The sequence below is a fragment of the Xiphophorus hellerii genome, chromosome 5, assembly GCF_003331165.1.
Source record: "Xiphophorus hellerii strain 12219 chromosome 5, Xiphophorus_hellerii-4.1, whole genome shotgun sequence".
Lineage (NCBI taxonomy): Eukaryota > Metazoa > Chordata > Actinopteri > Cyprinodontiformes > Poeciliidae > Xiphophorus > Xiphophorus hellerii.
The window spans coordinates 19,850,906-19,995,084 of NC_045676.1; the positions used below are offsets into that span (position 1 = coordinate 19,850,906).

Consider the following 144,179-nt stretch of genomic DNA (forward strand, 5'->3'; position numbering starts at 1 on the left):
CATTTAAAGAAATAAAAATTGTTCAAATGTACATCGAGCTATTCAAGTTTTAAACTTATTGCTGGCAAACTTACAGATATTTCAGACCTTCATCTTCGGAGACCAGCTCCTAGTCGATGAGTTGGAAGCCCTTCTTCTCATCATTCTAATCTTTAGCTACCTTTAAGGGTTTTTTTCCTCCAATTTGATTCAAGTCAGTTAATATAATATCCAGCCAGTAGAAGCTTGCAAGTAAAATTAAAACATTAACCTTACATCACACATTATTAATAACAAGACTCTTGTTTCTTGTCTACTGTCTTGAGATGCCAAACGTGTGTAATGCAGCCAGTCATGTTTTATCTTTATTTTTCAGGCCATTAGTTCACAATACCGTTTCCATATCTATGGATTTGCACTTTAAAAAAAGATATGTTCATGCAGAATTCTATAATGATAAATCATAGACACTTTAAAAGGGAAGTCAAGTCAGCGCTGTTGTAGCTGCTGGTGGGTTTAACTGGAGATGGACCCCAAATAGATTCCTGCTTAGAGCCTCATTCACCCTTGTGCTGGCCCTGCTTGGCAGCTGTTTTTTTTTTTTTTTTGGGGGGGGGGGGGGGTACCTGCCAGAGAAATCCTAAAGAGTGATGTCACTTTCACTAAAGTAAAGCACCTGAATGTCTCTTCCTCCATGGTATCGTCTATGTTTTCATGCAACCAGCCAGAAGCATATTTACCAGTCTTCCTCACTGACTTCACCGATCCTGTTCCACTCTGTTTTTTTTTCTTTTTCAGAAGTTCATGACAGTTCTCTCCCAGCTGAGCTGTTTCTGACTACTGTTACCTCACCCTCCCTCTCCAGGTCTGCCTCCATCACCTGTCTCGAGGGGGATAACCGCCGCCCCCGTCCGCCCCCATCTGTCCCTGCAACCAACCCGGCCTCTCCGTGCCTCACCCTCTTTTTGTGACATCATTGAGGAGAAGTGCAGCCTTTGTGTGTGGTTTGTGTCTGTGTGAGTCATTACACAGCCGGTGTGCTTGTGTGTGTTTGAGTATGTGACATACAGAGAGAGAGAGAAAGAGAAAACGAGAGAGAGAGAGGGAATGGACCGACAGGAAAAGAAAGGGAGAAGTATTAGGTTTCCCATTTTGATTCAGAAGCTCAATTCGTTGTTTGGAATCTAGAAAAAAGGGAGAAAGGAGCAGGAAAGAGGAGAAGATAGGTGGGAATCTGAGCTGCTGACAGCTGGTTTTTGTTCCTCCTTTCTTCACCCCTCTTTCATTCCCTCTTTACAACATCATAGCTGTGTATTGTAAGAAGCCATTGAGTAAAATATCAGCTTTTTAGACCCTTTGATGTCTTTCAGAATGAGTGCAGGATGTGATCAGAGACACCACCTGACTCTTTTTTTTTTTTTTTTCCACATGCACCAGTTTCTCAAATCTGAAATCTCAAACTTTACTCTCTTCCTGTGACGTCTGGCCCACCGCATCCGGATCTGACTTCACAAGATGCTGACATACTTGCAGTTAAACCGTTTTCCTGTCAAATTTTCAGTTCACACTTGCACGCACACGCATGATCTTTGTACCTGCACGATAAATAATTACAGACCATGGTAGGCTACTGTCCAATTTGTGGAAAGCCTGTCTACTTTGGTGAGTCTGACCTCTTTAAAATTTTACACTCTGTCTCCCTATGCCTTGGCCAGCATAGATGTCTATTTCTTTCAGGGTTTTTTTGTTTTCGGGTTGCGTAGTGGTTTTGTCCCTACTAATACTTGAGCCTAATACTTTGGAAAATTGTGTTAAACGTAGAAGTATGTGGACATTTTAAGCTCATGCCACCATTTCCAGGTTATAATCATGTGCCTGTCGAGGTGAAATTGATATCATGCACACAAGCAAATTTAAATGGGCCATGACCATTGTCATGTGTATTCTTTTTTCTTGTGTTTATTTAGGGCTACAATTAATGCTTTCTTATTTTGTGTTCTGATGGAAAACCTAAATATTTCTCATTTTATTTCTATCAGATTTTTCTGCTTCTCTTTGAACCGCTCACACACACACATAGATTCAAACCCCCGTATCCATAATAACAACAGGATGTGGGTCTGCCCAAACGAGCTTGCACGCTGCTCTCAGGGTTTCCTCCTCACCTTCAGTCTCTTTTAGTTTGCCGCACGCAGAGCCCTCGCTACATGTAGCTGCACAGCAACGGCTGCAAGTCTGCTTTGTTCTTTTTCAAAACAGTTTTTGCTTGCCCATCCATTTGCTTAGGAAAGTTCAAATTTTCTAATGTGACCTGGCCTACTTATCTCTTTTCCCCTCAATGCTGAAAAGTCTGGCCTATTTGTGTTGGGGGACGGGAAAGGCGGAGCAGTCCCTTCATTTCGTCTGAATCAATTCTCTTTTTAAAAGATTTATAACTAATCATTTGATTCATTCAGTGAATGTATTTATTTATTTTTTCAAATATCACTTGGATTTGCGGAAGTTTGTTTTATGACTGAGGCATTACACTTTTTGTGTACAGTGTGGTTTAAAAGTATTTGCCTATTGATTTATCTGTTTTTGCTTTTTTGTCACACTTAAATGCTTTAGATAATCACAAAGCTACATTTCTGACAAAGATGACCCGAATGAAAACAAAATGCCAGGAAAAGCTGTCCAAACCAGCCTGTCCATAGCAGCTATCCCCTAAAACTAATCAAAATGCTTGGGCCAGCGGCGGTCTGATAATTAGCCTTTTACATCACTTTAGAGGAATTCTGACCCAATCTGCTTTGTTGGACTTTAGTGATACTGGAGGCATTTTGAGAATGAAAATCCCTCCAGTCATGCAACAGCATCTAAGTTAAGTCTTCGTTTTTTTTCTCAATCTTTCATATGTGGACTTGCTGGTGTGTTTCATATGAGGTTCTTTTCCTGAAACGTTTTAGAACAGCTGTAAAAGGACACACTCCTTTCAGAAAGTTCCACTTTTGTCTTGTCACTCCACAAAATGTTTTCTTGAAAGTCTTGGGGATGATTAAAATGTTGCCGGAAGAATGGGGGATGGGCTTTTGTCTTTTTTTTTTGCCAGCTGTAGTTTTGGTCCATGGATGCCATCTCTTGGTTTTTAGCTCTATATGAAGCAGTGACTTTAGCTGTAAATGTCGTTCTGCGTTCTTTGGAGAAACTTTGGTAGGCCGGCAACTCCTGCAATAGTTCACCTCTGATTCATATTTACTTTGTTCTCATCTGTTCTTGAATTTCTTTAAAAATCCTAATGATTTTTTCTTTTTGATATCGTTTAGTGTTCTTCATGTTGTCAGACAACTTCTGTTTCAGTGATTTCTTTATTGTACAGTGCAGGGAGACATTAAATGCCGTGGATGTGGCTCGGGAAACCAAACCAGAAAATTGTTGTTGATCGCACTTATTTCATGACCGAACAAAAAATGCAACTGTATTTTCGCATAAGGTTACATATGACTGAAAAGCAAAAGCAGATTAAATTTGTAAAGGATGGAAATAGTTTCTAAGACCTTGTATTTAACACATTTTTTCCCAAACCAAGGATATAAACTGTATGTAAAAAACAAAACAAAACAAACTTATAATGTAAGTTCACTGAACACACTGACTAAGATATCACACTTAAAACACATTTTCACCAAAATGTTTAGTTTTAATACTTAGTAATATTGTTAATTGTTTTTTGTGACTGTCAATGACTAACTTTTTCTTATTTATAATCAGTTTTTCAAAATATTTTATGCCCTGTAAACATTTTAAAACAAGATGAGACACTCCAAATCTCTGCTTTGTAGAAGTTGCATGTAGCAATCTCGGATATACATATTTTACCAACATGTTAGAAGACAATGAGTCAAGTTTTTGGTTTAAGAGGTAGATCTCTAACAAACATGCATATCAAGAATTGCAAATTGTTTTGTCATTAAAGCGCCGCTAAAACTGTTCTGTATTTAAAGCAAGTAGAGACATATTACATGTGTACAGTAACAAAATATGTTCCACTTTAATAGTAAAAACACGTAAACTGCTCCTCATTTTGCTGCTGTTTGTCTTTGGTGCAGGGGAGAAGAAGAGGTCCTTAGGGAGGGACTACCATCCTCTATGCCTGAAGTGCCAGAGGTGCAACAGACAGCTGACAGCTGGCCAGCATGCTGAGGTACATAAGGGAGATAAATGAGACAATATAAGACTAAAAAATGAAGAACACAATCTGACTAAGTGAAAATGATAACACAGTAATCATGTGCCAATGATTGCATTGCAGTACGATGATAAGCCGTACTGCACACACTGCTACATGAAGATGTTTGGCCCGAGATGTACACTTTCAGGTCACACTAAGAACACACATGGACCCAGTCGCGCACACATGATTTCTGACTCTTTCTCCCATGTTTGGATCGTTCCTCACAGGCAACAGGTGAAGGATGTCTCCACAGGACAGGCGATTGGTCTTCATCGCCCAAACCAGGAGGAAGCACAACTAGTAAATACTGACATCTAAGACGAGGCAGCTGAAAAGCCACAAAATGTAGAGGCTTTAATGATAAACAATGACGAGCGTACATCTAACTGTTGTTCTCGTTAGGAATTGAATATCTATGAATAAGGGGTGTTTACTTGAGTTTTATCATACTGATTGTAAATTTGAACAGGTTATTTTGCCTTACATTTTCAGAACTTTGTGACTGTATTTTTTTAGTTTTTTTGCTGTATCTACAATGATATTTTTGGTTTTTTCAATCACAAAGCAATAATGCTATTCAAAGTATTCATATATCCACAAACCTTAATGTATTTTATTTAGGTTTAATGAGAGACACCAACACAAAGTAGTGCATAATGGTAAAAGGTCAATATAAATTACACATTGTTTTTGAACTCTCTAAAATAAAAATGTGGAAATAAAGTCCTATATGCAACACATTGCCTTCACAATTGTTTGTCTCCTTAACAATTAACAATACAGAGCCCACTTGTGTGTAATTTGATTCAGGTGTTCTGGGTAGACTTTGGAGGAAAACATCAGACAGGTCAGTGAGAAAGTTGAAGAGAATTTTAAAGTGGGGTAAAAGAAAATGCACAAGTTTACAAAAAGAGGATTATCCAATCCATTATCTGCAAAGTGAAAAAAAAACAAGTACAAAACTAAGACTATACATGTTGGGCAATGTTTAATTGATTACTAAACATTGATTGGAGAAGCAACCAAGAGGCCCCACGCTAAGAAAACAAAATGAAGTTCAGTTTTCTGTTTGCCAAATGATGCTCTGTTTGAAGGGGAACAAATTTGAACTTTTGGGACCAAATGAAAAAAAAAAACATGTACAAGAAAGAACTGAAACCATGCCATCGCTACAATGAAACGCATGATTATTCATGTAAGGGTGCTTTTCTTCAGCAGAGAAACCAGAAACGATGAGAAGCTAGATGCATAGATGTAGGCTCATAAGTGAGTGGGGCGGAGGTTCACATTCAACTCTAAACATACATCCTGAGCAACAATAAAAAGTGTTTCATATCACTTGAAATCCACATGATATGGATTTCAAGTGATTTCAGGCGTAAGACTAAATTGGAGCAATTTAGTCTCACGCCTTACTAAAGTCAACCGAGAATCTGTGGCAAGATTGATATTCACTCTCCCTCCAATCCAAAACTGGAAGAGGCACACACACAATTCTAAACATTGATGTTTGTAGTTGTAGCAATACAAAATTAAATTAAAAAAATAAAAAATCTTCAAGGGGTGTCAATACTTTTGCAAGCCAACGTACATGCTGGCACCTATTTGGACATGCGGTACAGCGAGATTCACTCAGACACACTCTAATCACAGATAAAACCCATGCAGATGAAAAATGAGTGGAGCTGTAGGGCTCTTCCTCTCTCCCTCATCAGGCAGCCAAGGGGGAAAGAGAGAGGAGGATAGAAGCATGGGATGGATACGGGTGGTTGCTGTTGGCAGGGTAAACCACATCTTTTGCCAGCAGAATCTGCTGGAATGAGCGCTACAGGGGAGGGAAAGACAGGTCTCTCACGCTCTCACGCACACATGCATCGGGGCAGTCGTGTTCTCACTGCTGCGGGGGCTTGTCACCCAGTGGTGGCTGAGGTGCATATAGCTTTGAAACACTATCCCTTCTCGAGAAAGGGAAAGGTGTGCTGGTGTCCTCTCCTGTCAGGGGACATATTTCCATTACTCACCCATGCAGGAGAAAGGGATATTTTACTGAAGAAGGCATAAACGATTGAATGTGAATAAAGTAATAAGATTAGACCTTCAGAAACAATAAAAAAAAAAGCTACCAGTCATGTTTTATTACTGTCCATCTCCCTCTTCAATCCCCGTCTTTTCTCCCCTTGTCTCCTTCACCTCCAAGCCCCCTACCTTGATCATTTGGCTGCTGTGTTACCAGCTGGCTGGTTGCTTATTTGCATGAGTTTCAGCTAGCCTGCCTCATTAAAAAAAGACAAGCACTTGGTGAAAAGGCTGAGTTTCAGTCCTGACCCACACATTAGTTTGGTTTAAAGAAGCCAGGACATCTTCTAGTCTTTTAGAATACTCCAGAACAGTAGTTCTCCAGACTTTTGTCTATACTTTCAAAAGTTTACGTGGTCTATGAAACCTTTTGGTTTCAAATGGCCCATAAGGGATGAGCAAGTTCTGTAAGTATGCACAAAAGAGATATCAGTACCAAAAAATACCTATTTAGTTTTAATTTTCACCTAAAGTCAACTCGTTATAAGAGTTTGTCCCACACCAACACAAGTGGCCACCCGTTTTAGTTCTTGAAATGTCAAAATATGACAGCTTAAAACAATATGGCTAATCATAAAAATCAGATCAGATAAGCCAATATTTTGCTTTACAATACAATATATCCATGGAAGCATTTAGGAAATTAGACAAATGGAACTTTGAGAGGAGCATCAGACCTGAAGGGGTGTGAAAATACAAATGACAAAAAGTTCAAGTGGTATAAATACTTTTGCAAAGTGCTGCACATATTCAAGTTTTGTTGGTGTTTATGCTTATATGATTCATGGATTACAGCTAGGTGGCGTATCCATCAATAAGGTATCTAAAAATAGTCAGAGAATGGATTTAAATTAAAGACCCTGTTATAATATGGAGCTAGTGAGAAAGACCCAATGGTAGAATCAGTCGCAGTGTCCATATGTTCTTGAAGCTCATGCTAGCCAAACATTGAAAAACATTGAAAAACATGATTGCCTAGATAATGAAAACAAAAAACCTACAAACAAACCGTAGGGTTTTATGTATGGTTTGACTTGTGTATCAACGTCGACATCTACTGGTCAACAATGTAACTCGCTTTCAGTGAGCTTGCTTTGCCAATGACACAAATATGGTAAGCCATTTGTGCCCATATTTCGTATCCTGACAATCGCCGCCGTTTTGATCAAATTGTTTCGTTCACATGTAGGGATTTTTAACACAAGCATGTGATAATCAAGGATGACTGTGCCAGTGTTATGGGCATTTAGCTTAGTAGCGGAGTTTCTACTAGAAAAGAAGAACTACTTTGTCAAAAAGATTAACTAGTACTTGTCTTTCCCATGTTGCACAGTATTGAATTAGACCGAACAAACGTAAACTTTGTAAAAACTAGTTGAATAATTTTACAAACAACTTGCTATAATCTCGAGAAACTTCAGAATTGAGTTAAGCTATTTTTACACTTGGGATTCTTATAAAGTGAAAAGATAATAAACAGATTCATCGTGTCAATAGATACCTCGAGTTCTGATGTTCTAAATAGCACCTGAAGGCATCGCCAACCTACGGCCATACTGCACATGCGCAAAGAGGTAACAAGGAAGGAAAGGAAAAGGCTTGACGACGGATTATGTTGGCACACTGGTGAGCGAAAGCAGCTGTTATCAAGTGAAAACGTTTAGGGTAACGTCCTCATCCAAACATGTAATTCGTTTTAAAATGAACGATTAATAATTCGAAGAGAAGAAACGGTGACCAATCCTTCAATTAACTGTAAAATTCTACAAAGAAGGAGCGAAAAATGATGTCAGAGTGCGATCTTACAGAGACAGAAAGCGGCTTGCCTGTGCTGGATACCGGGGCGGTAGCAGCAGTGCCCGAACTGGACTCTAACTTTCACTCCACGGGACCCTTGAAGGTATCATTTGACAACAGCCGGATAGGACTGGGATTTGCGGCCAATCCCGGAGTCGCGGTCCGTATCTCGGACTCTCGTGAGAGCGTCTTGACCGAGCTCGAGACGGACGGCTCCGGCGAAGAGGCTCTGTTGTTACCCTGCTTAGCAGGAAGCTCGACGTCTCCGAAGGGCGGCCGAGACAAGAGGAGCAGGCGGAACAGACACAGCTCATCGTCGGATAAAGACACGTTGGCTTCCCCAGGTAATTATTTAGATTAACGGACTTAAACGTGTAGTTCCCACACGCTATGGAGAGCTAGAAATGTCGTCCTCACTCCGTGTCATGTGGTTGTTCTTTACCCATAGGAAAGTGCCACTTTTTAAAAAAAAGAGTTAACAGTGAATGCAACGTGGGCAAATCGATGTAATGTTATGCAGTCGCTCAGGAATATTGATCTAATATCCTGCCGAGCCCTTCCACGGGATTTTAAAGGCCCGAGAGAGGAAATGTAAACTTTACGCCACATGTAATGCTGTTTTAGGCATTTCCATTGTTGTTACGTGTAGTCAAGACATTGTTTTAATAAAGTTTCTAAACTTTATTAAAACTGTCCTCTTGACTTCACGGACTATTTGGCTCATTGTAAATCCTTTGGGAGCTGATTATAATTACGTTGCACCTTTGAACTGATCTTTTCCGTCATACATTCCATTAACTGTGTTATTAACCTGTAAATGATGTCACCCTAAAGATTATCTTTGCTTACTTATGTAACGTTTTGTGGGAGCTTTATATTTATACCAGAACACATTGTGTGAGCAGATTGGTTGTAAAAAATAAAATAAAATAAAAATCTGCAATTCTACAAAATTAAAATACTACATGGCAAAAAAAAAACATTTCATGTTGTTCTCATGGTTTAAAAAAAACATTTTGATGAGTTGTCAAAAAAATTGCTGGAGTGACCATAGATTTATCTGGCTGATTGGTGCATAGAGTTAACAAACTGTGCCCCTCTCCCACCTGTTGCTGAAGGAAACGTGTGTTCCCTTCTCTACACATAAAGCTGTTTCTATGTCAAAAACATAAACAGTCAGGATGTGGAAAGTGAAGGAACATCCCCCCTGTCTAGGAAACACTATGCTTGTGAAATGGAATGGTAAAACATAATATTTTGCAAAATAAACACATACAAATACTAAATTTATTCAGCGTTCTGGCCCCCACCTCTCTGTTAGCTTTAGCATATTAGCTAGTATGCATAGATATTCATCAGGTGTGGACAATTTAGATGAGTCCCTCAAACTGTCCAAATATCATTTTGCCGTGCAGAATATGAATGAAATACTTCAAGAATAATCGTCTACCAAACAGTTCATCCAGGCAGTTCTTTGCAAATACAATGTTTCAAAGACGACTGCAACCTGAAGCCTGGTGCGGCTCTACTTGGGGTCTATTCTGTATTTTTGCTTAGGTCTATATGTGGAAAGCAAAATTACAAAGTTAGAACTACAGACGCACTAATTAGAGATTTTATAAACAGCTACTTCTATTTTAGAGAAACATATCTTTATTTCTACTTAATTGAATTAGTTTAACAGTGCAATGTTTCAAATAGATTATAGCTTGTTTTGGCCAATCCAATGTCCAGCTTTCTTCACCTGTCGAATCCAATTTTGTTTCAAGGTCTGTTGCTCATTAAATAGTAAAAATGTGATGCAGTGTTTTGAGAAAGGTAACATTTTTGAGGACTCCTCGAAATGAAAGGATTTGTTTATCCATCCTAGCATATGTCCTTAACTTTTGTCAGATTTTGTTTTTACTCAAAAATTGCATTGAAAGCATGTTCCTTCAGCTCAGTCATTTCTTTAAAGTTTTTTTTGGCTCTCGGGGCCTGTAGTGGCAGTGTTTAGACAGGAAACGGGCATGCAGCAAAAATCCCAGGATCGGGAATCAAACCCTTGACAACTGCGTTGAGGACCAATATAGTGTGCATTCACGGTACCTGCTTTTTATACCCAGCATTTATAGATCAAACCAGTTCAAAATGATTTGAACAGAGTCTGGCACAGGAGGAAACAAATAATAAAACATGATGTAGTCACCATGGAAGCGGCACATTCATTCAATTTTTAACTCGCATGATGCTGCCCACCTTGTTTCTTTGTGTCATTTTTTATTTTTTTAGTGCTTGTTATCTCCGATTGTTGGAATCTATTCTTGGACCCTTTTTAATCAGGGTCTGAAATCTAGGCCACAGGTAGAGAGAGATTGAGCCTCAAATGGCAGGTTTTCTGCGTCCCAATTTCTGAGTCCTTTTAACACAAATACGGTGTGAAATTACAACATCGCTCTATAAAGTTACTACCTGTAACATTTACTTGCTCGCTCTCATTGGTGACTTCTGCATGCGGTTCAGCTCTAGTTACAGCAAAGCACTAAAAGCAGAAAACGGTATTTTGATTGTACTTTTATTTATTTTTTATTCTGATGTCCTGTACTGACTCAATTTCACTAAAAATCTTATTTTTAAATTCTTTTTTTTTTCTTTGTTTTGTTTTGATGTGTCACTCTTCACTCCGGGTCTCCTGCACTCTCTACAAACCTGCCGCAAACAAAGGAGCTTTCCATTCCCTAAAAACTGAGCTGGACGTCTGAGAGGCTGTTATCAAATATGCATCAGGCCACTTTGCAGGTCGACTCACAAATAGTCTGTATTGCAGTGTTGGTGCTCTGTGCTGAAAACGTAAGGATAGGTGAGAGAGGAAGTACTTCAGCTGTTTCACGTTCACTCAGGCTTTCTGTCAATTGAAGTCAGTAGAAAGAGATTAAACGAGAGAAAAGCTTTACTTCTTTCTGCTGTCAGACTCCGGGATGATATAATTTTAGACTTTCAACGCAAATGCAGAGCAGGACGCTTTCATCCTTGAAAGATGGCAGCTAAATATATGGACTAAACATCTTTCTACAGTAGTTTTAAAACAAGAATGAGATTTAAATTCCTTTTATAGTTGTCACATGACCAAGCAAGTGCCACGTGGCTGTGCACCAGCTACAAACACTTTCTACTTTGACCTGTGGATAAATCAGTCTTTGATTTCCTGCATGGTATGCAGATCAATTTTAATGGTGAAATTGTATTACACAAATATTAACAGATCTTTTCTCTTAGTTATCCTTTTTTAATTGCCACCGGTTTTGTTTCTTCAAGTAAACTAGCTTCAAAGTTACTGTTTTCTTTCTATATTTCTCTAACAAATGACTGGTTAAGTGTTCGCCTAGACCCTGCATCTGCTCCTCTCTGTCCGGCATCTGTTCCTTTCTTTTCTCCCTGCATCATGTTGTAACATAGTGTGACTGACGCAGAGCACACACAGCCTCCCTGTCAGCTGACTGTTCTGCTTCTCGCAAGCTGAGGAGGTAGGAATGTGTCATGTCATGTGAAAGGGGCCTTTAATTAGCAGGGCATATTAACCAGAGAGACTTCGCAAACAGATCTGCAAAGCAGCTGAACTATTTTGCCAAGTGATGAAATGATTCATCTAGTTTTGTTGCTTAGATGGAGAAATGTCTGTAGTTCACATCCACTAAAATCAACATACATATTACTTTCTGTGACTTGTGCCGCAAAGTGTGCTGTAAGTTGACAGTAATTGTGACTTTCAAATACCGATGAAACTAGTCACAATCAAGTGTCTCTGTCAAGTTGGAGCTAAATGAAAACTTAAATGATTTATTTTACTTATTGGGAAGATAGCAGAGGAAATATTCTCTGGGATTAGCTTGTAGATCTAACAAATTGACAACTTCATCAGGGATTTAAGAGTACTCTGAGGTAATCCCAATCAGACTGTAGTTAACTATAGTGGCAACTAAACTGGTGAGAAAAACTGCATAAAAATATATTAACAACAAACACATAATTTCTACCAGTTACTGACTTAACACTCCCTTATACTTTAAATTGACCAATGCAGTAGTTGTGCAAGTCTCACTTTTCTCCACATTGTTTACTCTTGGGTTTAAAACGTCACCACAGTAATTAATGTAGGTGCCCAGGACAGTGTCTGTAACAGCTAGTCATACTCTTATCGGTTGCAATGAGTTTCCTCACAAAAATGTGTTCTTTGGTCATAATAAGTGAATTCAAGGTTTTTCAACACATGACTGGGTTGGAAAGAAGCTAAAATACTTAACAGTTACAATTAATAATAAAAGTTAAACATACTGGTGGAATGCTTTAAGAGAGGTGTTATAAATTTGTTTGACAAGACGACCCGTGGATAACACGGTACATTTTGTACAGAGGATGCATTAAAAAAAAATTAAGTCAATGGTACAAGGATTTTGTGTTATCTGATCAACTTTATGCTCAAAAACAACACCTGTTGTTGCCTAGTGGGTCTTGTCGGCTTGCCATCCTGCTTGACCTTTTTGTTGTTGCCAAAGCATGAATCTTGTTGTGTCATTTTTGTTTTTCCTGCTCCTAAACTCTAGGTTTCAGTTATTTTCCTCAGATAATAAGTGGATTTTTTTATTTGTTTGATTTATACATTCTATATTTTAAAGTTGTGCAGCTCTGAAACATAATATTTGGCCCTTTTAGGACATGGATAACAAGTTCTACGAAAACCCCTTCATTTGTTTGAAGTTATTGAAGGAAAATGTAACATGTTCTGTGTTTGCTGCTCATACAACAACTTTTTTGTTGTTATTTCCCAACCAGGTGCAAACAGTGGGGACTTCAACCATTTTCCAGACGATCCAGAGTTTGCAGATTTCATCCTGAGGGCAGAACAGGCAATTGAAGGTGGTGTTTTTCCTGAAAGGATTTCCCAAGGGTCCAGCGGGAGCTATTTTGTCAAAGACCCAAAAGGGGTAAGGTTACAATCATTTTTCTCAGAACACCAAAAACACAGGAACATTTACTGCACAAAATTCTAGGGTATTGATCTATGAGTTAATTAGTTTTAATTGACTCAACTGTCACTTTTGTCATAGTCACTTCACACTTTTTTTCCCCCTTTTTCCTTTTGAAAAATCATGAAACTGAACTATAGATTTTGTCTTTGAAGTTGTAATCTTTCTTAGTTGACAGGTAACAAATGAGTCTCAGTTGATCCTTTTGAGCATAAACTTGGTTAATGTTTACCGTACTTTTATCTCTGCAGAAAATCATTGGAGTGTTTAAACCAAAGTCAGAAGAACCTTACGGTCACCTGAACCCAAAATGGACCAAATACTTTCACAAGGTAAACTGTGTACCTAATGGTATAGGCTGTTATTGATTTTGAAGAGGAAACTGATGCACTTGTGGATTTAATTTGCAAATTTTTATATAAAGTAGTATTGCTTTAATTTATCTGGTTTAGTTTTGTTCTTTTGATAGATCATGATGTATCAATGACTACAGTCACATATGAGGCATTTTTAACCCCCTGCAAACTTCTTTCTGTGTCCTGTTTTTGTCATTAGCTCTGCTGTCCGTGCTGTTTTGGCCGAGGCTGCTTGTTGCCTAATCAGGGTTATCTGTCAGAGGCCGCAGCCTCCCTGGTTGATACGAAGCTCGGCCTTGGAGTGGTGCCCAAAACAAAGGTACCCCTCTCAGTACACTCAATATCTCGGCATCATGTGCCTGAAAATATGGGTGCATCTCAGAATGATAGAGTAGCATTGAAAAGTTTAATATTTCAGTAATTCAATACAAAAAAAGTTATATAAAGCCTTTACACATGGAGACTTATTTCGGTAATTTACCTCTGATCTGATTGTGATCATTATGGCTTGGTGAAAACTCTAATTTTAGTTTCTCAGAAAGTTGTATTATTACATAACAAAAAAAAACTTTGACATTCCCCTTCCTTCTGACAATACCCTGCAACACAACCTGTGTAGTTTTGGTCAGATGAGCTTGCAGAGCGAGCTGCGTTCAAGTCTGAACTCTGACTGAGTCGCTGCTAATCAGAGGGAACATACAGTATTTATCAAATTAAAAAAAAAACTAGAAGGAGGCTCTAAATAGAAATCCGCCAAGGGGTATAAATAATTTGATATAACAAATAAATGTAACTTTCAGATGATTAAATAAATGAATGTTTCAATTAAATATAAAGTAATTAAGAAATGTTAATTTTTTTGACTTTTTTTTTGTCAAAGCCTTGTGTTTTAACTTTTTCAATCTGTTTTTCAAAGTAAATGGATTTGTGTTTTATTTTTGTTTTAAGACATGCTTTCTGCTGGTGGTCCAGGCTAAATATATTTCTTGCATTCAGGTGGTTTATTTGGCTAGTGAGACATTCCACTACAGCGCTATAGACAGAGCGAAGTCCAGAGGGAAGAAGTACGCCTTAGAGAAAGTCCCGAAGGTGGGACGACGCTTTCACAGAGTGGGCCTTCCTCCTAAGGTAACGAACAACTACAACTCTTCAAAACATTTTACTTTCCTGATGTTTACGTGTTTGTTTAGCGCCAGTTCTTGTTTTCACCACCACAGGCGCTGACGTTGCCGCTAAAAAGTGGTGCCGTCTCAGCGTCAACTCTTTGCTGGGCAATTTTCTCAGGAGCCGGAGGCACGACTTATGGACGCCAATAACAAATCAAAATGTTAAAATCAATGTGTTTAAACACAAGTTTAGTTTAGTTTTTTTTATCTGCATAAATTCACACACAAAAACTAAAAAAAATAGAGCTTTAGCATGAAATATTAGATTATGGAGCTCAAAATAACATGACCTCCATGTGTCTCTTCTTTCCATTGTTTATTTTGGCCTTCCCCTCATGGAGATAAAGTAAATAAATGCACTGCTTACAGTTGCCGTGTTGTATGAAACCCATAAATGTGTTTTCCAATTCAGCTTGTTAACAGAATCCTGTAATATTGTTGATGTTAATGTTACAGGAAAACTATCAGTTTCTTGTGTTCACGGCAGGCTCTGCTTTGGGGCGCAGCAGAGAGCCACCTGTAAGGTGGGCTCGTTCATATCAACAGGCCAAGTTCACGGTTTTCTCAAAAGAAAAACACCCAACTTCTTTCAAGTCTTTGTTGCTGCTTTTCCACAGTTTATCACATCATCAGTCAACTTCCTGTTTTTATAAGCTGAACTGCTGCCGCACACTCAAACATTCAGTTTATTTGTTTTGCGTGAGGACGTCATGTTCTGCCTGTTTGTTTGCAGGTGGGCTCGTTTCAGCTGTTTGTGGAGGGTTACCGCGAAGCCGACTCCTGGCTGCGGCGCTTCGAGGCCGAACCTCTGCCGGAGAACATCAGGAAGCAGCTCCAGTCCCAGTTTGAGAGACTGGTGGTGTTGGATTATGTTATCAGAAACACAGGTGAGGGTGTTTGCCTTGATGCAGTGGAGAGCGTTTTGTTATATTTCCTATTTTTACTTCTCTTAATTTAATTGTTTTGAAAAATCTACTGACCCTGGAGGATAACTGTTGCTTCAATTGTCAGAGTTCTTTAAACTTGGATCTTTAAATTGTTGTCTCCTTATGTGCCTTAAGCGCTTGCGTCATCCAGGCACGTGTAATATTCTGTTTTCTCCCTCTTCAGATCGAGGAAACGACAACTGGCTGATCAAGTATGAGAAGCCAGGAGAGGGAGACGAAAGTGACAAGGTATGCTGCGTTAGTAGTAATGCTTCATCCTGGACGCAGTTACGTTACAGCCGAAATAAAAGCGATCATCGGTCATCATCAGACATATGTTGACCAATAAGTGTAATTAATTAACTTAGTTAAACTCAATAAATCAGTCGTGTGATGAGGCTGATCTCGATGGTCGTTTCAGGACGCTGAGTGGTCGGATAACAGCACAGATTCCTGCATCAAGATAGCAGCCATCGACAACGGCCTGGCCTTCCCCTTTAAACACCCAGATGAGTGGAGAGCATGTATGTCTGGAAACTTCTGTGACTTGTGCTTACTAAGTCTATCTCTAAATTAACTGTTTGAAAGTCTGATAATTATCATAATTACAATGCCAAAAAAAAACTAATTAAACAGAACGTATCTTGCGGGGATTTCTCATTGCGTTTTATGTTAAAGAAATTTAAAGACAATTTAGCCAATCTATCAGAGAAGCTGCTTGACATTTTGTCAAATGTCTCACTTACCCTTGCTGTCTGTTTCTTCTTGTAATCAGAAACAGACAGCAGATAATTAGCTTAGCTTCAGCTCTAGACAAAGGAGGAAATTATCCATCTTCCTTCCTCTAAAGCTGATATTTAACTTGTTCAAATTCGCCCTTTTTTTAGTGTTTTATTTTTATTGCCCGGCTTAACAAAGCAAAGTTTAATCAATGATTGTGAAATCAAGTAGAGCATTACACTTTTTGTCTTGATGAATGGTTGCATTAACATTCTTCTTCTGAATTTCATGCCTTCATATACATCTTACAATTTTACTTGTTTTATGTTTTTGTGTGTGTGTTTTGGCGACAAACATGTCTATGCACTACCTGTAAAATTCACAATACGAAACACTGTTGTGCTACAGTATGTCTCACTGCAAAGTGTGCAAAACATATTGATACTTAGGACAGCTGTGAAGGAGAATGGCTCCTGGTTTGGTTGCTGTCTAATGTTGGCCACCGTCCAAAGTTTTATGCTAATGAGGTATTCAAGAAACAAATTTATGTCTGTTCTGAACCTTGTAGTTTCAGTTATATTGCTGAAGGAAAAAAAAAAAAATATATATATATATATATCCAAAGTGTGTATAGCACATACACTGGATAAGACTCTCCATTTATATTACGTATATACAGTCAGTGCTGCCTGTGATGCGCTCAGCAAGAGTCCTTAGGTTTTTCTTCTTTGACTTAAGTTTTGAATGAAAAATATCTATTGTGCTCTTTTTTTCCAAGCTTCACTTAAATCACTTTATTATACTACGATACTTCAAACGATACTTTCTACTTCCTGTAGTTCTAAATCTTCTAAAGTTTATAATCTTCACTGCTAGCTATTCACTTCATTTATCAAATAATAAAATTGTTTTAATGGTAATTTCTTCTCTAAAACACAAATTATTTGTGACGAATGAAGTTAAAGTTGATTGTGGTTGTGTCCATCTTTTAGACCCCTTCCACTGGGCGTGGCTCCCTCAGGCCAAGGTGCCTTTCTCCCAGGAGACCAGAGAGCTGGTGCTGTCCCGCATCTCCGATATGAACTTTGTCCAGGACCTCTGTGAGGACCTCTATGAGATGTTCAAGGTGCAAATTAACATGTTTCCAAACACAGCTGTTGTAGTGTTTTATTTGGCAGTGTTTGTGCTAAGATTGGTGATTTTTTTTCTGGTTTCAGGCAGATAAAGGCTTTGATAAAACCATGTTTGAGAGACAGATGTCTGTCATGAGAGGACAGGTGAGTTGACAGCTGCTTGAAACAGGCTCCTTTACTTTAACACACACAGATATATATCAATTTAAGGCTAATGAGCTGGAGAGAATCAAGACACACAGCGAGGTTAGTAATTTCTTTAGGTATCAATCAAATAATCAGTCTTTTAATGAGGCGATAACAAAAGATAGGAGAATGTGGGGGGGGGGAGTATTGAACTGAGATCGCAGAAACAAAAGAATAATTACAAAGCTTTGCGATTAAAATCTACATGGAATGCAAACGACAGGTGGAATATTGCTGTGATAAATTTTAGTATTGCCTGGAAATGCTAAAAATGCAGCTAACATTCATTTCTGTTTGTTAAAGAATAGCATTAGGAAATAGAAAATAAGTACATATTTCGGCTCCAGTTTAAAACGGATAATGAAATCTGTAATGGCTGCTTAATGTTTGACTCAGGCTGATTCTACAGGCCAGCAGCAAAAAGCGCTAAAGTGCTGCAAATTAATGGGTTTGCACGGGAGCAGGCCAGACGCCCCCTGATATATGATACACATTACTGTTTTTCATTTTATGTACAGTTTGAACTTTTTTTTTGTTGTTGTTAATTATGCCTCCCTTTGAAACATTTCATTTTTTTAAAATAACGTGCATGCAAATAGGAAGCTCTGTGTAACGGCAGATTTGATTAACCTTTTCTGCTGTAGGCCTCCAGTGAGCTGCTTCTGCCGTTCATGCTTTAACTCTGTGTCCCCGCAGGTGTTGAATCTGACTCAGGCGCTTAAGGATGGAAAGAGTCCCATCCAGCTGGTGCAGATGCCCCGTGTTGTGGTGGAGCGCAGCCGCTCAGGTGGCCAAGGACGGGTGGTCACTCTGGGCAATGCCTTCACACAAACCTTCCACTGCAAACGGCCATTTTTTTCCTCTTGGTAAAGCGAGAAACCTAAGGACAGACTTGTTGGACAGCCTGTTGTTCTGTACCAACATCAGTCTGTAATAAGGGAGGATTAAATGAGGGCAGAGATTATGAGACTGGGAACAGTGCAAATCTGTCTTTGGAGTGACGAGAGAGAGAGAAGGCAAGCATAGATAACAGAACATGTGTTGAATTGTATGAAGGGAAGCTAAGTTGAGGCGATTTAGTTTTCATTTTTAAGAGAGTGCAGCAAAACGTGGAAGCTGGAGAGATTAACATACCTCGATTTCCTGTCAGTGAGACCCTTTATGCCATTTTGGCGCGGTTGAATAATCAGCTTTTCCACAGAGGGGGCTTTGTTCATTGTTTGGAAAGCAACCTTCTTTTTGTTGTTGTTGTTGTTTTACAAAAATCCACTGAACTGCATCTGCTGAAGTTTCACATTAGGTCTGTTGATGGGGTAATTGCCAAAAAGTAGCACTTATGCACCACAACGCACCACTTTAGAAGTTAAGCAGTGTTGGGTTAATCTAAGGGACTGGTCTGTAGGGCTCCCCATTACGGGATTTATTCTGCAGTTTGGAATTTGTCCTCACCTGGAATAAAACCCCCAAATTCTTGCTTTGCCTTATAGGAATACTTTGTGTAATATACATGTGGATCTGCACTCACATGGGTCACACCACTCTGTACCCATTGTTATTCATATTTCAAAACTGTTGACAGTGTCTTTAAGTCTACATACTGCCAAATGTTCTTTTTCTTTCTTTTGAAGAATTACGAAGCCTCAAGCTAAGAACCGTGATGAAACTTGAATCTAGAGGACCGGCCTGTGTAGGGAGGGCGCTCGAATGTATTCTGTTTACGGTTTGCACACGGATTTTATCTCCGAAACATTTCAGTACAAGAGAATGCTGTCACAAATGGGACTTCTCATAACAATGAATGTATTTGTTGTTTGGCATGTGTTTTAATTGCTGGCAGCTTTCTCTTGAACCGCGTGCATTAGGGGATGACAATTCCTCTTTGTAAAATGTTCTTTGAAAAACATTTAGGACAATATTTCTCTTTTTTGCTCGATGCCGTTGAGTTTTCTTATGTATGAATCTTGAAGTTTTTATTCCAACTTGATGATTGTATGAGAGTTGTATATTTAACAAACAAAAAGTAATAAAATTTGGGAAATTTGAATCGTTTAGTGTCAGGTGTCTGTCATACCTTCTAGTGAAAGGCCTGAGGATCCTCAAACTGCAAGAAGGTAGCCTTTATGTGTTTTACTGGACTCTATAATATAAGTGTTTGATGTTTAACTCTACATACATAACATTGAAACGGCGACAAATACCAAGAAATGTTCAACTGCAAAATAACAGATCATCATCATCATCAATTCACGTCCCAAGCTGCTGCATACTTAATTCAAGCTGATCAGTCATTAATTTATATTCAGATCCAATTACTACACATATAGTCCCATCTGAGGTGAATCTCCATAAATTAGAATATCATCAAGGTTAATTTATTACCTCAATTTAAAAAGCAGAACTCCTGCATTCATAACACTGTATTTCAAAGATAAAAAACCTACATATTTAAAAAAAATAAAATTAACATTTTACATAAGATCACTAAAACACTATTTTTAGTACAGAAGCTGTGCTGTTGAATTTTATGTCTCATCTTAAAACACTCCACATATTCTCTATGGAATATGAAAGGTTTGCTGTCATTCAGGCGCGCTGAAGCCATTTTCATTTGTGTTTTTGGGGAGTTTAGCCAAGATCCATCCAAAAGTTAGTGTTCATTTATCCTTGTTTTGAGACTGCGACATTAGGTTTAAAGGTTTCTAATTGAACGCACCACAGCTTCCTGGGCCGATAGAGGGATTTCTAGGATATGTGAAACTATTGCTGTGTGTTTTTGTGTCCACTAGATGGCGCTTGGGGTCCGGCCAGGTTCCTAATGTGCTCCCTGTCGGAGGAAAGCCGCCGCACAGGACTGTTTTTTTTCTTTTCTTTTTTCTGAAAAACTAAACCGCAGCAGTGAAAATATAGACTATGCTGACACGCATGACTGACCATGAGTTTTTAGGAGCTTCATATAGACGTAGACATGACTCTTAGCAGTCAAACCTCAACTTCTTGGGCTACCTTAGCAACTTAAAGGGAACTCGATGCAGATTTTTTTTTTTTCATAAAATAAATTACTCTTGACTTTATGAGGACGAAAATTTTTCCGTCCGAACTTCATGTGCCTGTTAAAATGCGTTTCTTCCCAGCTTTCGCCGTGCTTTTCTTCTTTACATACGGCCTGTCCGAAGCTGCGCGCCCGGAAAAATGCGGCTCCCGGTGCGACGTGAGCTCCTGTCCGAGCCCCAGCTGTCCCGGCGGGTACGTCCCGGACAAGTGCGGCTGCTGCCTGGTGTGTTCGCCGCGGGAGGGGGACCCTTGCGGCCGCAAGAACGACCTCCCGTGCGGGGACGGCCTAGAGTGCAAGACGCTCTCCGCTTCCGATGCGGGGAAGCGGCGGGGCTCGTCCAGAGGGGTTTGCCGGTGTAAGCAGGACCACGAAGTGTGCGGCAGCGACGGGAAGACGTACGGAAACGTTTGCAAGCTGAAAGCTGCCAGTCGGAGAGCCGTGCAGAAAGGGAGAGCAGCAGTGAGCCAAGCGCACAAAGGACCGTGTTCGACTCCGGACCCAGGTAGGACCGCAGAGATAAATATGCAACGTTTAAAAACTTTTAAGTGATTTTTTTTTTTAATATACGGTCTCATAACACTACTGCAACATTGTTATTGATTTATCCTGAAAATACCGAAAAATAACCAATTTTAAGACGGTTTCAACAAAAAAATGTTGTATCAGATGCAAAAAACAGCGACTTAGAACAAACATTAATAAAAATTAATTTAAACGCTATTGTAGCTATGCAAACAAAAAGTACCAGAGAAGAAGGAAAAGAAAGTTTATATGTTTTTTTGTTGTTGTTGTTTTTTCATGGTCACGTTCTGATTCCAGGAGAACATGGAAATCACTGTACTTGTGCAGAAAGGATTTTACTGTTTCTGCCTGTTTTACTCCTCTTCTGGTGTAATTCAGATGTTTCCAGTGGGGGAGAGCTGGAGGGTCAGTTTAACACCTGACCTTTTCACTGAGGAATCATTCTGTTGTCATAGGTGCTGAATGTGGCTAAGTAATGTCTGCCTCTAGTATCCTTAGTAACAACAAGTTGAGGACTCCTCTTCCTTAGCCTCATAGATCTAGTTTTTAGAAGAATTTCACAGTTTCACTCTTTAGGCCACAAAGTGTGCAGTATTGCTGCTCTACATGAGGATGGAAAGCAGCTGGATATTTGGATTTGTTTTCTTTACATTAAATGTCATAGTAGAATTTTAATTGACATTCATGAATACTGTAAAAGTGTTAACTGGTTTAAATTGTTTTCAGAAATGTCACCAGATTTGCCATAAAACTCGTGTCTAATGAAATGCAACTCTCACCACTAATCTCATGTTTTTTATCTCATGTTTTTGAGATGTCTGCTTATGTTTCTTCACAGTTTAAGATAAGAAAATACATTCAAAACCACAAAAGTTTCTCTTTGTAGAGGTTTGATATATTTAAATTAAACATACCATATGGCAACTTTCTTTTTTTTTGCCAGTTTTGCTAATGTGCAAATATGTTTTCTTATCATCCTGTAGCCTGAATGGTTACAGGATGGTATTCATATCTGGCGGCATTCATACTCCCTGAATTCGTCCATAACGTGTCGTACTACAACCAGAAACTCCAATGCCTCCCCTTTTGGATTTTATTCAGTTGTTCAATAATAACTTGTTAATATTGGAAATAGGCTTCAAAGAGGCAGAGCAGGACCACAGAGCAAAGAGAAATTCAAACCATTTCTTCCATCAGTCATAGTGAGGAAGGATCATATTCTCAACTCCAGCTCCTCTCTGCCCGGCTTTCTAACCGTACAGCTAGACAGAGATTTACAGAAGAACAGAAAAAGCAAATGAGGTGGCTGTGACACGTCAAAATATAAAAAGGGTTGTGAGTATTTTTACAAGGAGGTGTATGGATGGGGATGGTGTGACTTGTGTTTGCTGTCCTTTCTCTGTATTAATGCAGCTGGTTTGCTCATGTCGGCGCAGGTCGTTCTCTCACCCGTCCCAGCAGCCCTCGATACAAGTTCAACTTCATCGCCGATGTCGTGGAGAAAATAGCTCCTGCTGTTGTCCACATCGAACTGTTTGTCAGGTGTGAAATGTGTGAGTGTGTGTGAAGTACAGAGCTGGATGTTGAACCAAATGCTCCCTACAGATCCATCCAACTTGCCCCATTCTTTTGCTGTGGTGTAGTTTGAACTTACTTTAGCTCTTCAAGTGTAGCCCACTTCACAAGCTGCATCAACGTGCACTCAGAGGACGACTTGAGAAAACCAGTTCAATTCTGTTCTTCCGTTTCTCTCCAGACATCCTCTGTTTGGTCGCCACGTGCGTCTGTCCAGCGGGTCCGGTTTCATTGTGACTCACTCAGGTGTGATTGTGACCAACGCTCATGTGGTAACCACCACCGGCACGGTGACCGGGAGGCCGCAGCTGCGGGTCCAGCTCCACGATGGAGACGCATACGAGGCTGCGGTCAGGGATGTAGACAGGAAGGCAGACATAGCGACCATCAAGATCAATCCACAGGTCAGAGCGACTCTATGGATTCTTCTGGTCTTTTCTTTCTGGTTATTAAATGAGCCAACGTGAAACATCCTGACACACCTGTGTGACAATTTGTAGAGTCTTCCTGCTAGACATTCAGAAAGCTAGCGGAAATACTTTGATAAACACTAACTCTGTGACTCACAGATACAACGCTGATGTGCGTATTCTCACACCCGCATCCCAAATTCTTGGGCTGCTTTGTTAGCTTGAAAGTTTTCCTCTTTCTTTACTCCCCTATAGTATGATTTATTCATTTTTCTTACTTTGTTTTTCAGCTCCACATGTGTTTTCCTGACATCTATTTTCCACTCTGTTGTGTTTGCATTTATATGTGGACGTTCCTGTGGGAGCAGAAGAAGCTTCCTGTCCTGTCTTTGGGCAGTTCGGCTGATCTGAGACCAGGGGAGTTTGTGGTTGCCATCGGTAGCCCCTTCGCCCTGCAGAACACGGTGACAACAGGCATCGTCAGCACGGCTCAGAGAGACGGCAAAGAGCTGGGCATCAAGGACTCAGACATGGACTACATCCAGACTGACGCCATTATCAATGTGAGAACATTAACAGACTCATATACCTCTAATTGGAAGAAGCATGTTATTCAAATTTTCAGATTTCCTTAAACCTAACTCTGCCAGGGACAGCAGCCATTTTGGGCTTGGATGTATGACAAAGAAATAATGATTAAGACCAGGCTTTTTATGTTTGCATTTTTTTGTTCTACTTTGCATCTACATTCAACAAGTATGGCAACTCTGGAGGACCTCTTGTGAACTTGGTAAGTTATATTTTTGTGACCTATATTTTATGGGGTTTTAGTAAAAATCTTATGACAGTGGTGATTTTTTTTTTTGCCATAGCAAAATATCACAGTGTGTTTTCTTTTAAATATATTTTAAATATGACCTGACTGCTATCGGGACCCTTTGCTATTGAGAAATGATTGCTTGTCGAAGGCGTGGACTTTGTTAAAGTTTGAAAGGTTACACAATCGCTAACGTTTATCCATGACATATGTAATACGCCAGCCCGACGCCAAGAAACGTACCAGAAATTGTCTGCGACATGAACAGCCATCCTCCACTTCAAAGAGAGAAGTGCCGATCCAAACAAGATGGCTGTCAATGTTAATTCAATATTTGGAGGCGTGGCCAACATGGACTGAACAGTTCGATCACTTCCTCCGCTGCCATTCCTAAAACGACTGGCAGACTACAATTCTAAAACATTGCAGAAAATCAATGTCATCATTCACAACTTCTCCTTCTGTTCGCTGATTCATCCGGGCGAAATTCTTCTCAGGAAATCCAAGTGAATAGGAGAAAGCCCAGATGAAGCACTGTAGGGAGTTAAGAATCGAGCAGAATTGGTGGGACAGCAAAGGCCGGGCTAGGTTGGTTTTTTAACGCAAAACTCCCTCCTTTCCTGAGTTTTGAACATTTCTGATGCCTGACTAATTTATGGGCCAAAGTTAAGTGGATTAGCAAACTCAATCTAGTAGATTGGACTTACTGTCCAATACCATAAATACTTTCGGAAGTAAGTCTAATACTGTATTGGACTTACTGTAGGATTTTGTGATCCTGGTCAAAAGAGATTTTGACCAGGATCACATCACTGGATTCCAAGACAATGTATATTTTAAAGAGCTGGGGGTTGATTCAGCAACATGTGCACAGTAATTTAGATGCATTGTCTTGCAGGATGGCGAGGTCATAGGCATTAATACTCTGAAAGTGACTGCAGGAATCTCCTTCGCCATCCCCTCAGATAGGATCAGTCACTTCCTCACAGAGTCACAGACCAAATATAGCAAAGGTGAGAGTCTTAAGTTGATAACGATGGATTTCTTTATAAGACAAAAGTTGTTCAATCGACAAGTATCCACTACTTGTCGATTGAAGTAGTTAATCTCACACCAACTGTTGCTTATGTGACAGAGAAGACCCGACTGCAGAGAAGACGCATGGAGGAGCCTCAATCTGACACAGGTGAAAACTGCTAATGATGAAAACATGATGATATAAAATCGTTTTCTTTTTAAATAATAAATGTAGCACTTTTCTGTTTGTTTCAGAAACAAAGAAGTACTTTTTAGGCATCAGGATGATAACAATCACCAAAGTGTGAGTTAAGAACAAAAACACACTGAAGGTTGGGTAAGAACAGACTTGTTTTGTTTCGTGTTGATGGGCTTTTTTTGTGCCTCAGTTTAATGGCAGAGCTGAAACTTCAAGATCCGGACTTCCCTGAAGTCAGCAGTGGCATTTTAGTGCAGCAGGTCATCCCTAAAAGTCCTGCTGAGAGGTATGAACACACACCCTCTAATGAATACACAGTTCCTTATAGCTCTTTATATTACTTGCTATAAAATATTCAGACCTCTGAGATTAAACTATCTCGGGATATTTTGAAACGAAGAACTGTAAATCTATCAGGTTAAGGATTACTATGTTTCACATAGTAAATCTAGGGTAATTTCACCCTTTGAGCTTTTTCGCCTATTGTCACATTACATCTATAAACTTCAATATACTTTATTGGGATAATATCATCACCTTCATAGCATAATGGCCAAAGTTATTTTTCTCCAAAACAGATTTTGGCAAAAGAATCACCACCCCTTTATGTCCAAAAATGTTTTAGGCAAGAGAAAAACAATTTTAGCAAAAAAAAAGACTTTGGCCATTATTTTAGGATGGTGAGGACATGTATAACATAATATATATATATCACTTGAAGTAGACTGATACACAGTTGTACTTGTTTTTTCTACAAACAAAATTAGGAAAAGTGTAACGACATGTGTGTTCAGCCACTTTTTCTCTAATACCCATAAATACTTTCAGAAATTAATTACTTAAATGGTTGTTTTGTAATATTTGTAAAAATCCAGCTGGTCTGTGAAGTTTAAGTTTAAGGGTTTTTACTTTTGTAAGGCAACATAAGTGGCACATATCTTGGTAGAAAGATTAATGACAAGAGTTATGTCCTTTTGTTTTGAACAGTGGAGGCATTCGGGCAGGTGACGTTATAGTGAAGCTAGACGGACACCCAGTGCGCACCACTGAAGACATCCACCAAGCTCTGCAGAGCGATCTGCCGCTCCTGCTTGAGATTCGCAGAGGAAACAACGACTTACTGTTCAACGTGCGCCCTCAGCTGCTGGGGCATTGAAAAATGGGACGGGACTTTATTTTTCAGTTAGAGCAGTCCGGTGAGAAGAGTGAAGATCTCAATCGATGTGCAGCATTTTCGGGAAATACTGCAAGCGAGCAACTTTTCCAGATGCATTGATGTCTATTGTTTTTGATTTTTACTTTCAAAATGTTTGTTTTGATTTATATGCAGTGTCATGTAAAAGTATTCATACTCCTTGGACTTTCTCATATTTTGTCATGTTACAGCAACTGATTTTAATTTATTGTTGTTCAGTCTCACATCTTTTGCAACCATAACCCAATTTTATACCAACATTGCCTTTATTTAAGATATTTTCTCACCAGGTTTCCTGTCCCTGCTCAAGAATAGTCGTCCCAAAGCATAATCTTGCCACCATCTTGCTTCAGCATGATAATGTCGCACTCAGTGTGACTTTACTTTTCTTCTGCGCACAGTATTTTTTTTTTGTTAATTAAAAAGTTTCAGTCTCATCTGACCAGGCTTGTAACAAACTGCAATAAGGACTTTTATGGCTTTCTTACAACAATGTTTTTTTTTCTTACTATAAAGGCCAAATTTAAGCCCCTCCCACCCCCGTTGATGATAACACCATTTTGATTTTAACATATTAGCAACTTTATCCCTAAAATGATACAAAGCTGTATTCTGTTTACTTGTCAGTGATCTATGGAGGCAACTGGTTGCCCTAATACTTAGAGGTATTAGCATTAGCAGAAAAATGAAAAACTGAAGGCTATGTTTAATTTTCTTTCCACTTCGCAATTTAAAACCCAGCATGTTGATCTATCACTAAAATAAAATGCACTGAAGTTATTTAATATGTGAAAATTCAGGAGGTGTGAATACTTTCGCAAGGCCGTTTTCATTTTGACAAGTACTGTATGGTTCAATACTCATGGTGCTGCTGCTGAGTGAAATGTGCTACACTTTATAATGAGGATGCTTTAGGGAAAAAAAGAAGCTTTTTAATCTGTGTCAGGGCAGCGGTGTGTGTTTTTCTGTCTGGTGTGCCGGACACCAGCTGCAAACTCGGTTCCACTGTTTATGTCTTCTCAGTCCTCCTCCTTCCTCCCTGGTTTGGAAAGGCACTCTGTTAATTTAAACAAATCTTAGCTACCATATTATAAAAACAGTACTTATACACATACAAGGAAAAGTCCTGGCAAAGTCATTTTTATTATGTCATGTGGAGGAAATGATCTGGCAGAACATCTTAAGTCCTTAAACCCACAGAAGCTGAAATTGTATCAGGGTTGTTTGGTTTAGAATATTAAAGAAATCAAACTTATTCATCTTGATATACCCAGTTAAATCTGGTTTAAAATACAACCCAAGAAGACATGTTCATAGATGGTAACAGTTTTTCTCCACATTAAGCTGAATGAGATGGTGATCTTACTTAAAGTGTACTGGCACCTGTGCAGTTCACTGCCGGAAAGATAATCTTTCTGACCCATTTGAACAAAACTGGTTCACATAACAGTGGTGGCTGTAGCTATGCCAGCAAAAGGGGAAAGAAAAAGAAAAGGTCATTTGTTACTGCTCCGTAGATGCAGTCCTTGGACATCATATTTGTGGGTGAGTTTGTGTTGAGGGGGAAAAAAGAGCAATCCTACATCCTTGGGTTAGGGAGTGGACGCAGCTCTTTATCCATATAAAGACAAAACTGCCCATTCAAGCCGTGTCCCTGAGCTCACATTATATATATAACACACTCACTTAACTGCGGCGAAGTACCAGTGTCCATGATATAAAAAAATTACAGGTATGTGTTCTGTTTATACCGCGGATGAGGCCAGACTTTGCCAAAAGATAAACATTTAACGTAGTGCCATCTACAGGCCACTTGCGAAACAAATATGTTTTTTAGCTGCTTGTTTTCAAATTTGGCCACTAGATGGCGCGTTGGGAATAAAGATGAGCTCCTGACGTGGCAATTTGTCCATTTAGACGCTGGGCACAAAATGCTCAGATTCAATAGAAGCAGCAATTGATCAGATGTTGGACTGGACAGTATCAGCAGTTAAAGTAAAATATAGTTCATGAGAGGGTCTAAATGCTTTAATTAATAGAAAAGAAACTTCAACGGTGAGGGAAAAATATTGATACCCCTCACAGATTTAGGTTTAAAGACATCTTTTAATTTTGACAAGTTTATTCTAACAAGAAGCAGTATTGATGTTGCTAGTTCACTCTAATAAACCTCTGAAGCCTTCGCATAACAGCTGCATTAGTACTCAGAATAAATTGCACCCGGGTGGAAGCCATGTCATGAATACGTGACTTTTGGCTGCACTTTTAATGGTTGTTTTGTTTATTTTTATGAAGATTTTAAAAACTATTCATTCATTTCTTTCTGCTTATTATTTTACAGGACAACTTGTAGTCATGGACTCCATAAATCTGTGTTTATGGAGGAGAGGCGACGAGAGAGTAAGCGTTTCTAAAGTTTACTAGTTCAGTATTAGTCTAATGAACAGGGACGATGTGCAAAAAGCATTAATAAAAGATGCTTTACACCAGATTTAGCTGAAGCTAATTTCCATCTGTAGCAAACCGCACCGTAAACGAGAGGAAGAATGCTTCACAGAGCCTCACAGTTATGGAGCACAGATCAGAGAGGAAAGAATCATTTAGACACATAATCACAACTGATGTCATTGCACAGTTTACCAATAACTTCGCCACTGCAAGTTTTCTTAATACAATGAGGCCCTAAAAGTGACCATAAAAAATGACCAATAATATTTTGTCAAAGGAATTTTTGTTATTACGATTTTCTAAATGAAGCGGTGCACACAATCCCACTGGTGTTTAGTCAGATTATACCTTAAAATGACCTTAACCTTTCTTTTTTTTCCCCATTCTCCTCTAAATTGCAATGCATGAAAGAGAAAACACAAAAATAACTCCAGAGGTTATGCCGGACAGCGTCCAGATTTCAAGATGTGGTCAGCCGACATCTGAAGATAGTTCCTCCTGTGCATATTTCTTACTTACATGGTGCCAAATAGTTTTTTAAGCTAAATCGTGTCAGTGAAACTAACATCATGGAGAATGTTTATGATTCCAATCATTTTATTATTTCTCCTTGCTATAGTAACAACAGAGCGGAACAAAGTTTATGCAACACCATCATCCGTCACGACCCTTGACCTAGCAAGATGACGCTAGCTGTACAAACTGACTAGTGATCCAGGAAACTGAATTGATGTTCAAGGATCAGACAACTTTTGCAATCCACCAAAGGGCATCTTCACCGATAATCCAAGATCTGTTTGGTTGCTCAGTTATTTAACTGGTGAAATGCCATAGTTGTTTAATGAAAAAAAAAAAAAAACTAACTTGAACTATAAATGAGGTGTAGGACACAGAGAGCGGCATGCAAAGGGGAGTCTTGCTGCAGTGTCTCATTTCTCTGAAAGACGGAGAAGTTCCAGACCGAATCTCAGTAAAAAAACAAATTCGTGCTTTCAGTGGAATTCATGGAATTTCAGACCTCGTTAAATCTCAAAGAAGAACAAAGAAAAAGACTACGTAGCCTGGGGAAAGCATATATTACTGCAAGATTCCCTGAAGTAGCTGTCACTGACAGTCTTGTGTTGCAAGTCCAGCTTTGCCCCTTAATGTGAGATAGAATCAAATTTGAAAATGAAGACAGAAGGTAGAGATTTGAGCAAAAACAGTGATTGTGAGGACAAATGGCTGTGCCAAGCTTTGTCCAATAGTCAAGGCGGTGAGAGGTGTGATGATGATATTATGCAGCAGGATAGTGTGGGCTGAGGCTTTGTGCAGATAGAGATCTAGAAACTTTGGCCGGTTTGAATTTCATCTCCTCCTTTCACCATGTGCTGCACACAGTAGCTCTGATCAGCAAAGCGGTGAGTCATTTGGGGAGAGTATTATTCCAGACAGATGGAAGTAGTTAGGGCCTGTGTAACTGTAACGCCTTCACTAAATCGAATTCTTGTTTTTTTTTTTTATCCAAGCTGTCTGAGGCGCTGCAGCAGTAGCATATGTCCGATGAGTAGTCTGTGACTTTAATGGTGCAGCAGCCTGAGTGACTTACTGCCACTTCACTGGCTGATTAACTCTTGAAATATTTTTCTCAGTCAGCAAACTCCTTTTATTCTCTTTAATTTTATTCAGTTCAACTCATTTTTATTTATATAGCACGTTTAAGACACAGCTATGACTTTTACGAGCTCGTAAAAGTAACATTTGTAACATTCGTAGCACTTTTATTTAGCATGGCTGCATCTGAACCAGCTTTACTCTTAACTACTTTCCCCAGAATCTACCCTCCACATGGAGGCCTGTTCTTCAGACATGGTTACAAAGATGAAATATTATAACAATATTATGAATCTAAAGTAATATCAATGTCAATGTACCCATAGGCCAGGCACTTCACCCCAAAAACCTACCAATCGGCTCGCATCAACATGTAAATGTGTTGGTTTGTGAGTGCCAGTGGGTGAATGTGCCTCTAGTGTGAAGCTCCTTGACTGATCAGTATGACTACAAAAAGTGGCATTCTGTCCTTTTACCATCAACAAAACTGGGAAAAAAGATACGTAGTACATTAAAAGACAGGTACAGGCAGTCAGTAAGATAGATGGCTGTGTAAAAAGACTGAAGGTAATTAACTATAAGCCCTCTTAACAGTTTGGTTTTTGTCTCGGATTTGAAGGCGCGGGGGGAATTAAGGTTCGTTACCCAGCCAGAGAACGGGAGCCAGGAGACGTAAAGCGCTGCCCCCTATTCTGGATCTGAAAAATGTTGGAATGAAAAGCAGAGCGGCAGTGTTACTGTGGGACTACGCAGAATAATGAGCTGTTTTCAGATGGAGCTACCGAGAACTCTGTGTTAATCAGAACAATGGACTCTTAGACTAACACGTGGCTGGTTTACCTGTCAGCATCCCGGCTTCTGGTTGAACTGTAACTGTTTTTAATGACTTGTGCAGGCATCCAACTAAAATAGAATTGCACCAATCCTGTCTGCTATTGTTTTGTATTGAAACGTCAGAGCATGGTTCCTATTTTAAACATAACTTTTATATCAAATTATTTTTATGACTTGGTTTTCGTGCAAGGTGAAACATAAATCTTTGTCAAGCATGACTCTGGGGTTCTTTATAGATGCCTTCTGTTTAACCTGAACTTATGAAAAGGAAATTACAAGTTATTGTTTTTACATCCTTGAGACAACACTCTAACTTCAGTGTGTATAAGAGCAGAGCTAGCCCAGCGTTGTATGGGCCACAGACTGGTTCTGATTGGGGGCCGTTCAGCTGCCATTGCTATCCACAGCCCAGCAGATACCTCCATGTTTGAATATTTCTGGAATATGTTTTTATCACACCTAATAACATTGTTTATAGCTGGAACGTTATAAACTTATCACACAATTTCTTAAATTGATTGAATTTACACCCAAATGTGTGTTTCTACTCTCCAGTAAGTCATGGTTTTATATGTTAAGCTGAAAATTATTTGTATTCCTGACAGATTTAGGTTAGAGTACTGTAGTCTTTTACTGACTCCAAGTTCTTTGTTCTGACTGGAAGTAATATTAATGTTTTGGGGTTTTGACTTGAATCTGATTGGCAGTCAGTGGATGGAGCTAAAGATTAGGGTGATGGGAAGGAGTTCATCCAACATAAAAGACTTGAAGTTCATCAATAAAGTTAATTGTTTAAACATCAAAAAGAGATGTGGCAATAAATATTGCAAATTGTATATATGGTTGTAGCATTTAAATAAAAACATAATTCTTTTTAACATTTTTGTATTGTCTTTTGGGAGACCCATATCCAGTTTTCTACCAGTAACAGAGTTTTATAGAGCAAAGAATTTTATATTGAAATCGGCCAGAGGTTTGAATAATTTGGGGCTAAACTGTATTTATAGAACATGTAAAAAATTGATTTTAGAAAGTTTGATCTTCTGGAGCTCAGACAGACTGAGACTTAAAATCATCAGGCACAATGGTCCATTTATGAAAGTGTTACTGAAACAGACGACTATCACTGTGTGGACAAATCTGCTTCTAAGACAGAGACAGGGTTGGTGTGAAAAAAGAGAATAATTTTAAATGACTAAAAAAACGAGCAGCTTTGTGAGATTGAAAGAGCACATGACATGTTTATATGTCCAGCATTTGACTGTAGTGAAAGAGGGATAGAAACAAATAGTTCAAAGATGAAGAGTATTAACTCATTTTGTTTCTGTGTTTCCTCAGCTTCCAGTTTTATCAGTGCTCACATCAGCCTCATTGCAAATGCAAAAGGTACATTTATCTGTCAGGATTTGGTCAACAACTCTGGCTTCAAAAGTTTGAGTATTTGATTTACACTCATCAAGTCTTGTAGAACAGAATACCATATGAAAAAATAAAAAAAAACACATCTGTTAGCTATTACTGCTATTGTAAAATTTAATTGTTGTTTTTATTGTTCCCGATTAGTCAAGGTTCACATAAATAATTTGCCATTTGGGGTTTGTAGGCAGCCTCTTTGTCTGGACTTCATGGACGTTGCTGCATGTTTCTGCCCTAGAGGTTCAATATTCTGAAAGGTTTACTCTGACTTGGGGTTTCACTCAAACTAACCAAGTGGTTTAACATTCAAAACTTATGCTTTATTTCCTAAGTCAAACTTTAGCAAAAGAAAAAAAAACGTGGGACAGGAAAGAAAGTCAGATGGGACTCATAATGGACGTGAATCACATTTTCCAAGGAAAACATAAGTAGTATGAAAATGTTCTCACAGATGAGTAAAATCCAGTTGTACAACATAAAGAACATAAAAGCTGAAGAACACCAACGACTGAAGACCAAGTTTGAGACCATTGATGTAGAACAGGGGTCTCAAACTCCAGTCCTCGAGGGCCGCTGTCCTGCAACTTTTAGATGTGCCTCTGCTACACCACCTGAATAGAATAATTAGGTCATTAAGGCTCTGGAGAACTGATCTACACAAGGAGGAGGCAATTAAGCCATTTCATTCCACTGTTTTGTTACCTGTGGCACATCTGAAAACTGCAGGACAGCGGCCCTCGAGGACTGGAGTTTGAGACCATTGATGTAGAACAAGGCGCTCTGGTGAGACGAGACCCAAGTTGAGCTTTTTTTTTTGACCTCGATGTTGATCCCTGAAAAGCTCTCATTGAACATCACCCAACGCAGACTGTGGTCACAATGGAACATGGAACTATAGAGATTCTGATAGATCTCTATACGATCCCATAGAGCTCTATAGAGATACCAGCATGAAAACAGAAGTTTTGAAAAGTGAAAGTTTTAAGATCTGATGAAAACATAGACCCAGAGTTACAATGGAGGGATTTAAATCAAAGTATATTCATGTGTCAAGGCCTTAACCCTAACAAGAATCTGTGGAAAGACTTGATTGATGTTCACAGAGGCTAGCTGAAGTTATTTTACCAACAATGCACCGTGATTTCAGTGTCTCCATGTTCAAAGCTGGTGGAGTCTGGAGAAACGCACATCACTTGTTGCAGAGAGAGTCAAAATGATATTTTAACCCGTACAATTACATAATCACAACCTATATGTTTAACAGAGAAAATTGTAAAAGAGAAAATCCTGCTACATTTGGCTAGAATTGCAGGGCTAGAGTGGCGGTGGCCACGCTGAGATACTCATTTTCATGTTGGCGGATCAGGAGGCTGGAGACAAAGGAGATGCTGAGCAGGTTTATTAAAAAAAAAAGACAGTGAGTCAGACAACAACACAAAGCTGAGGTCATTTGGAGTGTCTCACATTCCATCAATAATGAACCCCGTCAAGACTCCTGCTTGCCAAATCTTCACATGATCCAACAAAACTCTTAATTTAGGAAAATTACTTTTGGATTTGAATTGGGAGTTTTCTACATGCTGGGAGATAGTAAACAATCTTTTGTCAATCTAATGAATGTCCAAATACAGCCACAGTATGTGTGACAGAGACTAAAACCAGAAAACGTTTGTTTCTTCTGGCAGGCAGCCAGCTCACTCCCTCCCTTTTGTCTTTTTCTGTCCCAGCCTGCCACATTTCCCCTCATGTCCTCCTCTTTCTTACACAACCGTTGCGTCTGTGGGTCTTGAATAATACAGCTACATTTTTCACATCTTGTGACCTCTGTGTGGGTGGAGTGTGTGCTCACATTGGCAATATGACAGCCAGTACATGTGCTGATGAATTTCATGTGGGTGTGTTGTTATGTGTGTTTCTCAGCCTTAGTGCTTGAAGGAACAGGCTAATTGGCTTGTGTTGCAGCTATAAAGTTGACTCAATCTTTTAATGAGGATAACGGCCGCTGTGACCAAACTAGAGGTCCAGATTTTTGCAGACTGAGGACACATACACACCTTCAAGGAGTGATACAATATTAGGTTTTGAACGGTAGCATATGCTGCATAAAAATACACACAACCATATCTTTCTATCTGTTTTGACATCAAATCAGGCCAAACTGATCAAATACGCTAAAACTCTAATCATTTCTTTTTGCTAGCTGCTTCAATGAGGAGGGGCAAACGTCTTGAAAGATATTTAGTCGTTTTCTGCTAATGTAGAGGTTTACGTTGTGTTTCTTAAAATTGCCTTTAAACCGAATGACTTGGGTAAATCATTTTCCATAACCTTCTTAGTTTATCTGTAAAATTTGCTGAAATTCCTACAGGTGTAACTGAGTCATGGTTTGTTAGCTAGTTTTACATTTCAGATCTGCACACAAATTTTCCAAGCGACTGAAATCGGGACTTTGTGATGGTCACTCCAAAACATTGACTTTGTTGTCCTTCAGCCTCTCTTTAGCTAATCCTAAGTTCATTTTTTAAATACATTTGTGCTCTTTAGCATTTCCACATAATGCGCTTTCCTCATGATGCCATTAATTTTGTGAAGTGTACCAGTGAATCATCTGCAGTGTTGAATGAATAAATTCCAACTCTGATTTTATTAATTAGTTCCTCATTTTATGCATTATAAGAGCAACACTTGATCACCCTGACAGATTTTTTCCCACTGTGAGTCTCTGAAGTCGGTGGTGATGACACAGTAGGGCATTTATCTTTATTAGGAGCTGACAGGACATAAACCCGCCTAATTAATTGTTTTTAAGTACCGGTAATATAACAGGATAATGTCAGTTTAGCATTTTCCAGCCAAATGATTAAAGAGCTAGACAGAGTACTAGTGTCTTTGACAGGATTAATAGGAACATCTGGAAGACACATTTGAAATTAAAAAAGAAGCTTAGCCAAAAAAACACTGGAACTGTAATCTTCAATAATTGAGAAGAAGGGAACCACATGTTCTCTACCGCTCTGGGAGTCCAAGCAAAACCTAGAGCAAGTAAACAACGTCAACACCAAGCTCTTCTTTGGGCTTCTAGGACAGCAGCAACCCCAAAAAGAGTATGATTTGAATGCTGGATTCCTCAGGTATGGCTGAACGAATAAAAAAAAATTATATATATATGTACAGTATATATATATACTGTATATATACTGTATATATATACAGTATATATATATGTATATTATATATATATATATATATATATATATATATATAAAACTACTAGTAGTTTGTTTTTTTATTTGTTTGTTTTTTATCAGGGTGCTTTATTTTAAATGTTTAGACTTGGAGCACCACATAGTACAGTCCAAAAGAAATTAAACATTTTTCATTTGAAACAATGTACTGAGGAGTATGTTTTCCATATTTTCTAAATTTAAATAATAATTGGTTTCAACAAACAGGAAGCCAAATGGCTTACTAGTGATTCAGAGTAGACTAAAGCATAGAAAACCAGGGCAGGACAGCTTCAGTGCATAGATGAAAGTGTGAAAACATGAACAAGTTAGCTTTTATTTCAGTCCAGAGGAATTCTCTTCAAGGATAAAGAACTCCAACACCGTAAAAAAAACAAAAAACACATGACGTTTCATTCCACTTTGAAAAATATTTACACATCTCCTCTGGTGACTATCAGTGGAGTATGTTTTTTTTTTTATGCAAAGGCATGATATCAACACCACATCTCCTCCTCTCAGCTATTTGAGAAAAAAAAAAAAACCTCTGATCCTAATAATGCAGACAGAACAGGGTCAGCTTTCCTCCTCGTGTCACAAGCAGCCGCAGACGGGACGAAGTCTGAATTTATCACCAGGAAACTTTCATCAGATGAGAAAACTGCTGATTTATCCCCCACGGACTGAAACTGTGGTACAGTTCAAAGAGAAAGTTAAAAAAAAAAACATGATTTAGCTGCTGCCAGCTGTGGAGACTGAGTTATGTAATAGCACTCACACTCATAGCGTTCAGTATTCATACAGCCCGAGGTATGGTGGCTCAGAGGGGAGCACCATGGACTTTCTGTCTAGAAGCAGGAGTTCTCCATCATCCGTGCCATCAGTCACTTACTTTGCAGCCTGGAGAACCCAGAGCAGCAACACGCGATCACTCAGCGGGGTTCACCATGAAAAAGGGGGAGTCATCCCTCTCTCTTCCCCTCCCATTTCTGTCTCTGAAACAACAGGTTGGGTTTCCTTTGTAAACATGCTCAGTGGCAGCAGACCTACTGGGCAGAGCAGGAGGACAAAAAGGGAAAAAGAGGTATTAAATTAAAGAGAAACAGGCTGAACGCAATCTTCTGGAAACTGGTGAAGATTAAATGACTGGAGACAGAAAGAACTAAAAACATGAGGGGAGCTGGAAAGATTAAATGCAGCGCAGCACGCTATCACTGCACTCCCCCTCCTTCCTTTCATACACACATGTACACACATATATTGTAGGTCTGTCTGTCTTCACAAGGAGTTTGCATTGACTCCCATTCATTGTTAATCCATTTCTACTGTCTAATGCTAATCCTTGCTCTAAATTGAACCTAAACTCAATCTACATAACAGCCCTATAACCTCAAAACAACATTTCTACTGATGGGGCCCAGATTTGGACCCCATAAGCAGCAGAGGGTGTTGATGGTGTGGGCCTGTTTCTTTTCCAGTTGCTCTGGGGACTCCGTTGGAGTCCAAGACATCATGAACCAGAAACACCAGAAATTTTGAGCAACAACATCTATGTCAATAATTCCAGCCGCGAGGGAAGTACTCACAATGATACTTTACTAGAGGTAATAAGAAAATAACGACGTTATTTTCAAGCTATATACAAAAAAATCCTTACACGTGAAGTAGATCTAAAAAAAACTACAAACAGATAAACTGTTCAAATCACTTATTAAAAACAAACCAGTGCTATTAAAAAAACAGTAGTAAAGGAGTTCCTCAGTGCTCATTTTCATACTGTTTTGAGTCAAAGTGTGTGATAGTGAGTGTAGCTTTGTGTTCATGCTGAATAAGCCATTTTCACCAATAAGGCAGAACAATATAACCACTGATGGGCTAATAGGCAAAGTATTATGTAGCAGGGTACTGTTTGTAATAGGAATGTTTGTAACATCCATCCATCCATACACACATTTATTTTGTGAATATGTAAACGTTTTGCCACCTTTGCTGCCACACATCAGTCCATCTTCTTGGGCAGAACTTCCTCGTGACATCCGCGTCTATCTTCTTAACTTTAGCTCCTGTGTGAATATTGTTCAAATTCACATGAGCCAACCACCGGCTACACGTGTCTCGCGCACGGTATTTCTGGAGAGGAAGGAGGCGCCGGCCGGCCAGTGCGCATGAGCGGGAATAAGCACAGAAAGCTCCGTTTGTAATCTCATCTGCAGTAGCTTTTCACTCCGGGTTAAACAGAAGTTGTTACCGTTGGGATAAAGGAGACTTTTGTCAGCAGTTCTGTGAAAAAGCACAGCTAGCACACTTTGTCTGTGATGCATTTTTAACCGACAGGAAATCCTTGTTTGGACATTTCAGCACTGGACAGCGGTCCGCGCGCGAGGGCGTTCGGCATGTGGCAGGTCTGGTTTGTGACAGCTGTAGGTGGGCAGGAGCTGAGCGCGTGGAGGACCCTCCACAGCATCCCCCCCACCGAGGCAGCAAACACGGGACTGCAGGAAATGAGCATCCCGCAGTTCCTCCTGAAGAGCTCCGTCGTGGTTTCGGCAGTTGTCGCCCTCTTGACGAACTTTTCGGTGCTGCTATGCTTCACCCAGAGCGCAGAGTTACGATCCCACGTTCCGGGGATCTTCACCCTAAATCTCTCCATCTCCAACGTCATCCTCGCTCTCATCAACATGCCGGCCACTTTTCTCGGCGTGGCCAGCAGCGCGAAGCCCCTCAGGGACCCGCTGTGTCGCGCCGTGAGTTTCACCGAGACTTTCATCACCTGCAACGCCATGCTGAGCATGGCCGCGCTCAGCGTGGACAGGTGGGTGGCGGTGGTGTTTCCTCTCAGGTACTCCAGCAAGATGCGCTACCGGGACGCGCTTGTGATCGTGTCCTACTCCTGGCTCCACTCCTTCACTTTCTCCCTGATCCAGCTGATGATGGGCTGGGGGGCGTACAGCCACACGTACGCCTCGTGCACGCTGCACCTGGACGCTGAGGCGGCGTCGCATCGGAGTGCCTATGTCACCTTCACGGCGCTGTTCCACTGCAGCAGCTTCGCGCTCTGCCTCTTCGTCCTCTGCTTCGCCTACCTGAAGGTTCTGAGAGTCGCCAGGTCGCACTGCAAGAGGATAGATGTCATCACAGTGCAAACTCTGCTTCTGCTGGTGGATATTCACCCCAGGTGGAGAATGGTGTAGAGGGGTGGGGGGGACACATAAAATATGCATTTGCTAATCTAAGTAACTTTTGCGCCTACTGATGTCAGTCATGTAATAATTTTTTCCTGTGTCTGTCTGTCTGTCTGTCTGTCTGTCTGTCTGTCTGTCTGTCTGTCAGTGTAAAGGAGAGGTGTCTGGCCCAACAAAGGAAGAGAAGGCGGCGAGCCGCTAAAAAGATCTGCATCTTCATTGGTTCCTTCATCATCTGCTTTTCGCCGTATGTCGTAACGAGGTAACAGCCTACTGTGGTGCTGACGTGTGTCTTCAAAATGTGTTTAGCGACACGTGTTTCTATTCTGTGACTGTGGTACAGCAGAAGTGTCACGCTGGGACCCAGGAAAGTATCCGAGGTCAACATCTCAACACTAATGCCGCTTTATAGATCTTGGAAATGAAATTATTCGAGTCAGGCCGGATTGGATTTTGTGATCAGTGCTGTTAAGAATGGACTTCGCTTTGAAAATATTATAACTATGTTATATTTGTTTAGAATTGAGTGACTTAATTAGTTACTTTCACAGACAGTCACAAAGGGCTATGAAAGACAAGAAATAGATTATGCAAATCACAGGACATAAAAAAACCCATACATAAACAGGTGCATTAAATCTATTTATACATAGGATAAAAATAAAAATATGTATAGTAGAAAAAGTGACATTACTCCTGAGCATATGCTGGACTAAGGAGATACTTAATTGCTTTGTTTCACTGGCAGCATCCTGCAAAGGTGTGACCATAGTGTTGTTCAAGTCTCAGTCTTGTTCAAGCAACTTTTAAATCTGCAACGCCTAAACGCCTCTCTCTCTCTAACGACTTTATAATATTGTAAAAGAACACGATTTTCACTCATAGAAAATCTGCTTTGTTTGGAAAAATGATTTAGAATCCCCCCAAAGAGTGGTGGAGATAACAAACAAAATAAATTGTATTTAGTTATACAGAAATATATTTTTCCACCCCAGGGAACAGTAAAGGTTTTACTCTGTTCTGCTACAATTTATAGATAAAACATGCATTATAAAAATCTATCCCTAACCCCTGGTCGTTTTCTTTCTGAAATCATCCAAAAATCTTCTTTAACAATTCAAAACAGTTTCTCTAAGCCCTGGCTAGCACTGGCATCTTAAAAAGAATTATAATCTTTAATATTTTATAAAAGCTCCCCGAATCCTCCACTTTTCTGGCAGGAAAATGAGCCCTGAGAGGGTCTCTGTCAGTTTGTTTTGACTATAAATAATATATAGTATAGCCAGTATAAGTGTCTTACTCCTCCTTTCCTCTTCCTGCAGGCTTGTAGAATTGTTGCCCTCGGTGGATGTGCCCCGACATTGGGGCATTGCTACCAAATGCCTGGTCTATGCCAAGGCATCCAGCGATCCATTCGTTTACTGTCTTCTGCGACACCAGTACAGGAAGGTCCTGGTGAACGTCATCTGCCGCTTAGTGAGAAAGGACCACTACTTCCTGTCTGCGCACAGCACCAGCAGCGTGTGGGACACCTCGGATGAAAACTTTCCTGAGAGGATAACTTGAAGTCACCTGGTTTGAGTTAGTTGATTCTTCTGTGTCTTGTCAAGGGAGAGGGCAAACGTTAGTGTTTGGAGTGGGGCCAGAAGAGGTCGAGGCCTAGCCCAGGGAGGTCACTTGAACACACCGCTCTGGTACAAAGACCAAGTAAATCTCGAAGTGTCCCAGACTCTACCGCTGTCTGCATGGCTGCTATGTTGGTGCGCTGAAAACTAAAGCATCCTGTTCATCACCATCTTGATGTGTCTCTGGAGTGATGTAATAGTGATCTTTGCAAGAGACTGTTGGAAAAATGTTACAGCTGATATTATTTCTTGTGTTAATGAAGTGTTATTGTTGTGCACAAAATAAAAATAAATGTGTGAAGCTATTAAATCACAGCAAGAAGGCGATTTAAACACCCCCGCCCCCACAGCCAGAGACATGCTGAGTCAAGCATGAGCTCATCAGACACAGGCATTATGTGGCTCATTATGCTCCAGTTGTCACCTCATGTAAAAGTGATCCTAACGCAGAATTTTAATAAAAAAGCCAGAAAATGTGACATCTGCAATCATCTAAACTGCATGAACAGTGAAAGGTTGATCAAATGGGCCAGCCAATCCTGTCTTTCAGCATCTCGTTCTTTTTTCTGTGCAGGACAAAGACTGTTTGACTAGACATAGACTTAAAAATGGAGTCACTGGATGGCCAGTTTTTGAAGGGGGGTACTTTACACTGATAAAGTCTAACATTGTGTCCACCTTGTTCAGCACATCTCACATATACAACGAATGGATCAAATTTTGAGGTCAACAGCAGTAGCTGATTTTCTTTAAAATCCCAAGCCATTCTTGAATCATTTTTGCTTTGTAATAAGGTACATTATGTTGTTGAACAAGCCCACAGCCAAAAGAGAATACTGTTTGTGTAAAAGGACGTGCATGTTTTAAAAAAAAAAAAATTATGCTTGGTAAGTCAGATTAATATCCTCATAACTGGGGAGACTTGAGTTTTCTACTCACGATAATGGCCAAAGTATTACCTGTCTGTGGTGGCTCAACACTGCAGGCAATCATCCACTGGATGTTGAAGAAGATGCGATTTATCGGACCAGGCTATCTCCTTCCACTGCCCATGTTGCTGGTTTCAGTTGTGGTCATGGGGTCAACATTTCCATCTGGACTGGTCTGCAGCTTTATAGCTCAATGTTTGAACAAACACCCTTCTGTCAGAGCCCGGATTGACCTCTTGAACACTTTTAGCGACAACATTAGCTTTGCGCAGGACAACAGGCGCCAGTCTTGACTACCCATGATGCTCTCGCTGGTTCATCGCTTTTGATACTGACCACTGTTCACCTGGAACTTCCAAAAAGAGATGCAGTTTTGAAAGTGTTCAGACAAAGTCACCAAGCCATCACAGTTTGATGCTTATCAAAGCTTGTTCAAATCTTTATGCTTGTGCCTATTCTGTACTTTACAGGAAGAGATATAGTGAAGCCCAAAATTATTCATTACACTGTCAGATGTAATTAAGTTAAATTTTAAGTTTACCAGCATTGATCTAAAGACTAAAAGGCGACATTGACATTTTGGAGTGGCCCAAACAGAATCTTGACTTGTGTCTGACAGAAATTATGTCGAGAGACCTAAAGATGAGGCTGCTGAGTAGAAGTAGACTTTATAACTGTACACATGTTTATTTTCCTAAAAGAAAAAGAAAATCCAGAGCCCTAAAGTTCTCCTCTAAATGTTACATGTAGCTTATTGGAAGCCTCTAGAACCCCTGTCAGGTAGGTAATAGCGCCACATAATGGTGCATTGTTTTGAGGATGTAAAAGAGTGGAAAGTACGCGCAGAGGAAAGATGGAGGAAGGCGGGGAGAGGGTAAAGGCTCGTTGGATGCCTCAAGCTTTTATTACGCGTGTGAAACAAACATTCATCTTAACTTTCGTGACCACTCAAGCCCCGTTCTTCTACTCGCTCTATCTCTAACACGCGCGCGCGCACGCACACATCAACCCTCTCTCCCCCCTACACACACCCACACACACACACACACCCCCACACACACACCCACACGGAGTGAAATATGATCGGCGCAGCAAAGAGCCGCAGTCCCATGTTCGGGTCAGGGATGCTCTCTGCGCAGCAGACAAAGGACGGAGCTCTGTGCTGTGGGTGGTAATTATCAGGGAGCTCAGAAGAGGAAGGAAAAGGAAAGGCAGTAGCTTCAACCAAACTTACTGCCACATCACACAAGCGGCTTCCTTGAAGCGCAGCATGCATTTGGAAGTTTTGGCGCTGCTGTTTTTCTTGGCGTGGAGTTGCCTTTGCGCCCCGCAGCAGCCGTGTCATCCAGGAGACGAATTTTTAGGTAAGAGAAAAACAATGGCCGCGCTCATGTTTGGTCACATCGGCCGAAATGCAAAGTTCTCCTGGGGCGAAAATAGGAGACAATGGGCTCGCTTTTTCATTTAGGACAGTGGATGATTCTGTCAGTTCTATATTGTTACCAGCATTTAAACCTGTGTTTAGAAATCATTTACTATGTGCTAAAAAAAAAAGAAAAAAAAAAGAAAAGTTGAGTTGAACTAACTGATTGCTGTACTCGTCGTTTTCTCTCATTGTTTTGCAGTGTTTCTCAGCCTAATTTCGGGACGTATAAAGTTGGAACCTCTCACGGGTTTCTATTGTTTTTACCCACAACTCTCTTAATTGTTAACTCACAGTACACTCTTTCAAGTTCAGTTCGTCGTGCTTTTGAAGATGTCGCCCCCTGGCGTTGAGTTTGGGATTCATTGCTTTGTGTGTGGGTGTGTGGGTGCGTGTGCGTGTGTGTGTGTGTGTGTCATTCTCGGTTTTCCTCACAGGAAGATGCAGCAGGAGCAGCAGCCGCAGCGCACACGATGAAAGACGTATGTGTCTGTTTAGCTTTTCTTTCTACACGGAGTTGAGTTCATAAAATACAGAAGCGCAAAGTAAAATAAATCTTACACGTGAAGGATCTTTGAAGTATGCTGTTTTCAAGCCGTAGTTGTCCTTTGTGGAAGAATAAGCTGCGTCAAATACAAAATGCATGATAATCACTCGTGCTAAACTTTTTTTAAATAACAGATTTTTGATAGTCTTAAAAAAAAATCTGAAGAAAAGAGCCACATTAAAGTGAGTTTCTTGTTATTGTTTTGAGGAACAAAGTATTTGCAGAGCTACAAAGTACTGCACTAAAATGTAAAATTATTATTATTAATTATTTTCCCATCAATGTGTATGTGCGGCCTTGATGAGAAATACAATGTTTTTGTCCAAAAAAAAAGCAAACAAAACAATTTAACATGTTCTTGCTCCATCAGTACTATTCTTGTAATAAAATTTCTTTACCTTTACTGTGTTCCAGCAGCTACCTGCACAGAGCTGAACCTGGGCTACTGCAATGATCTGGGGTACTCAGCGTGAGTCACACTGCTTAGAAAGCCAAGCAAATCACAACAGAACAAAGACATTACCCCCAATTTGTTTTTTGAACCACATTAATGTTTAAATTCACATCAGCTCTTCTCGGGGATTATGCAAAATGAACACTTTTATACCTGTCAGCACAGACATGGGGAAGAATTACTTTAGGTACAATTTTTCTGCCTCTATGTTTAATACATTAAGTAGCAGATGGGTGCTGCCAACAAAATGAACTCAAGTACTTTAAGACTCAATATAGGCAACATTGACCCTATCTGTAAAATACTTTATTTGTCAATTAGGGTTTATAATGTATTTTTCAAACTGATTGTGGTCAATTATTTACATCAGGAATAAATATTCAGAAGATGGAATGAATTGGAAATCTTCCTAGGAGTAGAGGTCCACTCCAAGGTTAGACTTTAAAATACTCAGAGAAACTGCAAAAAGCCCAAGAGCCACGTCTAAAAGGCTAAAGTTTCCCAGCACAGTTATAATAATACAAAATATGTATTGTTTAAATATGTCTTGCAGCCAGGACACAACTAAGGTTTCCTAAGTTGTATCCAAATAAACTACTTCCAGTGTCTTTTGCACATAATAACAGAGTAGAGATGTTTGGCTATAATTTGCAGCACTATGTTACTATGTAAGGCAAAAACTAAACAGCATCTTATCAAAAACATCTCATCTGTGATGATGCAATGGCTTAGCTCAGAGTTTAGTTCAATGAGACAATTATCTCAAACCCAAGTTCACATTCTTCAACAAGAAGAAAATAATAATGTATGAACAAGAGTTGTAATGACTTAGTCGAATTTCAGATTTTATTCTGACTGAAGCGCTTTGCTGAGTCTCAAGAGAACTGTGCAGAGATAAATGTCTGGAAAATTCAAAGAACTGAAACAGTTGGCCAAGATTTCTCCAACAATAACATGAGAAATTGATGGATCTTGATAAAGATTTAGAGACTTTATCAAGTTATTGCTTCTAACCATGGCTCCACAAACTATTGATTCATAGGGTGTATGTAAATATTTCCATAAGAGCATTCTTATCCTCCCATTTCTACAGAACCATATTCCCCAACATTCTTGGTCACCGGAGTCGTTTTGAAGCTGAGTCAGGAGCAGAGTACCTCCTCCTGAGTGTCATCCATGGTCTCCTCAATGGTGAGTGCAGCCCCGAGATCCGTCTGGTAGGATGTTCTGTGCTGGCCTCGCCGTGTCGGGACAACAAGATGATCAAACCGTGCCGCAGCACATGCGAAGCATTGAGAAAAGACTGCATGCACGCCTTTGAGGCCATAGAGATGGCCTGGCCCTACTTCCTGGATTGTGATCGCTTCTTTGCTGCAAATGAGGAGGGGTGTTTTGATCCGCTATCTGGGCTGAAAGGTAAAAATCAGAGTCTTGTGCCACTTGGACCCTTTATGCTGAGGTAATGTTTGAAACCAACACAACCAGCCATCTGTCCTCTCCCACATATTCCCGTCATTCACCCCTCCAGCCAGACAGGAGGTGACATTGTCCAGTCTCTCTCCCGAAGAACCGAGCACCATCATCCAGTTCATCTATGCCTCTAACGCCCAGATGTACAGCTTACTGAAGAGGACGGCAGCCAAGTGCTCCCACATCTCTCATGTCTACAGCATCGGACGAAGCACCGAAGGCAGAGATTTGTTGGTTATCGAATTCACTGACAACCCAGGACATCATGAGCTGCGTGAGTGAACAGCGTCACACTGGTCTGACTTATACAACAATTCCGCAAAAAATATATTCTTCCGTTTCCGCTATTTAGTCACATGCAAATGTTTCCGGTCATCAGTCAAATCATCGACTACATTTCTTTTTAGTATCATAGATAACCAAAGTAAATACGAAATGCAGTTTTCAAATAATAATTTTTTTATTGGAGGGGAAAAAAAGCCATTCAGACCAGCCGGGTTTTATGTAACTACTTCCTAAACTTAATTAAGCTACATTTTGTAGCAATAATTACCATAGAGGATCTGTGATATTTGGCAATGAGTCTTCTACATGCTGTAAATGAATTTTGACCCACTCTTCTTTGCAGAATTGTTTTATATCAGCAACACTTGGTAGTTTTTGAGCCCAAATGGCCTGTTTAATGTCATGCCAAAATGACACATTTGGATTTAATATTCCAACTTTGATGAGGCCAGTCCAAAACCTTTATTTTTTTTGTTTTTTGCTAAGTTGGAGTTCGATTTTCTAATGAGTTCTGAACCTTATTACTGCTTTATAACCCAATTTTGACTGAGCTCAAGGTTACGGATTGTTGGATATTTTCCTTCAAGACTTTTTGGTTGAGAGCAGAGTTCAAGGTCCCATCACTAGCAGCAAGTTGTTCAGGTCTTGAAGAAGGAATGTATTTCAGAACATCAAACAGATTTAAATATTAGTCAAAGACAATGCAAGTAAATACAAAATGCAAGTTTTAAATGAAGGTGTTTATTGCTAAGAGAGAGAAAAAATCCCAACCCATATGGCCAAGATTTAAGTGTTTTTTATTGTGCTCATTTCCATTTTCGTTTTCTGCAGTGGAGCCAGAGATTAAGTTGGTTGGCAACATGCATGGAAATGAGGTGCTAGGACGTCAGCTGCTCATCTACTTAGCGCAGTACCTGTGCTCGGAGTACACCCTGGGAAACCAACGAATTCAGTCCATCATTAACAACACTCGCATTCACATTCTGGCCTCCATGAACCCTGACGGTTACGAGGTGGCGGCCTCAGAGGTAGAGGAAAGCAATGACCCGGAGCTCTCCAACCAGGAAGTAAATATTGTTAACAAAACGAAGGACAAACCACCATTATCCGCTCTCAAACCTCTTTGGCTGCTGTGCTTCTTTTGCTCGTGCTTTTAACGTTGGAAAATGCAAACTTCTATCAACTATTTTTTCTGACAGTCTGATCATCCCACTAGTCTGGGAATGATCCAAGCCTCAAATGATAAACCAATGTGGTCAGGATAAGGACAAATAAAATTCACAGATGACTTCTGTTTTCATTTTCAGAAATGTCTTCCAACAGGTTGAACACTTCAGCTGACTCTGGAAATTGCATGTTTCCAAAATGGGCACCAACGCCTTTTGTGTTTTTCTGATGTTCTGCACATTCACTCATACATCAGACCTAATCATTTGCCTCCAATATCTGCATGGACATTATTATATTAACTGGTCATGTGCATGCCACAGTGTGTGTATTTACACCTCCAATCAGGTCAGATGGAAGCTACTGTTTGGAAATAAGGTGTTTCAGCCAGTTTGGGTCAGAACTGAGCCTCACATTGCATGGTTAAAATATTAATTTGATTTATCTTTCCTGGTTGACGGGCTGTGATCAAATTTTTAATTCATTAAGAGCAGCTACTTGAAATTTGTCTTTTGACATGGATTGCATGTGTGCTAGTAATTCCCAAAGAGTGTCTTAAATGGCAAAGTTTTGCTTTCTAGTCAACATCTGAAATATAGAAGAGGAAACTGTTTCTATATTTTTGCATGTATATGGCAACATGCAGGGCTGTCCAACATGACCCCTCATTCGTTTATATTTTTGTTTTCAACGAGCCAGAGTTTTTATCATCTTTTAAAGTGGCCTTGATCAATAGTCCTCCAGTATTTCAACATTTATCTATAGATTTTTAAACTTTTTTTTTCCACCTCACCACATAAAGTCTAGTTATTAGGTTGGCTCCATAACATAAATAATAAAATAGAAGCTTAGCCCTTTATACACAGTCTGAAGACTTAGTGATCCATTAAATGTTTGTAAGAAAAACATCTAAGTCAATAATAAGTTATCCAGAAGATTGTACTCTGCCAACCTGAACAAAACAAATGTGTCTCTGCTTTCATGTTGTTGTATTGGTTAAAGTCAACATCTTGTACTCAGTAGCATCTTCGGCGTGTCCTTGATTGGAACCAACATAATTATGCTTTTCTGGCAGCTTCCTGATAATCATCTCATTTCAGCAAAATATTATTTTACAGGTAATCAAACTGATGGTAATGTCAATTTTGGCATATTTCATTGATTTAGCTAAGAACAACTTAAACTAATCATGTGTTTCTGCATCAGACTGCTACTAACAATACACCTTATAATAATTTCTAATAAAGTATTTGCTAAGTGCTCTGTATGTAGAAACTTGCTTTTTGAGGTAAGATTCCTTATTAAATAAAGCTATCAGGTAATGCTCCAGAAATGGGGGGAAGCATATACACAAGCTTTAAAATACATTCAGAAAACCTGGGGACACATACAGTAGATCAAGGCAACTTTAAATGACTGCAGAGAAATCTGCTTCTTTAAAAGGAAAATATAAATGTAAAAAAAAATTAAAATATAAAGAAATTAGCAGTGGCTGAACTCTACAAATATGTAACCATGCACATAAATTATTTTTTCTTCTTGAGGAAAAGGCCTTAAGTAATAGCTTCATGTTTCCTTTTCGTCATTATGGATACATGGTCTTGTCTTCATGTTAACAATAGAACTAACATAGAGGTCTAAAATTCATCTTGTTGAAATTCTGACTAATACAGTTTACTTTTCTTCACATAACCACCGTTGCTACTTATCTTGCGTTAGCCCCACAGTTATCTTCCTCCCCATGCAAGACTTAACACATTTTAATGCCGGAAATCTTTTAGGGTCATTTGCTAAATGGATGGACGAGCGGACGGGCTAATGCCCAGAACCTCGACCTGAACCGCAATTTTCCCGATCTCACCTCCATCTTCTACCGGAACCGTCGCAGCAGGCACTACCGCATAGATCACATCCCAATCCCTGACTCCTACTGGTTTGCGAAGGTAGGAGAAAATGAAACAGCTTTTGTGTTGCGCAACTGCCTGAACGCCCGACCTAAATCATGTAGTTCCAACTTTTGAACTGCAGGTGGCACCAGAGACCTATGCAGTAATGAAGTGGATCAGGTCACTGCCATTTGTTCAGTCTGCCAGCCTCCATGGAGGTGAGCTGGTGGTCTCCTACCCCTTCGACTTCTCTAGAGACTCGCATGAGGAGAAGATGTTTTCACCCACTCCAGATGAACAGGTGGGGATTAACGAAAAAAAAAAACACTTTACTAACACAGCAGGGCGGGCAGATTGTCACAATGCAGTTTGTCTTTTCCACTACCAATAATCTTCCAACGCTCAGATCTTCAAGCAGCTCGCTCGCACTTATGCGGACGCTCACGCCACCATGTCAAACAATGACACGGACCGGTGTGGGGCCTCTTTTTATCGCAACAGAGGCATCATCAACGGCGCTCTGTGGTACAGTTTTGCTGGGGGTGAGATACCTTCAAAGTGCGGCACATTTACTAACCCTAACCCCAACACATGTTCCCAACATTACCTGAACACCTCTTGTCTATCTGCAGGTATGTCTGATTTCAATTACTTACACACTAACTGTATGGAGATCACAGTCGAGCTTGGCTGTGACAAATTCCCCTCAGAGGCTGAGCTCTACCCAGAATGGAAAAGGAATAAAGAAGCTTTGCTCAGTTTTCTTGAGTCTGTAAGTGTCCACAGAATAAAATTAGCCTGTTAGGAGGTGCTACATTTGCTCAGTCCAGAACAAATATACTCGGTTGTGAGGGAATTTTTGTTGTGATTGTGCTCTTACTCTCTGGACAGGTCCACAGGGGAGTCAAGGGCGTTGTGAGGGATACAAATGGAAACGGTATAAAAGGTGCAACTGTCTCTGTCAGGGGGATTAGAAAAGATGTCACTACAGGTAAAAACACAAATCCAAAGTTACAATAACATGCCTGCGTTTCTGTTTGTGCAGAAAAAAAAACATTTTGTTGAATTTTACAATTTCACCATTTCTGTTCATTCCACCTTAACTCACTTGCAGCTCAGGATGGAGATTACTGGAGGCTGGTGAATCCAGGAACTCACATCCTGACCGCTACTGCCAAAGGTTACTCAAAGGTCAGCAAGAGGGTTTATCTGCCTCACAACTTGAACAAGGCTGGGCAGGTCAACTTTGTCTTAGAGAAGGTTTGTATTCTTGACTTCTTACTTTGTACTTTGTATTTTAAAGTTCACTGTTTCATTCAAAGGTTTCCAAACTAATTGTTTGGGGTGAACTAAAAGTACAAATAATAATAATAATAAATACTCTTTTGTCTACATTCTACAAGATTAAGAATAATTTAGCATTTTCTTTAGTTTTAATTCATTCATTTCAGTAGCTTAGAGATGTGCTTTTTTTCTATGTAAATATTCTCTGCAAAATCAAAATATAACTATTTTGATTTAGCTATTCAATGCATAGAGGACATTTCCATCTTCTATGCATGTCATTTGCTGAGTGAAGTTGCTTGATGCCCATTTGATCACTTGACCTCTCCATTTTTCACACAAACAGCTTCCCGTGGAGCCAGACATAGATGACCACCTCTTCCCCATGGCAGACAGCTGGGATCGATTTGACCCCTATAACCAGTTCGAGCGCCATGGCGAGCCAGTTGTCACCGAGGAAGGAATAGAGCGGCAGGAGAAGCCGTGGTGGTGGAACTACTTCTCCCAGTCTGGCATGTCATCTCCAAACTGGCTGCTGAAAAATGTATAGACAGATGTTGGAAATATGAACATCCAGATGTGCTGACACATAAGAATGAATGGACCTATGTCCAGTCTCATCTGTACTTCCAGGGGCATCTACGCACCAGGAGCTGTAACACTGACGTCATCAGTCACCAAAAACTTCATCAGTGCATTTTCAGAAGATTTGAAATGACATACTTAAGCTTTTTAGCAAATATTTTTCTGCAGCTGCATTTAACTTGGGTTGAAAAAGTTATATAAAATAGAAAGGATATGCATAGTAGAGACACGAATAGAAACAGGCACCTGATAGGATAGTATTTTCATTTCCATTGAGCAGCAGATTGAAATATTCCAGATTTTAAATTCAGGTTGGGCAATATTTCTAATATCATATCAGAAATGCTAAATTTTCTTCCGTTTTTGTCTGTTGTTCTGTAGCTAAAAGGCAACAGTGGCACATTTAAAACCATTTAAACCACTATAAAGCTTCTGCACTACTTCTGCTTTTGATAAAAGCAGTTCTGCGCCATCACTGTGTGAACAGTAAAATGGTTTGCTTTGAGTCTTGTTCCAGGTCATAAAAAAGTAAATAAAAGTCTATACATATAAAATTCTGTCACATATTTTATTCTGAGTTATTTTATTAAAAAGTCTCAAGATTCTTGAATTGCCTCACTTTGGTCAGCAGAGGGCGAGAAAGAATAAGTGATGACCCCAGTTATAAGCTCAGTTATTGGAGAATCAAAAGGTTTAAAGTTTATCGCTTCAATGTGAATTTAAAATCTCACTGTTCATTGTCCTTATTATTGAGTGTCTGACAAACTGAAGATGCAGAAGAGCGTAAAAAAAGCTTTATCCTTTGCTGTGACGTACCCACACTGATCCTCTGGGTAAAAAACACAGACGAAATAGTGTATTTCATGAGCTAAAGTGAGAACCAAGAATATGGTTTTGTCCATGACGTTGATTTCTATCCTGTAAGTTTTCCTTAGGACCATTTCACATTGAGATTGGCCTATTGGCTCCAGAATCCAGTTATTGTTGAGTGAGGCCTCAGAAACCCTTTTTCTTAAAATTTTAGATTTTTGTTCATGTTTCAAAGATCCTGTGATAATGACGCGGAACAAATCAACCACTGAATTCTCACTACTTTACACGTACTGACTTCAGTCAATTCAATTTTGAACAGAAGTGATTTGTAGTAATAATATGTGACTCTATATTTGTCCTGTCCTGGAAAGTAAAATACAATGTAAGATATTCCAATAAAGCAGTAAAAACAAATCTTCCCATCCTCACACTAGGTGAGGTAATCAAACTTATAAATCATTTGACCAGACATATTCAGATATAAAAGAGTTTGTTTCATTTCGAAGCTTTCATGATCATAGAAAGAATTTGAAAAGCTTCACTTGCATTTTAACTGTATTTTATGTGAATGTCCTGTCTGTATGAGGGAACTTTAAGTGTTTAGAAAATATTACCTGTAATTAAAATACGCAAAAGGTGGATCAGACTTAATAAAAGTGCACATTGACTCACTACCAACTAACTTTACCTATCAAATGTTAGAGTCTGTATCCATGGTCATGCTAAACTAACACAGATGTCACACTTGCATTATAAAAATATCTACCCAAAGGTCATCTTGTGCAACAAGTCTGAACCGGAAGTGATCCACGCTATTGCCGTAGACGAGCGCTGCGCAAAGCATAGATGAACCATGACTTCGACGCCAACAAAAAGAAAGTATATTAACACAATTGACCAATGTGCAAGAAAAATATATAACAACAAAACCTCTGTTGTGGGAAACGACCTCTACGAGACAGATACATGTCAGAAGATGTGAGCAAGCTGTCTCCGACCTCCTACACGAACTACGAGGCCTGAAATCCGTGGACGCATGCAAACGGCTTTGTAAAGGACGTAGGAACAACTTTTCCTACAAGATTCTGGTGACTGGCAAAGTAAGTACCTGTAGTCGTGACATACACGTAGGCTACATGTCCGTCGTAGCTAGCAGATGGAAGCTATATTAGCTATGCTAATTTTGGTAGTTCGACGTCTTCGGAAGTAAGTACAGTAAATATCACAGATATTTGTCTTAGTATTACACAGAGGTGAGCATAATGTTCAAAAAATATAATCGAGTAATGTACTTAAATTGTTAAGATATGAAAGAAGGCCAGAGCTAGTTCTAAGCTTGTGGCTTGTTTATTGTTGTCGCAGCTAATCCATGACAACTGCCGGTGTTATAGATTAACTGGTGGCTACATTAACTTGGTGGCGGCATCTGGGAGAGACAGGTGTTTCTGTGGGCGTGGCTTTTTAGGACCCCTTTACCGAACCGGGAAGTAAATAATGCGATAATTATTTCTTTGTTTCAATTGAAAACTTTTCATCAAAGAGGTCAAAGGTCACATGTGGGGTACCCCAAGGTTCCATCCTAGGACCCCTTTTATTCAATATTTATATGCTCCCACTAGCTCAGGTTATAACAGGAAATAATATTAGCTACCACAACTATGCAGATGACACACAGCTCTACGTTACGATGTCACCAGGTGACTCAGAGCCCATCCAATCACTGAACAGATGCTTAGAACAGATAAATGTGTGGATGTGCCAAAACTTTCTCCAGCTGAACAGAAACAAAACTGAAGTTATTATTTTTGGTCCTAAAGAGGAACGATCTAGAGTCAATGCACAGCTTCAGTTATTACAACTGAAAACCAGCGATCAGGCCCGAAACCTGGGAGTAGTGATGGACTCTGACCTGAACCTCCAGAGCCACATAAAGACAGTCACAAAGTCGGCCTTCTATCACCTGAAGAACATTTCCAGGATTAAAGGACTAATGTCTCAGCAAGATCTAGAGAAACTCATCCATGCGTTCATCTTCAGTCGTATTGATTATTGCAACAGCGTCTTCACAGGTCTGTCCAACAAATCAATCAAACAGCTGCAGCTGATCCAGAACGCTGCTGCTCGCGTTCTCACTAAAACCAGGAAGATAGAGCACATAACACCAGTTTTAAAGTCCCTACACTGGCTCCCTGTAGCTCAAAGAATAGACTTTAAAATACTGTTGTTAGTTTATAAATCACTGAACGGCTTAGCACCACAATACATTAAAGATCTGCTTTTATTGTATCAACCTTCCAGACCTCTCCGGTCTTCCGGTTCTGGTCTGCTCTGCATCCCCAGAACCAGAACCAAACGAGGAGAAGCAACTTTCAGCATCTATGCACCACAAATTTGGAACAAACTTCCAGAAAACTGTAAAACAGCTGAAACACTGACTTCTTTTAAATCTCAACTGAAAACCCACCTGTTTAGAATTATATTTGAAATGTAATCAATTACAAATTTATTGATGTAACTTGACTTAATGATTGATTCTATATTGCATTGTGATTCTGTGTTTGTAATGATGTAAAGCACTTTGAAATGCCTTGCTGCTGAAATGTGCTATATAAATAAAATTTGATTTGATTTGATTTTGATTTGATAAGCTTAAAAAACTAAAACATTTTGCAAAAATTCTATCCGATTCCGTAAGACACCCATTAACATCTCGGGAATAACTGATTAGAAACACTTTTATTGGTGTAACATGGTATGTTGCCTTTTTTTTTTTTACATTATATGCAAAATCACCAAAACAGGTAAATTATGCAGAACTTGGCCTGATTTATGTGTTGCTTCAGAGGTTGAAACTCATCAAAGATCGTAATAGCTCTCAAGACGCCATAAACAGACCTCAAAGCAAAGATTAATGCCTGAAAGCCGACATAAATGTTGAAGAGCCATGGGATTAAAAATAAAATGTTTAAAAAGATCGTCAAAAGATCGTCAATTCAATTAGATATCCACAAAAACAATAGCGAAATCATTTTAAATACTGTTTTTGTAACATGTTATAGTTCACTTACAAAAGACATGGCTACCGCAGATCTATGTGGCAGTGTCATTTCTTCTTTTTTGTTGATATATTTTCTTGTAATTTACTAAACATCTTTATTCTTTTCATCAAGTGATCCTAATACTCAACTATAAGAGACAACGCTGAAAAAAACAATTGTCTTATCTACTTTTACATCAGAAACGGGTTAAAATCTTCACTCAAACTGAGATTCTGAAAGTGTCACCAGTTAATCCAGGTTTGCTTCTTAAAGCGTGAGGTGTCCGTTAGATCAGAATCAATAACAGTTAGGATTATTGGACTGCCGTCGGCGGATATAGTTTAGTGGATAAAACAGCGCTCTCGGAACTCAGCGACCGCTGGTACGAGTCCAGTTAGAGATGTTGTCTGATTCACTTTTTGGACCAGTTTATTTTATTGTCTAAAAAAATAAAATTCACTTGCTGCCAACATTTTGGAGGTAAAATTGTTTAACAGGTTTGCCAGGCAAACTTTTAACTGTAAGGATATTGTGAAATTACTAAATTGCACAGCTTTGCGTCTGCGGCCCAGTTAAGGTGCAAACAAAATAATGTGGCTTCCATTAAATGAGCAAGGAATTAGTTTGCATGATATCAGAACTATTTACATTTATTGACATGTTTGCAGAACATGTCAGTCAATATAAGACCGAGAAGATGTAAAATAATCATAATAATTTCAAGTACTTGCGTCAATTCCAATGTTTTTCTAATCAGTGCTGGTTACAGAAAGCAGAAACCTTCCACTTAGGTTTACATTGTGGCACGAGAACCTGAATGAATGTGAACCACATTCAGGTTCACATTCTGGTGAATGTGAATGTGAATGGGATTGTCGTGTTGCTCATTGATCTGGTTATGCACAAATGCGGTGTTTTGGAAGCGCACTGAACGCTGCTCTGTAGAAACTTGTTTTGAAACATAATTTTCACGTGCAACATTAAACATATTTGCTTCAAATGGGATTTATAGTAAAGTTTTGATGATGGTTTTGTCACACAAGTAGCATTTTTCAACAGGCATCAACACAGCCACCTACAATTTAGAAACATCTGCGGTGCCCATAGGTTTCAACTAGTTAATTTAGCCACCAGTTAATCTATAACACCTGCCAAGATGGCTGTCAGTTACAAAGTTCGGAAATGTGACATGACATCACATGAGAACTATGTAAGCCAAATTTTATGCAGCACAGTAAATTTATATTCCACCTAAACTCATATTCTCCTATAAATAAAACATCCAGAAACTGCCTATAAAACAGTTTTTTTGTTTGTGCCACGAAGGAAAACCATCAAGGAAGAACACATCTCACAACAGTAAAAATTTTAGTAACCAAAAAAATTTGAATCTATTTTCTCCCTTTTCTGAGTAGATATCTTTTATATTCGTTTCTGGTTATATTTTTCATTCTGTTAAATTTTCTCTATTGCCTGTAATGTTTTCTTTATTATGACATCACCACATTTGCTGTGTAACTGCTAAACAAGGTCATGACTTCTGGCTAATCAGTTTTGTGAATCTGCCACTTTTTTTCCCTGCTATGGTTTTGTAGTCCAAGTTCAGTCATGCCGAAGTTGTAACAAGTCAAAATATTCCGCAATAGCGTGTATTAACAGACGTGATTACTTACATTATCCCCTGGCATAAGAGTCTCTTCGAAGTGTTTGGTTAAATTTAATATTTCTTGGGAAAAGTCAGTGGGGGAAGTCTGTTTTTGGAGCACTTATCGACCACTGCTTCAGCAACCACAGCCAGTATCAAGAGGCATTTTCTGAAATACTTCGTCTGATTAAGGTGTCAGTTTCTTCTCTTTACGGAAATGAAATGCTAAAATGACAGCAAAACCTATTTTAGACATGAATTTTGTGTTTTGATAATGACATCTTAACCACTGGTTTGTTAGCATTGAGCCTTCTGTTTCTGTTAGCGCTGAATGCTAGCATCTAGCTGCCTTCTTGAGGATATAACTGTACTGCATGTTTTGGAAATAATACATTTTCTTTGTTTTAGCAATTTTTGGCGAACACATGATCTATGCATTCTGTGACTTTCTTGGCACTCCCATTAGCTAACTTTTTAATTATGTCAAGGCTTTGTTTACTTCATTCATATTGCGGTAGCATTAATATTTTAATATGTGCCTGACATGCTACCCTATTCACTATAGATAAACTATGCTCCATAGGGTAGGTAGTTGGTATGAATGGAGAGGACTTCTTTCTTCTTTCTTTCAGGTTGCTTTAAAAAAATACATGTCTTTAGTGTTTATTGGTATGTAAGCAGCATTTCATTTACTGTTCCTTTTTAGTTTTTTGCATTATCAACAAAATCTGCTTTCAATATTAGAGCCAGGAAAACATAAAGATGCATATCGCATTTGTAGGTTTTCTTTGAAAAGTGATTTTTTATTTTTTTTTGCATCATGCTATAATTATCTCTGTTCCAAAGCAACATTCTCCCAGATGTCTCCTCCTTATGTTTCTGAAGTGAGTTTCCATCTGGCACACTTCCACCAAGGCCACAGACTTTCCCTTTCTCTCTGGTCTCCCCAGTACACTCTGTAGTCACTTTCAATCTAACTGCATTGGTTTCTCTAACACAACACTTTTTAACACTCTGCATATATAATGCAAATACCACACCACTTTGCTCTGAACCTCTTCTATTCCCCTCCTTTACTTTGGTTTCTTTTTTCACGTTCATCTCTGTGTCAGTCTGTCTTTCTTTCCTGCAGCTATCTAGCTGCTATGCCCCAGCAGTAGACGCCTGCTCAATGTGGCAGAGATGATTTGTTTGCTTTGCAATTATTTTCCATCAGTGGAGACAAATGGATTCATACTGCATAGAAAACCCACATAGACAAGGCCAGAGTGATGAATGCACTTGAAACCAACTGATGTCCACTCCCCATAAGACAAAGTAGAGCCTTTTGATGCAATAATGAATTGCTTTATGAATATAGGTACAGGATAATCACAGTGATATATGTAGTTTGCAAACAAGACAAACTTCATATGTAGATGTGTGACTAATTGTATCTAGGTTGTTGTTATCTATTAGTGGTGTCATTCCTTTGCAGATTAACAATACTGTTCAAACTGTAGGTCATTGTTTTATTGTTGTTTTGTTTTGGCAGAAATTAATGTTACCACTTCCTAAAAGTAAAACAATACAGGTATGGTAAAAAAAAAAACCCTCATAAAATGTTGACCAGTTACAATAGCACTTTGTTAAAACTACAAAAATATATTATTTATTACAAAGTTAGTCATAGTTTCATCAATATCAATCGCTATTATCAACAATCTGAGCACTAACTTCTTTCAGTCAGGAAGTCTAATTACAAGCTTTAGAGAAAGGAATAAAATGAATAGCATCTGATTCCAGCAACTGCTTGAACAAAAACATACACAAAATGTTACCTATTCTATATATTTTCACAACTGCTCTGTTTGGGTTTGAGTTTTGTTGCAAAGTAAACTGTGAAATTAGAACTTTTTTGTACAAATTTGATCTTGCTTCCAAATTTTGTCACGGTCAAATCTTTGAGACAGTATTCTACAACCCAGTTCGTAAAGTAATTCTGATATTCTTCTATAGATTTTCTTTATCGGCTACATTCTGCCATATATTTTGCTCTGCTAATTAGCTAAACCATAGAAACTTCTGCCAAACAAAGCAGTTGTGTACAGTGATGTTATTATGGCTTTTGTAGATATCCACAACAGAATTTATTTATCTAGATTTGGGTACATATTGTGTCCTCAAACAGTACATGGCCATCTATATGCTTATAATTGTACTCAAAAATTACTGAGAAAATGTTTTCTCCAGTGTTTCTAACCTTTTGCATTTTTAAAGGAAGCTTCATAAACAGACTTGATGTGATTAGTTCTTTCTGTTTGTTTTATAGAACAGAAATACACAACTACACTGCAGACCTTTGTCTATGAACTTTCAAACTATCCTCAGTTAAAGAGATTAACCTTTTCCTCCTGACTCATGTCTTCTTGATTTTTCCCTTTCTCCTACCTCTGGTCTTCTTTCTGCTGTTTAGCCTTGTCTCCGCATTTGGAGTGTCTGGTTTGACAACTCCTTGTCCCGTCTCACCCCTCCTCTTTTTGCCTCTCCTTTGCCCTCCCTCCCTCCTTTTATACGAAGGGCAGGTTCAGGGGTCACCAATTACTCTAAGAGGGCTGAGAAAGTTGTATGGGCTCTGCCCTCGGGGCTGCCATGTTGCATTATCATCAGCGAGATTGCAGGTACGCTGCAGCCACTGGCTCCCGGCACAACAGCCACAACCTTAGCCTGAGCAAAAGATTGTATAGGCTCAGCTAGATTCAAACTCTTCTCATGCCTGAGTGGTCGACTGGCTCCTAGTCTGCCTCCTTCTCTTACTGACCTGCTGGGCAGAACTAATACATGCCTAGACTTTGGAAAACTCTGCTTTGTGATCATATGCACAAGGACAGTATGTACATATTTCACTCAGCCTGTCATGATAGTGTAGATAAGAGTGGATTTAGGTCTTTGTATGTTTTTATAGTTTTCCAATACATACAAAAGGCACTGTAAAGAATGGGAATAATGGGAATCAAGGAGTATAACGTTGATCATGGAGTACTATGATCAACTGGATTGCAAGTACTTTGCATAGGTACCAAAAACATTGGGGATTATGTTCGATAGCATGTAAAAGAGATTTTAGACTATTTATTGACCTGAAGCAGTGACGTCTGTAATTACTGTTAATTGGGCAGTGACTGAAGAATGTTGATGTCTTCAACAAGGGACAAGTATGTTAAGAGTCTGTTAAAAAAAAAGGTTATCAACAAATTTCAGCATATTACACTAAGAATCATCAGCTCTTCATCACCCCTATTTGTTTTGACATTAGGCCTGTTCAGGCCTATTTATTAACACAAATCCTAGCTGGTCCAGATATAAATGGACAGATTTAAACCTGAGGGTTTACACCTGACATTAAAAACCATCAAGAGCAATTAGACCTCAGCTACCTGCTCAGGATGCAAATGGACACGTTGCCATGTCCCACAGGGGACGTCAAACAAGTAACAAATGGTCCATCAGGACATCTAGTGACGCTTCGGTGAGATCACGAATAAATCTGGTCTACATTAAGAACATGATACACATTTACGTAATCAGAAAAGTTATCAGCCTAATTATTTAACAAAAGCCAAAATGAGACAAGCAAAGTATCACAAAACCTAAGTCCCTTTTCACATAACACTTTAAGCGGGGACTTGTTTTCTGGGAAGCCTGAGGGTGAACATGATCTTGAAGTCTACCTGCTCTGATGTGTCTGAGCTGCCAAACAGTAAGGGACATCCCTGTAAGTTGATTTATAAAAAGGCAAGCTGGTGTTGTTGCCCAAGAGTGTGACATAGCACCCATGGTAAACCGCGCAAAGACAGATCAGATCAGCAGACTTCATCCATGGGCTGTTTCTTCAGCAGCAATTGTACTTCACAATAGAACTACATCAAAATGGGTTCTGCTGTGAAGCAGGGGGCAAGTGGAAAAAAAAACAGTAGCTGTGTTTCCAATACAAATAATGACAAAACTCTTTTGACATTCTGCTAATGTTGAAAAAACACAATTTTGCAGTTGGGGTGTTTCCATTCAATGAAAAATGCACTTAAAAATTGCGTGAATAAGTTTGTACACGCAGTAAGTCATTAAAGAATATGCCAGGCCATCATCCTCCTACCACTTGCTGTCTATTTCTTCTTTTTTGCCTGTAGTAACATCTGGTTGTTGATCACATGTCTGTGATTCAAAAAAAAGTGTTTACATTGCAGTTTTGCTAAATACATAAATTTTTATACAGCCGAAAAACCACCTCAAACTAGCGGCAAAATTATTTAACAGAAAAATGTGACTTTTTTAAAAGATGTATGCGTTTCTATTAAACAAATTTATATTTGGAATTCCAGTTTGCACAATTATATGGTCAGTGGAAACGCAGGTATTCTTGAAAGAAATGGTTCGCAATATAACAAAAGGATAGTTATCTTCTTTTGTATGTAAAGGAACAGCACCTAATTTTAACAAGGGTGCAAAAACAATTCAGATCAGTAGTATTCTTTCAGTGTGAACTGGCATGATTTGCTTTCATAGTGAAGACAGTGGTGCCACAAATGATCAATGAAAATGACTTGAGTGAAGTTCTGCTCAATCTGTCCTTAAGTGCATTCACACCTATGGTCTTTTGGTCAGGGCAGACAGTACTGTCAAGTCTGAGTGGGGCATTACAAAGATTAGACTAGTCAGTTCTCTTAAAAGTCAAACAGAAAATAGCAGCTTTTGCCTCCAGCTTGAGGAAATTTCTAGACTTGGTGTGACAGATGGTGAAGACTTCAAAGCCCTTTCAAAAACCTAGAACGTGCCAGTGTTTATATCCTATCTCCATTGTTTTTTGTTTTTTTTTTTCAAATCCAGCAGTACAAATCTTCTGGTACATTTAGAGGCCCAGCCCAGTGTTGTTTTGTCCGGGGCCATCAGAAGCTGCTCAGCCAGTTGGAGTTGAAATGGCTCCTGAATAGAGAATCCCAAAGTCTGCTTCAGCACGCTCAGCCAAACCCCTCCGTAATTGCAAAAACAGCACTTGGTCCAGTAATAATGGGTGCACGTCATCTCCAATCCCTAGTCGACCTGTCTGTCCACACCACAGTGGCAGCAATTACAGACTCAGGCTCTACCCTGGATGTGCGTAAAGGCAGAGAAACAGTAGACTTTGTGTATGTGCATGAGGGGGAGGCAGGTTACAGGGTGCATGAGAAACTGAAAGACGTGTTTAAGTACACTAGAAAGAGCAAATACAGACGTGCTTTCAAGGGAAATTAAACATTTTTTTACATACATTCGTATTTTGCTGTAAGATGTCAACAATGAGACCTTTAGTAGTTTATTCTTCAAACAGCTGCAGTATTTGCCTTTTGGATTTTCCAGCTTGTTGACAACAGAGTCATGAAATGTCAGAATTAAGTTGGCGGATTAAATCCAGACAAGCAAAAATAAAGGAATATGTTTCATCAGCGCTAATTCAAATACCAACAAAGCTTTGAAACTAATGTGGCCAATTTCTTCCTAAAGTCTCTGAGTCACTTCCTTTACTAAACATCCTCATGGCTACCCATCCATGACTCCTACAATGGCCATCACAAGGATTAACTGAAACACCGACTGATCTTTCCTGTTACGCTGCTATTGTTTTATTTGATTTTTCCCACAGGAGCATGACGAACTGGTGTCGAGGTAGACAATGGAACAGAGCCATGGTCTGACCCCAAAACTAATTTGCCAGCTTCGCTCTTTTAACAAGTGCCAGTTTCATCAGTGCTGAGTTTGTTTATCTCCTCTCCTTCCCTTTATTTGCTGCGATGTTCTTCATTCTGAAGCGCAGAATGAAGAACATCATCCTAATCTCTTGTAAAAAGAGATTAGGATGCTTTGAAAAAGTTCCTGAGCTCTTCCGTTTGCCTGATACTATTCCTGGCTAGTCTTTTGCCAACAAATACTGTAGATGGCATATTTTTTTTTTCTTTCACATAATTTTGATCTAATAATTCTACAAGTAATGTAGGACCAATTTAAAAGAAAGAAGCTTTTTAGCTAGCTACTTAGGATCTGAGCTTCCCATGCTGTACTCATGTATTTGTGATAATCTCTTTTTAATATTGCTCATGATTTCTAAAGGCAGAATCTGCTTTTGATTTGGTAAGAGTGCCATTGTTGCCATATAGTTGTACCACAACAGGCAGTGTCTGGTTTCCGAGGGGTCAGAGGCTGGGACGGAGTAGCCGTAAGCACCATCAGTACGTGTGAAATTTGACACAGCTCTGCACCATTTGTGTGCGATTATGCTGATTTCCTAGGGCAACTTATGTCGGCAGCTTCTCGCAGACAGATAGCTACACCTTGTAGAGATATTCGTTTACAGGAAAAACTGGTGTGCCAGTTTAGAACCTGATACTTTTAAATAGGCCTTAAACTAAAAGTTCATGATAGCTTTATTAGTCATATTGTCTCTGCTTTTTAGGTTTTGCAACAGGCTAACCATGTGCATAAGTAAAAGAAGACAAACATTGGGTCCAGTTGTGGAATTATGTAATCTATGCAGGCAAATTTATCTTTGGTCTGAAACGACTCAGGAATGAATGGCTGAGGTATTACTGAGAACTAGGGCTGGGCAATATGGCTCTAAAACCTGCAACAGTATAAGGTTTTGATATCAGTTTATATCAATAATTTTTGATTACCTTTTTGTTTTCAATATCAAACACTGTCAAACTGGTGTTGTGACCTTTCCTCTTTTATCCACATTTTCATCGTAATTTTCTCCTTTCATTCCATTCCACCCCGTTCTTTTTTATTTTATGTTATGTGGCACAGTGACGAAACTTAAAACTGCTCCCACGTACTCATGCTTACTATGTGTATTCTGTGAATCACGCAGACTCCGCTCACACTGTCCACGGTCAGTTGAGATTTCATTGTCAAGCGTATTGATTGCCTACGTTTTTGGTGAGAAACTCACTAATTTCCCACAATCCACATGGATACTAGCAAGTTTGATGAGCTAGTTGGGCATCTAGCCATGCTTCTTCTCCACCAGGCCAGCCCCCACACACCTGTCAGTGTGGAACTGAGAGTGGCAGTCACGGTACATGTCCTTGTGAGTGATTGCGCTGGCTCTATCTTATCAGTTTGGTGTCACATACAAAACAGCTTGTTGTTTCTTGCCAAGCAGTTTAAAGCGACTGATTGTCAGGCATATGCAGGTGTTGTGTCCTCTGTGGTTCCTTTGCTCTCCACTGGTTCATTCTGTTACACTCCACCCATGATTGCCTCCCTGCAAGTCACACATTTGAATCTTTGTAAGTTTGTCTTGGTTTTCTTAATTAAATCAAATTTTTTCATAGAAAAAATCTGATTCACTGATGCCTCATATTGTCTGCATTTGGGTCCAATTAAATCTGCATTATGAAAAAATGCCTTAGCAATTTCACTACATACTGTAAATACAACCCAATAAAAAGCATTATTCTGGTACTTCACATTGCAGTTAAAAATAGAAATGAGCAAAACTAATAGCGGAAGAAAACAAATAATTGTCAAATGATGCATTTGTGGGGAAAAAAAAAGTCAAGATAAATTTATTTAGTCATTTACCGAGCAAATGGGATTATTTATTTTGAATCCTTACAGGCATCTCTGATTTGCTCATGGTTGGACAGTCAAAAGCTTCACTCAAGGTAGTTTTAAATATGTCTGATTCACTGATGTTAAATCGGGGTGACAAAGTCAAATGCTCGAGTTGAGATGTCATTCAATATAAATGTCAGTACATGCAATAAACATTTTAGGCTATTCTCAGCACTCCACTTGGCATTGTCTCTCTTATCTGTTCTTTGAGGGAGTGCTCTTAGCTTATCTTTACAGTGTTCAGTCATAACTGTTTCATCTTTCCCTCCCTTCAACCTTCATTCTTTTAGTTTTTGTAGGTGGAGGTGAAGTAAAATGCATTTAAGTGGTTGTGTCCCTGAGGCATTAGATGTTGTGCTTCATTCTGTTGTAGCTCAAGACCATTTTACTTCTATTCCTTATGCAATGCTGAGAAATAGTGCATGCAATATTGCTATTAGGTACACAAATGTAAGTCCATTTGTGCTCTGCCTAGAAAAGAACTGGAACCTAGCATTTGACAACAAAGGATAAGTTTTTACCAAACTTCTTTTTTGTACAAAAGTGTAGCTATTTGAACATTGTCCTTGTCAAATTGATGTTTACATGTTCTCTTATCCAGAATTAATCCTTATTTGGATTCAACCAATCATACATATCATTATGAACTTCCTAACTGTGTTCTGGTTCCAATTTTGCTGCCATAATAACTCTGGCCCATCGAGGCATGGACTCTGCAAGATGAATGAAAGTGTGCTGTTGTATCTTGCACTAAGATGACAGCAGAACTTGAGTGGGACCTCCACGGATTGGACTTATTCGTCCAACCATGACCACATCCTGGGGGAACACTGGACAAGCTCTGCACCCTCAGCGGGGTCCTGGAGGGTGCAGTGGGGTGTGCCCAAGCAGTCTATATGTGTCATGTGGACTTGAAAAAGGCATTTGACCGTGTCTCTCAAGTAGTGTTGTTGAGGGTACTTCAGGAGTATGGGGTACAGGTCCTTACTATACCCCATACAGTAAGGTCACTGTAGGTCCAGTGCCAGACCAGAGCTTGATCCATATTGCTGGCAATAAATTACAAGTTACTCTCATATGACTTAAGCTCTTTTCTGGTAAGACTTGGATTTCAAAGGTTACCCTTTGTCATAAACTCCGTACATACCCTTTAAGAACAGAATTTCTAGAAGCAGCCTCAGTGTTGAGGGAATCCATTTTGGTGTCTTCGGATCAGGTCTTTACGTTTTTGCAGATGATGAGGTCCTACTAGCTTCATGAGATCATAATCTCTGGGGGGAGCAGATCACAGTTGAGTGTGAAGTGGATGAGGATCCAAATATGAGACGGTAGTCATGATCCAGAAAAGGGTAGAGTGCCTTTTTGGGGTCAGGGATGAGGTTCTGCTGTGGTGAAGAGGGATTTATGAAGAGGAGCTATGTTCCTATCCCCATCACTGATCATAAACTCTGAGTAGTGAATAATAAAGATTGTGGATACAAGCGACCGAAATGAGTTTCGTCCGGGGGATTTCTGGGTTCTCTCTTAGAGATAGGGTGAGAAGATTGGTCATTCATGAGGGGCTCAGACTAGAGCCGCTGCTGCTCTTCCTTTGAGAAGAGTCAGTTTAGGTGGCTCGGGTGTCTCGTCATCACCGGGAGAAAATCCAAAGGAAGCTTTAGGGACTATATTTCTTGGCAGGCCGGGGACCGCCCTAGAGTAGGCCCAAGTGGTTGGGTCAAGGGAAGTCTGGGCATATCTACTTAGACTGTTGCCTCCCCAAACCAACCCCAGAAAAGCATAAGTTAATGGATAAGTGGGTGCGTAAGAGGCCACATTGTTATGCCTGATCAGTGCATGTAGTTATATTGCTATTTGTTTGAACTGACACATTAGTGCCAGATGGTATTTTCGTAAAACTGTCAGCAAAGATCAGCTGTTTAGTTACAAAAGTAGGTCACTTTCCAAGGGAAATGTGTAAATTTAGCTTTTTCATTGAAAGAAATAATCTAGGTTTTATTTTGAAATGGGGGAAAAAGACCAAGCTGATTAGATTAAAAATGTTTACTATTGAAATAAAAATCACTGAGGTTACAGTAATAGCCAATGCTGTTCAATTCAATTTATTCCAGAGGAGAATGGATTACCCGACTTGTCCTTGGTAGAGAATCTGTGCTTTTTAGTTTGTATGTTCTGCTTCCTTATTGAATGTTTTATTGTTTATTTATAGTGTGGAGGTCGTAAACAGCGCCCCTGTAAACAGTGGCATTCAGAGCATTAAGTGATCTAACATTGTACCTCTGCACAGTTACAACCTAGATCCCATGTAAATGGACCAAAAGTCTACGACCATGATGGCTCACTAAATGCACACTAAGATCATTGGCCTTGCAGTCTATAATGCCAGGCTTTGTTGGTCATGTTTCCTCAGGGAGAATAGGAAAAAAGCAGAGGAACACTTTAAAAGTCAGCAAGGAAGAGAGAGAATGAGAAAAAAATCCCTGAAGGCAAATGGCAAAAAACATCAGGGCCGTTAGACGGAGCTACTTTAGCTGTCATGCAAGAGTATGTGAACGCACCAGTGAACGCACACTGTCAGCATCACTGAACACACACAAACAGACAAGATGGGGACAAGCTTTATTATCAGCTTTATGGTGTGTGAAACATGCTCACTTAAAGCTCAAATTGTTGCTGGGTATCAAAAATCTGTACCAGATCATCTTTAGAGCTTTTTATAGTTATTTTTTTGGTTTTGTCATCATTTATGACCGTTAAGGCAAAGAACCTTAATCCTGCACAATTTGCTCTGTAATTTGAAGTAAACTGACAAGTTGAACCAAGCAGCGTAAACTCTCAAGAGGTATTTGCTTTGTCAAAGCCGATTAGAGGGAGGCAGATGCTCTGGGATGACATGAGATGCCACTGAACAGAGCCGTTGGCCGCCGCCTGTTTGCCATGAGATGCGTTAACACAGACAGAATGAAGCTCAAAATATTAAATAAAAAAGAAGAGAGAGAGTTGTGTGAGAGAACTCAACCATCTTTTTAAGGATTCCCGTTTAATTGCTCTGCCAGATCCTATCTTGTAATTTTGTTTGCTTGTCCCGGCATGTGTGAGGCTTCAGTTTAAAAGCTGTGTACACAACCATGTTTGTTGTAATGGCAGTATGTTAGGGACACGTCTGCATCGTTTATGTACAGCTTGAATGCGAAAGAGCTTGTGTTCCTCTTTTGAGTGTGTGTGGGTGGGTGGGTGTCTGTGTGTGTTGCAGAGAAACACTTTGGTGCTTTTTGTCGTTACTCATCACCATGGAAGATCACACAACACGATGTGACAATGCAGAGCGCAGCTCAGCAAGTGGTGCTGGGATTTTAATTGATGTTAAAACCACCAAGTAGTTGAAGCATTAACGGGTAACACATACTGAGGATAGAATAATTTTTACAGGAATGTTTTATACAAATTTTTTAAGTATAAAAAAATACACAACAAATGAATTGTATTCTTAAGAGAACATGTTGATTTAATAGAATTTAGCCTCTTGTGAAAGTTTTAACAAATTCCCTCATATTTCTTTCCTAATTAGTGACTTAAGCAATTTTAAAGCTTAAAATAACAGGGTTGCTGTATAAAATGGGTACAAAAAATATCAATGTAACATAAACACATGGAATTAATTAACACATTAGCAAATATCAGACTCTGAAAGTTAAGAAAATCTCCTGAAGCTTTATTTTAAGTACTTTATGAAGTTTGAAGTTTGAGCTACTTTTAAATAAATATAAATGCCACAAAATTTACTTAACCAAAATCTGATTTTCTGCAGATAATGCTCACAGGTTGGACATCAAAACAGACTTGTACACATTTTGTAGCATTAGAACCAAAACATCCAATACATCTTATTGTGGTTTTACTTCATAAACCAGCGCACAATAATGTAGAATTGTGAAGTCTTAAAAGCTTTGCATACATTTGTATGAAATCCTCTTTATCCTGAGACCCTGAAGTAAAATCAGTTCAACCAACTGACTGGTCAGATGAGGGGGAAAAAAAGTTGCAATATATAGACACTTGTAGACAAAATTCTATGCAGGAGTCTGTATTACCACTTGTAACATAAGCTATTTCAGTTTGGTAAAGAGGTTTATTCATGGGTGTAAGCAACACCATTAAAGCTGTACTCTTCCATTTCACCCTTTTCAGTTTTCCCTTGAGCTGTTAAACAAGTTAAAGCCAAATCCTCTGCATATGACCTTCTTTAATCTTGCAGTAGACTAAAAGTGAGCCTCTGTTAGCATTAGGCATTGAGCTTATTACATGATGATAAATCTCTCATGCTGAGTTAAATCCTTTGAATTGACAATGCAGAGGTTCAACAAGGCAAATAAGAATAGGTCTACCTTAGCCTGCCAAAGCCTAGCCTGCCGGCTATTGAAAAAGACACCTTTAGGCTCACTACAAAGCTAATATTAGCTTAGCATTAGCGTTAGCAAACAGTGGGATTAATCAGGCTGCTGGGCTGTCAAAACGCATAACTGCATGCTTCCAAGGGTTCCTTTGGAGTTATAATCCTGGGTCTCGGCAGGCGATGACCTCATGGGCTGGACTGGTGCCTGTGGGAGGATTGTCTAGCAGGCCACGCATAGAGATTTGCAGTGTCTGTGTGCGTGTGTTCTTCATGGCTGATGGTTTTATTGAGGACTATGCCAGGGAGAGAACAGTGAAACTGGCGAGTTGAACTTTTCAAACGTGTACTGGAACAGAGCTCCAGCTGTTTTGTTTGGGCATTTTTATACTGTGTCTCATAGAGATACAGTGTGTGCAGGCCCCAGGATATGGGTGCAATGATATTTCAATTGTCCCCATGCCACATTGCATCAACGGTGTACCATGTTTTTCCTCACAGCTACAAGATAATTGAAAAGGTTAACCTGTCAGTTTTAACTTATGTTATTCGTCTTTACTCAGACTAAAATAGTGGTGAGACATCTGTGACTGCCAAGATGGCACGCTCACTTGAGTCCTTAATGACCATAAGGGCGTCACTCAGAAATGACAGTGCTGCTGTAAAGCAAGGCACATAATATAGGGGAAGGTTACCATTATTCTGTCCATTTGTGCCACAATTTGAAGCATGAAGTAATTCATAGAGAAAGACGAGGCTAATCTCTAGGTACGGATGTTGTACATCTTTTATCTTGCCCCATCACTATCACTCACAGCCCTGGAGTGACAGTCTATGCTGAGCGATCTATACCTCAGGCTTACCACCAATTTATAAAACCCTGGGTTCACAGACGTGGGTCTTTGAGGTTAAAATAACTCCACATCGTCTGACAGGCAAACACAGATTGGAAATTAAAAGTCAGTTGACTGGGTTAAATGCACACACATAATGACCAATACACATTTGCTGACAGTTAAACCAGGGACTTTAGAGGCAGATTGCTTTGCTGTCAGGATCACATATTGTCAGTGGCTCCAGCCAGCCATGGACTTCATCAGCTAGAGAGACCCAGGACTGACTGACTCCATTAAGCTCTACAGCTGGGGTGAACAGCCAGTATGATACAGAAGGCTGCTCCAATTAAGACTAAAGGTTTTATATACAGCATAGTGTACTTTTATAAAGGCATTTTTCATGATTACTGTCCTGGTTTGCAATAAATGAATAAATAAATGAGAACAGACCTTTAAAACTTTATGTTAAAATAACAGGTAGTTTAAAAAATTTGTTTACCAAGAAGATAATGCCTTAAAACGTATTACACTCAATCTGACTGCTTCAGCTGATCCAGAAAGCTGCTGCTTGTGATCTGACTAAAAGGAAGATAGAGCACATCATCCCAGTTTTAAAGTCCTTAAAACTGGACTTTAAGGACTTTAAAATCCAGTTTAAAGTCCTGGACATTATCCTGGACTTTTAAAGTCCAATATATATACTTTCCAGTATATATACTACACTGGCAAGGAGTAGATTTTAAAATATGTTTGTTAGTTTATAAGTCACCAAACTTCTTAGCACCAAATGACCTGTTGTTGTGCCTGTATCAACCATCCAGACCTCTCAGGTATTCTGGTTCCGGTCTGCTCTGCATCCCCAGAACCAAACAAGGAAAAGAAGCTTTAAGAATTTAAATCAATTCTTAAAACCTTTAGTGTTTAGAGCTTATTAGAGCTATCATTTTGATAATAGCATTTGACAAAGTGTAATGTTTATTGCTTGTTTCATCATTGTTTAAATGGTAAATGGACTGAACTTATATAGAGCTTTTCCAGTCATTTTGACCACTCAAATCACTTTACACTACAGTCACATTCACCCATACAAACACACACACATTTATACACCAATAGGCAATTTGGGGTTAAGTGCTTTGCACAGAGGCACATCGACATGTGGCAGGAGGAAGCTGGAATCAAACCTACAACCTTCCGATCGCAAGACAACTACTCTAACCACAGCCATTTTATGTTGTAAAACATTTGAAATGCATTGTTACTGAAATTTGCTATACAAATAAACTTCACTTGACTTGATTCCCAAGATGGCAGCTTAAAGCAGATATAAAGAAACTTATGTTTTGCTTTTATGAATCCCTTTAAGACTTATGTGTATTTAAGTGCAGTAATAACAATATCAATTGTTTATGGCAGCAGTTCGCTTCTTGGCCGTGCCCCAACACAAACAGTAGACTGGTTATTTACTTTGGATCCAGGCCTTCTAAGAAGAAGCTGTCCTGCTCTTCTAGCGAAGTGGGATCTAGGTGTGAATTCCCATCTCATGCAGCCTGTGGACAGTTAGAGGAGGAAGTCCTTCCTCTTCCAGTTATATACTTCCGATGACGTCACAGAGTTTTCTTTGCTGAAATTATTCCTCTTCCTTCTCCTGGAAACTGAAAGTGGATTAATGCAGTGCATTGTGGGATTGAATAGTTCTTATACCAGTCTCTTTGTTTCCTCTATGCAGTTTAGTCCTTCATGGCTGGGACCAAACAGCAGTGTTGCTGTTCCATACACAACCTGCTGTGGGGCTTTGTGTATTCCAACATATTTCTATCAAAACCAGGATTTACTGCTCCATCAATCTGAGCTTCAATAGCTTCTCTACAGGATCAGCCCACAGGGGCCAACCTTTACTTTCCACATGCATCAATGAGACTTGACCTAGACCTAGTTCATCACTTCTCCTCCCTGGATAGATGACTGGAAGGTTGTCTAATAAATACTTGAAATATATTTCTTAAAGATATTTTCAGCAAGATTCATAACTCCAAACCAGAACTGCCAAACACGAATACTCATACAATTACGGTAGCCGAGCCAACATCCCTTTGTAGATGGTTATCACTGACAACAACAAGGTGACCCTGGGATTCAATGGATGACAGAGACATACTGTTTGTTCTGCCAAACCATATATAACCATATAGTAGTAGCTAGTTAGGAGTAGAAACACTTCTAACTAGCTCGGTAGGTGATCACACCTAGCGATATTTAAATATATCTAAAACGTCCAATCCAAAATTCAGAAATTTGATCAATTGTTTTTCTTTCATGCTAAATTTATATTGAAACGTTTGTTCACAATTGAGATATTTATAGATATTTTCAACCAAATATAGTTTACAAGCTTAGGTAGGCAGGTGTACATCTAGAATATTTCACTAATGGCACACTAAATGGCACATTAATTGGCACACTCAAATCTTTTAAAGAAAGTATCATTTTTTAATGTTAAAGGTAATTGTTATATTGATTGAGCGACATTGGGGATTAGTAATTGTTCTGCATTCACCTAATATTTATTTATACAGTGAGGACTCCTACCCTTCTCTGTAGAATTTTTACTGGACAAAGTTCTTCTGACATTCATCATTAAAACCATTAAACCATAGATTTGGTTAGGGTTTAGGTTTGTGCTGGTTTAAGAACTGTTACATAAGCAGGGGTTATAATTTGGATCAAGGAAAGTCTCCAGGAAATCAACCTCCGAGGAGACGAAAATGCAACTCTGTATGTGTGTGTGTTTTGTAGAGTGTGTATTCGTGTGCTAGTGCTCTCTCCGTGAGAACCAGTCCTGTTGCCTTCCAGCTGAGTTGACAGATCCAAAGTCGAGCTAATCTGGTTTTACCTTTAGCCCCAAAAACAACACGAATAATCCTGGAACAGCTGCGATCAACCATGAAACGACTGATGGCTGCATGTTAGCTGAGGTCAAGTAGCCCAACAGGACGAGACCTTGAGAGAACGACAGGATATTGAACTAATCATCAAAAATTATAGCAAGAGTTCTGCACAGGAAAATACATAATAAAACTGGCCCTTTAACAATTTTAGCAAAACACAGGCTTCCTTTTTCCACCTTTATCCTTTCTTTAAATTCAAAAAATCCAGATATTATGAGTGCTGTTCTGATGACACTTTACTTTCAACACAGTCAAAACAATTACATAAAGCAGTCAAGATGCTGAGAGCCAAGAAGAGCGATGGGATGAGAGCTGAGCTGAGAGAAAAGATGCTGCGAGGGGGTTACAAACAGATGAATAAATGAGTTAAGTGGAGAGTAGGGAATTTGTGCTTTCCTCCTCCCCCTTCCTGTTGCAAGGTTGAGTGTATAAGTGCACTCCCCCTTCTCCTTTTGCTTCACTGCATCTCTGCTCAACTCCCAACAGAAATTGCTCGGTGGCATTAAATATGTAAAATTAGCATTTTAAGTAGAATACGTTTCTGTGTCACGCCCTGCTCTCCCCAGTCATCCCCTCCGCCTGCTGCCCAGCCCTGAGCGCATCAGCCACACAAATGCATGCATGCATATGATATGAATTTAGTCATCTCCATAGTAACACCCGTGGGGGTGGGGCTTTTGATAGAGGGATGAAAGGTGTTGGCACTAAAAGCGGATTTTATTGTATTTATTCTTTATTTAGTGGGTTTGTTCAAGGAGTTAAATATACAAGGGTTCTGCTACACTATAGAGCAAAATCCTAATTATTTATGTGTAGATATATATTTATGGATGACACTAAATGTAAGTGAATTTACATAAAATATTTCTTTTATTATTGCTTTTATTAAAAGGACAGTTTAATTTTTTTTGAGGTTGGATGTTATTTAGAGGTTATGATCATCTTACCTCCAGAAACGTTTAGTATCTTGTTTTGATGAAACATAGAAATTATTCTGTCAGAGCAGGGTTAAGATCGATCGACCTCTGCTATCTGTTTTTGTTTCTGGCAACAGATATTTGTCCCATCCAGAGCTATTGCAGATCAGCCTCAATATGCATTGAGGCTGCATATTGAGGCTGTGTTTGCATAAGCAAACACAAGCTACTTGGTATTAGCATGTACCCTGGAAGAAGCACAGTTTTGTCAATGATTTAACTAGACACATTTAGCTGCCTTTCTAAACAGAGTAATGTCCAGCTCCTTCTGGCAGTGGCTTTTTTTGGAGCTGTTTGCTGAAATGTAATGCTAACTTTGCTCTCTATTTTGATTTTACTTGTTGATAGTTTGGCACAAAAAAGCATTTGATGAGGTTTCAGTCAATCTGGGCTGTATGAAATAATCCTAAAATGTTACTTTTTTAGGAGCATTTTATTAATATATTGTTCTCTTGTATTATAAGTTTAATGCATTGCTTTGAGCATCATAAAATGTTGAGGGTAGTGTTTCAGCTGCTCTCTTCTTGGGATTGAGGAGATGTCATAGCACTGCATTCGGTGACAAAGACGAACGCAGGCCACAGCAGACTCACCGTCACTGATAACACCACAGTAAATGTTTGGGAAACTTAAATAGTTGGATAAAACCACTGTCCAATTAACCAGTAAAACAATGTGGATGGTCTACAATCAATCTAAGTTATAATAATAAATTTAGCAGGGTGTGTACGTGAAAACAGGTCCTGGTTTTTAAAGCTGGCTGAACAACATGTCACACATATCACACAGGCTTGACTTGGGTTGTGGTGGACACAATAAAGGACGGCAGTCAAACAACTGGCACTATGAGTTTCACCAGGTCTCTTCAGGTCAACTACTTTCACTTTTTCCTAACATGGTTAATTAGATAAAGTCGGACTTCTGTGTGAAGTCCGTATACTTCTTTGTCCCAGCCAGAGTTTCTGTGGGGAGTAATAAATCCCTGAAATTAAATATGTCTACTTCTATGTGAAGTCCCTGTACAGACTTCAGTTGTACGTTATCGTCCATGGCAACCATTCCAGTTGAATAGTTTTTTTGTTTTTAAAACATTTCATATTTAGCTTTTGCGCCTTCCCTTTCTTAATTGTTGAAAGGTTGTTTTTTTTAGGTAATTTTTGTATATTTATATCTGATATAGTTCATTCACTGATATAAAAGCGAATAGAGCTTTTAGCTGCCTTAAAAAAAAAAAAGATCTCAAATTAGGGGAAAAAGGAGAGTGAGAACTTAAACCACACAGCCAGCACCTTCTCACCATGTGTTTTTGCTTTATGCAATGTGTTTTAGCCTCCAGCTCGGCTGTCCGTCTCTCGGAGTCTGTATGGGAACCAGCCGCTGCAGACGAGATCATTATTGCCTCATTCATTAGAGTCATCGTTTAAGGTTCAGATCTGCCCACTGTCCAGCTCTGGGCTGTTCTCAGGACTCTCACACACAACAACTTCATGCTCTACAGTTAAATGAAAACTAGTCCTTCAGAATAATGCTTCACTCATGTTCCTTTTGTTGTTTCTTAGCTTATTTAAATACTCAAATTAGGCTCAAGCTCTTTGCAACCAAACAAGGAAAAAAAAAAAAACAAATCCCAGAAAATAAACTCTGGCAGGCCTTTCCATCCTAAGCGTCCACATAATCAATCATAACCTGGGAACACAAATTCATCAGCTTGGATCCATTTTGCTGTAGTTAGAGATCAAAAGGTTGTAAGTTGACTATAGGAAGTCCAGGTACTAACCCAGACTAATTTATCTAACATGGGAGAGATTTAGCCCCCTGAGGAGATGTGGACATGGTTTTTCTCCATCACCTCGAATATCCTCGATGGGGCTCGAGGGCACTTAGTCCTGCATATCCTGTACGCCGTTTAACATTCCATTGATCAGATTAATTGCAGTTGATTGTGTCCTGTGTGAGGAAGCCTGCGGAAGTGCACATTTACTGACATAATTTATAGGAGGCGTGGACGATAGAACATTTTCTTCTTTTGATGGGAGTTTTTGAGATTAAATAATAATGACACAAGTTAAGCACAACAATGGTTTTACATGAAAATCTTGAAAAGTTTATGAAGATGACAATCTTTTTTTTTTCTTCTTCTTCTTTATTTTTCCAGAAACATGCCTGTCACCACTCTTCACTAGATATTGGTCAGAAACCACAATTTTATTTATTTTGTTTACGTACTGACTTTTTATACTATTTCCCCCTCAACTATTTGTCATGCACACGCAGCCTTTATTTCCCTGCAATTATAAATAATTGTTACTTGAAATTTGTGGGAGCCTGGAGTCTCCTGGTTCTCCTCACCACTTGAGGGGCCCGTCACCTCTGCCTTATTGGTTTCGAGTGTGCGTATGTTCTCACTTGTGCACACACATTTCACACATTCAGTGAAAAGCCAGCACTCAGGAAGTAGCTGTGCTTTGAAGGCGGCAATTCACGTTTCCAAGCGTTGAGCACTTATTGGAGGTCAGACTCAGGGTCTATTAGGGCCCTCATATTCATTACGGCGGGGTGAGAGGCGAGAGATCTAGGGGACAACAGTACCCTCTAGTTAACATAACCTCTGGACTCAGGATGTTTTTCTGTTGGTTTTTACTTAACTCCCAAGGTCTTGAAAAAACATACAGTAATAAGCACCATTGAACTTCTTCACTTTCTTCACGTTTTTGTAAGGATTCACCCTTAGAGAGAAATATACTTGATTTTTCTGACAAACCAACACAAACTGGTGCATAACTGGTGCAGTGAAAGGAAAGGAACAGGTCATAGCTTTTCTTACAAATTGATATCTAAGAATTGTGGTGTACTTTGTGCCTCGGTGTCATCACAGGTTTGGTAACATTACAATTCTTTTTGTGCATGTTTCTACCTGCTTTACTCGTCTAGAGATGCAGATTGTTCCCCGTTCTTCTTTGCAACATAGCTCGAGCTCAGTGAGACTGGCTGGAGAGCACCTTTGAACATCATTTTTCAAACCTTGCTGTAGATTCTTCGTTGTATTTTACATTGGACTTCCACTGATCCAATCTGATCTCAACATTTTCCATCTGCCCTTAAGCTCTGATGAGGTTCATTGTCCATACTAAAATAACCTCTGTGTTTTATTACTGGGATGATTCGTTCAGGTTGCTGGTTTCAAAACTTCTACTGTATTTTGCATGTGGATCAAAAAAGTTAAACGCTGATCTCCTAATGACTGAGCAGCTTCTTTTTTATGTTTAATTTGTCCACTATGACTAAGATCTCTTGTTTTCTTTCAATAATTCTATAGTCATGCCACTTTTTAGCACAAGCTGAACTTTTAAAGTAGCCAACTAAAAGCTCTTCTCCCACCTGATTTGTTGACCTCTACAGCTCCTTCAGTTTTACCATGAGTCTTCTGGCTGCTTTATGATTGTGATAAGTTTTGCCCCTCAGTAATGCTATTTCTATTTCTGTTTTCAGGTGACAGAATGAACAGTGGATGCTTAGTATTGGAGATACTGCTTACTTACTATTCATTAATTTTCTCTGTAAACATTTCTCTGTTCTCCTTGGTCTTTGTGATGCATTTTGATCCCTAATGTTTTCAAACATCTGAAGCCTTCACAGAACAGCTGGATTTATATGGGCATTAAACAACACACAGATGGACTCTAATTACTCATTTGTGCATGTAATTAGGTGACCTGTGAAGGGGCTGTATAGTCGTACAGTTGTGAGCACTGTTTTCTTGCAACATATGTATCTCGGGTTTAAATCCAGACTTGGGTCTTCCTGCATGAAACTGGAATGTTTCCGTCACAGTCAGAGTATGGCAGAATTAGCCATGAAGACTAGCTTTCATCTGTAGTCTCTTGTGTACCATAAATGTAGATACAATACTTGATAGTTTAATTAGTCTCCCTATTGTTCTTATATATGACTGTGTGTGTGCCTAAGATTATATGTCCTGTGTGTCCCTGTATTTATCTGTGATGGATTGGAGACCCTTCCAGGCCGCCTCTTCCCTGACTGCTGTAGACAAGCCTCTCCACCGGGACTCTATGTGCTTAAATCCCAGTGAAATACATTGAAGAGATTTTTATGATACAAATTTGTATCATTACTTTTGCAGGGCGCCGGATGCTTGAGTTATGCATTATTTTTGCGATGTTTCTACTTAGTTAGCCTTGAAGTTTTTACTCATGGGTAGTATTATTCACTCAGTGTGTTTTTAGACTATGATTTATTTTTCATAAGCCCAGCAACAAAGGGAGTATTTGTATGTCATACGAAAACGAGCCAAAGGCAGTGGCCAGGAACATTTGAAAGACGGTGGTGAAAATCACAGTGATGATTATTGTCCAGACATTGAGGAAAAGGCTATTCCAATCCATTGCCTGAGGATTAATGCCAGCGAGTATTTCCCTTTTGTGTATTTTGTGTGATTATAGACGTCTATCAGCCTGTTCCAACGCGGCATTACCATGCAGTGAATAATTTCTCTTGGACTCTTTTTTTTCTTTTTTTTTTTGTCTCTTTTACATTCAAGTGAACATGCCAAAACATACAACACTCAATCTCACACGGCCTCAGAGACTTAAATACGTACGGCAGATCAAACACACGCACACCTCTCAAGCCCCTTCAGGGACGACACTCTACACCACATGCCAAAGCACACATCCTTACTTAATGCAGCGTTGCCTCTGAAAGTCCTCGGCATGCACACAACAGAAAGTGTGTGCGTCTCTGCGTTTTGCAGTCACGTCACTTTAGACTAAGGTGATCAGCCTTGTGCCGGCTTGGCCCGGGCCCCGCGGGGGTATCCCAGTGTCTCAGTGTCCTGGAGTTGGGAAAGCAGAGTGTTGGATGGAGTATCCCGTAGCGCCTGGCTGGCTCCTGGGCAGTAGACAGCTAAATCAGTCACAGATTGGATTATAAGCGGCAAGTTATGAATACATCTTTCTTGAATTGCGCACACAGGAAAACATGTTGTGAATGTGTCAAGGCTGTTTATTAGGAATCTGGTTATCATGTGGATGGAAAGTGCACACTAACACCCAGAATAATACCAAGTAAAGTCTGCTTTTTTTTTTTTTATTATATCATTTTATGTTGTTTACTTGTTTTTCATTGCATACTACGAGTTTTGTCACCCTCACACTCTCTATTTCTCTTTTCCTTCTTCTCAACCCTCAGGTCATAGATTCAGTTTCAAAGTGTTGAACCTCATCTGAAATCTATTGCAATCAGTGCAGCCCTGAGCACAGAATAAAAGACTGTAAGATCTGATATCCTTGTGTTCGTGCTTGACTGTGTTCAAAAGCCTTTTTGTTGCATTTATAGACCCACAGAATCAATAAATCATCCAATAGAGAGGATGGCTGTGAAAAATGTTAGACAATGCAGTTCTTCTCCATATATTAGCACGCTACACCTCAGTACAATGCATTTCAGTATTTACTTTGAGAATTATACAAATGTATGACATGAACAGTATTGAGGTTTTCAATGATAGCTTAGCTATGAACCCCAAGTTGTTTGTTATGAATCTCCTTTCAGCTCATCAGTACAAGTTTGTAAAACTCTGTCAGTGTCGCACAATAAAACTTAATCCTATGCTACAGTTGTTACCAATCATTTCAGCATCCACCTCTCATTTGAACAACATTGAAAGTAATGCGTAATCTCATTTGTTGAATAATTATAAAATCCAGCTAAAAAATATTCATACACCTGGCAGATTTAGGTTCAAAACAACCTTTTAATTTTACTAGCATATTTTTTTTTTTTTGCCTGACTGGGAAAAATGTTTTTGTTGTGGTCCAGCCAGAGTCTTGTCTTGAATCTGATAGAGAATCTGTGTAGAGAGCTAAAGTTAAGGGTGATGGATGAAGGGACCTGAATATGAACTTTTGTGGATGTGAAGAGCGTCTGAATATCCCAAACACAAACTCTCAAATCAACAAGGTTAGCGCAAGCCCCTGCATTGTGCAAGTGACCACAGCATTGTTTCTTCCCTAGGCTCTCCATGTTACTCCATCTTTTTCTGGACTGGATTTTTTTCCATTACTCCCTTGTCTGTTACAGCAACAACAATGAAGCAATTGACAGCTGGATATTTCAAGCTTTTAGTATCAGCTTGACATATTTTTATTTTGTCAGTTTTTCAGTTACAGCATGTCCTTGATCTACAGTCGCATGTCAGTAAATTAGAATATAACTGAAAATTTATTTTGGCTATTCCACTAAAAAAACCACTGAGTACGCATATTCAGTGACACTTTTTAAATATTTCTGTCTTTTATAACTTACAGCTAATGAAACTGCAACATTCTATTCTCAGAAAGTTAGCATACAACGTTAGACCATTAAAATAACATTTTTAATAGACATGTTTCTCTCCCCACAATTACGGGTAAGACTTGTCGGATTCTCTGGCAGAAAGTCACCGACACCTTCCAAAAGGAGAGTAAACCATAAAAAAGATGGCTGAACAACCTGGCCGTATCCAAGAAAATTCATGAAAAAATGAGAGGAAGGAAAAGTTGCAAAAGCAATAAGCATGATAGTCTTGAGAGAATAATGAATAAGTCATATTCAAGAGCTTGGGTGAAATGTGAACTTATAGGACTGCAAACATCTATTCATTGGTCTTTTTCAACAAAAAAATGTTCTCAGATTTTCCTCATCAGTTAGCCCTAATTAAATTTTCAAGAAAGTATACAATCTCTGATTGTAAAATGTCACTTTTTCAATTAAATTAATACAATAAATGGAATTGTTTTATGATATTCCAATCCTGTTAAAGGAATACTGTGACTGATTCTTTTTTTTCTGTAACCAGAAGACAGAAAGAATTAAGAGCAATTTTGAACTTAAATACATGAAAATTGTGCTTTAAGTGATCATTTATATTGTGAAACAAGCACAGTGTTTATCTGCTCCTTCTCTGGACGGCTTTTATCCTGCAGGGATTTGAGTATCTGACCTGATCACCAGGAGCTGATAAGATGAGTGCAGTTGTTGTCTTTCATCGCCTTGGATGAAACATTCCTCCGCAATAATTTGGAGCAGCCTCACAAGATGTTGACACAGGTAGGTTGACGGCTGATATTTGCAACTTAATTTTTGTGCCACACCGGGCATTATACAAAAAAGTGAGTTCACGCGCAACGTTTTGTTTCCTTTTCGCAACCTAAAGGAAAATGTTTGCTTTATGTAACTTTTCCACAAAAAGCTTTTTTTAAAAAAAAAAAGAAAAAACATAACCTGCATTCTTGACTCTTTGTCAAAAGATACTATTGACAGCAAAGCCTGACAGTTTATTTCAGCAGCAGCTTTCCTGCCAGTTGAGCAATCTTCGTGTCCCTGAAGCTCAATTGAGGAGTTCTTTGTAGCTTTTGTTCGTGGTCACTTTGCTCATGTGCCAGCCAAGTTTGCAAAAAGGCCCAACCAGTTCTCTGGATTGTTAACAACATTTAATCAAAGCTCAATCAAAGTAGCTGCCCTTTCTCCCGCCCCTCACCAGTATGTCAGTCAGAGGGCTTCTTGTCTCTGTCTGCTGACAGATGACCAAAAAGAGGCCTCTGTACCGTCTTATCTCCATCTAACCCTGCTGTCAAATCAACTCTCACATGAAAGAGAGACAAGAACTCCCCTAAAATAAACTGTGTGGTACTTTCTTGAATGTAGCAATGGATGCAGGCAAAAGTCCCATGACGTAAAGCTTTATTAGTGATCACTAACTTTAAATGCTACGTTTTATTTCCAGCTTTCTTCTTTTTTATTTCCAGCTAATTCAGTTGAGCACAAACAATAAATGCACTGACTGCACTGCATATAATGTTACCCATATGGGAACGGTCAGACGTACAGCTCGGGTTCCCGGTCCATATGCTGACCAGTCCCAAGTATCAATCATTGAATCCAAAGGACTTAAAAGAACCATATTGATTACCGATACAGCATCATAAATCAGGCAGCAGACGTACAATTTTTCATTGCATGTAGACACAAACTGGATTATGTGTTTCTTATGAAATTATTGCAATAAATCTCAAAAACGTGTTGTACAGGACAGGGAGATGGAGATGAAGTTGTAATCAGCCCAGAACAACCTAGAACTGTAAAAAAAAAAAGATAAATCATGGAACGATGGTGAAAAACAGATATTTTTGTTTTTTATCTCACCAATCATGCTTCAAGCATATGATTCAAACACACACGCGGACACGCCCACACACACTCCATAAAGGGGACATATGTTCATCTGTTGCTTTGCCAAAGGGCATACAGGAAAACCACTGCAATAAGAGCACTTCTAGCCTTGAAATGTTTCCTATTCACTTATTTATCATCTCCACACACCTTAGCAACATTGAGTCAAGACGTGTTGCAAGGCTTTTAGTGATCCAGAAGAAGCGGGACATCTGGGGGACGTCTCCGCATCAAATCCAGACAGTTTTTTTTTCTCCTGCTGTAATTTGTGTATGTTTTTTCATTTTATTAGTTTTTTTTGTCTGTCTGCTTAGTTTCCATCATGATTTTGTCATTTCTAAAATAAACTCTACAAAGCTCTGTGCAGTGCAAATAGAGCAACTAATATTTGCCACTTCAGCCTTGAATAAAAAATATATTGTGTTCAAGCACTTGATTTGCTGTATATTTTTATTGATATTCTTTCAGACAAGCAGTGTAAAATACAAATTTTCATGTTAATATTTCCTAATTAAATGGCTTCTGAAGGTAATTAAACTAGGTTTTATTTAGCGTTACTGGAGTAAAGGGGACTGAATACGAATTGTATATCTTACTGTGATTAATGGTGACAAAATGTGGAAAAGCTTTTAGGAGTGTGAATACTTTTTAAACATATTACAATATCTTCCAATAGAAGCTGTTACAAATATCTCTTGCTAACATTGATGATCAAAAGATCCAGTTTGCTACAAGCCAAGTGGAGAACCCAGCAAACATGGGTTTGGCCCTTTGGTCTGGTGAAATCAAAACGTTGGCCTTCTAACGAGATTTTACGTGGTGAAAACTTGATGACACCAACCCATCCATGGACTTGATGATAAGACAAACCTGAACATAAACTTGTTAAAGACTGCAAAAGATTTGAGATGGGGGCAAAGGTTAACCTTCCAGCAGGACAACTGGCGGTTTAGGTGAGAGCTTATTCATGTGTGAATAATCCAGCCGACATCCAGAACTAAATCCAATTTGAGAATCTGTGGTAAGACTTGGAAATTGACATTATTAGAATATTTCAATCCAGTTCTGCTCTAGCTTAAATAATTTACAAAGAGGGATGTGGAAAACTGTCTGCCTTAGCTATAGAGACATGCCCTTAAAGACATGGGGCTGTAATTTGCAGTAAAAAGCTTTGTCTTGGATACAGAAATGTCACACTTTGAAAAACATTTAACATTCTCCTTCCCTTTCACATCAAAGTACTACTGTGGGTTACTTTATCACTTGAAATCCCAATAGAATACAAAGAAGTTATTGGTTGTTACTTGAAAAATATAACTTTGACTACTTTTTGCAATGTCCTATAATTATTTATGCCATTACAGAATTAATCTTTACTTATCATGACCTGGTTTAGTAACTTTTTGAAAAGTATCAACATTTTTCTTGACATTATAAATCTTCCTAGAATGATTTCTGTTTGCATTCAGCATTTATAAAATACTTTCCACTGTAGATTTATTGTTTGTTGTCTCCTTTGGTTGTACGACATCTACTTTTAACAGCCATTAATAGTTAAAACCCTCCACTGGTCAGAGAGGAAGGTGTTTTTAGGACATGGACTGACTTAGAACAGCCTAAGGGCCAGATGAAGAATAACTGAGTGGACTGCTTCGGAGATGGAACATATTGTCCCTGACAGGAACAGACATTAGACTGATAAACAAGTGGCTCGGGCTGAGCGAACATTTTAGAGAAGCAAGTGAGAGAGAAAGACAACAAAATGTAACAGAAAAGAGGAGTCTGGCTGAGCAGAGTCCAAAAATAGTTGCACTGAGATCTCAGGAGAACTCGGGGAGAAACCGTTGACCATTCAAGCTCTTACCTGAGATCTGCTTCAAGTGTTTTGTTTTGTTGTTTGCACACATTTAGAGATTTTGGTGCTCTGACATGCTCACAAAGAGAAATAACCATTTTTAACCTCTGGATCACCAGGAAGAAGGAAACGGCATGCTCATTACCGCACTGGAAGCAAATTACACAGACAGGAGATGAGCAGATATCCACTTTGTTTTGTTCTGTCTTGCAGCACTGTGAGCCTCATAAAAAGCATTTTAAAGCCACACCTGGAACACACTGCTTTCTTGTTTAACCACAATGGAAAAGTCTAAATGAATTAGTCAAGATATTGGCAACAAAAATAGCCCCAGTCTGGTTTATCCTTGGAAACCATTTCTAGATGCGTGAAGGTGCTGCGTTCTTTTGTTCAAACAATTATACACAACTATAGCCATGATGGAAATGTCTGACCATCATCCCACTCAAGGATGGGTTCTGTGTCCCAGAGATCAACAGGTTTTTGTCCAAAAGGGGAAGATCGACCCCAGAACAAAAGCCAAAGACCTTGTGAAGTTGCTGCCTAAAACTAGCAAGGCAGAGTCATTATCCACATTGAAATGTGTCCTTTACCGACATGGACTGAAAGGCCATTCAGTGACGAAGAAAGCCATTACTCCACAAGAAAATTAAAAGAGCCTGATTGTAGTTTTCAAACACACAAGGACAAACACCTTCACTTTTGGAGACATGCCCTGTGGTCTGATGAAACTAAAGTGGAAACAACGGTGGCGAGAGAATGAATGTAAGATGGGGGTGGAGGAGAGGAAATAGACCTCCTCTCCTCCAGGAGAGAGGAGGAGAGGAGAACGTAAGTCTGGGGATCAGTAGACCACGGGCCGAAAGTAAGAGGAGGGGGGAGCAATATGGGATATTTATGCCACCTTCATTCGTCATACTCAGAAACTCATCTACCAGCCATGTACCGCCACGATGTGCTCTGCCACAATGTGCTCCGCCACCCGTTTGTTGAGACCGGGATGATATGAAATTTATTGTGCTGTTCGTCCGTAAAGCTACACTTACACTGTAACCATCAGCTACTCAGCCACCCACTGTCTACAGTTTATCCACTTACCTGTATAAATACTCCCGCAGCGCTCTTCCCGCCGTTTGCTTTGAACCAGCAGCTCTCGGAGAAAAAAGACTGCCGTACTTCAAGCATTGCACCAGTCATTTTAAGGATGCTTATTGGTCCCCCAAAAACGATGAAAACCCGGGTATTATCGTAAATCCATAAAATCCCCACGGGCCAAATTTGAAAATTGGACATTATGCCACTAACACTTAGCTTTCATCAACAACTCAGAGGCAGAAGGGAGAGCTTCGCGCAACGCAAATAATGTTCCGGACGGAACACGGTGCACTAAATAATAAAACATAAATTAACGAAGCTTCGAGGCAGGTAAATTTTCCTCGAGGAATTTTAATAATCGAGGCACTACAATCATTCGAGGAATCGTTTCAGCCCTAGTGAGTGAGGCCATCTACAACCCTGACTCACCATTTCTGTCAGAAGGAATGGGCCAGAACTCCAACACACTACTGTGATATACTTGTGGATGGAAACCCAAAAGGTTTGACCCAAGTCATACGGTTTATAAGTACCAAATACTGAAGACATTATCACATACATTTCTGGCATATTCCTTCTGCTATTGTTATGGCATTTAGCAAATAGAAATAACTTAATTAATTCTAACTGACCCAAAACAAGAGAAGTTTGGTGTGATTTAATTTCAGACAGTGAGGAAAAAAAAAACCCTGTATGTTTATTTTTATTTGATGTATATAATCTTCTGGTGTCCAGTGTAAATATATTGCTGAGGTGCAGCTGTGAATGTAAGTGATGTAAAAAGTCAGCTAGGGTTTGGAGGGGGCTTCACTGAGAGCTGGGGGCACCTTTTATAAAAGCCAACTTGAAGCAGGAGGCAGAATAAAAACTTGATAGCCTGTTGGGAGGGTTTAATAATGTAACAAGAACATGTGGTCTTGCTAGAGTTAAGTACACTTAGGAGTGCACTCAGAAGTGTTGTGGAAAGGATACCAGATGACAAGTTGGGACCAGGAGGTGCCAGGAAGATGGTTAACAAACTGCAGCTATGAATCTGGGTCAGGTCTGTGATGGTTGAGGAAACAGTTTAAACTAATCCCCAGATCTGATTACCCAACTCACACGAAATAACAAAGGCTTTGATGCTTCTAGTTTCTACTAATAAGTTGACATTTGGATGCATATATTGAAAATATATTCATAATCAAGAATTGCATGGTGATACTATCCGACATGGTCATTTTAATCATGACAGTTTTCAATTGTGTGTACAAAAATTTGAGTGCATGTGAAAGTTTGAGTATGTGTGCATTGCCAGTCTGTGCTATCAGGAGGTTTTAATAGAGTAGTATATGCCTTTGCATTTTACATGACTCTAGGGCAGGCTGCTCTCGCTTGTCTGCTCTGTTCAAATCAGATGCTTAAACTGGAGCGCAGAATGGACTTTCAGGTCTTCATGCTGTCTCATTCTGAGTGTTGCCTTTATGAGTGAATAAAGACATTTACAGCTAAGAACCATAAAATCGTTTCTAAATAATTACCAACAATTTTTGAGACAATTTCTGATTTGTACTGTGATATATCATCTGCTCTCACCTGAACTATTTCGACATCAAAATTAGCAAACATTATCACCTTTCCACTCACATATTTCTTTATCAGGATGAGGGATTGCTGCAACATCTACGACGCAGTGCAATCAGCTCGGATTCCATAGACGGGTTACTTTTACTAAGTGTCAATAAATGATGCACATAATGAGTCTGTATGGTATTGTGATTTGGATTGAATACAACTGTATGTAACTGGACCTGAATGTGTTGATTTGAATTTAATTTGGACTGAACCAGATACTTGGTACAAAAAGCAAGGTCATTTTATTTCTTTGTTACGCTGAAGCTTCTTAGCAATAAATATATTTTCCCTTAAGTAGAGCCACATTTGCCAGGAAAATGCACTTGTTGGTCAAGCAGCCCTATGTGGCTTGTGACCATAAAAAACCACACAGGGCTTTTTATGGTCCCATGTTGATCTTAAAAGATCTTTTCTGCCAATTCCAAACATCTTCTGGTGAAAGAAGTGATGGCTTGGGAAAACATAGCTTGTCATTGAGTCAAGTCAGGTTTATTTGTTTAGCACATTTTAGCAACAAGGCAGTTCAAAGTGCTTCACATGATAAAAACACGGTAACAAGCAACAAAAACAACATAGTCAAATGCTGTCGTCAAAATCATCTAGAAAAATCATAATTAAATGTTTGTCAATGACATTAATCAACGTTCCAATTATTATTAATCAAAATTTAATCAAAGACAATGCTTAACAGGTGGGTGGAAGGGGGTTTAATAGGACTCGGTGTTTCAGATGCAATTTTCTGGAAGTTTGTTGCAGATTTGTGGTGCATAGAAGTTTCTTCATGTTTGGTTCTGGTTCTGGGAATGCGGAACAGACCAGAACCAGAAGACCTGAGTGGTCTGGAAGATTGATACAACAACAACGGGTCTTTAATGTATGTTGATGCTAAACCGTGATTTATAACAAAAGTATTTTAAAGTCTATTTTCTGCTGTCTAAGAATGCAGTCTTAACGCAAAGCATTATCAAGATCAGATTTTACACCTATAATTGTGTAGATGTCAGTCCCTCATGTACACAGTTAGGGACCAAATTTGACCCTCCAAGATGTCAATGTCAGTGGTCTGGCCCGACTTCACTCATGACCTCAACCCTGTTTAACACAAGCAGGCTGCTGTGATTGTATATGGTTGGCCGACAGCCTACTGAGGCCCCTGTTTGTTAAATGGAATATGTTGTTTAAAAAGTCAATGTCTTCTTTTTTAAAGATTAGTCATCCATTGCAACAATCAATAGCAAGTTTAAATACTGGATATTAACTGGACATGCTTTTCTTCCAAAGTGCTTTAGTGTTGCTGTTATGGGAATAGTTGATACAGTGCAACTGTATTAAGGTGTGATGCTTAGATTATATTGAAATCAGGAATGAAACGATTGGTTAATGTGGGCTGTGTTGTTGGGTCTAGATGGCTTGTCTCTCTAAATTGCACTAAATCTCATCAGATTGGCCTCTAAAGTCTGGTGATCCGTTCAGGTGTTCTTGCATCAAGTAAACAGGAAACTGATATTAAACAACCACATCGCAGGTGGTCTAATTACTGGCATGTTCTGTGGCGAGATGTTATGTCATCATTATGAGTCACACAAAATCAATGAAACCATTGAAAAAATTTACCACTTTGACGAAAAAATATCTCAGCAAGCTTATGGACTGACGTGACAAATGGTCTCCAGATAACAGTATCTGGCTTTGTCCTTTTTTTCAGAGAATACCCCCCCACCCTTCCACCTCCTAATAATAATGTACAATAAATAATAACATGTCTTAGCTGCTAGACAAAACTAATAGAGCAGATACAAAAGCATCTAATTATTTCTTTAGCATTTTATTTCACCATATTAACCAGGGTCTAGGATGAATTGTGTTGCTGAGTTGGACCCAAACTCTTGCAGGAGGCAAGCTGAATCATATGGAAAGATGTTTATTAAAGAAAATGGACTTACAGCAAGCAACAAGAGCAATAAATGACATGGACAACCCAGAAGATAAATTTGTTTTGTACTGTCTCCAAATTTTCTACGGGACTGAGGTCAGGGGCTTATGATGGCCAGTGGAAAACATTGATTTGGTTGTCCCTAAGCCACTTTGTAACCAAACCAGCAAGTTGCTTAGAGTCGTTATCCATTTCAGAGACCCGTTTGTGCAGAAGCTTTAAGCCTCTTGCATGCTCAGTATGAAGGATTACCATAAAGTTAGCAACTCACTGTTCACTGTAGACACATTTTTATCGAGGCGGAAGGATTGTTAAAAACTCAGTGACTTGATACAACAGACTGGGTTTCCTTAGAGAGAAACTATTACATCCATTAGCATAGTTAACTTGATAAGTTGATTGCATTTTATAACTAACTAGGATTCAATTGGAATTATTATTATGTAAATGATTTTGAGTCTGCCTGTATGCTTGAATTGAATTGACAATATTTCAAATTGGATCAGAGTTTTCAGACATAATGAGTTCCTTCCGGTCTCTGTTTTTTGGTTTTAAATGTTTTCTGGTCTTCCTGGCAGTCAGCTCTCATCCCATCTGGCCGTCTATATTTGTTTTCACAACACAGGAGGAGCATGTCTCTGAGAACCATTCTCACACTTCCCCTCTCACACGCTCCACTTGGCTCCAATATAATAAATAGCAAGAAGTCCGAGCTGGTTATGCTTCCGTCACAAACGCTCGATTAATCATTAAAATTTTCATACTTAAAACTTTCCTTTTAGTCCATTGTGCAGATCACAGGAACCTACAGCTATAATTTATAACTTTCAAAGATGTTTGGTCTGAAACTGCTTCTAGTGGCTCATCGGGAACCACAGCAGCACAGGAAGACCTCTGCAGAAGCAATAAGAAAATCTGACTTACACTTCAAACTATGAAAGCTCTGACAATATTGACAGAAACTGACTATAGTTAACAATCATTCTGTAAATTATTTATTGAGCTGAAAAAGCAAGAAATGTTGCTTAGAGAGAAACACCAATACAGACCACAGATTGTGCATGATTAATGTTTTTTGTACACAAAAGTAGTAGGTAGACAATGTTTTAATTGGACTGGTACAGCAGCTAAAATTGGCATGAAGGCTAAATGGACTGAACAGATGCACACCACACTTTTCAGATTTTTTTTTTTTTTTTTTTTTTTGTAAAGCCATGTATACTTTCTTCTTTCCGCCTGATAATTAAATACTACATTAATGGTCTATTACAAAAACATCCAACAAAATACATTAACATTTGTAGTTGAAGCATGACAAAATGTGAAAATATTCAAGAGTCCTTAATACTTTTGTAAGTATTATTGACTTTTTTTTTTTTTAGATAATAATAATAATTGAATCTTTTAAGGGGTGTCTTTGTCTGGACTTGGGATGAGATTTCACACCATTAACCCCCCCCCGCCCACAACCCCCAACAACCCACCTTCATCCCGCCATCCCTGCACCATAAATATTTCAACCTCCAATCTATATTCATTATAAAACACATGCTGAATCCAATATGTGGTTGTGAGGACACAAGGCTTTTATTTATTCATCTTATTTATTTATATTTCTTTCCTGAGGGCGAGACATTGGTTTCTGTCCATTCTGTGCTGATTGCTGGCTATTACTGAGCACTTAGAGCCTCCCTCGAACCGGCCAGGGGGAGCACAGGCCTCGAGAGAGGCACTCTTTACTAGGAAGTGTGTTTGTTGCGTGTGTTTTTGTGAAGAGGTATCGGGGACATCACAAAAGTAATTGTGAATTCAGATGTGTGCTATAAAACGGAACGCTATGAAAAAGAAAGTTTTCAATGCAATAATTTTGTTAAAGTTTTCACTAAAAAAACTTTGGAGATGTTCTAAATATTACCTTCTTAATCAGATGCATCAAATTGAGTTTTCTATGGTAAAATGTAGTAAAACACACCATTTTGTATACATACTCCCGCAAGAAAGTTTCATTGCATTTGTATTCAAACCTCTGTACTGTACCTTCCTGAATATACTCGTACCTCTTGAGCTTTTTCACATTTTGTGACTAAAACTACAAACGTCAGTGTATTCTTTTGGGATGAACCATCACAAAGTAACGCATAGTGGTGAACTGGAAGAACAATGATTCATGGTTTTCAAAACGGTTTGCCAATTAAAATCTACACTGATAAAGATGCCCCCTTTACTCTTACTCTGGCCCCCCTCAAAAATCCACTGCCACCACCTTTAGAAGTCATCGAGTAACCAAAAGAAAGTAAGTTAATAGATTTAGATTTGATGGATTTATATAAACTAAGTTATATAAATCCTCATTACCAGTGAGGAAAACAATTTATATTTGATCCAATTTTGTTGTAATACTAACAAAAATAAAACACACCAAGATTCCAACAGGATTTGGAAGCAAAAAAATATTGTACAATCAGCTCTTAAGTTTTTAATATATCTTGTAATCTAGTTTTGTTCTACTCTATTCCCCTGACCTTTGAAGATTCAGCACCACCAGAAGAGGTTGTTTATGGCAGCATACTGGTGTCTCCTTGGTCTCCTGGGAGCCTCTGTGTGTTGCGGCTCTATAGATGCTTGTAGGTCAACTCTGCAGAACACACAGTACATGTTCTGCTCTGCGTATATATGGATGACGGCATCTTGTGGTACAAAACCACCAAGGTGTTCACAAACCTTTCTTTTTCAGGTTCTTTGACTAATATGTGAGAGTATGTGAAGAAAGTCATTGGAGAAAGCAAAGCAAAACTGAGGCATAACTGAACAAAACCTCTTGCAAGTGCCCTCAAACAACCAGGTGGCGCTGGAATTCCTGCACTTAATATACATTTCAAAACTTCAGATTTGTTAGTCGGAAATGCGCCAATAGTTTTAGAAAGTGTAATTTCTGTGTATTTCATTTGGAAGCCATGTCCAATTCCAGTTTCCAACACATGACACAGAAGCTGTCAGATGCGACATAAAAATTGTATTTCTAGATTAAGTGTGGAGAATAAGCTGCAAGAACTTCCAAATCATGACAACAAGAACAGAATTGAGTAGGGGTTTTTTAACCACAAAAAAAAAAAAAAATTAATTTCAGACAATGACAAAAATGTTACTGGTATTTTCATACTGTGTATCTAAATATCTGATTTTTATTGTAATTTACGTGCAGGAGATTCAAAGGCCATTTGGCTCTTGTTGAAAAACATCTCGAAGCATAAGATATCCTGTGATTATTTTTAAAAAATGTTTTGAGCGAGGTAGAGAGCTTCTCGTAATGGTTTTTTTTGGATTTCACACATTTGATTGTGTGAAATGTTTAACTTGTTGTGCTGCCTTTCTAACACGAGTCTGTTTTTTGTTTAGATGTTTAACATATTTTACTTGTCCACATTTACTTGTTTTAGATGTGTAGCCATGTCGGCTGAAGACATGAAAACCCCTGTTTTGCAAATCCCAAGAGCATGGGAACATGACCCAATATGAAATAGCATTTTGTTGTTGTTAAGAAGGTATGTATAATAGTATGGTAATAGAAAGAGTCAACATCCTCTGCTAACTCTTTCTGGTCCTAATGGATCTTTATTGACTGTCAGCATGAAACCACAGTGATTATTCCTCTCTGCACACACTGGAGCTCTTTCTCGGGTGTTATGGATAAGTGTCAATACCCCCGCCTTTGCTTAAACGCATCCCTTCAGACTTAGAGCATCCGTCTGCTGCCTCCCGTCCTCCTCATCCTCTTCCCTCTCCCTTTATCCCTCCATCTAACCTATTGATTGGACTAATAATGTGTTTTCAGCAGCAGATTAATGGCACATTATCCTAACGAGGGTGTCTGAGGGGACAGGACGTGAGGGAGAGTGTTAGAGATGATGCTCTTTAATTGATACACAGACTGCATTCATGGGCCAAAGTTTTCCAGTGGTGAGGGGGTTTTACGTCTGGTAATGAGAGAAAACAGACATAGTTCTAGACATTTTACCTCGGATAATAATTTATTTTCATTTAGATAAAATCTTTAGATGACCATAAACAGTAATATTGTTAGTGGGCAACATAGAATGTTGAATGTTGCGTAAGTGGTAACTACGTCTACTATCACTTGAGTACTTATAAGCAGTTTGGAAACCCAATGCTTCAAATAAATTATGCAAAACTTAATTATAAAAATCCCAATTAAATACTAGCAATGTGTCTGTAAAACACATTGCTATTGTGTTTGATGTAGTTTATGCCCTATAAAATTAATTGATTAAAAGTTGTGCACTTTTACTCTCACACAGATTCTCTTGCAATTAACATTTAGACATGTTCCAGTCTGGCCTCATCTTCTCTCGCCCTTGCACTTTTATCTGACTCTGCATCACTTTCTATTATAGGATTTCATCCCCACTGGCGTCTTTCAATTTCCTCCACCAATTTGCATTGGTGGTAAAAGGGGTGGAGGGGGGATCCTAAATAGGCAGTTCAATGGGCCATCTAGCAGCCCATAGTGTATAACACGTACATGGGCGTTGCATTTCAAGTTTCCACCTCTAACTAATAGCCTTGTTGTTTACTGAACAATATTCTGCATCAGGTAGTTTTGGTCTCGGATTTACAGGGCTTTGGGACACCCGGGGGAATCCGAGCAGAGAACGGGTCAGCTGGCACAACATCTTCTTAAAATGTTTTTTTTTTAACTTTACTAAACAGTTGTAAGTGTAGGTCTTTATTAAAGTAGGCCTTCTTTCTGCTTTGACTCTTGCATGCTGACAATCTGCCCCGTCGTCTTGGGCGATGACCTCTGTCAGATGACACTGAGAGGTCAAGAGAGGTTAAAGAAATGGGTGAGCCCACCAAGGGGCCCCGAGCATGTCATGCAGAAAAGGTCCCCCAGGCAGGGTTTACACTACGACACACTTGGAGCTGCTCGCAGCCTCCTTTTCTTCTCAGGAAACAACGGGGACCCCCGGCTACAGTGAAGCACAGACCCATGCAGCAATACAAACTGGACCATAGTTTTTCCAATACAAACACACACTCATCAAGCGGCTCTCTCCCTTTCTTCCCACTCCCTCCCTCATAGCACACTCTCCCTCCTCGGCCCCCGTTCATTCAGACATAATCAACACAGTTGTGCTTCAGTGCACAGATTACGATAATGAGCTATGGCAAGGCGGTAGGCAAGAGGGGAAGCACAGTGAGAGTGGAAGAGGGACGGTGGAGTGACAAAACGAAAAGAGCTGAGTAGTAGAAGCAATTAGTGTTTCTTACAAGTAGCAGTGCTCTGAGTTAATGTGCAAAGTTAAATAAATCATATGTTGTTTTAAATGATTTGTCTCTCTCTGTTAGCCACGCATTGAAAACTGATGGTTTCAAGATGGTGTTATCTTCTCCAATAAGTGTAAGGTAATTGTTGACAATATGCCATCATGCCACAACTTGTAGGTTGCCACTCTGCCAAAATGTCTAAGTAGACGCAGAGCATTGTGGGTATAGATGAGTGCTGAAGCTTGAAATCATGAGACAGCCTGACGGGCCTCCTAATTTGGTAAACACTCTAGCCTGCACTCTGTCTTTGAATCCAATACAAAATAAATTAATGTCAAAGATCAAAAACAATGACAAAACCCTGCTCATTTTAAATAACATAGCAACTAAATGTTAAATATGTAATTAATGTATAATGGTAAGTTCAAAGTTTAATATTGATGGATTCAGCCTTTTTGAACCTTTTTAAAACTAAAAACATCCATGGATAAAATCTACTTCAAGAACAATTTGTGTCTTTTTTTCTGCGCCATGATTTGCTGAATCCATGTCTGCTTTCAGCAAATCACTACATCAAAAATCTGCATCTATTATGGAGAAAACAGAAATGATTTAAGATGCCTCAATGACCACTTTTAAAAAAATAAGCAACAAGGCTGAGAATTAAAATATCAGCCTAATATGTAATGCAGTGTTGAGCTCAAGCATTTCCAGCAAAAGGTTTTCACTTTAAAATGGAATTAAATGCTTACATTTATTTTGAACTACTCTTCCAGATTCAGATATGTGTATAAATATCTAATTAGATTTCTTTCTTCGTAGCAAAAACACATTATCCCTATCCATTATTATTATTATTATTATTATTATTATTATTAATAGACTAGCATTATCTATTTTGGAAAATAGTTTGAGTACCCACAGGAAAAAAATGGGTTGTCAGACTATTTTAAACAAATATAAATTATATGATAACATTAACAATAATAATAACGATAATAATAATATAAAGAAAAATTTACACAAATCACTTTGTGTATTTTTCCAACTACTTATACTTAACCGTTTGTTGTTCTATCCTTTTACTTCAAATGTATTTTTATCTGCTTCCTCTTTTGCATGTTATTTTTATTTTATTAAGCTTTAATTATACTATAATCTTAAATGTTTCACTTGTCCTGGAAAAGGTATCAATAAATAATTGGATTTTATTTGTCTGAATAATATTTGCAGGAGAGTGCAGTTTTCCTCTGTGAGCACTTTAACCTGTACTGATCATGTGAACACGATGGTCTAAGTATGTTTCATAAAGCTGACATGCTGCCGAGACTGGAATTAGATGCACTTCCTCAAAACAAAACGAGATAAGCCTCACCCTTTTGTCTGCTTTTATCATCCATTCGCTGCATGTATCAGCAACTTCCCGTATTTACTGTCTAAGCAAGGTAAAGAATTACGATCGTCATGCCCCTCTTCTGACATATTGCACATTGCATAATTAATACATGCAGATGTAATGCAGTTGCACACCACTCAGAAATGTAGACAGGCATGAGTTCCAGACCTCATGTCTCCATGTGACTACTTTCTAAACTTACTGAGTTTACTTTAAATTTACCAGAAGCATATGAGTGCATGATGAGACTCATTGATCTCTTACAATTTGCAAATATTTATACTTTTCATAATAGTTTTTAGCTACTTTTAGCAGTACTTGTGATATATTTTTGACTTGTCACACTCACTAAAACAGGTGAAGCAGTGTGGGGTTTTGGGTTATGATTCAACCTCAGGTCAATTTATAAAATTATATGTTAAAAATTTTACTTGTGTACAATTTTGCAACTCAGGTTCAGTTTGCTTATTTGTACTTTCCACCTTGGATTATTGTGAAAAACTGCAAAATATAATGAAAACAGCATTGTTTTTTTTAAAATTTCTCATCTTCATATTATTCCTGAAACAGTCAGTATATTTGCATATCAAAAAATTGAATTAATTCTGTAAAGCTTATTTTCAACTGTTTAATAACAGTAAAATGTGTAATGAGCCTCTTGGCAAAGTGGAATAAAGTAAGAACGGATATTTAGAAAAAAATAAAACACATGCGTAAAACTAAATAAATTGTTAACTACATTCATTTAAATACATAACTTTAGTATTAAAAAATCATGACAGGAAACGCATGCAGATAGGCTATAGTAATAATTTCTTTGGTGGCTTAGGCTGCAGTTAATAAAATAAAAAAGAAATACTAGTATGCGGTAAACAATAACATGTAACTGATACTGTTTTAGGCCTTCTTCTTGGCTATCAGTTATGTAACCTGTTCTTGTAAAGGCCTTTTCTTCAACTGGAAATAAATAATGCTGAATATGCCTTTTCGTATGTAATAGGAAACTAATTATTTCCCATCAGAGTTACAGTCTTTATTAAAATGACAATTAGAATAAAACGTTGTGGCCGCTAAATGTCTCAAACGTTCCAAAAACTTGGCAACAGGACGACCAAAAAGAGTCCTTTTCGCACAGGAAGCCATAAAAATTTCGTCATACGTCCCCGTCGTACAGGCTGAAGTACTTGCTGGCGTTAGAGAAGCAGAGGTAAGGCGTGCTACTCCCCGGGTACACCACCGGAAGGGGCATGGGCAGCAGACATCTGCCCAGCAGGTTGCTCTCTTTATACAAGGCCGGCAGATTCCCCACCGACGCCGGTTTCCCAGCCTCGGGGAAATCGCCAGCCGGTCCGTCGATCTCGGTGGAGATCTGGCGCTTCAGTTTATTCCTGCGGTTCTGAAACCATATTTTCACCTGCGTCTCCGTCAGCTGTAGAGAGCTGGCCAGGCACGCGCGCTCTGCGCTGCTCAGGTAGCGTTTCATGTCGAAGGTAGACTCCAACTGGAAAATCTGTCTCTTGGAAAAAATTGTGCGCGTCTTCTTTTTGGTCACTATTTTGCTCTTTTTGTTGGGGCTCCCTCCCCTGTGGGGGTCCATGGGAGCCACCAGCGCTGTGGTGGAGATGGAGCCGCTGTCGTCGCAGCTGCTGTCCCCGCTCTCGAAGCGCGTGTCGGCCGACTTCCCCTGGTTCACGCAGCTGATGATGACCGAGTCTACCGTTCCGCTGCCGGTGCTCATAAGCCCTGCAAATTCAGTGAAAGTCACTTAAGTAGGCCTTTCTAGTTTCTCCATATGTCAGATTGAAAAAAAAAAAGATGATAAATAAGGCAAATTCTCCAAACTTCTTACCGCTTTGGGTCAGCTTGCTGCCCGGGTCTGGCCTCTGCTCTGGGACCGCTTCATCCTGCTGCCCGGAGGAATGACAGCTGTCACAGCTCGTCTTCAGGTTCAGGATGTTGTCAATGGTGAATTTCAGAGATGCGATGGGTCGACATGGTGCTTCTGCTTTGTTCATATTCTCCTATATGAGACTTTAATTTTTCCTCCACCTCAGACTTTCTCCCTGAACTCTGAACCGGGGTGTTATTCTCTCCGCTGGCGGTGGGACGGTCCTCGCACCATAGCAGCAGCCACTGAGCAGACACAGCTCAGATCTGCTCGCGCTTGTTACTGCTCTCACCAGACGGAGCGCCTAGTCATCGCTGATTGGCTCAGAGACTCTGTCAGAATGGGCCAATGGCAGTCAGAGAACAGAATCAGATGGGAGAGCGGAGGCGTGTGGGGGGTGTAGTGCTGTTCTTTTTCAATAAAAACACCTCATACTGTTCTCATCATAGGAGCGGTGTCTCATGGAGTCATTAGAGCCCCTGGAGAGGATAGCATAATGTGATTTTAATACTTCTAATTTAACACCAACTGCATTCCATCATGTATTTTAATTTTCAAATGTCAACGTTGTAAAAGATGCACCGTCCTGCACATTTAATTACCGGACTACTCAGATATATTTAACTCTTCTACGGCACAACTGATACTTGATACTAATTGAACTCTGAAATGTCATTCAAAGCACCATATGTCTTTACTATGTTCTTTAATAGTCAGTTATAGGCATTACGGAATAAATGTAGGTAATCTCTCTCTCGCTCTCACACACACACATCCACACATATATATATATTTGTGTGTGTGTGGGGGGGGGTGATGTATATATGTATACATATGCATATATATGTATATATATGTTAGGAAAGAAAAAGAAAGTTGCATTTTATGGGTTTTAGTGCGCTGTGTGTATAAAACGTGTATAAAAAGAGCACCATTGAAGGGGATATTCCAATAAGTTTAAAATCAACTGCCTTAATTAAAAAAAAAAAAAGTTTCCAAAATAAAACCCTACATGCTTGATGAGTTAGCTTGAAGAAAATTAGAAATATTCAAACACAATTTAGGTAAGAATAGGAGCACAATAACAACAAAGACGTACATTTTAGTGCATGATTTATTTATTTATTTTTTCTAATTATGTGAAAAAGTGACAAAGTTGGAAAAAAATCTGTGACTTTAAATAGTCTATAAAACTTTTAAAAAATACGTGTATTTAAACATTACATACAACCCGCTACTGTCAGTCTGGCCGTGCTTATTTATTTGTAGCATACTCTACAACCTCAGGAACAGAAACATAGAATATCTCGATGTTAAAATGGTGAATTCTTTGTTTCGTATCTTTGGGTGCAGACCGCCTTTCCTCTGCAGCATGCTGGGTTATTGCACAATTATATTGACTGAGTGAATATTTGAAGTTTTTTTTTTTTTTCTCAGTCAGGTTGAGTTTCTACACCAAGCCGGTCATCTGCGAGCTTAACATATTCACGGAGTGGGCAAACGGCGACAGAGGACGGTTGACGGACCAGGAGGGGGAAACTGGAAGTCCGTTCAAGCTGAAACCAAGAACTCCAGCGGAAGTTTGCCTCTCGTGATACAAAATCGGCACTCTGAAAACCCGCTGAGTTGAGTTCGGGATGTGCGTGGCCTCCAGATCTGCCGCCAGCTGCCTTTTCCACTTGTTCCTCCGGTTCTGAAACCAGATTTTCACCTGAGTCTCCGTCAGGTGCAGGGACGCGGCCAGACTCGCTCTCTCGGAGCTGCTCAGGTACCGCTTCAGGTCAAACGTGGACTCCAGCTGGAACACCTGGCTGCGGCTAAACACGGTGCGGGTCTTCTTCTTCCGACCGGAGCACAACCCGGACGCTGAGTCCCGCTCGCGCCGTGCGCCCAGCCCACTTGACGCGTCCTCGTTCTCGTCCGTGAGGCTGCCGTCGGCCGCCTTTTGGTCGGTTTCGTCGCTGCTCTCAGTTATCGGTTCGGAAACGGCGGGGGAGTTCCTGTCGCTGGTCGATAGTGCGCAGCTGGGGTCATCTGATGACGGGCCTTGAAATGAGTCAAAACAACATTCCTCATGAGGACAGAAAATCGGTGCAGCCTATATTCCAAATATTCAGCTTTCTTACAAGTTCTATTGTTTTTCTAATGTAGCTTCTTCTATGTAGCTTCTTCATAAGCAAAAAATAATAACATTTAATGTTGTGCCTATGTGATGTCATATCTACACATCCCTGCTTCCTTTTATACCCCAGGACAGACCAACTGCGTAATTTAAAATACTTGTTTACTAAAAACGTACTACAGTAGGGCCATGGATCATTGGGGATAAGATCTTGTAGGATCCTTGGCATCAAAATAATTTTGCACATGGAAATTATCAATAAACCGATGACTGTGCACACATAATTTAAAGCATTTTACAATCCTATTTGCAGCATTTCTTTTTCATTTATACAAAAAAGACATTGCCAGGCGTGTGATGACGCAACAGTAACACCATCGCAATACACCAAGTTAACATGCTCTTAAAGTGTTGTGTTGTTACCGCTGACGTTACATGATATTGCTGACATAATCATTTCTAAATAGCTGCACATTGGTTATTCTAACAAAATATTGGACTTAAAAACAACATACTGATATAGTTGTGTGCTTATTTTGACATTTAGAAAATATCATGTCTGTCAACATATATTCTTTAAAAACAACAACAACAAACATTTAGGGCCCCCGAAGGGCCCCAGCCTGCTGCTCAGGTAAATATTTGGCAACTTGCACCCGTACCCCTTTGATTCCAGTATTTACTAGTTGACTACGATGAAATCTGAAACATGGGTTCCTCATCAGCCTCCTGCTGGCAGACATTTTTATAGGGGTAATAAAAATTAATTTCCTGGCAGTAAGCTGAGTAGAGTTGATGATGCTTTAATCGTCACGTGTCAAACCAGGCAGACTACGCAAGGTCCCCCTGGCGGGGGTAACTGACACATTTTTGCTCCAAAACATCTTTGATAAACTCTTCCATTTTGAACACGAAGAATTAACCAAAACTAGAGAATTCAGAAGAGGCGTAAATACCAGCAAGTCAAGTCTTGTTTTCCCGTCTCCTCGGGCATATCGCTAGGAAAATTCTTCCGCTTTTCATGCCCGAAATAGTTGGGTATGATAAACGACCAGAACAACAAAAGTACACAAACCAACAGCTTGGTCAGAGAGTTGGGATGCGCATAAATACTTTTGGTTATTTTGGCCAGATTGTGAACTTGTAGGCTGTTATTTTCACCTCAAGGCAAATATGAGTCTTATAGTATTCAGAAAAAAAATCTGATTTTCATTGAAATGTCTGTGAGCAACCAATGTGACAATTATACCAGCAGCTTGTGATTATGTCAAAGCCATTAAGTGACACATCAGAGGGAGGGGCGCTCAGTTTTGATGTGATGGTGACAGTGGCACAAATGTCACTAAATGTGCGTAAAATCGTCACATTGTCGTGCCTGATCCATGCATGTAACCCTCTTGATATTTTTATGATTTTTACAATGAACAGCAGCAACGACACAGTGTTTGAACAGGCATTCCGCTTGGAAATGAAACGTGCAGCACTTTGGCAATCGAATGCATTCTAGCTTTTAAAGTCTGTCAAAGCCGAAACCTGTGAGAAAAAAAAAACAGGGTCCGCAAAGGTTTAACGCCAGGCACGAAATATAACTGATCGCTTTTTCGATATTTAATTTAATTATTGGCCTTTTACGCACAGTTAAACAAAGACAAATTAAACAAAGGTAAAATTCAAATTTAAAATATAATATCGAGTATTAACCAAACAGAATCGACGTGTAAATTTAATGAAGAAATATGTACATTACAGTGTTCAAATGCTTGGGTCGCTTTGGTTTCCCCTTTTACGCAGTGGACCAAAAAATAACCAAAGCTTTGTTCATTGAAATGTCATTTTCATGTTATCTTTACTCACTGCGTGGTGTTTCAAAAGCCCCGATGTTCACCACAGTCCCATCACGGGTGCACTGCATCGAAAAGTCTCTGTACGAGCAGCGGGACGTGGCGCTACAGCAGTCCAAAGCCGAGGGGCTCTTGTCGGTGTCGTGTGCGGTTTTCTCCTCGGCTTCTGCCGATACCGACCCCCGTTTCTCCCACCCCTTGCTCAGCAGATTCTCTATAAAGAACGACGAGCCTCTCGGTGGAGCGGGAGCCCCGTTGTCCGCCGGCCTGTCTTGCATCCTTTCTTTGATGTCACGGTGCTGTTGCGCAAATCGCCAGCGAGCGAATCCTCTTTCAATCGAGCGTTATCTACAGTCCAAGCGTTCATTTCAGACGTCGCTGCCTTCGCAGCGCGGCCGAGACGTGGATCTCCTCCTCGGTGCGGGCGGGACGAGGGGCAGACAGAGATGGAAACAGCATCACACGGAGATAAATCTAGTTCTGAGATTAATGAGCCGAGGAGTCATCCAGCGATTGGACGAGCGCGGCGGCGAATGACGCTTTCTAAGGAGAGAATGACAGTGTCTCGTGCGTTAGTGTGTGTGTGTGTGTGTGTTCACGTGCAGGGCAGTCCCTCGAGGCCATGCAGACCAGAGGAATCTCTCTGTCCGAATTGCCGCACTTTCTTAATTTGGGTCAGTTAAAGTGCAAATCAAATGGATTATCTGGACGGCGAGCATAAGTATATGAATCTATGTTGCCCTTTCAGTAAATATAAACGTACTCTGTTTTTCTCTCTCTTTTAATATTTAAAGAAAATATAGGTTTTCCAGTTCTAAGAAAGCTTGTTCGAAGTGGTTGGACATTTTTGGACATGATTAACTGCACTTTGGAGTTGGCCAACATGGACCAAATTCTTATGTCAGTTTTGATGAGTATTACTGAAGTAAATTTTTCTCTTTTAAAGATGCTGAGGTAATCAATCAGTCAATCAATCAAGTTGATTTGTTCAGTACATTGGACCCGAAAACACCCCCCCCCACACACACACATACTGTATATATGTTGACAGTATATATTTATATGGTATTTTTGTCACGTACCATCATTAGAATTATCAAACTAAAAACACGTGGGTTTTTAGTTTGTATTTATAGGAACTTAATGTTTCAGCTGTTTAGCAGTTTTCTGCAAGTTTATTCCAGATTTGTGGTGCATAGAAGCTGAATGTTGCTTGGTTCTGGGATGCAGATCTGAGTGGTCAGGAAGGTTGATACAACAACTGAAGTCATTCAGTGATATTCAGCAATATTGTATATGTAAATATATGTACAGCAAGTGTGGCACACTTGCTGTACATATATTTACATATACATACTGTTTCTGCATTTTTGAATCTTTGCAAGGACTGCTCTAAGCTGCTTTTTATATTGACAGCATGTTATATTTTATTTTTATTTTATCTTGTCTACAATTGCTACTCAGTGGTGGTTGGTGTGTGTCTTGTCTCTATGCTGCTGTAACTGCGAAATAATTTCCCTGCTGGGATGAATAAAGTAATTCTATTCTATTCTATATAAGTAAAATTTATTTTCCTCAATAAAAGCCATAGTAAACGTATCTCTTGTTTGATACACAGCATCAAATATGCATCAGTGCTTTTGTCCAAAACAATTATATTTCTGGCTGATATGCATTTTGAGAACATTTAAGGATTAAATAAAGTAGTTTTACCAAACTGCCTTGATTTTTCAGCATGTCCACGACAATGCTGAAAATAAAATAGCCACTTTGTTTGTCTGTCTATACCGACCAACATCAAACAGAACAAAATTCCTTAATGTTGATAAAAAGTTGCGGAGGTTGTTGGTTTTGTGTGTTTCATCGGAAGGCAGGTCTCTCCTAGAACGGCATTCATGAAAGAACTGTCACTGCCTAAGGCATAAGCAAACTAAGGGGCCCCCAAATTCTTCTCAACTTTTCACACAGAATTCAGATGTAGAAATCTCAAAATTGTAATTCTGTTTCCAAAGAAGGAGCCACTACTTTTAAAATAATTTGAAAGTTATTACTTCAGAACCTATTAGAGGTGACTAATGTAATCATGAAAATTGTATGTGCCTCCCCAATTTAAGTGGCTCAACAAATTGATTTCTCTTGAAATGTTGCACTCCTAACAAAACAACTGGAGAGAAATGATCTTGGCTTCATAATTTGATTCACAATGTGAAGTGAATAATGTAAAATTTTGGGTTTTTTTGTTATTTTTTTTGGCTAAGTACCAGAGAATTTGCGGGCATTGAATGCACAAGACATTTGAACAATCATCAACGGGGCAATGAGCTTACTTGAAAGTGGGGCCCCAAAGCACATCCTGCTCAATGCCTCGTAATCTCTTGCTGCCTGTGATTAAACTACGGGTCTTCAAATAAGTAGAGTCTAATAATATAGATAAGTATATCACTACTAGGTGATCTGAAACATGTAAATGAGTGCTGACGGGCGTCTTTACCCTTTTCGTCTAAATGGCAAGACATTTGAGCTTTTATTTCCCTCAATGGAGTCAGCGATGCTGACCTTTTAACTCCAAACTCTGTGTGTGCGTCTCTGCCTCTCCCTCCCTCAAGGCAGACTTACCCTTTGACAGAGGATCAGTGGTAATGCTGCTCCTCAACATAACACTCAGCACAGTCAAGAGGAATATGAGCCGTGTTTTACAGAGCTCAGTCTATGCACCTGTCTTGTAATGCTCACCACAGGAAAGACACTTGAAAACGCGCGGGCTGATTTGGGTTTTCATTGTGTCCTCCCAAAGGGAGACCTGTTTAACTTCCTTCACTGACAATCTATCTTAAACGATCTGTGAAGATTTGACTTGTCTTTAGCTGTCGTCTGCAGATTTGGTATTTTTTGATAGATAGATAGATAGATAGATAGATAGATAGATAGATAGATAGATAGATAGATAGATAGATAGATAGATAGATAGATAGATAGATAGATAGAGTGTCAAAATAGAGCTCAAAAACTGGCCATGAATTCATTTTATTGTCACGCTTTAGGTGCAACCTGGTAGGGAAGCCATGTTGGCAATATCTTGATGGCTCAAATTTACCCAAACAAATGCTAAAACAGTATATGTCTTCTTGACTAATTGAATTAATTATCAAAATATTAGAGAAAACAAATAATTACTTTGAAGCATTTTTTGAAGGTTTGTAAAACTGTTAAATCAAGCCGGATGAAACAAACTGACAAGTTTCCAAAATTGGTCATGTGAAAAACAATGTGCCAATATTTTATGTTGCAGGGCATTTTGATTACAATGTAGCATAAGATGTTTTATTTTAATTAATTAATTAAACGACAGAGCATTTGTTGGTGCATCATCTCCTCTGTGGTCTTCATTTGGTTTTTGTCTTAAAATTGAAATTCTCATTCTTTTTTCCTTTGCTGTTTGACACAAACTCGACAGTCGATTTTGAGAGCCATATGTGGGAAAAGCGGCATTGGTTGTGGTCATTTTTATTATAGTGTGTTTCTCTCTGTTTTTGAAAGAAAATGATGTGTCAGGCTGTTTAAACCCTACATTAGATCAGGTTTCTATGTGTACATCACACCGTCTGAACGATGTTGCACACCGGCTGCTTCAGAGACCAACAGTCCAAACCCCTTCGGGCCCCCCTCTCACTTTTCCTTCTCAATCTTCTCTCCTCTCTCTCATCCGGCTCTGATCCTCATCCAGCCTGGCGTGCCCTTTGCTTCAAAACAAAGCCTGCTGGCCTGCTCTGATGCCATGCATGACCCTCATCCCCCCCTCCACTCTCTTCCCCTTGCGTCTTTCTCTGCTCCACAAATGCAACAGAAACACAGTTGCAACCACACAAAAAAATCAGATCATCAACATTTGCTCCAGGAGACAGCTGCATCAAATTGAGCATGTTTCTCCACTTGGCGCTGGTGAGTGTGATCCTTCCCACTCCTCTGTGCTGTGAGGCCTCAAGCGCCAACGTGCATGAGCAGCTTGTCTCCCGGTTTGCTGGAGAGAAAGAAAAAGTTGATCATAGGATGGCAGTGAAGCTAAATTAAGAGATTCTGAAAAGTGAATCGATGATGTGTAACATAGTAACACAACATTACCAAGAAATTGTGTCCTTGTCTTTTTTTACAGTTTTTCTACCGTCACTTTGGTCAAAATTGACTCTCAGGTCAGAATCAAAATTCTCAAAACTGCTTCTTTGATCTTCAACTCATTGTGTGTAACTTATGCACATCAAAAAAGCAGTTTCTCAGTTCTTTGAACAATTTGCAAATCCGTTTGTACATCCATGTAAGAGATTATACAATTGTCTGCTTTCCCCTACATTTCTAATTGCCTATGTCACGTAAATCATGTAGTATAGGGGTTGCTGTTGCGTTTCTGACAATGGAAGAACAAGACATTGGACAGCATCAACAGCCAGAGAGAAAAAGATGAGGAAGAGGAGTGCAGCTGTGGTTGAGGAGTTAGGAGACAAAATAGAGGAAGAGACTGAAGACAAATGCCAGTTTCTATTGCTCCAACATCATCAGGGTATGGTTTGTGACCCACAACAAGATGCTGATGGAGTTGCTCTCAACCTACTCTTCATTCCTTCAGACTGTTGAGAAGTTTTTCCTTGATGTGATGGAAAAGTATATGACCAGACAAATGCACAGATGACCCTTCTGGCAGGAACGGATACAGCATGTGATGCCAACAGAGGCTGGATAAGACTCTTATAAGATCCTTTCCATGTTTCATTGATAGAGAGGATATTTGTTGTGACGTGTATTTGTGACCCGACAGCTACGAATGTCAGGAGATGTAGGAAGACTGCACCGCAATCCCAAACTGTTGCATGTATAGTTTTCCTTAGGGAGATTGTCTTATCTTCCCATTTCTACTTTTGTTCTTTTCTATACAGTGACATCTTTTCCTTCCTAAATCACAATGACATATCAACAAACTACAGAAAAATTAAAAACGGGACTCTTGCCATTGATCTTCCACAATTACAAGTTACAATACTTGCCGACAAACTTTAGCTATAGTTTACGTCAGAACACCCCTCCAGAGTACACTGTTTTATTGAAACACTGTTGTGCTATTGAGTGTCAATCCATTCAAAGTTGACTGACTGGACCACCCTGCGAGCATGCAGCACTGGCAAGGTTAGTGGAAGAGGAACAATCCCACATCATCAAAGTCCTCCACTATTCTTAACACTGGGTAGGAGGTCTTCATATTTTAGAATATGCTGTTTTTTGATTGTTATTTACATCCTCACCATAATATGCCAATATTTCTAAAATTCATTTTACTGCAGACACTATGTTAAAAGCAGCTGTTAATTCTGAAGGATTTTTCCTCTCATGGTTCTGGAGCTCACTACTCTCCCAGCATATGAAAAATGGAGAGAGATTGACCCAGTTCGTTTCCACATTGAGACAGGCAAGCAGAAACAGATGGTCTCCTGTGAGACATTAAACAGTTTTTTTTTTTGCCGCAGAATGATATAGTAAGTCAGTGAATACGGAGACCTCACCCGACATCTGAGCTGATGCACAAAGCACATGTGATTATGTGAAAAGAAAGAAACATTGCGGAAATGTAATCTCTGAACGTTTGCACTAAAATTGTGGCATATAAGCAGATACCACTTTATTGAATAATGATAGTGTGTCTTTTAGATTTTTAGGAGTTATGAATCATAGAAAGGAGTCACAGGGCTTGTACCTTTAGATTAAATGGGGCCCTCTATCGGTTAAAAGTGTGTATTGCACTTTTACGCATCCATCCAAAAGGCAGCTGTTGGTCATCCTCTATTGTAGAGTATTTTTTTGTTTGTTTATTTTATTGTAAAATGCACCAAAGCTTCATCATGAGATCTATATTTAACATTTAAGAAAACATTCCTGTAAATTTTTAAAGAGGAGCGCGTTTGTTAGACATTTGCCGGGATTTATTCAGGTGGGAACTGACATGTTGGAACTGAAGTCAAATCAAAATGTTGGATTTACTGTGTCTTTGTCGCTCTAACGTTTCTCTCTTCTACAGTTTGAAATCCTATTTTCATTTTTATTTATTTTTTTTATTTATTGTCGTTTGTTTCTCGGTAAGCAAGCGGACTCACTTATGATCACGCCGGATCTGAGATCATCACGTGGTTCTATAACTTTCTAGCACCATCTTCATTGCATAGTTTCCCTAACTGACAACTCCTGCCCAGCCTGTCTGTGATAGCTCTGACATTAATAATTCACTGTGCAAATAAGTTGATGCTGCTGACTTTGTTCCCATTGATATTAGCCGAGGTGAGCGTTCTTGGCCAGACTGGGTGACGCCGGCGGTCCAGCATAAAGTGGGCTTTAATTGCCCATAATCTCGGTAGTTCCCTTTCCTCTCGGTGCGAGTCAACAGCATATATAGTCTCTGAACGCCAGAACTCAGTCAGGCACTTTAAGCTGCAGTTCTCAGCATGAACCTCGCAACAATGCTGGGAGGAGATTATTATTATTACTTTTTTTTTTTTTCAAACTCCGAACTCAAAGCACTTGAGTCAAATTTAGGGGATTGTTGCAGACTCATTACACCGGAATTTTGAGGCAGATCAGCTGTACTTTTACCCATAATAACTTGGCGTTATATACACTAAAAGACTCAAGATACAAAGGAACAAGAACGTTCTATTTCTCAAATGATTCATATCTCCGCTAAACATCTTATTACGCATTAATGCACATAACTCTCCAACTTGGTTTGACTTATAGCCACTCATTTTCTTACTGTTTACTCATTGTATCAATTGTTGACAATGTATAAAGCTGCTAACTTTAATTTTCAAGTATTTTCAAGTTTTTTTTTATTGGACTCTTTATTACACAATGAAATAGACTCTATAAAACATTATCCCAATGACTTTTGCATTTGCAAAACGTTAACTGCAGTTAGTGTGACGTCGGCTCATACATATTACGGGAAGATGATCAGGGTTTGTTTTCTTCAAATATTCACACCTTTGTGTGAATATTTGGCTTTAAAAGCTAAATGACACAAACCACTCGAAACTTAGAAACTTATTTTCCAGAATGCCTTTGGATGCTATTTGGTTTTATACATGAACATTTGGTAGGAAAAAACCCCCATTTATTTATATTTCACAAATGTTTAACCATAGCATAGAATTTATTTATTTATTTAAGTAAATTTATATAGATTTCACGAATCTGCCATTAGTGAAATCCCATACAAATTTTTCTTCAAAGAAGAAAATTCTAAACACCGTTTACTTTATAAACCCTATAATGTCGAGCTAAAAAAGCTCAGTGCCACCAAACCTTCATAGAGACACAAAACAGAGTGTCGTCTGCCTGAGAGAAAGGAAATGATCAGTAGAACTAAAGATGGGCTTCACCTTCGAAGTTTATCGGAGAAGTTGAACTTTTCGCCTCGCTTAAACCCGCACACCACCTCTGCCGTTCCCCTCCCCATAAATTGCAGGACCAAGTGGAGGATTTCTGACGGGACTGTCCGTTTGTTTAACCTCTTCACGGTACGTTAACCCCCATCAGGACGCGCTTGTCAGGTCAGTACAAAGGGGCAAAGGGGGGAGATGCAGGGACGTCTCCCCTCTCGGCCTGAGGCTGCAGATGTTTAGGTCGGCATGAGCTTATGCGATTAAAAATCAGTTTATTGATAGAGCGCGATTCCAGCACAAATGGCATTTCATGATACTTCTGAAGAAAAAGCCACCCATTTCATATTGTTTATATTGAGAAGTTATCAGAGGATGCGTTGCAACAAAATCAGCTGTAAGCAGATAGAAACGTGTTAAAAGTAATCAATATGTATTTAAACTACAAACTATATATGTTTAAAATGATCACATGACGTAAATGCACACGATGCATATACACTAAACTAATCAGAACACACACATTTTCAAATTTCTCACAGCTTTTGCAACTTTATATGTCAGTGTTTTCTTTTTATTTATAGAACTCCAACTTTAATTTCATGGTTGTTGCTTATGATACAAAGCGATCAATCCTCGTGTCTTTTTAAAATAAATGTCATAAAAACAACCTTCTACATTCTGAAATAACCTTTTTCTTGGAGCAAGAAGATGATGATGATGGTAAAGTAGAAAAGGGACATGATAACATAAAAAAATAATAACCAAACTCCTGTAACACCAGACAGTTTACTTAAAAATAACTGGTGACGTTTTGTACCACGCGGTGAGACGCACTTGTTTCGACAACTCGTGATTTAAAGTTACGTTAAATCTAATGTGTTCCGTAAGAAATGTAAGAAATGCTAAATGACTTAAAAAATATATATATATTTAACAGCAAGGGGGTTATAATCTGCCATATTTCATTATGGTAAAGCTGGGATCAGAACCATATCCAGTGTGGAACGTTTTTAGTTAACAATATACAACTGAGCAAAAATACACGTGAGATGTGAGCCTTCTTAGCTACAATTATTAAAAATACCAAACTTCATCAAGAAATAAAAGTTGTGTATAAAAGTACATAAGAAAGAAATTGCTTGTTTACTTGAAAAAATAAATGGCATCTATCTATCTATCTATCTATCTATCTATCTATCTATCTATCTATCTATCTATCTATCTATCTATCTATCTATCTATCTATCTATCTATCTATCTATCTATCTATCTATCTATCTATCTATCTATCGCAAAGTGCGGGGAAATAATGGCATTTCTGTAAATAAGAAAAACGCTCTTTTTCATAGTAATGCTTAAATTGCTCGAATCTTAATTATTTACTGCTGAAAAAAAGGTCAATAGTTTCTGTTCCCCGTTAAGACGATTTTCTTTAGTTTGTGTTACTTTCAGTTGACTCAAAGCCAATGACTGAGCCTCATTAAACAGGCAATGGCGTTCCTGTTATAAACTGGGTCAATCCTGCAAGAACAAACCTTTTTTTTCTTCATTTATTTCATGAAAGCACTGACAAAAACTTTGTGTTCTTGTCAGGAGTGCGCAAATCAGATCTGCGTGCACTTTAGTTTGATCGCAGCTAAAAAATAAAAAAAAATTTAAAAATCCGCTTACAGAAATCCATCAAAGCGAACCATGTGAGTTTCACCTCCTCAGCCCGCTGGAAAGCCGATTTATTCAGCCTTGCGCCACACAAACTGTAAGAAGGATCAACAGTTCAAGAGGCAAGTCTCCTTTACGCCTCAAGCTGACCGGAAGTCTCTCGTCCGTAACGTTTAAATGAACTTATGCTTGGAGGCGACCGATCGCGTGAGAAAGAGGAACACGGTTATGCACGAGATGGTTTTATCTGATGGACCTGCAGGTCCATCAGATGTAGATAGAGTCATAACGGAGGGGCAGACATATCAGAATCACCCCAAATCCTAGTTCAAGTAGGCTACAAGCCGACACTTTTTCTTGACTTTACAAGTTCGCTGTCAATGTTAGGGACCTGACGGAAAATTCCAGTTTTTGTAGCACTGTTCTAAACAGTCCTTTAATGATAAGTGTTTCAACAACTCTTTCTTTAACGCTCTATGTTAATTCAACAAACTTAAAAGGCGTCAAAATTACATCTACTTATACACTTATGGGCCTTTCCCCCACCTTTCTTAGTTTCGCACTGGTGTGAGGTGAGTGTTTTTATATATGTCCTTTCAAGTTTTTGAATAATATTTTTAGTTTTAGAACTGTGTTTGTGTTATTTTCTCTCTTTTTTTAAAATTCTAATAATAATTTGTCATACCTTTGCTTTTTCAGTTTGTACTTAAGCCCAAAAGTATTCATGCCTATTAAAGACAAATTAATAAAGTCATTTTTATTTGTCCAAGAAGTCTGATTCCGATAGGAAATAAGAAATGCAGTTTCTCAAAATGAAAACAATAAAAGTGCATTAAATAAAAAAATAAAAAAATGACTTTTTTGTTCTCATTTGATGTAAAAACACTATGATGAATAAGTATTTACATTTTCTGTAAATAAGTGCAGGTCATTTCTCATCAGTAAAGAAGTCTGGGTTGATTTAGCAATTAGACGCTTCCTAATTGGTGAGCACATTTTTGCATGTCTCCACTGGTATTAAATTATTTATCTTTGGTGATGTTACCCAATAGTTTTGATTTGTGGAAGGTCCCCTTGCTGCTGCCCTAATCTTCAACTCTCCACAATTTCTCTTATCAGATTCAAGTAAGGATTCAAAAACTTGAATATGACTTCTAGTAAAAAAAAAAACATAATAAAATTTAGAAGATTACTTTATATCTAAATAAAGATGTAAATAATTTTACGCTTATCTGTATAAATGGCATTTTATGAGATTTACTCTAAGCAATGGGATTCAAAGCAAGGTCATTCAGAAATCCTGATGGTTGCAGGTGGGTGTAGGAAGTGAGCTCTTTCCACACATATTCACTTGCTGAATATGTGTGGAAAGAGCTCACTTGTAGTTTTAGCCCAGCAGAGAAAAAATAGGTCAGTTCTCACAACTACACAAGTCGATGTTGGACTGTATCAAGTCGGTTTGAACTCAGGAAGTCCAGGAAAAGAAGAAGGGAGGAGCTTCAGGGAGCGTTGCGTGACAAGTCTGAAGAAATCAGGCCGTAGCTTGAGCACTGAGAACTCTTCACACACACACACGCACACCCACACACACTTTTTGCTCCTTTATGTCGCTTCAGCTTAACCTATTTGATTTGCCTTTTTTCTGCACATTCAGTACAACTGACCCCACAAATAAACCTTTTTTTCTTTTCTTTACCTTACTTCTCTCTCTTTTTAGTCATTTTTTCTTTTTTTAATATCTGAGCTAAAGAAAAAAACAAAAAACGTTTAAGTTGCTGGCAAATGTCATGCATGGAAGTTGACGTTACTTCTTCCTGGGTAAAAAAATGGAGAATTTTTAGATTGTATTGCTGAGAAGTGACTGAAGCAAAGATGTGGAGTTTTCACATGTTTGGGTTGAATGCTCAGTCAAAAGGTAAAATCAGCAGATATGTGCACCAACAGAAGGTAGATATTCTTCAGTGAATTATGTATAAAATTTATGCATTTGTAAATACGCATTTTTGACATAAAACATTTGCAAAAAAAAAAAATCAGAAATTAACTTATTGGTTAAATAACAATAATCTTAAAAATCTGCAGTTCATACACAAATGTGTTAATAAAGAAGAAAGAATCTTTAATTTCAGATTAAAATCTTGTTTATAAAAACCACAATTTATAACCAAATTTCAGAACAGGTTTGTTATATTGTCATAAAAAAACAAAACTTTTAATTTTAAAATTACATCCAAGTAACAAGGGTCGTTCCCTCTACGTTTGTGCAGATTAGTTACCATGACGCATGTTTAAGACTGAAGCCTGTTCTAGATAAAGTGCTAAATACTGACAAATAGTGTAACATCTGTAGTCTCTGGAGGCTAAGCTAATTTGCACTGAGCAACTAAACAACTAACTAAATCCTGTGTTGATGTTCAACTAGGATCAAAATAACAATTAGTTGTTCAAGTACAAGTTTCGTCACAGAGCTATAAGTATTTCTCCATTAAAACTACTCCTTAATAGTATGGCAGATTCACTCAGACATGCACATAGTGACCACTTGATGGCACTAAAGGACAGGTGTTCCTTCTCTTCGGCTGGTAGCAAGAATAGAATAGAATGGAATGGAAAAATCCACTGATTTTCCCTTGGAGAGGAAATGTTCAGCCCATCAGCAGCAGTGTGTTGTATAGAGCAACACACTGAAAACAACAACAAAAGTTAAATCCAGATATTTTAGACAAAAATGTAATTTTAAAAATGTAAAGTAACATAAACAAAGGAAATACACTTTTTTATATTTTGCTTCCATGTTCTATTATTTCATGGGGGCGGGTGGTGTTGCTGGACAAGCAGTGTAACAGCTGCTGAGTGACAATAACATTAGAACACTGCAACCTAGTATGGTGCAATAGTGTTGTTAGTTTATAAATCACTGAACGGCTTAGCACCACAATACATTAAAGATCTGCTTTTATTGTATCAACCTTCCAGACCTCTCAGGTCTTCCGGTTCTGGTCTGCTCTGCATCCCCAGAACCAGAACCAAACGAGGAGAAGCAGCTTTCAGCATCTATGCACCACGAATTTGGAACAAACTTCCAGAAAACTGTAAAACAGCTGAAACACTGACTTCTTTTAAATCTCAACTGAAAACCCACCTGTTTAGAATTGTATTTGAAATGTAATCAATTACAAATTTATTGATGTAACTTGACTTAATGATTGATTCTATATTGCATTGTGATTCTGTGTTTGTTATGATGTAAAGCACTTTGAAATGCCTTGCTGCTGAAATGTGCTATACAAATAAAATTTGATTGATTGATTGAATAGTGCGTATGGGAGACATTGTCGAGTGTCCTCTCACTGCAGGACGAAAATGTTCCTCTGGATTCATTTATCCAGTTATTCCCACTGAGCTGCTGGGAAGCTGCTGGTCCAGTGCATCAAACTATAGAATATGGCTAATGCTACCTTAGAGTCAATCAGCTCCACAGACTCATTCTGTGGACTCTAAAAGACGAAGAGTCTTCGTAGCAGGTTGTCTACTGGGGCCATACCTGTAAAGGTAACACCCAGATTCTCGTTAGAGTCCACATTCTGAATGCACTTTTGCAGGATGTTCACTGGTTTCATTGTTGATGTTAGCTTGATTTCAAAGTTACTGGTTTAGCTCCTCCTTTGAAGGTTTTTAGGACACGTGCCACTAGGAGGCGATCTCTGGGCAGACCAAGAACTTGCTGAACATAATAAATGACCTCAATGTATGATGTATGGATGACATGTTTAATAATAGGAACAGTCTCACCAATAATATTTTATGTACAATGTTTTTGTTATTTTCATTTAAGCAAATGCTCATTAAGAAGTCTGAAAGCTTTCTTATGTTACTACATATTTGGATGCACAAATTGAAAAATAATTTTTTAAAAAGATTTTTACAGTCATTTTTATAAACCAACTCTATTTGGATCACACATGCATATCACTAAAACAGTAATTATTTGCTTTATTATCTGTCTCAAAATCTGACAGTTCCAATTAAACAGCTTGAGTGGATGAAAGTGAATATTTTAACCATGAGATGGCATGAGAGTCAAACTAATGGAGCCCTGGAAGAAACCAACTACTCTTGTGGCCATTTTTGATGAGTTGTCATGGCAACAGGTGTGCTTATCTGTTCCTCCTGATGGCTTTTACTTTTGAAGGTCTTTCACTCTTCCTTGACATTTGTTTGTGAAGGGACTTTGAGGAAAGTCTCCTCCTGCTCTCTCTTCTGCTGAGCTGCAGCGGAGGGCTGAATTTAAAGTGTTCAGAACTGGTTTCTCACTCCGTGAGCTGCTATGATTTCATTTGTATTTATGAGACTTGATGTTACATCTGTTTCCTCAACAGGGTGCTTGTCTGTGATTCCTGCCAGACGGATTAGGATTGGGGGCGAGGTGGGGATTCAGGGCTCTTTCAAATGCTACAAATTTTCACTAAGAATCTAATATCAGCGAGTCATTTGTTTTACCTCGTTATCTCGCGCGTCACTTAATCAGCTTTATGATTTATGAACACGGTTAAAAATTACTCCATTACAAATGGCTCCAATGAGATCTTGCGGGATTTAATTTAAGCTGTTTTCAGTCTCAGAGAAAAGCTGATTTTTTTTCATTCTTATCCGTGAATCAATGGTGGTGTAACAAAAAACAAAAAAAAATCACAAAAGGCGGCTTTGGTGAAATTATGTGTCCGTTAATATATTTTGGGGGCAATGCTTATATGCTCTTCGTGACTTAATGATTTGGATGCTATTTCCCCACTTTGATATCCCCTCAAGATAGAAATTTCAGTGACTGAGATGCAAAAGGAAAGCAGAGTTTAGGGTTCTCCTTCTCTTCTGTTCATCCTGCAGATGAAAAAGAAAATGAAGATTCATTAGTCTCTCAGTTGCAGTAGAAATGTCCAATTTAGATAAAATCTCCACCAACTCACACAAATAAAATCACTTACACTACCTTTATCCAAAGCACATTCTAGGTCTGGTTAACTATATTACCTTTCCAATAGGAGCTCAAGGGAAACCACATGTGTTTAAGGGGATGTTTCCTGCTGCTTATTTTGGGCACAGAGAGCATAAAAACATCCTCATCTACCTCTGGTGTACCTGTGGATGATGAAAAACATCCTACTGTAGATCTAAAACCTTTTGGTGCTATGATTTTATTTAAAAGTATTTTAGGCATAACATTTAAACATTGTTTGACAGCTGAGTTCAGTTTCACCCAGGCCCGATTACTGCCAATGCTGCAGAATCAAGACATAAGAAAAAAAAAAAATGGAACCCCGCTGACATGAAGTGAATATCTCAGAAAGTAACACATCATGGCCTCATGTAAATAAATAAATACATCAGAAAAAGTCATTTGCATTTATCAATCTGGAAAGAGTTTAACAAGCAATTTCTAAGACTTTCAGACTCCACTGCCTTCTGTTTCTACATACTTATGTAGAAACAGGCATGTTTCTATTCCCGTACCCCAGTTGCATCTCAAAGCCGGCGTTACTTGTTTGTTTTCTTGGAGGAAATGTTTTTTAAAATAAATATTATGTGACGCAGACAATCTTACTTTTTTTGTGGATTCATTAAAACTGAGAGATTAAAACCTTTTTGCAAACAGTGTTATTATTTAGGCTGAAGATACAGCAAAGACAAAGTACAAAGCTGCAATATGCTTCACACTACATTCAGTCATTCACACACACTGACGGTGGTAAGCTACATAAAGGTTGCCATGAGCCATCAACAGACAAGGCGAGTGAAGTGTTTTGTACAACAACAGATGGTAGGAGTTCCTCCCTAAAGGATAAACTCCTATCATCTTCACCATTTCTTTCATCCTTTCATCTAACATCCGAGATGCCTTGGTAGGTCATTTATAATGATAATAATGATGCTAAAAAGTCAGGAAATGATGGTACCTGCTGCTGTCAAGGGTAAGTCAGTTACTATATTTATAGGGGATTATAGATTCAATAATAATTTTTATGTCTGGCTCTTTTTATCAAAATTTGTTGACCTAAAATAATTAAGTGTGGCCATCGAACATTAGATTTGATACAGTCAAATTCATCTATCTAAAATTTACAACATAAAACTTTTCCCTTGAACCCACAACTGTAAAAACTGGAAACTTCCTCCTCACACATTTAGACAGATGAAGCTTTGATAAAAAGGAGAAGGAAATTTGAGAAATGAACTTGAAAGCAATAAGACTGATTCAGAGCAAGCTGCTGTAAGTTACTTGATTCATTATGCTCATGTAATGGGCAAACTGGGTTTCAGCAGCACTTCATAATTTTAATTACTCCGACACGTCTCACACTGTCACGCCGAGCTCAGCCCCGGTAAAAGTTATGCGTTTCCCCTTACAGCTGCTTGTCTGCAGCACTGTAGCGGAGCCTCCTGGGAGCCGAGACACAACTCCTGGTTACAGGAGTCGATTCGCTAAATTTAGTTGCTCATTTGTCTCACAGTTGGAACTGTAGGAAAATGGGGGTAAAAAAAAACAAAAAAACAACACAAATACTCCAAAATGCATACAGACAGAAAAGAAACATCTGATTTCCTCAGTGTTTCCAGCAGAGCTGAGGCAAGTTTTTCTCTAAGTTTTTGCCTTTGCGTCTTGCCTCTTACCTACAGTATGTCTTCCTTTTCTGTGACTTTTTCTGTCTTTTTATAACTATGAAATTAAGTAGCAGTCAGGTTAATGACAGTTTGAGGAATAGTTGTTTAACTGGTTACTGGTCACTACCAGTGGCAAGAAATGATGACACTTAGCAACACAGGAGTTCAGAGGGACGTCTTTACACAATCCCTCTGTACATTTTTATTTTTTGCCTAAATGTTCAACCCTTTTCATCATTTTGGCATTTCAAACTCGTATCCACAGCGGTTTGTGGATTTACAGCATTGTTGCAGCTGCCTAAAAATATTTAGGCATTTTCTGCACAGAACATTCCTCTGTTTCTTTGTTGGCTTTTTCTTCTTCTTTTCAGACAATCAAATCATGTCTAGATTGGCTGTCATCAAAAATGACAGCTTTTTGTGAGGCATTTTGTTGTTCACAAGCAACACCAAAATGGTTTGCTTTACCTAAGTGTCTAAATGTTTCTTTTGGAGGGGGGGGACATTTACCTCCCTTGAGTGTTTTCAATATTCTGGTTCGAAACGGGTAATCATAAACTAACCATACCAGTTCAATTTCATGACTATTTGATGATGAAGCCTCTTTAAAAATCTTCTGTCTCATTGTTTCCTAAAATTGTATTTCTAAATGTAGGGAGATGAAGAGGATTATGAGGAACATTAATCCCTGTGATGTTGCATTTGATGTGCTATTATTGTGAACACTGCAAAGGTGTGGAATTCAGTGTTTGACTTGATATGTTGCTTTTGGTTTGGTCATCATGTTTTCCTTTGTTTTACATATTTAGAGATCAAGTTATTCTCCAGTAATGAAATTCAGCTTACTTAAACAGAAAGTAATTAATATGGTTACTGTAGTTTCCCTTCCAGGTTTAAGCATCTAGGATACTGAGGTGAGGTTGCATAGATTTTGTAGCATTTGAGGTTCATGTGGAGTGTGAAAGCTGAGGCACTAATGCAGATTTTTTTCAACCTGTCCCAAAAACAAAACTAAGAAGATTAAAAAAGTAAAACATACAATAAATAATTTAACAAAAGCAATCCTGAAGTATTTTTTACCTATTGCAATGAGTCTTCCTGTGCCACTGAGGTCTGAGGTGAACAAACAGTTTAGTTTAACAAAGATAATTAATTTTGAATTTATGTTGTATCTGGGTCATTTTGAAGTCTAAGCACATTTCATGCTAAAATGAACAGGAAACAAGTGATTCTGGGAGGAGGTGAAAGTCACTTAGATTGACATTTTGTCTCCTTTTCAAGACTGTGCAAAAGATTTAGCTTCTTGCACTTCTAAAGGAAAACAGACATGATTTAAAAGTTTTGAAGGACATCTGAAAATCAAGAGTGCTTTATAGGTTTCAGGGTTGTGTTTTATTCTGTATTTTTAAGCCTGTAGTAACTGAAATACAAATTATCATGCACATAAAAATGAGCGTCTTTCAATTTTGGTAAACTTTCTCTCTCTAAAATTCAATCACACTTCAATAGGCAGCTCTCTCAGTTACTGTATTATTCACTTTGGGTTACAGGAATGTGTGACACAGTCAAAGAAGTATAAGGGAATAAACCTAAAATACGGCATGCTGGAGTGAAACGCATGGCTTTAAGCTCGGCTATAACTTCCCCTTGACCTTCTTCTCTCTGCAGTTGATGCATTTGGTTCAATAAAAGAAACAGAAAGTATCAAGTTCTTAGAGCATTTCAAAGCACACTTATCTGTCTGGCTGCGGATTTCTTACTTATACTATTCAGGACAGAAATAGACTGCCTGGATATTTTCAAACTTAACATTAAACACTTTACGACATACAGGACTTCAGCATTATCATAATTATTATTTCACTTCATTTCTCACTGTTTGCTAAATAACAGGGAAGGCTCTGTGTCCATGGTTACGACACAGACAGATGTTGCTCTCTTCTTGCCATTATGGCCTTGCTTTATCCATTTACTGGATGTTGTGGATGCTGTGACTGAGTGAACAGCACGGGGCTGATATGAAAAATATAGAGGGGGTTATTAGAGTAATTAAAAACCTTTTTTCCAAGTCTGGAGAGAGGCTTGTGTACATTTCTGAAGTGCCTCCTGATGAAGTGTTACAACTCAATATTTTTGCTCTGTAGTGCATTTTTTTTCTGCAAATACAGTACATTGATGTTTTTGCAGCAAAAATGTGAACATATTTTGTCCCATTGGAACGTTAAGCTGCAAAGTTTTTGATATAATTTTATGTGATAAACCAACATAATTTTCTTTTTTGCAAAATTTTGAAGGGGAAGAAGTAGTTCGAAAATGTTTTGCAAATAGAATAAAAGGTTTGGTTTGCAAATGGAGTATATCTCCACCAGCTGTATGTTTAGGGCCGTTTAAGCCTTTTACGGCATCGTTTTCTTCCAGCATTGACTTGTGTTTAGTTCCATCCAAGTTCCCATCAATTCTAATTAGTTTGGCTGTCCTCAGTGAAAAAAAACCCACATCCCTAAGGTTTATGGAGCCACCCCCATGTTTATTAGTGATTTTTATATTTTAACAATGAACTTCTTACTTTTCCACACAATATACCGTTCTGCCATTGAGGATTACTCCACCATTATCAGGAGCTTCTTGACCGTTTCCCTGATTAATCTTCAGTTTGGGTGAATCATGTTCAACACTATGTTGTATTTCTAAAATAGTGTAAAACCCACCGATTGTATTCTTCTTCCACAAAAAGTATGCACTACTCTTGAGTTGACCTATCACATAAAATCAAAAGTAAAACACATTGAAGTTTGTGGTTGTGGAAAAACTTCAGAGAGCATGAATACTTTTGCAAGGAACTGATTTTGCTCTCCAGTGCTTTCCACATAACATTTCATTTATAAAATCAGAAACTTCAATTATACTCAGAGACTCATATTTCTCTCCTATTTATGGGTTCCAGTGGCTGACTCCCCTCCTGCGAGTCTCTCTGTAAAAACATTAAAGGCACCAGATGGGAGGATAATGAACTTTTCCCTCAGAAAGCAGCTGAATGAAGCTTATGAATCCAACCACTGCTGACTGGGATTCCAATTAAGTGGACCGTGACATCTTACCAGAAATTCAAATGATCTCTGTCTATAATTTCCTGACGCCATTTGTTTGGAAAACCAGCTAGTAAGTTGGCATGTGGTAAAATCCTTTGCCATTAATACCTGGAATATTACCATCACTGGCATTTTTGCAAATGCCAGATCAAAAAGCAGTGGTAGTCTTCTTCAGAAAGCCGATTCATTGCAAGAGAGGAGAGTGAAAGTAAAACCACAGAGAGATATGAAAGTGGGAATAAACACATTATTGGAAATAGCATAATGTGGCCATAAAAGAAAAGGACAATGTAGAGGACAGAGAGGACAGAAAAAGTTTAGATGCAAAGAGAATCAAAACGACCGATACGGGGAGAAGGTGGCTAAATTATTTGAAAGGCGTTCATGGTTTTAGAGGAGTAAATGTGGTGCTTACACAGCTGTCTGCAGTCCGACTGTCTGGCACAGATTTCTTTTATCATCTAAGATCAAAGCTCGAAGGAAGCTTGTGAGAAAACCCAAGAGAGGTTCTAATTCAATGGGCTTTTATCTAATTGTGAGCGTCATTATAGTTATAAATCTTAAAATAACTGTTATTGTACCCTAAAATAACCTTAGGCCCCCTTCCTACTCTTGTGTGAGGTTTAAAATAGACAGTTATAATATTTGTTTTGAAATATTTTGAGAGTAACTTTGAAGAAGATGCCTCACATGTTTAGTCTAAGAAAAGCCAGCAACGGCAGAAGTGTGCTGTGAGAATGGCAGAAAGCAAACTGGGAAGATAAGTACAAAATTAAATTGATCTTATAATGATCTGTAGGTGTTTATATTCTAGGTTTCATTATGTTTCTGTTTTGAATATTTCTTTATTGCTTATGTGCTGAGATCTTGCCATTTATTCTTTGTGTTGGTCCATATTTTCCAATTTTTTTGTGCTTTGGATTTGTTTCTTCCGATTAGTGTTCCTTTCTATTAATCACTTCTCTTGGTTTCAGGTTTTTTTGCTTTCATTCATGGTTTCTCTGTTTCTTAACTTAGTTTCCTTCTCCATTCCTTGCTTCTCAGCTGTTGTTTTCTTTCCTCTCTTAGTCTACCTTTCTGTTCCCTTCCCCAGCTGTTTTCCATTTCATAATTTCCTCAGCCTGCTATCTCCCAGCTGTCCCCACTCACCTGTAATTGGCTCTTCTGGTTCTTTTGTCACTTCCACTTCTCCCTAGGTATTTAAGTTCTTAAGATTGCATCAGTTCTTGCTGGTTCCTCAGTTACACCTTTTTGTTGTTTCACTTTATGGTCTTCAACTGTTTCTCTGCCAAGCCCCATGTTAGTTTCCTTTTTAAAAAATATTAAATAAAGAATCTGGACATCACCTTACAGCCATTGTTTGACCTTGGCCCCTACTAACTCATAAACATGACACTTTTCAGATTTGTTTAAATTTATTGATTACCTGATGAGATTGATCAGTTAACAAAGATATTTTTTGAATTAATTAAATTAAAATGCACAAATCTTTTATGTTACCATTTAAAACCATCTCTGTTATGGTATAAATTATTGTTAAACTTTGCTCATGTGTAAGCAATCATACAGTCATTCATGACTATGAGAGGAACAGTATTTGTGTATTTGTACTTTGTCCATTTCCTGCAAATAAACCAACCTTTTTTTGTCATCAGTCTACAGCATGATAAGTCTTTTATTTTATTCATTACAAACCTGAAACATAATTATAAACCATATCAGTGCTGTGTGTGGAATGAGTACTCTGGACATGAAGCTAATGTGACTGTGACTAAGTAAAAGGATGTTATTTCCCTTTTTAAACAAACCTTTGCACTGAGGCACTCATCCTGCTTTTTTGCTCCCTTTCCAGCCTTTCATTTAATCATGTCTCCACGCTGTTATATTTCAGATTGATTATAAAATTTATTGCTCCATTTGGAAGCCTTTAAACGGCCTTGGTCTCAAATAAGTCATGATTTATTGACTTAGGTGCCCTCTCAATCATTAACATCACCAGATGGAGCTTTGTTGGCTTTTTTCTGGTTTGTCTGGGGTTTTTGATTTATTTAGCACAGTTACATTTTTGCAAGTCTTCAAAAGCACAGGTAGACATCGAGGAAAGAGTAAAACAACAACATTTGAATCAAATTCTAATCTAAAAATGATTCCCCAAAACATAATTGCAACTTAAGCTCGGAAAGGTTTTATGTTTTTGTAGATAAAAAAAAACAATCACCTCATAAATGTCACATCACCCCTGGGAGACGTGTTCAAGGACTGCTTGAATAAGATTAATTACACCGATGATGCGTTTAATGAACTTTACTTTTTATGTAAACAAAGCTGTCCATGCTGTGAGAAAGAAATTGAGCCAAAGAGAAGTGTCCTCCTCTCTTTTATGTTCTCTCTTTTCTTGGGTGTGGATCAATACCTCCCACTCTCCTCCTCTCAATATACCAGAGGCTTTGGGTAATGGACCATGTCATAGCCTGTGCAAGTACAGCTGTGCAGGTGTATGTGTTAAGCCTTTAAGCACAGTTCAAGTTGTCTCTGTTTAGAGTGGTCGTACTTACCCAACATGAAAACAGTTCTCGAAGAATCATTCGTGGGAACAAATTTTCTTTCTTTGTGTGTAGAGTCCTAACCAAAGCTTTTGAAAGTGACAGAAACTAAGTTCCGTTACTGGTTTTGTCTCGGTAGATATTTTTGTCAGATTTTTTAATAATATACCACAGCTTAATTTGAAAAAGAACATTTCACAAGCTTTGAAGGTTTTTATTTAAATGTGCATTGGTTTATGCAGCCCACAGGTTCTCAACAGGGTTCAGATCTGACCGTTTTCCTGGCCCCAGACATTTAATGTACACGTTTTATCTCTGTGTTTGATTTTTTTTTCCTGGATGAAGCCTTATTCAACACTAAATTGTTCTTGAATCCTAAAGTTGGTTTTTGAGGATGGCTTGATACCTTGATTCATGAGAGTGTCTTCACTCTCATGGGAGACCTTAACTTTTCCTCCTTAAACAATCCATTTAACAGAGCAGTATGGACTACACAGTCCAAACGGTTCTTCATTGAAATCCAGAACTTTATCCGTGTCTTTTGCAGTTTGATCCAGGTGCTTTCTTCAGAAAACAGGTCCTGGAGGTTTTTCTCTGAGGGAAATTGGATCTTCTCTTCCTGAAGCTGAACCTCTGTCCTTTCAGTATTTGATGAGTTAATAAGTGCTTGACTGAGGGACAGTCTAACAGCTATAATCCTACCTGTAAAGCCCTTTTCATGAACTCTTTGTTTTTGATAATCAGGGCTCAGAAAAGAAAGAAGATTGCCAACACCTCTCTTTTAGTTAGAGTACAATCATTGTACTTGTCCCCTTCAGTCGGAATGATAGTGGTACAACTGCCCTGTTTTCTATAAGACTTCACTTTCAGGGCCATGCTATAAAGTCAAACATTACATTTTGTGTCATCATTGCATGGATACTTTGGCATAATGCAAATTTAAAAATCTATGGAGGAAAGTCTCGTAAAAACTAGATTTCCTAGTGTCAAAATCTTACATGATTGACGTACAAACAGTTTGACGTACTTAAATTGTATTGACAGTAAATCAGCATGCGCTTTCTTAAGCCTTTGTTATTTATGCCACGCTTTGAAAGCAGCTGAGCCTTTGCAAAATAGTATATGTAAATTAGTTGCCCAACTCTCTGTCAGTGTGATTACTGATGCAACATTTAGAGCTGCTCTTTAGAGCCAAAAGCCAGCTAATTCTCAGTCCATTTCCAAACCGGTGGGAGAGATGTTACAGACTCTGACCTGGCAAAGAATGGAGCAAGAAATAAATGGCTCATGAAATGGTCAGCTATTCCACATGGGTGAATCTGTGCATAAAAAGGGGTGAGTGTTAATGCGGGAATGGTGTTGGTGGATGAATACATGAGGCTAAAGATACTTTTTATGGACCGAAAGACATTTTCATTTGTCCTTCCTAAACACCACTCTTGCCTTTGTCATAGTCTGTCTTTTATTAGATCATTTATGTCAAGCTTTCCTTTGTTTATGCATTTTTTTTGCTTTATGTAAGAACATTTGCTTGTCACAATTTCAAAGTTCATTATTTTTGCCCTGTCTGATAGCCTCCATTCATTTCCTTTATCTTATTGCTGTATGACAGAAAAAACAACATGTAATGCTGCATGTTGAATATCAGTCTACTTTGCAATGGTGTTGAAGCAAATCATTCCAAAAGAAAACAATGCTCCATCATTGCATGTAGCCCTGTGGCACACATAGTCTGATCACCACATGAGCCTGAATAATCCACAAGTTTGTAGGCTGGCCTGAGGAAAATTTGGATTACACTTAACAGGAAGAGATAGAAGAAAAGATGTAACTGCGTTAAATTTCAGAGTAAAGGTTCTCATTAATAATTCAAATTTCTAGTAAAGTAACATTTTGGTACCGAACAAACCAATAGCCAGAGATTACTTTCAACTCTGTGTTCTCTGTTGATTAAGTAAAACTGAGAAAAAGAGAATTTATTAATAATAAATTTATTAATAAAGATTTAAAGTACAACAACCTTTAAAATTGTTTTTTCATTAATAAGATAGAATTGATTATTTGGTTTACTGAAGAAATTTTTGTGTTGGAAAGTATTGTTGATCATCTTTTCTCAGAGCTTTGTCAGCCTTGGCATTGGAGACTGATTACAATTGATTGAGAAAGTTTTTAGTATTTTTGGTCAAGCTATTGATTCGTTATCCGGAATTTAGATTCATTTTTGATTTAGTTCTTGAAAATGCATTCTAGAAATTATTATAGTAATTATAGTTTTTAATTACTATTATTAATATTATTATTATTTCATCAGATTCCATATTGTCTCATTTCAAAGTCATATAATCCTTCCGCTTTTTCAAGTTGTACAAGGTATGGAGATGGCTTTGTTCAGTTAAAAACTATTTGTCTTCAGTATTCAAAACAATACATTTTCAGAGTCTGGGATTTACTTTCTCAGCGCTACAGAGCAAGAAATTGTTGCTTCTTTTAATTAAAAATTTACATTTGAGTGATGCTGTAGACAAAAACATAAAAGTCAATGAAATTTGTTTACAAGCAGATGCAAGGAGTGGTCAGAACTGATGCTTATCAAAACCACATGGTGTCTATATCATAGACAAGTGAATGACAAGTTGCAGCTTCAGTAGGAAGAAGGAGTCGTCTAATGATTAAAGGGTCGGGAGTTCATTCTCTCAATTCTTCCACTGGTCATAATACTGAGCCTCAGGTTCACTTCAGGGTTTCATCTGTGTGTGAATGTATCTGTGCAAGTGGTGAATTGTTCTATCAAACTTATTGTTCCATTTTTTTTATTTCAGACATCTTACAATAATTTAATCCCTTTAATGCAACATGGACATAATTGCTTATTAAAAACAACTCATCATCACTGTCTTCTGGTCAGCAGTCAGTTGGCTGGATAAGTAAATAAAAAAATTGGATAAAAATTTTACTTGTCATATTGTCATATTTCAAATTATATAAGCTTCCAGCCTGTTAAGGAAGTACATGCTATAGGATCACCTTTGTTTGGTTTAAAACTCTGTCTTCAGTATTCAAAGCAGTACATTCATGGAGCCACAATGCCATAGTTTTAGGCATCGTGTTGCTGCAGTACAACTGCGTGACTGTGGGGCTTCTCCACAGGATAAACCAAAGGCCCACAAACCCATCACCCCACCGGGGAATTACCCGGTAGTCCCCAATCCAACCATGCTGAGTTAAACCACCTCTGAACTAGAAACTATGTCTAAATTGTAAAATATTTTAAATTAAAATTTTCTGAGGAACTGAATTTTGGATTTGGTTTTAAGCTGTGTTCACCTTAATTTACCGAAATAAATATTAGATACGTAATCACTGCGTGCAATGGATTTACATTATACTAATTTCTCTTTTTAAAGTTAATGACTGAAATCAAATGATTTAGTTTTAATTTATTTAGCCGTATCTGTGTCTTACCAGGGCTCAAAAGCCCTAACTCATGTTATGTTTTTGCTTTGAGTTTGTTTTTAATTTCTTGGTGTAAAATTGAAAAACAGATAATTGAATCAGGCCACATTCATAGCAGTAGCAGCAAGTGGCTGCAGTGTGAACTCCACAGGTATGGGATGTCTCCTTTCATGTCCTGCAAACCCTCGGTCCTTGCTGCCCAGTAAGTACTTGGGTTTCCTGAGTTAATGATACAATTAAAAGGAGACAGACGGAGGAGACAGTGAGAACGAGTAAAGCTGTCAACCTTCCTCGATCTCTAACAGCACACAGGGACACTAACAGCATGCTAATTCACACCAGGAACACACACAAAGCTTGAATAATAAAACATGTTGAGGTCTGAGGCCATAATCACAACTTCTGTATACCTTTAGACTCCTGAAAGAAATCAGCTTACATTGCGTTGTTTGCAGATAAACTTTCATTTCTCACACGAAACGCTACATAACATTTAGCCATCTGCCAACCGGTTCTCCCTGCCAAGGCATCAACTGTTGACAATTTGGGAAAGTGCACAATGTGTGAGTTACACTACAGAGTATGGAGAATCTGTTTGTTTTTGGTAGCAATACCAGAATCATGAGCAAAAACATTATCCAGAGCCTACTGCATCACAACACCATCAACCACTATTAAATTGCTGGTGTTTAAATTGCTTACACACCACATAGTGCTCACTATACAGAGGACTCAGTGGGAGGCAGGCTGACCATCTGTTGCTGTATTTTGGACACTACTTAAAAGCAGTAACGCTTCATGTTATGCACGGTATATTAACAGTTATCTCATGAATTCATTTTTTTTGGACAATTTGGTGTTGCTTCATGCCTGACAGACCGTGGAAAACACCCCAAACTGCCTTGAAAACCACTGGAATTTGCTGTTTTTGTCAGTGATTAAAATTTGTGTCCTAAACACAGAAAAAAATAAATCCCGTTAGACCTCTTGCTTTTAGCTTCTGTAGCAATGCTATAGGGAACACTGTATAAATACAGATCAGTGTACATTATAAATTATTTCTTAATATTTTGTTAAATGTTTAAATCACAGGCAAAAGTAGCCTGTTCTGAGCACAACCATGATGCCTGCATCAAGGAGCAGCAGATTGTCTTGTAAATCAGATGACAATGATTTGCTTCACTGATTTTTCATCATCGGTTTCTGTGCTCTGCATATATTTAATCTTCCTTAGACACTTCAGTGACACTTTTACAGTACATTCCCATTCATTTCACCAACCAGTCATGGACAAGGATACAGCTGTAAATCTTCTGAGGGAATTGTCGTCTAGAGACTGATTTCTTTTGTTTTTTTGCTCATCCTTCTTTGCAAACTAAGTCAGGCTCTCACATATTGGAAGAAAAACACTTGTAATTTCAAGAAATACTTCTATGTTTTCCTAGACCAACCTTACCTTAATGTGCTTCGATCTAAACCTTTCCACTTTAACTCTGGGTTGCTTAGGGGTTTCCTGCTAAAAGGTCAACCTCCAGCTCAGTCTCAAGTCTTTCACAACATCCAATATTTATTGTCTCCCAGGACTGGCCTACCTTTAGCTCCATCCATCTTTCCATCTCTTCTGACCAGCTTATCTGTCCGTCCTGAAGAAAATCACCCCCACAGTGTGACACCACCACCCTTGTGTTTTATGGTGCCAGTGCTGTTTTTAGGATGATGCTCAGTGTTCATTTCATGATACATGTTTTCTGTACAGCATAATGACATTGGTGACAAGATCTCATCAGTCAAAACTGAAACCAGAACTTTACATGTATCAACTATAGATATGTGCACCTTTTTTTCCCCCACTGTCTGAAGTTAAATCACAACAGTTTTCTCTTGTTTTCATCACAATGCTAAGTATTTTTTATGTGTTTGTATTTTGATTATTTCCTTTGTGTTTGCTCCAGTTTAGATAAACTTATCAGTTCATCCTTTTCTATTTATGTTGGTCCTGTTTCTTTTTCTGCGTTTTAAATGGTATTCATCCTCCTAATTACCTCTTGCTGTCCCTCGTCTTCTAATTACTTCACCTGATTGGTAGTTTTAATGTTCTACGTTCTTCCAATTGTTGATCTAACAAAATATTTGTGATGCTTACAATCGAATGATCAAGTTGTAAATATATTATAAGAATGTGAAATGTTTTTGTTTGTGATAAATATAAAAATATATTGCAATAACATGAGATTCCACTTTTCAAATGTGGGAAAAGCATATTGTAATATGATTTGATATTGAACAAACATGAAAAAACACATCATTAGAATGATAATATTTACAATATACAGATGTATTTTTCTTTTACCTTGATGGCAGCTCAACACTTTTGTGGAATACAGATGCACACCTTACACTTTTCAGAACAAAAAAAAAGAAAATTTTATGCATTGCTGTACTTTGATCGACTACATAAAATACATTTGACTTTGTGATTGTACAATGACAAAATGTGAGAAATTCAAAAAGTCATTTTCCAAAGCACACTACTTTATCTCAATGAAAACCATGGCAGCGGGAAGGAGACCATAACAAATACACCAAATAAGTTTAGGAAGAATAAGACGATGTCATGTTTTTCACACAGACCTAAGAGGAATTTAAAGAGTAGCAGAAATGCAGTGTCATTTATTGTCAAGTGTAATTTAAAAGTAATTAATAATTATCTATACAAACCACTCATACACTGAAAAATAGTGTATGAATAGTGGTGGTCTTTATTGTGACCGCCACTTAACAATAGCACTCCACTGTCTACCATTTTATAATTCATGTTATTAAAATGTTAGTAAAAAAGTGACCTGCACAGTACCGCTGCTAATGAACATGTGCAGCCATGGCAACACTGAGGGAGAAATATCACCTAAGCCAGGTTAGCACCTGCATGGACTGTGAAGAAAAAAAAAAAATCATGGAGAACAACTTTGAGTCTTTTCATTTCTCTGAAATTTGAATATCTACGTTGCAGTATTAATGCAGATGCCAGATTCTGAGAAATTGAATTTTATCTCATATCTCTCCATAAAAAGTTCGCTGTAGTCATAAAATCTTAATTAATAGACTTTACTGTTATTAACTGATTGTCAGAAGAGTGTCGGTAATTAAGAGCAAATAGATAACCGTTATTAATCGCATCACATGTAAAGCTAAGCAGGGGAAAATGATTCTTGACCTGTTTTGAACCAGAAATAATTGGGTTAAGTCATCAAGAAGAGATCCAAGATACTGCAGGAGGCCGTCTATGAAAAGGATCAGTAAGACAGAACTCATGTTGTGAAAGACATACTGCTGTGAGGAAATACAGTGTTAGTTCACACTGTTCTCTTTATTTCATTATTGGAAAAATTGCCTACATATTTACCTCCATGTGAAAAACAAACTAATTTTCAAATACTCCTAATTTATATAAATGATTTTTGCATGTAGCTAGTTAAATATTACATATTTACAGACCATGCATATAACATGTGGAATACTGTGCATGAAAGAAATGACATGCTCATTTCTTGTCTTTTGCATATTTCAGCAGATCATAACATTACATGTTAACACAGTTGGCAGATTATCAGTCCACAGAGGACCATATCTCTGTTCATTCTTGGATCACTGTTGTCTTGGAGACTGTGAGAAGCTTTGTTCACCACGAACAGAACAGACAAGGTGTTTAAAACATTTCCTTTGAGGTCAAGTAATATGACCTCAAAGTCTGTGTCGGTGCCCCCCAAATTATACCTTCTTACAACCTAATAACTCACTGACAAAATTTTTCCACTCTAGTGTTCATCTAATCTATGAGATGGAAGAACTTAATGAACTGTACAACAAGCAAAGACATAAATTTTTTGCAAAGTGAGACAAAAAGGTATTTTAGCCAAATTAAAATTAATGCATTTATCAACAAAAGTTAACAAATGTTTTCCTATTTTAAGTACAGCTCAGGTACTTACACCTGAGCTGTACTTAAGTGTTTCAAGCCATAGTACACTTAAAGTGGGGGTTCCCAAATATGAGGTCACAGACCGGTACCAGTCATTGTGTTAAAATGGAAAGAGTTTTATTTCTACCATATTGATGTTTAGAGTTTTAAAAACTGAAAGCAATTTTGAAGTTATTCAGCAACGAGTGACACTATATAATAACAAGACAAAGGAAGCTACAACAAAAGAAAGCATATGTAATAGTTTTTTGTGACTGCAGTGTTTGTAGAGAAGTCTGTTTGGATGTGTAGTCAGAGCCAGGTGTGGTCCGACTCTGATGGGATGTGTTTCACTGACACAAACTTCTTTCATAATTTCAGAATTGCCATTTTATCACACTGGCTTCTTCTGGGGCAGAATTATGACGCATGCCTCACATCGACGACGTAAAAGTCGGATGAATGCAACACCACCATTCAGACCGCAGACCATTTGAAAGCTTATCCAACTTAGTACCACATATGGAAGTGGCACAAATCAGAGTTTTTCTTGACAAAAATATTAGAATTGAAAAAATCGGATTTGGCCTGTGTTTGCCCGCTGTGTGAATGTATCCTGTTTTCTCCCGGGGGGCTTGTCCTAGTATCACGTCACATGATTGTCATCTTTTCAACTGAAATGATGAAGCAAATAAAATTCTCCTCAAGTCCAACACTGACAGATGAAAAGCAGTAACTGGAAGTGATAGTCAGATGATGGCATAACATCTTCTTTCCTTTTCATTCAAACACCTCATCATGTTTTATCTCTTTTTGAACCTCAAGACTTTTCCTGTCGCTGTGAGACTTCTCCTGCTTCTTTCTGTTATCTAGATTTTTTTTCTTTACGCAAACTACTCGATACGTTTTTGGTCATAGCTCCCTTCTGTTTGCTGCAGAGTCTGCTTAAATGAAGGATTTAATTTAGCAGGTTGTGTAACACTGCTGCTGCACCTCTAAGACATTATTTGAATGGACGAAGGACCTGAAAGAAATAACGCCCCTAGCCTGGAACAGGGCAGCCAGCAGGATAATGTGTTTTATGTTGACCTTGATGAAGACCAGGACCTGGGAAGCACTGGTCTAGTGACAAGACAGTTTTTGTTCAGTGAGTTCTTGACCTTACAGACCTTACTTTGTCTTCCATGTACAACTTGAAAGTAGAGAAAGTTGTGGTTGAATTTCCTGCTATGTGTTTGAAAGCAATAATTGAAAAATCCTAAACTAGTGCAAGAACATAAGTATCCTCCAAGCTGTCTGTTTTATGAAGTGCAAATGTTAAGTCACATTTTAATCCCGAGAGGTTTTTCTCTCAATTTATGTTGCAATGTTGTACCTTAAGCTCTCGGAGGAATCACAGTCCTTTCTACCAACAGAAACAGAAAAACTGATTGATATTCCAGAACAATTAATACTGCTGTAATATCACACAGCGCTGCTCCCTTGAGTGACCAAACTCAATTATGCTTGGCGAGGTGTGAGCTTTTCAGCAGATTACTGGATCACCAACACATTTAAAGTTAGACAGCGCGCATTGTTATTCTCATCACCATCCTGCAGGGCTGCGAAGGCATCACTCACTGCAGGATCATAAACAGGAACACAGTGGGGACTGTTTGCCGATGGATCCTCAGGGGGGACTACTTGTTGCTCAGTAGCCACATTTTTCTAATTTTGTCATCAAAATGTTGCAGAAGACCTAAAGAAAGAGTAGGTATGAAACTGGAGGATGTTGTCACTGTGGGAAATTAATTTCCAACATTTATGTTTTTTTCAAAACTACAGTTTTAAAAAGAGGTGAACAAAAAAATCAAGGTTAAGGATAATGTGATGGAAAAAAGATTTATCTCTTCCCAGAGCAGTGATTTTGGTTTTAATTGTTGCTATGCTTAAATGTTTTAGATCGGAAAACAAACGTGGCTGAAACTTGTTTTAAATGATGAATTTATTTCCTGGGAGGGGTAGGATATAAAAACAACCTGGCTTTATATGAGAAAGTAATCACTCCCTACATAAATCATCAATTAAGCTGCGATAAACATTGTTTTTCTGTCTAAAATGCATCAGCCAGAGTTGTGATGGGAATTCTAAGTATAACGGGAGGCAGATTTTTTAGTTATTATTCTTCTCTCCTATGGAACCAGCTCCCACTTTTAGTTAGGCCTTGTCTTAAACTCTGTCCCTAAAACTTTCCTTTTTGATAAATCCTATAATTAGAGCAGCTTAGGATATCCTGAGCTATTTATTATCATTCTGTAGGCTCAGGCTGCTGGAACACACAATTGCTACTTTTCCTCTCTCTGCTTCAATCTACTACTCTCCAGTTGTGAGTTATCTTTGGTTATTGCTCCCATTGACATTGTTTTTAGCTGTGACATCTTCTTTCCAGTAACCTTTTGTTCTCCCTCCATAGATTATACACACGCTTTCTACCCAGTGCTGGTGACCATAGATGAGATTTCTGTTTCGATTACTTGGCTTGTTTAGTATTCAGTAATAAACAAATGATATTGCATAGTACAGTTAATTTCTTTGCGTTGATTTTTGTGCTCTTACAAAGTACACACACAAAAAAGAAAGAGCTATGTGTTGGTTGAAATTATTGTAATCTTGTGTGTTTTGTTAGTTACATGCTTCTCTTTCTGTGATAATTAGTAACAGCTGGATCTCATGTCAATCAACCACCTTCATATTAGTTAAAAGCCTGCCAGCTTTCTGAACTGCTCTCTAGTTTCCTGTTTCCTATTGTCTGTAGCCTCTAGTTTAGCTCCTTTGTGCATCTGTCTTTATTGAATTTCAAGTTGTTTTCTTGTTTAGGAAACAAGTGTGAAAAGACTTATTTTATGTAATGTTTTCATTATTTTTTAAAATAATGTTTGTCTACAAAATTGAACTGGCTCTCTTCTCTGGACGTCTACTTTAACCATTTTACAACATGAACCATTGCGGTATTGGTTCTGATTCTTTACTGATTTTGATCTGAAATCCATATCAAACATTTTAAAACATGTCCTGACAGATTACAAAGTGCTGACCTGTTTTAATCTGAAGAATAACTCCTGCTCTGAGCTGCCACCCGAAGGTTTTGTTCAGTTCTTTGAGGATTAAAAAGGAAAAAAAAAAAATCGGTTTATTTTCTAACAGCATTTCAGATTGTCCAATTTATTGAAAGAAAACTACCAGGGGGAATAAATATTTTTATTATAACAAAGTCATGTGGTTCATGTACTGTGACACAATATGAGAGACATTATCCTTGATTATCAGATGACAGTGATGAAGGATTACTCCTCTTTCTCATTGACTGACGGATCCAGAAGACTTTAACAATAGCCCTTACTCTTATAAATATGTAAACAATCTGTGATGGGAGTTTGTAGCCTTTTCCACCCTGATGCACAACAGCTACATTTTCTTGCTATATTTTGTTTGTGAGATGGTACATGAAAAGGTTATGGAGATCATGTCTTAAATCTGTTAAATATATTAAGGCATAAATCTGTTTTGAAAGAAAAATGTATATCATCCATCTTGTTACGCCTCTCTTCATCCTCATTGCCCTTGGTATGGAGTTTTTTTTATGTTCTTATTCATTTTGAACCTGATATAAGTATAAAATCACACACATGAACAAGCAATACAAAATACATATTTTTTGTACCACAATAATCTTAACATACCCAAAAAGAAGTAGGAAGAAGTAAGAAACTTATGAACTCCTACCCCATAAACTCATACAATATTTTCATATGAACCCTCATTATTAAATCAAATAAAAAGAAAATAGACTGAAAAAAGACATAAGTTAATTAATTTCCAGGTTCAAAAGTCTGGATGTTGCATGAGCCCTGAATTGTTCAAACTGAATAACAATAGACATATATATATATATAAAAATTAACTGCTCTATTTCTTATATATATACAGTCTATAAATAAATAAACAAGTGCAAAAAATGAACAAATGTTATTTAACCTCCTAAAGCAGCAGTTATTTAAATACTACCAATTTTGGCATGTTGACTCGACCATGCAAGGCTCTTAAGGCTTCTGTCTTGGCAGAATTTAGTTACAAATATTTTAACCACAGTTTGAAAATCATCCACTGGCTGGTTAAGGAGGATAGTTTATAAAACTTTGTGGATTTAAAGGAAAAGAACAGTTGAAGGTCATCAGCATATAGAATAGTGAGAAACACATTTAAACTGAGGTCTTTCCCTTATTAGTGTCCCTCTTCATAACATGCCATCACATTTTCACACAGTGAAACTCCTCCTCTTCCAGTTGAAACTGAAATTTATTTTTAATTCAATGTATAGTAGGATTAATAGTCCTTAATCAAGCCTCCTCTAATTAGTTCACTGCGTCTGGATATCCAACACCTACTCCTTTTTAAAACCCTTTATGCTTAATCTGACTTACACACGTCAGTGATTGTAGAAATAGTTGAGTATTTCTCCCACAATGAAGCCTTTGGCTCTGATGAGTCTTGTCCTGAGCATTAGCTTTTAGCAGTTGGGTTAGAGGCATTCACTGATCTACGGACAGATTATATTTTTAATTTCCTACCAGCCAGGCCAGTCATTAATAAATCAGAGCACAAGTGCATAACTTTGTGTGTTTCTAATCTTTATATAATGACTTACAAAACATTCAGGAAAAAAACTTGGAATGAGATTTGAAATGTGTTCATATTATTGTGCCTTTGCCCACAAATGCAGATTTCCACTTCCGTAACTGTGTGTGAAGCCACTCCAGCAGTCTGCCACAAGAGACTTCATGACTGCATGTAGCTGTTAACCCAAGAGTAGCATTAATTAGGCAGATTAACTGATTAATAAACAGAGATTGCTTCATCGTGACCCGCTTTGTTATCGCTCAGAAGCCAACAAGGCATAGAGGATTACATGAATGAGCAATGACAAGAGATAACTAGTGTTCTGCCTAAGCCGAACAATATTTTATTGTATTGGTATTAAACTAAATTAGAAAGTGTGCATTTCCTATGAAAATGCAAGTGTGAATGCTGAATGCTCAATGCTGAATGCTTATGGTGAAAATGGCAGAAGTGTTTGAAGCCAACTGCTGAAGACTTGCAGAAAGGTAAGAAATAGTCCATGTAGTCTGGAAAACCCAGGTAAAAGTCAAAATTAGCTAAAAAGCTAAAACTAGCAAAAATACTGATGATGAACAAAAATACATATATAATCCAAGTAAATTGACTTGTGACAGTTTGGCAGAGGAAAGATTTGACAGCACCAGACTTGGTGAGAATAGCCATCTGCCTCAATCAGTCAGCAGGGATAGAACAGTGAGAGACAAAGGGAAATGTTCTGTAAGAAACACCATAAACAAACAAACAAGCAATCGCTGTGTGTTTGCTGTTGCCCAATAACTGTGGATCAGAAAATATTTTCCGTGGCCAGATACCTGCAGAGAAAGAGAAGCAAAACTGTGGATAGAAAAAACAAAGTAGTGGCTTGCTGTAATGGCTCACAAATGCATAAAGAGAGAGGGGCACTAGAGGGTAAAAGGAAGTTGCTTGGTGCGTCATTGGATGTGCCCCAGAAGCTACATCAGTCTACAGCAGTGAAATAGAAAATGCATCAGGGTAAGTGGAGCCAGCTCCTAGCAGAAGGAAAAGTTTCATAGAGTAAAGTTTTTAACTCGATATTAAAGGAGGAGATGGTGCTCACTTACTGAACCTAAACTGGGAGATGTTTCCACAAGAGAGTAACCGGATAGCTGAAGGCTCTGATTTCTGTGGCTTTGATATTTGAAGAGACCTACGGTGTGCTGATAAAGACTGAAAATAAAACAAGCAAACATTTGACTGCAGCCTCCTACATATAAAACCTTTTTGCTCTGAGCTCTTTGAGCACTGAAACAGAACAACAGCTCCGATTTTGTTTTCCAACTTTAGTTAGTATAAAAACTATTTATCCCAGAATGCTGTGCATTAATCTATCATCAGTTTTATAGGAGGTAGAGGAGTGTCTCAGTACCATCATGTGGCATGGTTAACAAACCTTGTCTCTCTGTTTAATGTGTCTCCTTTTCTGCTAATTTCTCTGTAAGTCAAAGGATTCTGGATTTTGACTTGTGTTGTCTAAGAAAAGCTCCCAATCATCAACTTTTATTGTAGTTCAGCAACTTTTACTGCACATTTCCACCGTAAATGTGGAAATGTGCAATCTTGTTATTATTGCTCAATAATAACAAGAGTTGGCAAAATGGCTCATCAATTTCAGGACTGTGAAAACTGGAAATGTTCCTGTTGTAACCTGGGTTTGCAAACATCTAGAAATGTGATAGTAAGAGTCTCTCTTGGGTAGTGCTCCTTTTATTTGATTCAGGTCTTCTTGCTTATTTGAACTGCTCTTTTCTGAAAGGCTGAAAGTGGCACCAAGTTCTTAAAGTAAAAAGATTAAAGAAAAGCAAGAAAATAAAGCAGTTAATAAAACCTGTAAAAGCTCCATAAAAAACAGACACCTATGTTTCCATCCAGCAAAAAATACTAAGTTTTGTCCTAATTTAATGCTTTATATTTTAGTCCTGCCTAAGACAAATTGAAAATAATCTCAACATACTGACATGAAAAACTGACAATCAAAAAAAGAAGTAAGTACTAACTCGTGTAAGTACTTACATGAGGCAAAAAAAAAAAGATACCTTGTGAATTTCAAAATGGGTACTAGTGGTGCAAGAGTAACATGTCCCATTTAATGGGAAACACTCTGGATAAACACTTGAACATATCAGAAAATACTTTATTCCACAAAACGATTAAAATTCTGTTTTAATAAACAAAAATTTCTAAAAAAGGCCAAATGTTCCTAAACAGACTAAATCCAAGTAAAACTGCTAAAGCTGGTTTTCTTAATGTGCAAACTTAAAAAATAGATCTTAAATTTGCTTTTGGGTCTTTGAGAAGGTTGTTGTACGTGCTCCAGAAAAAGTGAAAGTCATCTCTCCATAGGTTAAATTCCAAAATAAATTTAAAGATTTGGTACAGCGAAACAATAAGAGATCCTCGGTATCCAATCTGCACACAGGAAGCCAGTACAGAGGCTTTATAGTTGGTGTGGAGCAAGTTGTCTTGGCAGTGTCATTAAAAACTTTGTGTTAACCGAGTTTCCAAAAAGTTGAACTTGAGATTCACTCAGATTAACAGGCTGTCCCTCAGCAGGGGGTCTGGGCTCATGTGTAGGAGTTGAGAAGCTCTGATGTTCCTGTGGGATCAGAGTAAAGCAGCTGCTACTCCGCATGAAGAGGAGCCAGTTTAAGTGGTCAGAGCATCTGCTGAGGACGGCTTGCAGGAGGCCTCAGGGCTGAACTTGGTGGAAAACTTATTTCTCATGATGAGCTCAGAAACAATAGAGTTGAGTTTCCTTAACAACTGGGTAAGCTCACCTGCAGGGATGATAGAAATGACTGACAATCCAGAGGGATTCTGAGATGTTGATCCTTCAAGTCAAAAAGAGTAGGCTGAAGTCTAAGCAGTTGGTTTAAATGCCTTACAGGTGACTTTGGGGCAAATCAAGAATCCTTTGAAAAGACACATTGAACAAGTGTCATGACAAATTAAGTGAGTAACACTGATACTTCTTTAATCATAGTTTCTGTTAGTAGGGTTTGTGAGTAAACAAACATTTTGTCTCCAAATTAAATGTGTTGGAAAGTGAAGAAATGCTGAGGCAGTAATATTTTATAGACTTTTAACAGGGGGCAAATTGTGTTGGCTAGATGGCTGGGTCAGAGGATTTCTAGAACTGTAGCTCTTGCTAGACCAATAAGTCTGATCCATGAAAGCCCCACCTTATAAAATTGGACTTAATGGATCTGTTACTAATAGATCTTACGATAAACCTCCAGAGTTCTTGTGGAGTCATGACACGACTTTCTTAGCCTTAAGCGCTAAATTAAGAGACAACATTGAATCATCAACAGCAGCAACCTGAAATGTTGAAGCAAGGCAGGAAAGGTCCATGTTTTCATGTTGTTAATGCCAACATTTGACCCTATCATCTGAGTGTTGCTACTGAAATTGAAACTCGTTAGACCAGGAAACATTGTTCCAATTTTAGTGCGAATTGTACCAGTTGCTATGTTTCAGTCATTTTGAACCAGTGTACCCTTTTTCCTTTGACCTCTGAAATCAACAGGGCACTTTCATCCACATTATTGCCATTCAGTGGATATATTTTGTTTTGAAATCATTCTCCGTAATCCCAGGAAACTGTTGTGCACAAAAATATCAATAGATTGACTTTCTGAAATGCTGGGATTACAGTCCCTTAGATTCCCTTTATTCCCAATTATGGTGCTCGGGTTTGAACTTCATATTCATTACTAGTAGATGCCTAGATACACAAAGTTTCTGCCAGCCGAAGCTAAATCACTATTTGTTGATAAATAGTGAATTTGTCAGCTATACAATTGACCAAGTGTAGCTAATATGGTGACCAGAGATTGTATATCAAAGATGGTTTGACCTCAGTGGACGATGGGAACGTCTATTGCGTCGTAGAGGTGTTAAGGCTGAAAAACAAGGTCATTTTATGATAGAATTACTCTTTGCTTTGTGCAGTATTGAGTCATTTACTGATTTACTGATTGTATTTAAGTGAGTTGTTTTAGAATAAAGAGCAGCAAAAGATTGCATAGTCCATATGGGATAAAACAATCATATTTCACCATCTAACTGTACCATCCCACCCACAGATATGCAATCAAAATAATACACAGACACAACTTGAAGTGAACTACACAATGGCCCAAAAAGCACTGATTCATCTTGGAACAACATTATAAAAGGTTTTTGAGAATGTTCGTCAGATCAAAACTAATAAGCTGTGACTGAGAACAAAGCCACAAGGTGTATTTACGTCAGGCTGTCGAGTGTTGGGAGGGTCTGTGCTCTCCTCTCACTGAGCTTCTACTCACTGATGCAAGTGGAGCCAAAACTGCTTCAGAGAATGGATAGCCTCTGTCAGACAGAGGAGAATGGATAGATTGATGCTGCTGGAGAGCTTAAACCAGGTGAAAGACAGGAGCTAAGAGAGCGCGACGAGTGCGAGACTGATCATAGACGATGGGATGCAGTCCCTTTCTCCTCTACTTATGCCTGCTGGAATGCTAGGATAGGAATAAAAAACCTTTAAAAAAAGTGATTGATTAAAGAATTGATTTTTGCCCTGTGCCCCTGGCTCCTGTCTACATGTATACCTGTTGACCTTTGTTTATCAAACAGATCCTTCTCAGCATAATCTACCAAATTAAGGTTAATACTTTCAGTTTTGCTACAACAGAGAATTAAGTATAGTTACAAAAGGTATTTTTCCATTTAAAAGGTACTTGATGTTAGCAAGAAACTGATGTAAGAAAAGTCAAGTTTGCCACATAAGAAAAAAAAAGTCGGATATTTTGTTGTCTTTTATTCTGTATTGTTCTTGGCGAATGTGCCTTTTCAAAAATGGTATTATGTTGTAATCCCACTGTGTTGCAGATCTGGTTGTTGGCAGCTTGAACTGACTCACAGACTGATGAGAGGCTTTCCTTCATAGATTTTCTCTGCATTCCAGTCAGTCTGAATGTTGTAGTTTTTTTATTATTATTATTATTATCCTCAAGCCTTTTATGTTAACATTTGGGCTGAGCTGTTGTTGGATCTGAAATAAGGGGCCGTCTGTTGGAAATGCCAGGGCGGTGTATTGATCACAGTCCATCACTGTCCACCAATTAACAAAAATGAGCAGAAGAAAGTGAATTTATGGAGCTGACCTTGGACCGGTTCCAACTCTTTCTTCTTTTTAAAGGAACCAATGTACAATACCTTTGTCAAACAGGCTAAACATTACATTCAAACTAAAGTAAGAGTGTAATGTTAACTTCTTACCAATCAACCTTGACTCAACATACATGACTTGGATACATATTTGTCTAATAATCTCCCAATAACCAGGAAAGGAAATGCAGGGGCCCTGGTCACACTGTGACTAAAAGAGGATGATTTATGACTGAACAAGAGTCAAAAGGAGACCAAAGAAGAAGCAGAGCAGTAAAGTGAAGATGACCTTTTGCATAAATGCATAAAACATCTGACTTACTCTGTGGTTGCTATTAGCAAAACCTTAGAGTGTTAAATCATGCAGCACTGTGTCCTGTTTGTGTGTGAATGTATTTTGAACCTGAACATGTGACATGCATGAAAAGTTTTCTTTGAATTTTAACATGGTGTATTGAATGTCAGAAAATTAATGCAGTAAAAGGTTGAAGAACGCAGCTCAGATTTGATCTAAATCAGTACTGTTAGTGACCTGCCTTTGAACGCACCTCAAAAAATTATAAATGCTTCAAAAGTTCCCGAAAGAGAACTTGGCCGCGTCTCCGTTGACAATGCTGGCTGCGTGTGACAAAGAAAAGTTTACATGAACAAACAACTGAGAAAATTGTATTCAGCTCTTAGCAGCTTTGTCCATCTTTCTATACAATCAGAGCATCAACAGGCGTATAAGTTTGAAAACTAATGAGCAAACTGTCAGACACATAATTGGTTCTGTCATGTTAGCCTTGACGCAGAGACAAACTTGTTTTGAAAAGAGATGACACGTACTTCAAGACACTGTTCATGTGCTCAAATAAATGGTTGATTGAAAACCAGAGAAAAATACACTACTAAATCAAAGACAAACATACAGCTCCAACGCTAGGACATAATGACTAGCAGTTGGGTTTTACAATAAAGTTAAACTTGAGGTGGAAAAAAACTTGATTTAGGGGAAAGACAGAGGATTATAGGACCTGAACATGTGACATTTTAGGGTCTATATATAAGTATATGTCCTGCTTCTGTAAAGATATTATTGGGCAGAGTCTCCTTCCACAGTTAAAATATGAAAAGAAGGCTCTGCTATTACAAGCCATATATCTAAGAACTAGTCAAGTTTAGTAAGCCATTCATCTAAGTGTCCAGAACTCTTTCCAAAGTTCAGAGTTAAATTTACAGTGAGCCATGAAAAACACTGGCATCTTGAAAACTAATATTTTGATGGTTCCTATTTCTAAAACTGCATCACCAAAAATAATTAAATGAATGAAAACATCTGACAACTTCACTATTAGAAAAAGTTAACATTTTGAAGATGTCCAAATACTTTTGCAAATATCAAGTATAGTACTACATGTTAGTTACTGATCCTCTATGCCTCATCAAAACGTTTTATAACACTGCAAATAGAGTAAAAATTAATTGAATTCATTTGTATTGCACCGTATTACCAAAAATACAGGATTCTATATACGTAGTTCCATAAAAGCAATGGACCTTCACATTTTCCATCCATGTATCTGAACATGATTTCTGCAGATATGCAACAGTTTTAACAGCACATTATGTCATACCAAGCAGAGCATTCAGAATTACTTGAAGATGAACATTTACTGTCTAATTAAATAAAATATCCTACTCTTTCATTCAACCTCTGTCCTTCCGACAAGCTGAGGTTTTACAGACCTGTTGAACTGTTTCAGTTGTTTTTCCATTTGCCACGAGGTTGGAGAACCGCTCTCAATCACAAAGGCGTCCCAACCTCACCTAATTCTGGAACATGCGGTCACCACAAACCTTTGGATTTATTAAATGAGTAAATAAGTGTGAATTTACCTGAAAGATGGAAGAATTGTTGCGGATCCAAGCAAGGTAGTATATAACTAACCATTCTCTCCATTCCTACCCATTAATTATCCATTGATCCCCTCAAAGCTTGCTAGTGTAACCTTCAAGGCCCAGAAGAATAGATTTTGCTATCAATGTTGCAGGTTTTGCTGTGTCAGCAGGACAGTGGCTTAGAGAAGCAATCAAATAACCTGAAATGTTTATGGAAGGATTTATGGAGCTTCAGACTTATTGAACCTTTTCTATCAATTTTCCTAGTTATTAACTTATTGACTTTTTGTGGTAATATTTCATAATTTCAGCGCCAAATACCAGATATTTATCCCTTAATCACATTGACGTTTAAAGCAGTTTTGACTTTAACTTAACAACATCTTTTCTAAAAAAGAAAATGACTTGGCGTGTAGTTTCTGATCGCACAGAGGCCCGTGGATGTTCAGAGCGAATTTATGACCAAAAGACTTACACTTGGATTGATCAATTAAGGAATGGCTCTTATTTGATTTGAATGGATCTCAACATTTAGCGCAATGTTGAGACGGTTGAACCCATGAACTAAAGACCAGATATAGAAAGTGTGTAAAAAAACACTGAGTTTTAATGTATATATTTCCTAATCTATCCTTTGGGAAATCCAAATGTATTGATTTCCCAATCTATACATTGGGAAATGATAAATCTGGTACTCTATGTGCTGAAAATGATGTCTTGGCCCAGTTGCAAAAATTTTCTGGCTCTTTTGACACAGCCTCTTTTATAATGCTCTTATAATTCGGTTCTTCTGGTCAAAAAGAATAATAGGATAATAGGTAAATAGATTTTCTTTATACCACTGCTTAAAATTTATGTACATTATTAGGTACATGAATGATAAAGCAAACAACCTGAAATGAAAACAAAGAAAAGAAAAACAAACCAACTCCACTTAATTGCCAAGAGGACACTGGCGTCCTCATGGACCTGCTGACTAACATGTCAGAGTTTTGGGGGTGACGATTGGGAACCCACATGCCATCAAGCACTCAAGCATGCTCTGATTGGAACAGACGGGGTAAGCAGAGACTTATTGCAATTAATTGTGCTTTTAAATTCTAATTAAACAAGAGAAAACTCTTCAGTTTTTGCTGTCATTTCCCGGAGCGATGAGTTAACTGGTCAGAAATACATACAAACAGCTATAAGTTGCTTCCAACCACACCAACATGTGAGGGTGCCCCTTTCATCTCCTCAGCAGTCACGTGAAGATGCAGCAAGGGAGGCAGGATCAGAACAAGACTGCACTTCCAGATGGCCTGTGAGAACCAGATTCTGCAGCATCTCTTTAACCTTTGATTAACCCAGGCTAATATTCCAGTGTTGTGGAAGACATCTTGCCTTGTTCCAGCACAAATAAAGCTAATCTGTCAATCCTCCAGAGCTGAAGACCTGCTACCTTGACATCACACATCACACTTTAAAGCAGCTCACTGAAGGAGATCCTTCCTGTAAACAGCCAAATGGCACTTATAGACATCTTGAGGAACGTAAACAGTTAGGATTGATTAAGTATTTTTAAACCAAATTGAATTGAAGGATATTGTATATTCAGCGTCCTTCTTCCTCTAAATGAAAGACTCTAATAGTGAAACTTCATTGACTAGTAATATATATTTTATTGATCTAACAGAAATGCTGCATTTCCAATACTTGTTCAATTGATCTGTACCACCACATATATTTGTGCACTTATTCTGACATCATAATTATCAACATTAAATGTAAATATTTTATGAACAATTCCACAAGGACACTTTAACATGGCCATTTCACTACCTGAGGCCATCATTTAACAAACAATTTAAAGCATTAAGCACATACTAAAAAAAATAAATCTTTATAAATTCTCATATACAAACATAAACACGTTGATTCATAACAAACTATAAAATCACCTTGCTTTGATGATCATGTTCACTGATGACGGGTCAAAATTTCACCTTGTTTTTCCTGAGAAATAATAAATATCGCCACCTACTTTTTGCCACGGTTGAGAAAAACTATGAAATAACTATACAGAAGCCATCAGTGGGTGGAAGAAAGACAACATGTAACTTTTTTTTGTGAACAGAACAGATACAATCTGGGATTTCTGAGTAGCTGTAGACGCTCTATAGGGAAATGTTAAACAGTGCAGATCCAGGATGTTTCCTTCCTCTATTCAGCCTTTATGATCTAAACGGCTCTATGCAGACTTGCATAAAAGAATATTCTGACAGCTTTCAGGAGGATGAATATTCTCTTTCCGATGCATGGCACAATCGTATCTGAGCCAGGAGAGCCAGTCAACAATCAGCTTAGATAAGACAAATAAAGGGAGATGCCGCTCAGGTGGTTCTGTCATGAGCTTAAAAATAAACCTCCAAGCAACTCCAGAATTGTGGGACTTTATTGAATTTTGTTGTCACTGTGAGGTTGGCAGGCAATCTGACTCCCGCAAATCACTACACCCACATAGTCCCAGTCTCTAACACCCTGTAATAACCTCAGCACTTTTCATTTCTGTGTGTTACCTGATATGATTTTTAGTTACTTTTTTTCTACAAAAGATATTGTTGGAATAAGTTAATTGCTTGTGAAGAAACTTAATTGTTGCCAAATAAGAGAAGCATAACTTTTTCCTAAATATACACGTTTGAAAATTATTCTATTCTATCTATAGCTCAAAGTAAAACAAGTGATCGTAAATTATTAAAAAGCTTCCAAACACTTCTATGAAAGTTTTTATTAAACATTTATTCATATGAAGTTAAGTGGAGTATGTGACAAACATATTTTTTGTCACTGTGGCCAAACTGGAATGGAGTCACAGCTGTGATGAGCCACATACTTTACTCTCGGCAGAGTTTATGTCACTGGATTCCTTAAAAATAAACTTGTTTCTATTTTTTTAAAATCATGACATTCTTCCCAATATTGCCACTGAATCATCACCAAGTAAGCACCACAAATAACTAAAGCACCAGATTTGCTCTTTTTTTTTATACTGTTTTTGAAATGCGAACCTTAATCTAAAGCTTTAACCTGCCAGTTAGGTTCCAGTTAGCTCTTAAAATATTTTTATTTAGTTTTATTCAGTCTGTCAACTAAAATATAATGTAATGTCTGTAGCATTGTAGTCAATTGTGCTACTTTTAGTTGTAACCCAGTGTTAGTTGACTAAATATAACTTAATTTCAATCATCTAATTTTTTTTCCTGAATTTACAGAAACGTTAATAGAGCAATGCTTTTTACTCCACATTTATTTAGTTAGGCGAATCCCTACCAAAACCTTCAAAAATCCTCCAGTTACATTATATTCAAAATACATAAAACATTTTGAATTAATTCTTAATTATTTAGATCAGAATATTAGTCAACTGGGTTTAAGTAACTTGTAAAATGTGAAAATAGTTCACTTTAATTAAAATACTAACCCTT

General features: G+C 38.5%; 7 protein-coding genes across 10 annotated transcripts; 5 read left to right on the top strand and 2 right to left on the bottom strand.

Annotated features, from left to right (window-relative positions):
• Nucleotides 1-1,426: 1,426 nt before the first annotated feature.
• On the top strand, nt 1,427-4,930 carry LOC116720063 (cysteine-rich protein 1). 2 transcript variants are annotated; one of them, XM_032563083.1, is made up of 4 exons: nt 1,427-1,641; nt 4,068-4,162; nt 4,271-4,337; nt 4,420-4,930. In XM_032563083.1, exons 1-4 carry the CDS (start codon nt 1,599-1,601, stop codon nt 4,428-4,430), a joined length of 216 nt encoding a protein of 71 aa, XP_032418974.1. In that variant the 5' UTR covers nt 1,427-1,598; the 3' UTR covers nt 4,431-4,930. The 2 variants fall into 2 exon arrangements, with proteins under 2 accessions (XP_032418974.1, XP_032418973.1); XM_032563082.1 differs by having other exon boundaries at nt 1,431-1,641; nt 4,271-4,930.
• Nucleotides 4,931-7,835: 2,905 nt separating this feature from the next.
• pi4k2b (phosphatidylinositol 4-kinase type 2 beta) lies at nt 7,836-19,599 on the top strand. Its single transcript, XM_032563080.1, has 11 exons — nt 7,836-8,409; nt 12,875-13,026; nt 13,320-13,400; nt 13,624-13,743; nt 14,421-14,552; nt 15,324-15,477; nt 15,701-15,765; nt 15,938-16,040; nt 17,229-17,362; nt 17,454-17,513; nt 18,252-19,599. Exons 1-11 carry the CDS (start codon nt 8,052-8,054, stop codon nt 18,423-18,425), a joined length of 1,533 nt encoding a protein of 510 aa, XP_032418971.1. The 5' UTR covers nt 7,836-8,051; the 3' UTR covers nt 18,426-19,599.
• Nucleotides 19,600-20,165: 566 nt separating this feature from the next.
• htra3a (HtrA serine peptidase 3a) lies at nt 20,166-27,597 on the top strand. Its single transcript, XM_032563081.1, has 10 exons — nt 20,166-21,109; nt 22,566-22,671; nt 22,886-23,108; nt 23,483-23,677; nt 23,872-23,904; nt 24,830-24,944; nt 25,067-25,117; nt 25,204-25,252; nt 25,338-25,433; nt 26,135-27,597. Exons 1-10 carry the CDS (start codon nt 20,626-20,628, stop codon nt 26,301-26,303), a joined length of 1,521 nt encoding a protein of 506 aa, XP_032418972.1. The 5' UTR covers nt 20,166-20,625; the 3' UTR covers nt 26,304-27,597.
• A 10,438-nt stretch (nt 27,598-38,035) lies between these two features.
• gpr78a (G protein-coupled receptor 78a) lies at nt 38,036-41,143 on the top strand. The gene is made up of 3 exons (XM_032561901.1): nt 38,036-39,032; nt 39,188-39,301; nt 40,362-41,143. Exons 1-3 carry the CDS (start codon nt 38,251-38,253, stop codon nt 40,603-40,605), a joined length of 1,140 nt encoding a protein of 379 aa, XP_032417792.1. The 5' UTR covers nt 38,036-38,250; the 3' UTR covers nt 40,606-41,143.
• A 1,519-nt stretch (nt 41,144-42,662) lies between these two features.
• Nucleotides 42,663-51,251, top strand: cpz (carboxypeptidase Z). 3 transcript variants are annotated; one of them, XM_032563661.1, is made up of 13 exons: nt 42,663-42,957; nt 43,454-43,498; nt 43,978-44,032; nt 45,111-45,433; nt 45,546-45,761; nt 46,604-46,839; nt 48,721-48,882; nt 48,968-49,126; nt 49,232-49,367; nt 49,458-49,597; nt 49,717-49,816; nt 49,940-50,085; nt 50,456-51,251. In XM_032563661.1, exons 1-13 carry the CDS (start codon nt 42,864-42,866, stop codon nt 50,657-50,659), a joined length of 2,016 nt encoding a protein of 671 aa, XP_032419552.1. In that variant the 5' UTR covers nt 42,663-42,863; the 3' UTR covers nt 50,660-51,251. The 3 variants fall into 3 exon arrangements, with proteins under 3 accessions (XP_032419552.1, XP_032419554.1, XP_032419553.1); XM_032563663.1 differs by having other exon boundaries at nt 46,604-46,800; XM_032563662.1 differs by having other exon boundaries at nt 43,981-44,032.
• A 43,786-nt stretch (nt 51,252-95,037) lies between these two features.
• hmx4 (H6 family homeobox 4) lies at nt 95,038-96,734 on the bottom strand. Its single transcript, XM_032562143.1, has 2 exons — nt 96,228-96,734; nt 95,038-96,121 (listed from the first exon to the last, which is right to left on the bottom strand). Exons 1-2 carry the CDS (start codon nt 96,391-96,393, stop codon nt 95,532-95,534), a joined length of 756 nt encoding a protein of 251 aa, XP_032418034.1. The 5' UTR covers nt 96,394-96,734; the 3' UTR covers nt 95,038-95,531.
• A 699-nt stretch (nt 96,735-97,433) lies between these two features.
• Nucleotides 97,434-100,749, bottom strand: hmx1 (H6 family homeobox 1). The gene is made up of 2 exons (XM_032563851.1): nt 100,243-100,749; nt 97,434-98,312 (listed from the first exon to the last, which is right to left on the bottom strand). Exons 1-2 carry the CDS (start codon nt 100,505-100,507, stop codon nt 97,717-97,719), a joined length of 861 nt encoding a protein of 286 aa, XP_032419742.1. The 5' UTR covers nt 100,508-100,749; the 3' UTR covers nt 97,434-97,716.
• Nucleotides 100,750-144,179: the final 43,430 nt, after the last annotated feature.

What these genes read in the sequence shown, in the direction of transcription:
- LOC116720063 (XM_032563082.1), top strand. Translation starts at nt 1,599, where the DNA reads ATGGTAGGCTACTGTCCAATTTGTGGAAAGCCTGTCTACTTTG. An exon ending in TGGAAAGCCTGTCTACTTTG is followed by an intron (nt 1,642 to 4,067) that starts GTGAGTCTGACC and finishes TCTTTGGTGCAG; the next exon opens with GGGAGAAGAAGAGGTCCTTA. An exon ending in CAGCTGGCCAGCATGCTGAG is followed by an intron (nt 4,163 to 4,270) that starts GTACATAAGGGA and finishes ATTGCATTGCAG; the next exon opens with TACGATGATAAGCCGTACTG.
- pi4k2b (XM_032563080.1), top strand. Translation starts at nt 8,052, where the DNA reads ATGATGTCAGAGTGCGATCTTACAGAGACAGAAAGCGGCTTGCCTGTG. An exon ending in AGGGAGACGAAAGTGACAAG is followed by an intron (nt 15,766 to 15,937) that starts GTATGCTGCGTT and finishes TGGTCGTTTCAG; the next exon opens with GACGCTGAGTGGTCGGATAA. An exon ending in ACCTCTATGAGATGTTCAAG is followed by an intron (nt 17,363 to 17,453) that starts GTGCAAATTAAC and finishes TTCTGGTTTCAG; the next exon opens with GCAGATAAAGGCTTTGATAA.
- htra3a (XM_032563081.1), top strand. Translation starts at nt 20,626, where the DNA reads ATGAGGACGAAAATTTTTCCGTCCGAACTTCATGTGCCTGTTAAAATG. An exon ending in CACATCGAACTGTTTGTCAG is followed by an intron (nt 22,672 to 22,885) that starts GTGTGAAATGTG and finishes GTTTCTCTCCAG; the next exon opens with ACATCCTCTGTTTGGTCGCC. An exon ending in CCATCAAGATCAATCCACAG is followed by an intron (nt 23,109 to 23,482) that starts GTCAGAGCGACT and finishes CTGTGGGAGCAG; the next exon opens with AAGAAGCTTCCTGTCCTGTC.
- gpr78a (XM_032561901.1), top strand. Translation starts at nt 38,251, where the DNA reads ATGTGGCAGGTCTGGTTTGTGACAGCTGTAGGTGGGCAGGAGCTGAGC. An exon ending in CTGGTGGATATTCACCCCAG is followed by an intron (nt 39,033 to 39,187) that starts GTGGAGAATGGT and finishes TCTGTCTGTCAG; the next exon opens with TGTAAAGGAGAGGTGTCTGG. An exon ending in TCGCCGTATGTCGTAACGAG is followed by an intron (nt 39,302 to 40,361) that starts GTAACAGCCTAC and finishes CTCTTCCTGCAG; the next exon opens with GCTTGTAGAATTGTTGCCCT.
- cpz (XM_032563661.1), top strand. Translation starts at nt 42,864, where the DNA reads ATGCATTTGGAAGTTTTGGCGCTGCTGTTTTTCTTGGCGTGGAGTTGC. An exon ending in CACCCACTCCAGATGAACAG is followed by an intron (nt 49,127 to 49,231) that starts GTGGGGATTAAC and finishes TCCAACGCTCAG; the next exon opens with ATCTTCAAGCAGCTCGCTCG. An exon ending in TAGAAAAGATGTCACTACAG is followed by an intron (nt 49,817 to 49,939) that starts GTAAAAACACAA and finishes ACTCACTTGCAG; the next exon opens with CTCAGGATGGAGATTACTGG.
- hmx4 (XM_032562143.1), bottom strand. Translation starts at nt 96,393, where the DNA reads ATGAACAAAGCAGAAGCACCATGTCGACCCATCGCATCTCTGAAATTC. An exon ending in CAGCAAGCTGACCCAAAGCG is followed by an intron (nt 96,122 to 96,227) that starts GTAAGAAGTTTG and finishes CTGAATTTGCAG; the next exon opens with GGCTTATGAGCACCGGCAGC.
- hmx1 (XM_032563851.1), bottom strand. Translation starts at nt 100,507, where the DNA reads ATGCAAGACAGGCCGGCGGACAACGGGGCTCCCGCTCCACCGAGAGGC. An exon ending in GGCTTTTGAAACACCACGCA is followed by an intron (nt 98,313 to 100,242) that starts GTGAGTAAAGAT and finishes ACTCATTTCAAG; the next exon opens with GCCCGTCATCAGATGACCCC.